General features: G+C 41.4%; 5 protein-coding genes across 6 annotated transcripts in view; 3 read left to right on the top strand and 2 right to left on the bottom strand.

Moving 5' to 3' along the window:
- The window catches only part of RGR (retinal G protein coupled receptor), a 14506-nt gene extending 956 nt beyond the window's left edge, over window positions 1-13550 (bottom strand). Inside the window, exons 1-6 of one of the 2 annotated variants that reach the window (XM_008501467.1) lie at window positions 13393-13550; window positions 10353-10509; window positions 8555-8676; window positions 2489-2642; window positions 1826-1943; window positions 295-408 (exon numbers count right to left, since the gene is read on the bottom strand). In XM_008501467.1, coding sequence (XP_008499689.1) covers window positions 295-408; window positions 1826-1943; window positions 2489-2642; window positions 8555-8676; window positions 10353-10509; window positions 13393-13471 — 744 coding nt within the window. In that variant the 5' untranslated portion in view covers window positions 13472-13550. The remainder of the gene's footprint in view (window positions 1-294; window positions 409-1825; window positions 1944-2488; window positions 2643-8554; window positions 8677-10352; window positions 10510-13392) is intronic. The other variant, XM_030453391.1, reaches the window with a different exon arrangement.
- A 14235-nt stretch (window positions 13551-27785) lies between these two features.
- LRIT1 (leucine rich repeat, Ig-like and transmembrane domains 1) lies at window positions 27786-39041 on the top strand. The gene is made up of 4 exons (XM_008501468.2): window positions 27786-27960; window positions 30454-30920; window positions 34759-35064; window positions 38056-39041. Exons 1-4 carry the CDS (start codon window positions 27839-27841, stop codon window positions 39039-39041), a joined length of 1881 nt encoding a protein of 626 aa, XP_008499690.2. The 5' UTR covers window positions 27786-27838.
- An 8136-nt stretch (window positions 39042-47177) lies between these two features.
- Window positions 47178-50542, top strand: LRIT2 (leucine rich repeat, Ig-like and transmembrane domains 2). The gene is made up of 3 exons (XM_008501474.2): window positions 47178-47287; window positions 47673-48454; window positions 49746-50542. Exons 1-3 carry the CDS (start codon window positions 47178-47180, stop codon window positions 50540-50542), a joined length of 1689 nt encoding a protein of 562 aa, XP_008499696.2.
- Window positions 50543-53951: 3409 nt separating this feature from the next.
- CDHR1 (cadherin related family member 1) lies at window positions 53952-80594 on the bottom strand. Its single transcript, XM_030453437.1, has 17 exons — window positions 80503-80594; window positions 79643-79738; window positions 78811-78956; window positions 77927-77977; window positions 76838-76927; window positions 76265-76351; window positions 74639-74755; window positions 73262-73405; window positions 71639-71717; window positions 69908-70008; window positions 67804-68007; window positions 65165-65317; window positions 63994-64158; window positions 63037-63104; window positions 60911-61139; window positions 59721-59975; window positions 53952-54799 (listed from the first exon to the last, which is right to left on the bottom strand). The coding sequence occupies exons 1-17, from the start codon at window positions 80561-80563 to the stop codon at window positions 54248-54250; spliced, it is 2598 nt and encodes an 865-aa protein (XP_030309297.1). The 5' UTR covers window positions 80564-80594; the 3' UTR covers window positions 53952-54247.
- Window positions 80595-92966: 12372 nt separating this feature from the next.
- On the top strand, window positions 92967-103764 carry GHITM (growth hormone inducible transmembrane protein). Its single transcript, XM_030453397.1, has 9 exons — window positions 92967-93143; window positions 94523-94682; window positions 95922-96021; window positions 97111-97222; window positions 99097-99238; window positions 100343-100451; window positions 101341-101529; window positions 101886-102057; window positions 102862-103764. The coding sequence occupies exons 2-9, from the start codon at window positions 94554-94556 to the stop codon at window positions 102947-102949; spliced, it is 1041 nt and encodes a 346-aa protein (XP_030309257.1). The 5' UTR covers window positions 92967-93143; window positions 94523-94553; the 3' UTR covers window positions 102950-103764.
- Window positions 103765-143640: the final 39876 nt, after the last annotated feature.

Raw genomic sequence — 143640 nt, 5'->3', positions numbered from 1 at the left:
CTCCTACAAACCATGAAGCAGTACGGGCTACAGACACCTAAGTGTCTGCTGAAAAAAACACACCCTGACTTCCTAAATTATTGCTTGAACAAAGCAGTAATGCAGTGCCTGTTCTATCACTGTGCTTAGCTGTTTTGCCTTAAAATTAGTAGATAAACAGAGTGCTATGAGGAAATGAACCGCTTGTTATACATGTTAAAAAAAAATAAACCAAATTGTGAGTAAATTGGCCTTGTTCTATAGAGACCAAGAGAGGAGAATGGCACTGTTTGAATTCCCTTGAGTAGCACCTACCATGCGGTATTTGGGTGATATGAAGGTCACGTTTTCAACTGCAGCATAGAAGCATAAAAGGCAATAAGGACCCCAGCAAATGACCAGTGTCTTCAGTGGTAAGCCAGTATTAAACTGAAAAACAAGAACAATTAATTTTTGTGTGTTTCACAGCCATGCACTGCAACAGGGTGATGGGACAGACCCTCTAAGACCGTGGTTTGGGCTCAGTAAGAGGAGAGGCAGCAAGCCCCAAAGCTCTGCTGCTTGGGGCTTGGGGGGGAGCAACAGCTGCTCCTGGGCAGAGGTGATGAAGTACCTTATGGCAGCTCAGGTATATCAGTGTCTGTGCTAGACACTGTGGCTAGTAATTCTGAGATGGGAGGGCAATGTGTAAATTTGAAAACAGATAAAAAGAAAAAATATGTTGCTGACCTCTTAGAGGGTCTTTCAGACACAGAAGTTGTGTGAAGCCACTGTTGTGGCAGTGCAACAAATGGATGCAGTGGCATCTGTGTTGTGGTAGCAGGATTCCCTTGTCTTTTGTGCCTTGTCTATGCTGTTCACTGCCAGCTGTTCCCAAGTATCTTACTTATATATTAATGAACAGGGAAGTGATAATTTCCTCTGTTTTTAAACTTTCTACATTATGACTCAGCTGCACGGCAACAAGATCACAAGACAAAATCACATGTTATTTCATGAAGTCACTGAAAAAAAGGTAATTGGCTTATACTGATGAACACTGAGATTTATTCAAGAATTATGGAGCGGGCACATGTATATATTCCGGAGAGGTAAAACCAGTTTGCCTGAGTGTCTCTTTGCTGGTGTAGCACCCCCCTGAGAGCTGGCTTTACTGAGTGTAGGGGCAGGGCCGTTTGTCAGCCCTGCGTGGTGCCCCGGACGGCTCCTAAGGAAGCAACTCATACAATCACCACATTACATTCCCATTAGCCTGCCACACCAGAGCAACTCCTTGTTTCCAACTCATAAAGATTTCTGAATTTCCTCAGCCAAGTGTACACAGAACATGTTTAGAAAGACCCTTCTTCCCCCACGGGGTGCATGTGTGTTCCCATGCAGTGCTGCAGCTCTGGCTGACTTCTGCAGTCATAAGCTAAGAGCCTAGAGCAAAGAAGGAAATAATGATCCTTCCTGAGCCAATTAGCTCTGGATAAATATTGATATGCTATTAGCAAATATTCTGTGCACTGCATGTTTGCTTCGTGAGTGGAGTTGGACCAGTGCTGGTGGAAGGCAATCCTCAAGGTCACTAATCTGAACCCTGCTTTGGCAGGGAACTCTTTACAGCTCTGGTTTTGGGCACATGTGGCTGTCTGCAAGTCTTGGTTTCTCTAAAGATGGTTTTTTCATGAGTGCTCTGGAAAGACCCACCATTTGTTGCCCTTCTGTTTCACTCAAGTAACACAGACTGAAGGAGATGAGCCAAAGCCTCTGTAAAAGCCATTGGCTTTTTGAGGACTTTGTCTCTATTGGATGCAGCCCTATTTTGGCAAGGCAGTTGCAGGGGCTGAGGAAGCTTGCTTACCTTATAGTTCCCAGTTTTCTTGAACTTGTGGTGTATGGACTGATAGGCTGTCAGCATGATGAAGCCCGGGATAATGAAATTGAAAATGGACAGAGCAAAAAGGAATGTGATGTAGTTTCTGGAAAGCACAAGGAGGGGGAAAAAAATAGGTTGTAAGTTCCTTTCCAGGACATCTCTGTAAATTTGCAGTAAATATTAATTAACTTGTATTTTTAAAATTGAGAAAAACACTTTTATCAACTTGTGTGAGGTGCAGTATATACTGAAGGCTGGTTAAATTGTCATGCTGCTGTGTGCAGGATGGATAGTATTGCAGAAAATCACAACAGGTTTCTAAACACAAACAGCCCTATTCAGACACCAGTGCTGGACTGCATAAAAATTAAAAACATTCTGAAAGAGTATCAAGTCCTCAACCCAGCAATCAAGGAGTAAGGGAGTAGGAGGAACCTGAGTGTCAGTCTCTCCCATGGAGGAAGCTGACTTCAGCTGTACTGCCTCTGGTCATGTCTGTCTTGCCCCTGTGTTGCAGAGCAAGATCTGGCCCAGCAACAATGCCAGGGGACAGCTGGGGTTTTTGGTGTGCTGCCAAGGCCATCCCAGGGGACAGCAGCTTCCACTCCCCCCCTTCCAGATTGCATGAGAGATGTCCCCAGCCCTTACCTGTCCCCTTTGCTGTAGTCCAGGGTGCAGCAAGTTCGGAGGGGTTCGTAGTCATATTCTCCCCACCCCAGCAAGGGCATCACAGCCCAAAAGGCAGCAAACAGCCATGAAAACAGCATCATGGAGATGGCTGTGCTCCACTGCATCTTGCTCCCTGTGGGAAGAGAAAAGTGGATCTCCATGCTTGGAATGAAAAGACCAGGCAAAGCTCTCTGGCTCTTTGGGGCCAGAGCCAAGTGTCCCGGTCCCTGGGCCTCAGGCAGAAACAAGCACTTGTCTGTGTTTTGTAGTCTGTAGATGATGTGAATCTGGAGGAATCAACCTTGCATAAAATTTGAAGGAAGCTTTTAGATTTTAGGAAATGGCAAATTGTATTTCCCTTTTGTGTGCTTTACTTAGACAACGCTGTATTGCTGCTTAGCTTTGTACCTTACTGGAGATACAGCTGCAACAAACGTGATATTCTTGTTTTTTGGGAATGTGTTTAAAGAGTCAGATGAGGCAGAATGTAGAAGATGCAATGCAATGCATTAGTGTTTGCAGAATGGGAGCCCTGCAGCAAGGTGTAGGTCAGATCAGAAATGTGACTGCACACACTCCTCAGCCCCTGCCTACTTCCTTCCTTCTAGGGTTGCAGGATACACATTGATGTTACATATACCTTGTTTTAAAGTTGCTTCTCATCAGTGTATGTGTGAATATGTATACACAGCCTGAGAACAGATCTTGTTCTAAAAAATACCACTGGCCAAATTATTGTTAAGATCACTGTTTAGCCTGGAACAGGAAATGTGAAGTTCAGCATTAGCAATTTCTTTATAATTTTACACTAAAAAAGATCACCTGTGCAAATCTCATCCAGTTCCATAAAATACCATTGGAATAGGTCAATGAAAGAAGGATTGGAGACTTCAGAAGATGAAGGATGTATTTCTCCATGGAGAAGGTGGCAGGCTTTCCCTCTGCAGGACATTGTGTAAGCCTTATTGTTTGCATATGAAAAAGGTCTGGGTAATATTATTATAGAATCTAATGTCTGAGATCATGCCTGTGCTGAGCAGCCCAGGATTCCAACTGCACCAGCATAAGGCATGGTGACTTTTCCCACTACACTTTTCTAATCAAATCTCCCACAGGGAGAAGTAATGATGCAGTTTGCATTGTCGGGAAGCAATCTTTTCATCTACTCCTAACAGCAGCATCAGGACAGCAGGCCAGAAAGATTCAGGTCAATTCTGACCTTTCTCAGGAAGCTGAAGGATTAGAGGTGATACATGAGGTGAACCCTCCCACATGACATGAACCTTCCCTCAGACGTGGCTGACTCAGGGTTGAAGAGCATGTGGAATCTACAGAGGCTGGGGATCCCCCTAAGGTAGCAGCCCCTGGGAAGGCCCACGAGCTCTGCAGTAGCTATTTTGTGTTGTACTGCTCTCACTTCTTTCAAAGGAGGTTAATGAAGTAGGTGTGTTAGTGAAACTGCCCTTTTACAGGAATACTGAAAAAAGATTTCCAGTACAAGAACAATGGAAGAATTGTGCTCTGTTCACATGGCCAAAATCTCCTCCTCTTGGAGGGCCAGCAGAAATAGATTAAGTCAAGAGAAGTTCAGTTGTTTTTGTGTAGAGCAGACCATTCCTTTACCTCTAGTCCCTTTTTTGACCTGATAACATTTATTTTAATAGCCTCATAGCTCCTAATTCAATTAAATGTGTACATATGGAGTTCAGCACGAGCTTAAGGATAGAATTCCTTATTAGGGCCTAGTGCTGGCAATTTGGCCTTATTAAATCTAATACTCCTGGGTTTCTCTCATCAAAAAACAAGAGGGAAGATTCTCTTTTCTGTGTCGTGAAATATTAATACAGGGGATTTTAAATGGCTTCTGTAATTGCTTTGGAACAGAAGGAGGTCACTCCTATAAACAAAAAAAACTGCATCATTTAACAGTTACTAAAACTGTGATGTCAAAAGCTTAAATTTTAGGAAGAGATAGACCATGGAAAAATCATTTTGATCATGCTGGGCAGTTTTTAGTGACATAATCATAAACCACTTCTACATCCTAAGTCTGTGGAGACATTTATGAAGTTAGATTTTTTTTAAGATTTAGAAATTGGTCAAACATTTAGCTGATTTTCACAGAAAGAGCAAAAAATACATCTCTGACACAGATGGCTACCTTTCATCTAGATTTCAGACTGATGTTTAAAAGGAATTTATCAAAAAAAAAAAGATCAGCAGGATTTTCTAGGGTGCAGGGGCAAAACATCCCATTTGGTCATTCTTGCAGATGGTGAAGTTATAATAGCTGATATATTCCAGAACAAAATGCCTTGTGCCAGACTTCATGGCATGCATCACTTAAAGTTGGGGAAGTTTGCCCAAGATAAAAATATGTGAAAGTCTTATAAAGGAAAATATGTATCAGTCAAAAGTAAAATAGATGTTGGTACCTAGTTCACATGCAGTGTGAAAAGCACCAGTCACTGGGGCTCACAAGTATTCATTTCTTCTAGGAATAACAAACCTGAACTGTGTAACACCTTTTGTACATATCTTTAGAAAAAGCTCTTTAAAGAAAATCACTAAAAATCTGGGGTTTTTTTACTCAGCTAATTTTTTCCTGTGGTTCTCTCTCCATGATTTTCCTGTGGTTCTCTCCATGAAGTTGGTGATTACCTCCTGCTTCAGTAAAAATGCAAGATCTGTTGGCATTTTGTCAGGGCAAACTGATGCAGGTGCAAGACTAGATGAAGGACATGTGGTGGGGTGGCTGCAGTTGGTGTGACAGGAGGTAAGGACATGCTTCTAATTTGACAGATCTGACAGCTCCAATTGGAGCAAATGGTAGTTTGCTAATCTTTCAAAACTTATACAGCAAGATTTTCTTGAATGTTAAGGATTAGATAAAACTAGAATTCTACTTCTTTAGCTTGAATGCTTCTGTGAAAACCCTTCTGATACCTGTGAAAACCCTGGGCTGCCCATCAGCTGCACTCTGCCTACCTGATTGCAGCTCCCACGACACCTCCCAGGCTGTTGCTTCCTTCCTCCCTTGCTATATTAAGAACATAATTCAGGATGTTTTCTTCGTTTGCATGGCCAGGGAAGGATAACTCATGATATTAGTTGTACCTTGACACAAATGTCATTTTCTGTCCTAAATGCTTGAGTATGTTGATAGCTTCCTCAGAGTTTGCCCTTTCCTCCTTCGCTGTCAGACACTAACATAAAACTGCTTCTGTTTTCTCCTTTTCCCTCTTATGATAAAATTTTAAAAGACAATAATCTGTTTTCTCATCTTGCTAGTGACTGACTTTCAAAGCCTTCAGAATATCCTGCCTTGTGTCTTCTTATTGCATACTCTAAGATTTCTGCAGTTCTCTTTGCTGTGAAAGTAGCATCTCATAAGCCCCAGAGCCACATTAGTGGATGAGGAGAGTTTCCCAGCTTTGTTACCTGGTAGAAAGAAAGCAAGAGAAGGAAGAGTAAAATGTCTTTAAACTGTAACTTCTCTGTCATATGTGGTGGTCATATCACTTCTGTGTGCCAATCAATATCAACCTGCTATCTGATGAGTGACATACACTTTAAAGGCTAGCATTTTGTCACTGAGGGTTGTATTGACTTCCAAAATTTTAAAAAAGGTTAATTTTCAGGATGTTGATAAACACACTTGTGTTATTAACATGCAGAATGGCTGAAAAATCCATTTTTTTCTCATCATCGTAGATTACTATCACATTCTCATCAGTTCTTTCTTCTTCAGAAATATAAATAGTGGGTGATAAGTGTCAACCAGAGGAATGCCACAACAGAGGCTTTCTCAGAAAATATTAGGAGATAACAAAAATATTTGGAATGATGTAATTTTGTCTGGAAGGAGTGTGAGTTCCTGGGGAATGAAGATAAAAGGTTGACAGCTTTGATTTTTAGGCAAAAGTATTTCGTGCCTTCTGTACAGGCATGCAACTCTCACCAGTGTCAACTAGAGTTTAATATATGGATTGAGAACACAGTGTAGCCTGTAGGCTTGGCAAATCAGATCTGAAATAATCACAATTCCTCACAATCAGAATGTGAAGGATGAAACTTGAAATGGTTGGTTTTACTGGAACAGCCACAGAGCACAAGCTTTTAAATCCTTCTGGGTTTTTGTTTCTGTTTTGTTGTTCAGAATGTTCAGCACCAGCAGCAATGTTTGCCCATCAATAAGGAACAATTTGAGCAAAGTCAAGAAGCTCGTGCCCTTAGGGTCTTTCTGCCTGTGCTCTTAATGTATTATGCTCTTGACTGCAGCAGTGCATGACACAAAAGCATTAAAGTCAATGTTGCGGAGAGCCAAATGTCTTCCCTCACACATGCTTATTTGCAGGCTGTCTCGTAAAATACAGATGCTGCCCTTCTAGGTCCAAACACATTTCAGTGTCCAAAGGGCGTTGGTATGGATTTAGCTTACAGCATTATTTAGGATCTCTGTGCAGATAAAAAAAAAAAAAAGCCCATTCCTTGCCTGAACTGAATTCTTGGCAGAAGTTGCAGAACAGAACCTTGGCAACCTTTCCACCCTTATTGGGATCAGAAGATTTAACAGGTTTGCTGCGCACTCTGGGTGTGTTTTCCGACTTGCTGCTTTAATCACACAGAGACCGTGCCTGAAAGGCTCTGTGGGTACCAACAGGGGAGGGATTGAAGGGCTGCAGCTCAGCAGTTTCTTTACACATTCATTTATAAAATATTTTGTGAAGTGTTCAGAGCAACCTGTATTTTAGGACAGCAGAAAAGGGAAGAGGGAAAAAGGAAAAGGGGAGAAGGGGAAAAGGAAAAGGGGAGAAGGGGAAAAAGAAAAGGGGGAAAGGAAAAGGGGAAAAGGAAAAGGAGAAAAGGGGAAAAGGAGAAAAGGAAAAGGGGAGAAGGGGAAAAGGAGAAAAGGAAAAGGAAAGGAAAAGGAGAAAAGAAAAAGAAAAGGAAAAGGAGGATGGCTGCATTTGTATATCAACATTGCCAAATAGACACCGTATTTTAGGAATGGTGTGGTTACATGGGGTGCTCTGGACTCCTTACTTCTCTGGAAAGGGTCTGGCTTTAGCAGGAGACATGAAAGCTGCAGAATTGCAATGGAAGGACCTCATCCATTTCTAAAAGGTGGCCGAGCACCCACACAACTGCCAAAATGGCCAAATAGTGCAGATAAGGGCATTCTTAGCATTACAGGGTGCTAAGGTGTCCTTTCAGAATAACTTTGTGTTTTGTATCAGGTTTCTTTCCCTCTTCCTAATGAGGGCCATGAGTTGTACACCCTGTGTTTCTCACTCAGTCCTTTCCTAATAACTTTACTTACAAGTAAACTAGAGCCAGTTGCTGCCAGTCCCCAGTTTCCCTCTCTAGTACACAGGTGGGTCCTGTGTAAGTATCCATACACGTCAGCACCAGTCTTTCTTATTAGACAAAAGCAACCATCACAAAATTTATCTGTAAGTAATAATGTCAGCAGGGGCATGAAGATCTGTTTGATAACCAACAGGGTGTTGGATGGTGCATGGATTTGTTTGGGTTTTTTTTCCAAATGAGGAAGTGGATTTTGTTTGAGTCACCAGATTACTTATGGAGAAAATTAAAGCATAGTAAGAGCATCAGGACTTGGATGTGATTTGGAAGAGAAAATATCTCCTGAAGGTGGCTTTGAAAGAGGTCCTTTGGAGAGGTTGTTTATAGTTTCTCAGGAAGAAATTCTTCAGTACAAGGGTGGTGAGACTCTGCAATAGATTGTCCAGAGAAGTTGTAGATGCCTGGAGGTATTCAAGGCCAGGCTGGATGAGGCTTTGAGCAACCTTTTTAACTTGAGAGGTTGCCCATAGCAGAGAGGTTGGAGGTTGGATTAGATGATCTCTAAGGTCCCTTCCAATCTAAGCCATTCTACGATGGCTTACTGTGTAAGACAAATAAACTTACATATAAAAATGCAGGTAATAAACACATGTTTGCATGGATTAGTTGTAGTCTAAGCAAGCTGCCTTATAGCAGGATATGGGTAAGGTTGCTTAAATAAATTGTAACCCTTACTTGTACAGTAGTGATGATATCGGTCCCAGGCGATCGCAGCACTGGAGCTGATGCTGGCAAGTGCTGTCAAGAAGCCCTGGAATCCATGCATTTGACACCCATCAGAACCATAGGGCCAATATCTGTCAACAAAGAATATGTTAAGAAAATGATAGAGAAAGCTGAAGATATGTCTGGAAAATGCATTAATGAAGAGGGTAAAATGATAGGCTGTGCATGTGCTTTTTAAGTCTGAGAAACATTGTGAAAGCTGTTCCTGTGATTGCCTTTAGGTATTTGCTAGCATTTCTCTTGCTGTGGTGTCTGATATAGTACAACAGCTATTTTTACTGTTAATGTGGAAAAGAAAATATAAATCCTGCTTTTATGTGTTGGAAAGTTGGTTTTTTTAATTTGAAGTCCACATTTTATCCAGTTATCTTCAAAATTTGACCCCACTGGGAGCAGAGCATTTTTCAATGTAAAAGTAGCAAATGAGTAATAACCTTTTGGAAATCAGTGTTTGTACAATAGAGTACAAAAGCTCAAAACAAATAAAAATACTCCTGTCAGCAAGACCATGGCCTCCAAATGTCATTGCAGACATAAAATGAAAAGAACCATGAGGTGGTCTCATGTAGCAGACATTTACTGACACATCCTAGTCACCCATGGCAAAGATCCATGGCTTTTTTTTCTCTTTGTGTTCATCTAACTTGACAGCTGTGTGTGGGAAGTCTTTGGCAACCTCCTTTCTTATAGACCTACAGATGTCGGAGTGATTTCAAAGAACGTTTATCAATATGGTGATAGACACTTTATATATATATATGTCACTATAATGCCCCAAGAGTCTGAAAGTCCCCTTGAACAGCAGATAGTTGGCTTCTTGGGAAGCTAGGAAATTTGTAGTCCCATTTAAAGGAAAAGTCCTGCTGCAGTTGTTAAAACCAAGCTAATTTTGTTGTATTGATCTTAGTTTTCCAGCTCCAGTTCAGTAAAGGCATCTTTATTGACTTCACTGAGATGTCAAGCTGACTTCTACAGGAGGTAAAGTAGTGTTGAATAGGGCCTCACTGGAGAGTATTGACTTCTTAATTTGCAAATAATGTTTTTGGAGATTCTCTCCATTAAGAGAGAATAATCCAGTCATATTCTGTCTTGACCTGTATTTCTGTTCTCTATTAAAGATATTTCCAGGGCTTAGAAACATGTTATTTAGGTGGCATATTCATTGGATATTCTGTAGGGTGGTTGGGATTTTTGAATATGGATTGCTTGTGATTTTTTTTCTTGTAAGTATTCACTGAAGCACTTGATATTGTTTCTATCCTCTGATTAAATGATTGACTTGTGAAAATGTGGACTATCAGATGTGTTGCAACTGATGACACATAACTGCTAACAGACCTGCAATTTTATTTTCCACAAACTTCTCAAATAAGTGCTGTAATGGAAAGATCCATAACAAACCAGAAAGACTTGCAGATAAATTTCAGGTCAATCCAGAGGCTTAGTCAAAGGAAAATATACTACTGTTTCAATGTTTAAGTAGCTTCTACTGTAACATTGGTAAAGATGTTCAGGTTAATATCTTTATAATCAGTCTTATAATCTGTCAGTGATTACATGCAGTAAAGTCTGCTTTTTTTTGCTTGCCTGGTAGACCTATTTATAGTTTCAGTTCATTCTTTCAGGTTGATAGAATGAGAAAGTGGTTTGGTGCTATGCTAATCTTAACGAATGTGACCTCTTAGCATTTAAGCTGTTTATTTTCACGTGGTTCTTCTGAAAATCCCTTAGGAAAACGAAGAACTACCTCAGGAAGCTGGAAAAGGCAGCGATGAATGCGTTGATGCAGATCCCACAGTCAGCCAGTGCAATGCTGAGAACCAGCAGATTGCTGGGGGTTCGGAGTTCTTTGATTTTTCGGAAAGAAATAATTGTCAGGCCATTCAGACAGAAACCAAGCAGGGCTGAAATAGAAAATTGTTTGTTATTGATTCAACCGGAAATGGAAAATGTCTACAATGATACTACTGTTTTCTTTAATGGGAGAGCAATAATTACTGTGGAAAGTTACTCACAGGGAATGTGGTTACTGTCTGCATGCAAGTTACAAAGACTTTCAGGAGAGAAGTGTCATAGGTGACAGCTGAAGCCAATGCTTCAAACCACATCAGGGATATGGCCAGTCTTGTGGAGCAGATATGTTTAATCTTTGTAATTCTGCCTTTTGTGTTAACCTGACTGCCAGGAGCCAGCCAGGGAAATGTGGGTCAAAGCAAGTGAGATACAGAGGTGGCAGCTTCAGAGGGGCTGACAGCCAACAAATGCTGCTGATACTGATATCTCCAGACCTGCCTTTGATACAGAAATGGGTTATTTTTAATACCAACCGTAACATTCTTTTGTGTTTAAGCATAGAAATCCCTCATCTGTGTTTCAGTCATCCTGCCTCCCTTATGGCTTCTGTATAGAGTTAACCGAGACAGTGCTTGAATCACACCAGCTAAATCTTATTACTGTCTCTTGACAATAGACTATAGATGGAAAGAAATAATCTAATTATGAAAAGCAGTCACTGATTGATAAAAAAAAAGTTAATGAAGAGAAAAGCAGCAAAGCAGCTTCAGCTCTTAACCCAGCAGAGTTGTGCCACCCTGAAACTCATTCTTCAATGTTTTAAGCTTTGTCCTTTAATGTCCTTTTCAAGATGACCTGAATTACTCTAACTCTGATGAGCTCTGACTCACCATTCCATCTTTACGTCTCAGATGAGAGGCAGTATGTCTTTTTCTTTGTGTTCTTGGAAAGAGAAATGATGTAGCACTGAAAAATCCATATCCCCTGATTCTGTAAAGCAGTGTGGTTACTCATGCTCATTGTCTTAATTCTGTAATTACATAAGATGGATGATTTTGTCTAGTCAGAAATCCTGTTCCTACCTTAATTACATGAGCAGCTGATGGCATAACCATAGCAACAACTGATGTGTGTCTTTTATTACACAACCTAAAACAAAAGATTTCTAGGACAAATATTTGGAGCCCTTTGAGATCTGCTGTTCTGACTTCTTCCCTGCCAGCTTACCTTTCATCCAAAGGGTAAAACTCCTGCAAACTCTCCCAAATGCAATCAAGCCTTTAGCTGAGGTGTATTGTGACCATATTTAGCGTAGAGCTGAAGTGTTATTACTGTATGAATGGTTTTCTATCTTTCCCCTGTTTCTGGAAGCTCCAGACTTCACCCCACTCTGCTTTCTTGAAGGACAGAATGAGTGTAGAAATACAGAACTTACTAAATAAATAAAAAACCCTCAGATTTCATTTTTAGAGCAGCAGTTAATGAAGTGAATACAAGGTTTTCCTTTTCTCCAGCACTTTTGTGCAAACTGTACTTAGAAGCTGCAGCAAAGAAGGAGGTCCTTGTTGCCTTTCTCTGAGTCTTTCAGGAAGTGAATTAATCGTTAATTATTTAGTTTGATCTTCAAAGTCAGACCATAAAGTATTATTACCAATGTGCTGGGTACATTCTGCCTAAAACCCTATAGAAAATACTTAAGTTTAGAAAACATAAATGTGTTAGGCACCATCTGGTTTTAAGTGAAGGTCACCAGCAGATACTTTGCTTGGACTTCAACAACTGGAGGTTCCTGGCAGGCTGCAGCCCCCATAGGTGGGTGGATGAGTGGGCTGGCAGGGCTCTTGTACCACAACCAGCCCTTCTCCATCAGGATCCTAGCTGTAGGCTCTGCCAGCACCCAAAGGTATCTCTGTCCTCCAGCTTCTTCTCACACCTTAGTAACAAAATTCAAAGTCATGTCAGGATTTGCCCAGACCCTGCAGATGGATGATGCCTGTTGCCCATGTTTAGCCCTCAACTCTCTGTTTAGGCAGCAGTTTTCCCTTAGGTCAATAGTAGAAGCTTTTTCTTCTCTCATTTTCTTCCAAGGAAGAGCTTCTGATGTGGCTCTTCCAGCTTTCCTTTGCAGGCAGATCCAATGCTGCATTCCAGCTGAGCTCACTTGGAAAGAGAGGGTGAGCATCCCTCTTTGTCCCATGCTCCATGTTTGCAGAGTGAGCTGATGAGCATTTATCTCATTCTGATGGCGCTTACAGGTTCTCCTCCTCTGCTGTTGGGCCCCATGAGCCCTGCATTCTCAGCTGAGCAGCACTGTGCAGGGATGGGGTCTTAGATGAGACCCCAGTAAATGACACTGAAATAATCCTAGTTATGAGCCTGTCCTTTGCTAGCTGCCAAGGAGATAGAAATTCACAGTTTTGTTGCAGGCTCTCAATGTGGCACATGCCTTAAGAAAAGCCCACATTGGCTAAATTAAATGAATAGGGTTGCTTCTTGAAACTGAGAGCTTTTGTATTTCATGCGAGTATATTTCTTTTTTTTACTTCTACTCAGCAGCCATTAGTGGAAGTACTAACAACTCAAACTCAGGCTAGTTTGAACCTATCATTTTTGATTATAAAATGGCCATTACAGCCCACGAAACAAGCAGCCCAATTTTATTGAGAGATCATCAGTCATTTCAACATCCTTCCTCCAAGGAAGATAAAATTGCCTTTAAAAGTCAATAACAAAGGCTTGCATTCCAAATTCTTGATAAGAAAGCTAAGTAGCAAATAATTCCTTCCTGCAGGGCAGTTATGTTCACAGAGAAGATCTTCATACAAACAGCTTGCAGCTCAGCCTGATTTACTCATCCAACGAACTGGTGGTGTAGCCACATAGGTGTGGGTCACTATACCACAGATTCTGTTTGCTTCAATTTTCCTTCCCCCTCCCACCAGAAATAATTCAGAAAAAATCTCGCTGCTGCTGAGGTCCCACACTGAGCTTACCTTCTACCAGCAGGGCAGTGCCGATGATGAACACCTCTAATTCAGTGAAGCCTTCAGGCAGAGGGTATGCAGTGACCATACTTGCAATAGAAATGCCAATGGATTTAACCTCTGCCCTCTGTTATAGCTGTAGGGCTGCCTTTTCCCTGGATTCCCCCTTCCAAGGCTTCTTAAAGGAACAGTTCACGTGCAGACACATGCTCATTATTATATAAAAGCTTTGAGGTTTTTACTCCCACCCCCACAATCCCCACAAGAATGTTATTAATGATGGGACTAGCATCAACCAGCACTCCCCCTTCCCCTGCAAATCGTATTTCAGACACCAGCAAAATGAAAGCATTCATTGCAATTACAACAAGTTCTTTGTAGAGACAGGATTAAGAACCCTGTCCAGTTAATTCTGCAACACTGGAAAAGAATTAGAGGATGTGGAACGAAGGAAACATGTAATATATAATTGGGGAGTGACCTGAAAAACAAAGGGGCACTCACTCAGTTGGTAATTAGGGGGAAAGTGTGAACCAAGAATTTCTGCAGCATATAGGTCTTCCTCTCTCCTGTTTTTTTAGAAACTAGCCAGTGTGTTTTTCTGGAAGTGACTATTCTTTATATTAAGGTATCTCCTCTTCATAACTGAGACTTAAATTAAGGTGCACATTGGCACAACCTGGTTCTAGGCAAACACAAATTACAAATCTCAGGGCCCAGACACACAAGAACATACATGAGCTGCTCAGGGGAACACATGAGTTCCCAGGAGAACACACCTGGGAATTACCTCACTGTCCTTTTGGGATGTTTGAAGACTGGGGTCTCGGTGTAGTGTGGCTCTAGAGCATGGGCGACGTGCAGCTTGTCCAACCTCCAGGTCCTTAACTGCTCACCAACTTCCCAGCTTCCCTCACAACTGCTTCCCAATTCCCTCCCTTGTGAGGGATCCAAGATATGCACAAGCTGTTGTCATGTCCCAGCAGGGTCAATTGTTTTTCTTTCATTTCTTGTGAGAAGATTGATGTGAGAGATTGATTAACTCTTTGGGAATTTGAATGCTTGTTTTCAGAATCCAGGTAAAACAATGGCACTTTTTTAGCCATGCAACTGTTATTTATGTAATTTTCAATGCCTGTCTATTGAAAGTGAGCAACTTGACCACACCTCTCAATTTTTAACCTACATTTAGAGTATCAATAGCTGGGATAACTACTAGATAGGGTTGTTTTAATGGCAATTTACCTCACCCTTATTAGTATATTTGTTTCTTTTTTCTTCACTTCTTGTTCCTTACTGTTTTTTCCACAGACCTACTCATTGCATTAACAAGTATGATTGTTGCTACTTTGACACATAACTTTCTTCATCCTCATAATCCTTCTGTGAAACAGGAGCTGAAGGACAAAGGATAGTGGCTTCTCCCAGCTCAGGGCCCACACTGTCCTTACTTGGCTCTGGTTGATTGAGACATCAGGCAGAGTGAATTTGCACCAGAGGCAGCTAGAGCTTGTTCACAGTTCTCCTGACTACACAGTACAGGTGCATTGACAATCAGGGGTCTTGGTTGAAGACAGTGACTGCTTTTTTTTGTTTTGTTCTCTTCTGTTTGTTTGGTTGGCTGGTTTGGTTTTGTCTTTGCATGTTTGTTTTTCAGGTTTCCTGAAATCTGTGCTTATAGGCTGTGATGCCCAGGAGAAGTGCTTGGAGCTTCAAGGCTGTTGTGAAATCATCTTGCTGTGTTTTGTGATTTCTGGCATGCAGTTTACAGCTGCTTTTGATGAAGGTAATTGCTTTGATGGATATGCTCTTGGATTTTGAAGTAGGATTCAGAAGGACATTATATTTGTTAGGCTATAGAAGTGCTTGATTTAGGCAGAGGAAAATTACATTTCACCATGTTAATCCATCATTATGTTTGTCTTTCATTCACCTATGTGTCTTGATGACAAAGAAGGTGACAGCCCTGCCTGCTAGCAGGGCAAATGACTGATCTAAGCCTGTGTTTTAATGGAGATCTGTTGTGTGTTCTTGCAAAAAATTAATGATAGATCTGGTAAATGTGCTGAAAGTCATCTTAGTGTGATTGTTGTGGAAATAGATAGCTCATTGTAATGCTTGTCAACATAAAGCTGCACAGCTCTTCTAGACTGAAGAAAGGGCACAGATATTGTGTGAACTGCCCTTGCCTGCCACTGTACTGTCACCTCACCCCCAAGCAAACCTCCCAGAGATGATGCACCACTGGTATTTTTTGTGGTGTGTATCAAACTCTGTGATGCAGATTTTGCTCATTCCAAAACTGTTATCCTGTGAAAGTCTACCTCAACCCCTTTAGATTTAGCAGATTTGTATTAGAATGAATATTGTGAACTCATTGCCTGCTGTCACAGGCCAGTTTTTCAATGGTTCAGCATCTGACTCAAGTGCAATCGGTATCAAGAGAAACTTTATAGGCTCTCAATACCTATTTTTAATGCTGTGTTAAGCAGGCTTTCTAACAGTTTAGTGCAGGATGATATATGGTCCAATATGGTTGCTAAATTCAGTTAGTTATTAAGGGTTTGTTTTCTTCAAACCAAGAGAGGAGGTGCAAATGGTGAATAAATCGTTGTGTTTGGTAAAATCTGCTAATGATATTTATTTTGCACTTGGTAAAACAAAGCTGTGTTCATTTCCTTTCCCTCCTCTCTGTGTAAGACATAACTTGACATCATGTGTTCCCATGAAGTCAGTGAAAACATCCAAAGAATCACAAGTTTGCCCAAGATGTTTATCAACTCCTTAAATTATGAAGTTTTTAGGGATTCATTTCTACTTTATGCACTCTTTCAATAGCTACTTGCTCTTTCTGGATTCAGGGGAAAAAGTCTTTCAGTCAACCTGATGTTATCCTGCAACTTCATATTTTGAATTTCTCTCTGCATCAATAAATTATTCATTTCACTTTACCCTCTCGCTCAAGAATACTTCACTGGTTACTAATCTGTTTGGCAAGGAACATGCAGAAAACAGGTCTGATAGGTTGTTGCCAGATGTCCCCATGGATTTTAGCATGCTGTATGGATTTGGTGGGAGCATATTAATTTGTTGTAAAATATGCATTGGTACACAGATAACAGAGCACTCATGCACTCTGAATTTTCTCCAAGCAATCAATGCAGATTACTGACACATTTTTTATATTCACAGCGAGCAGTTTGCTAAATTGATGTATTGTTATTCCTCTGCCTTCCTAATCCTTCCTTCTGACTCAGGTTTAGCAAAATAGCCTTTGACTTTTTATATTAGAAAACACTGCTAAATTACAAACTGCAGCATTTCAGCAGAAGTGAGCTGGGACTCAGCCACACAGGACTTCGGTTTGATATCACAAAGACTGCTAGTAATCTTGGTGCCATGCCAGAAAATATATTCTCTGGTAACCTTCTACTTGCAGGTTTGTAGATTTGTGTTAATTTGGAAGCAGTGATGGGGGATGCACCCCAGACTGTCTGTAGGCACTTGGTGTTGGCAGCAGGAGGGACAATGCAGGGGACAAGCCTGCAGAGTAGCATATGGAGAAGTATCAGCCCTTTGGACAAGCCTGGGGCCACGTAGTAGCCATTCTCCTCAGCAGTCTAGCAGCCCAACATACTCCTCAATCTGATGTTCTCTGCAGCTGCCTCCAGAGCTTCTTGGAGGAAGTAGTGGTGAAAGTCTGGGAATGGTCAAGGAGGCTTGGAGGAGGCAGGAGAAAGTGGCTGTGCTTTGAGATGGTGAGCATGGAAGCCAGTGGGGAGTACATGAGGGTCTCTAGAGCAGGGTTTGTGACCTCTATTTTAGACAGGTATATTGCTTTCAGTTTTGCTTTCAGTTAGTTTCCTGATTGTAGGGTCATATACATATTCACAATACAATGAAATACACCATCCCTCTCTGCTGAATTGCAGCATATTTCAGGAGTCTGGAGAAGGCATTCCTACAGAATATAGCATATGCATGACACTGTTTGTTTAGTTTGCCCTGAAGAGTTCAGGCCTTCCCACAGCATGCAGAACAATAATTCTTTCATGAATTTCAGTTCAAAGAACTGACCTGAGTTCTCAAATGAAACTGTACTTTCAAGAGGGGCTTTAATTGTATTAAGAGAGGATTTGCACACCAGCTCTCCCTCTGTTTACTATTGCTCTTGTAAAAAAGCAACAGGACTCTCTCTACTCCATTCCTCAATGTGTCTATGCTACCGACCCCATGTTTAAATTAATTCCTAGGTCATGTAAAAGCACCTCATTTGTCTTGTCACTGTGATATTGCATATCTTGCTTGTCTTAGTAGTCTTCTACTAGTGTCTCTCTGTACAGATTTTCCCAGACTTCTTCCTGATACTTCCCTCACAAACATTACTTGAGCCAGAATGGTGCAAAGCTCTCCTGGACTTCAGTATAAAGAACTGTGTTTAAATTGATAGAGATTCATCACATGTAAAGTTTTCCATATAAAACTCAAATGTACTAATTATCTCGTCCAAGACAAGCTTTCTCTACTGTTACCAGAGGGAATGGGCAGCTCCCAAGCATCACCTGTCTTACTGCAGGACAAATTGTGCTCTGGAGACACCTCTTCTCTTCACTGTCTGTTCAGAGAGCCCAGGGGCTCCTTCATGTTGATACCTGCCTCTCAAGTGGATATTAAGGAACAATCCAGTCATTTGTTCCACAATGTAAAAGACCCAGAGCTTTCCACTTCATTAGAAGCTTGAGGTTAACTACAGACATTGGCTGCTCTGGTCTTCTTTAGGTTCCTTTCTTCTCATGAAGCATCCTACGGAAACCTGACCAAATATACATTGTTTACAATAGATGTATCAAGGCCTTTTGTGCTATCCAAGTAGATAATCAACAGAACTATTTATAAGCCATACCTGTGAATTAACCAGGGCTTTCCCCTACCTTTCCATAAAATAAATGTTGTTTTTTTTTAAAGTTTGCCTAATTGATTTAGTTTCTGCTATACAATCTGCTAAGCTTGGTGTAATAAGCAATTTCTTCAAGTTGAGTTGTGTTTTATAATAGAGTGGAATGATTTTTGTAAAAGCCACATTGTTATCTCACAAAACAAAATCAATCATGATGAAGGCAAAGCCTTCAGTTGTGCTTTTGCTGTAATGTCTATTGTAAGGATGTTGCTGAAATATTGTTTGTTCAGTAGCTAATGAAGGAGGAGAGAAATTTTTATAATGTACCATTTCAAAATATTTCTAGGCTTTCCTGTTCAGCTTTCAGTTACTGTAGTCCTGGTAATTTTTTTCTTTTTTACAGAAAGAACCCCAGTCAGTTTCCAAGTAGAACCTTTGGTAGGCAGAATCTCACCGTAAAGTGGAAGGATTGATAAGGAAATGGCTTTTCAGACAGATAAAATATATGAACAGAATGTTACATAAGTACCTTACATAAGATCTACCATGTTGGAATAAGAAAGAATTCTCAGGAACCAAATTGCTTTGCTTAAATTCCTCTAGCAAAATGAATCAACCTGCTAAAAACTTTACATACAACATTGAAGCAAACATAAATCATAATTTTAAAACTTTAATGGATGCATTGACTTAATAAGGTAGAAATGCCTAGGATAGTTGAGGTTAAAATACAGGCACTGAGGAATAAACAGGCAAGAAAATGAGAGAAGCATGGTATTTTTTCCATTATTTTGGTTAAAAAACTTGTTGGCCATTATGATAGATGATTAATCTCTCAGCAGATGACAGACCTTCTGAGGGCCCTGCACACCCCTGTTTCTGTGGGAATTCCTTAGAGAAAGCTGTCACTAAAACTTCATCTCATTACACATTTCTTGCAGGCTTCTGTAGTGAAATGAGGCAACCAGGTGCCACTAATTGCCAGGGAGTGAGCATGAGCTTGTGTCAAGCCCACCTGTGCCTGATTAGGGTGGGCCCCCACTGCACATGAGCAGGACCAGGGGGCCAATAAAAGGTAGCCCTAGTGGAGCAATAAAGGTAGTGCAGTGCTGAAAGCAGCACTTAAAGCCAAGCATGCCGAGATTGTGAGTTCCAGTGTGAGCTGAGCCTGTGTCTTAGGTCTTACCTTTTATTGGCCCCCTGGTCCTGCTCATGTGCAGTGGGGGCCCACCCTAATCAGGCACAGGTGGGCTTGACACCAGCTCATGCTCACTCCCTGGCAATTAGTGGCACCTGGTTGCCTCCTTTCACTACAGGCTTCAGCAGAAGTGCTTCTCCTGCTGTTGCCCTGGGAGCCTCAGCCTTCTGAATGGGACTGTAGGACTGCTTTTGCCTTAGCAAAGAGCCAGTGAAGTAAACTGAATTTCTCTCAAGGTGGGTCTGCATGGGTTTGATATTGCTGGGTCTGCAGGCACATGGCTCAGGCAAGCTAATGCTTAAAGGAACCTCCTGATCATTATAGGCTCCCCTCAGCAGGTTTCTTTCTCACTCCTATCTTGGTAAGGATAGGTCACCAAAATTAGGACAGATAATTATCTGCAAGGGTTGAACAAATGAAGGATGGGCCATAAAGCAAATCAGATCACCAAGGTGTGTAGTTTCTTGGGGTTTTTTGATTTTTTTTTTTTTTCCTCTTCTGTGGTCAGTAGGACAGTCAGTGAGAGGTTACTTGAGCCATGCCTCGATTTTCTGCTGGTACCTCCCCAAACTCCCTCTCTCCTATTTCACCTATTTCTCTCTCTCCTGTATCTCCTATTTCACATTTGAAAAAAGATGGCACATGATGAAGTATTTAGTCCAAGAATAATCAGTATAAAAATAAGAATAATTAAACAGGCAATATCATTCTCCTATTATGACCCCACCACATGCATATTTATCTATACACTGTATCACTGATGGTTGTAGATTGGGAGGAGCTTATTACTCTGAGATAAATAACATTCAGAAAATAGAATACACCTGGACAAAAGCTTCCCGCCCCCTTTCTTCCTACTTTTTGCCCTTTCTTCTGTCTGTTTTTTTTTGTTGTTGTGGCTGTTTTTTTGTTTTGTTTTGTTTTTTTTGTTTTCTATTTTTGGGGCATCACTATGTGTAAGACTGGACTTTCAACTTCCAGGAGGTTTGCTGGAAGTGTCAGAAAAGCATGTACCTGGCCTGTGAAATCTTGAGGCTGCAGGGACATAAGTCAGAATGGAAAAGCTAGTGACTACCAGACTGGAAAGAGGGCAGAAGGTTGTGTAGTAAAACATTATGCTCCATCTGTATTCTAGAGCCAGTTAAACAGAACTGGAAGTATAATTCTTCTTGCATGCCTGAGGAAGCAAAATAAACCAGGTACTGTTTCCTAAGCTGAGGTGACTCTGCAGGGCTTAGACTAATACTATTAAGGTCCAAATCAGAAAAGGTTGTTGCAGTCAGCAATATTACTACATGACCCCCTTGGTCATGCAGCTAAAGATGCTAAGCCCAAAGTTAGCTGATTTTATTGAACTGTAGGAACCTTGCTGGATTTTATGGAATGAATGTGCAGTAGAGAAGAAGGGCTGTGAATATAAACCTCAGGAAGTTTTAACCATTTAAAAAGCATATGTCAGATATAATTACGATAGGTGCTGTCATGGACTACAGAGGACTGGGATATGGCAGTGTCATCCCAGAGAAGAATAGTACTTTTGTCTGCTGTCCATTATATTTATTCTGTTCTAGGTGTATGTTTGGTGACTCTGTGGGTGTGTGCAAGGGTATATAGACACAGAAATACTGCTCCAGTCCTAGGTTCTATATGTGTTTTCCTTTCAGGACCTGTAAAAATTCCCCTTTAGCTACTATTCTGATTAGAAACCAGTCAAGAGCTTCTGGCTAGCAGAGAATGAGTATTAATTTTTCCATTAATAATAACTTAAAAATTAAGTTTTAAATCTAGATGTGTGTGTGTTTATATACACACAAGTCAATGATACACTTGCTTTGTTTTCTTTTCCTAGTCTTTGTGTGACATCATCTTTGGCTATGCTCCATTAGAGATAAAATTGTCAGTCTTTGACAGAAACTTTTAGAATGCCTGCACCTTACTAGGACTTCTGGACTTTGTTTCAGAATAAATGTAAAGAAGAAGAGCTTTTGAGAATGAGAATTTGCTGCAATGCTTCTCTTTTCCTCCTTTCTTTCCCCCCACTACCAGTTGTAATGTCAAGAGCGTTGGCAGAGTGGAAAGCTGCTGGATGACTACAGCATGTTTGATTAATACTTGTTTTGAACTTTAAGGTCTTTTTGTATGTGTAACAAAACTAGTTAGAAACATCAGTCTTCTCGAAAAGATGGGCAACTCAGTTGTGTTTTTCACATGTGTGTTACTTTTTGACATTATTTTGCTGGATGGTTTTATGGTAGTTAAGGCATTTACTGACATGGAATTCTACAAATTTTCTGTGTATTTATTGTTTGCTCCAGCTTCTGCCTAGTGGGCACCACCAATTCACTCTCTCATTAGTGCTCAAGACTAAGAATCCCACAGACAGGTCTGTAAAGAGCTTTTAAGAAAGAGCTTCATCTGCTGTTTTTCCTCTGAAGAGGAATTTACAGAGTTTGTCCCAGAGAATTTTGCTCTGGGGTCCTGTATGTCTGACTGCTGGCATTTGCCTGTTCTTGTGGGGCCTTTGAAGAATAAGAGTAGAAGAGCCATAGCCCTCACCCTTAAGGTGGAGCCAGAGTTAGTGTCACCTCCTCCATTTTGTGGCCAAACTTGCCTTACTTGCCTTATTACCAAGGGGATTGCTCTCCTGTTGTACTTGGAGGTTCTGGGTCCAATAGTTTCATGGACACTTAGCATTTTAAATTTGTATCACTCCTGATGAAACCTGTCTAGGTGCACGAGCCCTAAGGGGAGGGAGAGATGAGGTGGATTGGTTTGCACCTCCATCTTCTGCTAGACTTTGCCTCACTGAGAATTTCTAGTTGCAATGTGAAGTTTGTGAAGCAGCTTCCACTGCACAGTGGGTTAAATGCTGCATCTCTAAGGAGGTGTATGCATTTTCCTCCCCCTTGTGTAAGGGGTCTGTACTCCTATTCTGTTTTGGCCATAATAACCAAGGGGAATGTATGCACAAAAAGGACGGGAGAGCCTTAATGCTTCAGGCCAAAAACTAAGTTTCTTTTATTTTTTCAGCACTCCAGAAATCTATTATAATGACTTCAGTCCTCCAGGTCTGGAGGAGCTGCCTTCAACAGCATTAAGTGGAAGATCCAATTTAGAATGACGTGATGTATTAACGTGCTCTTGGCTTGCATCAGTGGGAAGGATTTTCCACTTTACAAGATGTGTCCTGCCAAAAGCTTCTTGAGATGCATTTACCTAATGAAATTGATTTAGTGTCTGGCCTACGTTGCCTGCTTATAGAACCTTTCAGACAATGTAATGATTATAAGGTATCTTATGGCTTTCATTTATGATAAAATGTGCTTGTTTGTTTGCTTTATGCCATACTTTTCTAACTATATGGGAAAAAATAAGTAAAAAAGAAATAATTCTGTCCTATGGCCATATGAAAAATGAGTGACTTTGTGCAGCATGCTGAATTTGTCACTCAAGTTTTGCTTTTGAGCTTATGAGTAGAATCTGCTGATAAAACATTTTCTGAGTTAAAAAGTCTGTGTGGGAAAAAATGGAAACTATAATGTCAAGTAACAACTTAATCTTACTAAAACCAAACCAAAACATTTTGTCTAAATTATACCTCCCTTAGGAAAGATTGCTATGTGCTGAACTTTGCTGACAGTAGACCTTGACCCAATTTGCTTTGCATTTACCAAAAATCTAAACCGAGGATCTGGCTTTTCTCATCAGATGACACTTGCTAGCTGCTTCTTTGTATGGTGGTTTGTTTGTTTGTTTTCTCCAGCTGATATTTTTAGCTTGATGCAGAGAAGAAACTCTTTACTTCCTAAGTAAGCATCAGGGAGCACTAGTTTCATGATTTAGAGCAAGAATTGTGCCCATGGAAGTGACGAGACCTCATTCCCATTCATTTCATTATGAAATTGAATTGGCTGTCATGAGGAAAATGTTTTTATTCTGCACTGGTACATTTGGCACTTGCAAAAGGTGATATTTATTTTTAAAAGTCTCATATAAATATCATCTGCACCTACAGGGAAATTAGCTAATCGGTGTTCATTTTAAATTAAGTGGCATAATGTGTGAATAACCGTTCAGCAGTTGGGAGGAGATAATACACTTAAGCCTTAAAAATGCCATGAAGATCTAGAAAGCTGTTGTACTGCAAATAAATGCTTCAGGAAAAAAAAACAACTGTATGTAAAAGTGAGTACATGACCTGTTGAACACAGTAGCCAGATTTTATTTCCAGTTTTATTTCTTCCATCTCAGGGAGGGAGCATGGATGTAACCAAAACCAGCATCTTTTTGCATCCTGCTCACCAGTGCTACCTCGTGCATGCTTGCAGTTCCTTGGTCATGCTGTCCCTGAAGTGCAAGTTCTGGCATCTGCTCTTATGTTTTTAGGGATCTCATTTTCTTACATTTGTTGTAAAAATTCTCTTTTCTGCCTGTCCCTTTGTGTTACATCTATGAAGCCTGTGCACCAGAGCAACACATCTCTTCCCTGTGCACCAAGGCCTTTCTCCTCCTATTTCTTCTCCTCCAACTCCTTACTTCCAAAGCCTACCTGAGCTGGTTTCCTCACCTCTGGTTGGGTTGAGTTTCCTCTGGTTGAGTTGAGTTTCCTCTGGTTGGGTTGAGTTTCCTCTGGTTGAGTGAGTTTCCTCTCGTTGAGTTTCCTCTCATTGAGTTTCCTCATATTGAGGCCAGTCCCACTCCATCTACATTGGGATCAAGCCCAGCATGGGTGTATCTGTGGCTTGAAACTTAACCCATCATTTGCATCATTTGGTGGAAAAGCAGAGATAAAGGATGGTAAGAGAACATAATCAATGGGCAGGAAAACCTTAAACATGTAAGTGCTGATAAAACAAAACCTGATTATCTGTTGACTGGTCCCCTTTTCTTTCTCTTGTCCATATGCCTCTGACACACTTGCAGATACACTCCAAGGTGAGGAATATGTTAATGTTGCTGCTTGTTTTATTAATCCTGTTTTATTAATCTCTTGGAGTGCCACCAGGTCTTTTTCTTGCTCAGAACAGAGTCTGTCATATAACTAAACAGCAGCTTTCTTGACAGCTTCTAAGGCATGCTTTATTGATTGCTTTTGTTTTTTATAAATTAATTTTACTTCTAATGCTCCCAATGTTTAGTTATAACTCAGATGTTTTATTTGTGACTCAAAATTGAGATTCATGAAAGCAAATTTTACCATGCAGTTATGGGCTGTTTCCTACAAGTTTATTATTCCAGAGGTCTGATAAAGGGAAAGCACTTTTGTCAGATGCCTTCAAAAAATAGGAGTAAGAGGTTAATTACGTTGAATTGCTTTTCCAAGTACATTTTAACTTCAGTGGGGAGAGAAATATTTCAGTCAATTTTGTGAGCAATGAGCTGAGACAGAGTTTGGGCAGCAAGGCAAGTTGACCAATGAGTGCACTAAAAAACCCAGTGAGCTTGGTCTTAGCTTGGAGATCATTAAGGGAACTTAGAAATCATTAAATCTAGAAATTGGACTTAATAGAAGTCGATGTGAGAACAACTATGGATATTTAATGAGCAGCACTGCATCATGTTCTCTTCAGAAATAAATAATGAAATATTTGAATTTCTCTTTGAACAACAATAAATGTAGGATGTGAAAATAGCATGGGGAAAAATGGACCTTTGAGTCCATCCTCTCAGTAAGTGATTTTTACAAGCCTTAATTAATTATTGGAGTTACTTGTTTCACAAGCTTATGAGAAACTATGGCACTTTAAACTGTTTAATAGCTAGCCCCAAACCATGTCTAGATTAACTTGAAACTCTGAGAGTTCATTACCCCGAATTACTGAAAAATTGCCAGTGTGATTTCCTGCTGAAGAACACAGGATGATTTCTGCATGAAAACAGTTATATGTTAGAAAATCTGGTAAACAACCTTTGTTAGGAACAAAACCTTATAGTCTGGCTGTAACATATTCATAAACCTTCAGGTAGTTTGTATGTAGGAATGCACTTCTATCTGGTAACTTCTGGTTAATTAATTGAAAGGAAAACCAAAATCAACAGCTTGGCAAAAGGGAGTGTTGGAAAGAAGAGGTGGTAAGTGAGCTCTGGAGCTACTTCAGCCAGTTTATCCTATAGGGACCCTCTCACACAGTCTGGGGCAGTGGGGAAGTAATTGAGATGTGAGGATAGTTAAATCATGTTGCCTTCTGCACCTGGCTTAGCCTTAATTCCCTCTGTTGCCAACAGAAGAAACTTTTCAGCAATAGGCAATTTGAGTTTCCCATGTTATGCTTTATTTTGGAACATCCTGTTCATCTTGAGAGCTCCCTTGGGCTAGTCTTTTGTTAGGATCTGAGATGGCTGCACAAACATGGAAGATATTTGAGTTTAGAAGAGTTACAACTACAGCAGCTTTCCTCAGGTGGAAGCTTTGCACATTGAATGGTCTGGGGTCGTTTGTTTTTTGTTTTTTGTTTTCATGTTTGCTTTTTTAAAATTGTTTTATCAAGTATCTAAAATGTCTTTTGGACTAGATTGTTCATATTTCTTCCTTGGCTTTATGGAAATTTATATGATTTGATTCTTCTGTGCATCTCTACAGGAGGGCAGCTGGAGATACAACCAGGCTTTTGGAAAGTGTAATGTGTAGTTCTGTCCTAGGTAAATCTAAATGTAGATGGTCACCTACAAGAGGTGGACAGAAGAACCATGGTGTCTTCAAATATTGGCTGAAGAAACTGTGAGGGACTTTTTCTAATCAATATGACTGTAACGAAGATCCAAGACAACCTAATTTTTAGAGAAATCTTTGTTGTAATTCCTTTCCCCTTCTGCTCTGACCTTAGGTACAGAAAAGGGGAAACTGGGAAGTGACCGGGGCTGGATTGGACACATTTGATCCCACAGTCCCGTTTCATTGTATAGAAGCAGATGACAGAATTCCTATTGAGTTAATAGGGTCCAGGATTTTAATAGAATTGCTCATGTTTTATGCTGAAGTGAAGCATCTGAGGTTCTCCCCTGCAACACTGCTGGGCACTGAGGCTTTCCTGAACTCCAGAACTGGAAGAGAAGTATTTTCCTAAAGCACCTCTAAAGGAGTAGTGTCTAGTTATTGCTTTATCACTAGCTGTTCAGCTCCATTCAATTAGTCCTCATTTCTGTTAACTTTTAACTTGTGGGGTTGATTTTTTTTTGTTGTTGTTGTGTGTCTGACACACAGGTCAGTTTTTCTGCCAAAGCTATAATGCAGTATGGTTGGAAAGTGGGGGAGCAGCAGTTCCATCAGGTTAAAAGTAATTATCAATTAGGTTCCCAAGAGCTTTTTACTTTTAAGTGAGTGTTGCACATCTGTAGTATGAATGACTTATATACTTTCACATTCAACAGGAAATAATAATCTTTATGGACATGAGATGTCCTTGCTAGAATGAATAGATTTCTGGTCCCACTTCAAATAGCAACATCTTAAGTTTTTAATTTGTGCATATTTAGGCTCACAGGCCTTGTATTTGGGGTCAGACAAAGACTCCTAAAAACAGTGGTGGTCTGCATCACCTTTGCAATGATAGCTGGTTTTTTGCTTAGAGAAACTACAGTCTCCAAGGGGAGAAGATAATAATTTGACACTCAGTCCTGGGCTGTCCTTAAGGCAGAGCTGAGCTTTTCTTAGTATTATTGATGTCTTACCTGCATCAGGTGGAGCTCCCAGAAAAGGTCCCTCATCTGGGTTTTACTGTATCAGCAAGTCAGAGCAGTGTTCAGTCCTGCAGGCATGTGTTGTGTCCTGTAATATCTACATACTTACTGAGTTAAGTCATTGCTTTTTATTATCAGGCATGTTGCCAATAGTTCAGTAATTGCTTGATAAAAGTAGGAGCTTTCAACAGAAAATAAAGCCTTTTAATAGTATCACTATATACTTTTAGTATACTTAGACAGGAGGCTTACACTCCACTAGGACAAGAAATCGTTTTTAGCTATTCCCAGTTCCCTGTGAGGAAGTAAATTACTGCTAATTCCTGGTCAGAATACTGTCATCTTGCCTGTGATGTGGGTCTCAAAAATCATGTTTCCTTTTCTTCTTGCACAAGAGGTGCAGGTTGCTTGAGAAAGATGTTTTTATGGGACTCCCTGAGCGAAGAAATGCTGTCAGTATGGTTACAGGAAGCAATAAGCACCTTCATGAAAATAACTCAAGTCCCCATCCTTAATCCCTGCCTATCCTTTTTTATCTGATGGACTCAGTGAGGGCTGGAAGATCACAGTGCGGCTGAAAACGAAAGGGAGTTAACAAGATGTGACCAGCCAATGGATAAAACAATAGAGGAAACCTTCCACATTGTCCACTGCCCAGGTGTCCTTCCCATGCACAGGTAGCCATGTGGATCCTGGTGGGTTTGCTCTGCTGCGTGATGCTCGGAGGGCTGCCACGGGTGGGCAGCTCCTGCCCATCGCAGTGCAGCTGCGCCTTCCACAGCCTCGGCGATGGGACCAAAGCCAGGTATGCTGATATTCTCCCCTGGGGGTTGCTGCTCTTTCTCTGGACGGAAGGGATTTTATTTCTTCTGCTCTGGAAGGATGCTCAGAGGAGAAAATATTGCGTCCAGACTTTGTGTCTGTTATTTTTCCAGTTGCTTTGTGCTCTGGCTTTATTTGCTGAGGATTAGCTTCTGAAAATTCAGTAAGCTGATTTCAGAGAAAGCGTTCGGGCAGCTCCTCTGTGAGAACAGAAGTAACATAATTACTGCTGGTAGAATGGCAAAAAAAGGGAATAAAATTTAATCAACTTTTTATTTTTACCTTTATGCTGAAAAATTCTCTTTTTAAAAGGCCTCATTCTGCTCTGCTGATTTGTTTCTTAAGTGTAACTAGATTTGGTTTATGTCATGGTTCAAAAAAGTACAGTTCCATTTACTTAAAAAATCCTTCAATTGGAGATTTTAGGCAGAGCAATAGACTCTAGATGTGAATGAAACAAAACCAAAAAAGGCTGATAATAATAATAGAAATAAAATAATTCTCAGGCTGGAAACTTTCAGTTAAAAAAGATGACCAGAAGAGCGTCCATTTTTTAATGCAATGCCATTGTACAGACGTTTCTCTGGAGGACTGTAATAATAAAAGTCTCCGTGAAGGATAGTCACAAAGTAATGATCTGACTTATTGAAATACAGGCTACATTTTTGTAAGGTGTGGTTCACAGCAGGGGGAGATTTTGTGTCAGAAGTACCAAATCCTTTGGAAGAATCTTTTATAGATAAAACCGCAGTTTTATGAAATGAAAGGCTGTCTGCTATGTTTTGGATTCCCCATGAAATAGAACTACTTTTAAATTCATTTTAGGATGCTATAGATTAAATACCAGAAACTTTCCCTATAAGAAGTGTGATACAGACATGGGTGATCTGCAATTGTTAAAAGCGAGTGCCATAGCCAATTATTGCTCCATAAATGTCACAGTTCTCAGGGGAGTCTCCTCTGGGAGACTGGAAAAAAGCTGTAGTGTGTTTTGGTAAGGTACATAATAAAGCCAATATCCATTAGTTAAGGAGCATAATGTCACTTTTTTTTTTTTTTCAGTATTTGTATTCCTCACTAGTAGGAGGAGATTATCCTATAGATTAAATGTGTAGTGCTCACTGACATAGTTCAAGGATTCCGAGAAGCACTCTGTTCTTCTGCCATAGTGTCTTTGATACCAAGCATTTTGTGTCATGTCTACACACCAAAAAGCTGTGTTTTATTGAAAGAGGACTTCTGGATTTTTCTTATTTGATAGCTCTTTTTCATCCTTAAAATCTCTACTTTAAGATGAGTGTGGGCAGGATTTAATGCCACAATAAAAGTGCTGGATGCGAGTAACGTACTATGTTTTGATTATAAATTAGCAATTTAACTGTGGGTTCAAATAACATTTTACTCTGGGAAACTTGCATAAGCCGTTCAGCAATGTTGTTTGGTTTTGTTATTAGAGGATTAATTGCTTTCAGCCCAAACTAGTCAGGTTTTGGCAGCACTGCAATATTCTGTTTATCAGCTAGGCAGCGTGATAAGAAAACTTGACTTGGCTGATCACATTACATTTCATGTGGTGTCTTTTTTAGCATGTGGGGCATTCCTATCTAACCTGTTATTTTGTGAAAGGTGGATTTGAATTTTGCTAAGAACTTGCCTTTCTCTCCTTGCTGATAGGTAGATTAAAGTGCAGTCTGAAAGATCTATTTTGTCTCCATTCCTCGTAGATATCTAGAATCCCACATCTTGGCAAAGTCACAATTTTGTGTACAGAAGCTGCAAAATTGCAGCATAAGGTTTTCATGATTTGACCTCCAGAAGTTAGAAATGAGAAGGAATGATTAAAACATACAACTGCCTTGCTCTTAGTATAGAATTTTCCAAAGAGTTAATTTTCTGCAGTTTCACTCAGTTTAACTCTACATGCCTGCAGTGTAGTAAATTGCTACCATCTGTATGCACCTTCCGGACTGTTTCATAGTAAAGCAGAGCTTGCTGTGGTGTATTTCAGGCGACTTAATACCTTTTTGACTTCATTTCACAAAGCAAAGCCTGTGTGCTGTATTTATTTCTGTGTTACTTCCTGCCATCCCACACATCAGTAAGGCTTCTTTTCATATGACTTTTAGTGTTCCATGTATGGATCCTTTTGTTTATTATGCACTAGAATCCTCTGTTGTGAGTGAATGTTGTCACCGCTGTCTATCGTAAGTACTATAGAAGAAACTGAAAACAGAAAAAAGCAGGAACATCATATGGGCCAGACTCAGACTCGTACCGCTCCAGACGATGCACAATACTACAATCTCTGTAGTCAAAATGTCCACGTGGATAACTTACTGATGGTGATGATGTAGAGATCAGTACCAAGTGAGAAATTACAGTCCTGTGGAAAAAAAAAAAAAAGGCAAATAACAATTTTGTATTAAAGTTTCAAACCCTTGTCAAAACACAACACGTATTTGTGTTTCCTCACCAGGACAGTGCTGTGTAATGACCCGGAGATGACCCTCACTCCTGTGAACTTCCCCACGGATACATTCAAGCTCCGGATAGAAAAGACAGCCATCCGGAGGGTGCCAGGAGAGGCTTTCCATACACTTCACAACCTGGAGTACCTCTGGATGCCCTATAACTCCCTGGCCACTCTCAGCAGCATCACCTTCAAGGGTCTCCGTCGCTTGCTGGAGCTGAGGCTGGATGGGAACAACTTGATATCATTTCCCTGGGAAACCCTGGCTGACATGCCACAGCTCAGGCTTCTGGATTTACACAACAATGAACTCACCTCGGTCCCTCCAGATGCAGCTCGCTATGTCAAGAATCTCACATACCTGGACCTCTCTAGCAATAAGCTAATGACTCTTCCTCAGGCTCTTATTGCCACCTGGGCCAACTTCCAGGCTGTTCCTTACTTCCCCAATGATAATTCCAAGATCATCCTAGGTAAGAGAAGTGCCTGGCATTTGGTAGGGGGCAAAAATGTCAAGAGCTTTGCATCTTATTACAGTGTTTTCAAAGAATCATAGAATGGTTTGGGTTGGAAGGGACCTTAAAGATCATCAAGATCCAACCACCTTGCATGGGCAGGGACACCTCCCACTAGACCAGGTTGCACAAAGCCTCATCCAGCCTGGCCTTCAACACTTCCAGGGAGGTGGCATCAACAACCTCCCCAGACAACCTAATCCAGTATCCTACTACCCTCATGGGGAAGAATTTTTTCCTAATGTCTAGCCTCAATCTACCCTCTTTCAGTTTAATACCAATATCCATAGTCCTATCACTACCCTCTCTGGTGAAAGCCCCTTCCTAACTTTCCTGTAGGCCCCTTTTATGTACTGGAAAGCTGCTATAAGGTCTCCCTGGAGCCTTCTTTTCTCCAGACTGAATAGCCCCAATTCTGTCAGCTTGTCTTTGTAGCAGAGGTTCTCCAGCCCTCAGATCATCTTTGTGGGCCTTCTCTGGACCCTCTCCAATAGGTCTGTATCTTTCCTAGTTTTTACCCACAGAGCAGGTAGACTGCTCTGTACAATTTAATACTCAAATTCATTTATATATTAACAAACACTAACCTCAAGTTCTCCACACCCAATTTATTACACCATGAACTTCATCACATGCTTGAATCTTGGTAACACAAAACTGGTTTCTCTTGCTCAAACCCTTTTTGTTTATTGATGCTGCCATTTTTGACAGAAATACAAATATGATTAGAGCTCCACATCATTCATGTGCTCTTTTTAAATGACAGTTACTGTGGAATTGATCAATTTTAAGTAGCAGTCAGTAAAAAGATGGATTCTTATTATGTCCAAATTTGAGAGGAATAAAGCCATCACTGAGCATAAGATCTTGGTCAGGACTGCCAGTTTGTGTCTGTCAAGTACCTTGCTTATCTGTTCACACAGAATTAAATCCTAGTCTCCCCAAAGCCATGAAGATAATTCTGCCTTCAAGGACAGCTATAAAGTTACAAGAATACAATTCTTGGTGGCAGTTCTGGGGTCCTCAGAAGTATGGCTTTGGAGCAATTGCCCATTTCTGGGCAGATGACTGTCTGGAATTCTCTCAGTTGTAGTATCCCCAGTTTCAAGCCCATTTATTAATTCAGGGAATCTACTACTCAGCCTTTTAGTCATTGTGAACTCGATCAAACCCACAGCAGGCTGATGATGATTCAGTGTTGTTGCCATTTGCTGTCTTCACTTGCCATGAGCTGACCCAGCTTCCTTGACTGTTTGATCTGTGGCATGTGTGCCTCTACAGCCACGTATGTCAGTTTGGGCATTTGCTGATAATCTCATCAGGGACATTGCAAGTTTCTCTCACTCTCAGAAGAACCTGCTGCTCTTTGTTCTCTGAATAAATTTAGAGAATTAAAGTTTTCAAAACCAGATTGCAATGGAAAGAGACAGAAGACTTTAAAGAGATTCAAAGTGCCACTTACACAACTTTTCCTGTCCTTAGCAGATTTTAAGTTTTCACAGGAGAGGAGCAGGTGTTTTGCCAACTGCAATATCAAGATCTTTAAGCCAGAGCTGGCTGTTTGGGATAGCCATTGAATTTATGGCATGACAAGACACTGCTTAGATCATACTCTTTATTTTTTAGAGTCAATTTACATGTGAAAATTTTAGTTCTTTCACTATAGATTAGGAGATTATTTTGTTAAGAACAAACCATGCCTTAATGCTCATGGCCATCCTGAGTATTTACATTACCAGCTGTGCATAGGTTTCTTTTGCCAGAATCCTAAAAAATTCATGCAGGGAAGTGATTAATACAGTAATGTATTGACACACCAGCTCCTAGGTCCTATCCTGCTGACACCCATAGGGACCAGGTATATGAAATGCATGTCCCTTTCAGGACCAGAATGGCAGAACACAGCTGCACATTTCTGTTTCACTCTGCCAATGACTTTTTCTCATGGAAGCATTAAAAAAATCCATGAATAATAAAAAGTCAGCCCAGTCCCTTCCTTTGTCTACAGTGCATTGTTGTCACTCCTCTTCAGAGCCCTTGCTTATAGAGTGCCTCAAAAAATAGTACTTCCAGCTGTATCTTACTGGCTGCTAGTCTGTGCTGCAAGTTTTGGCACACGAGGATTGTCCCCAGGAGCCTCCAGGAGTGTGCTGTGCAGGGCAGCAAGGGGATGACTGAGGTTCGAAGGTGCTGTGGCATCAGCTAAGGCTGGGGCCCTGCCAAGGAATCTGGAAAAAAAAGTTACATAGTGCATGAAGTCAGAAGTAAGCTGCTAGCAAAAATGCCATAAAACAATGAAGCCAAGCTCTAAGTGTTCATTCTTTATAGTCCCCTTAACTTTATGACATTAATTTACAAGAAATGTTCTCCCCAAGTCTACTGTTTTCAGAGCCCCTTCCAAGCCTGAGTACTCTGGCGTGCAATGGTCTCAGAAAGAGCAGCATTCCTTAAAACAGTTTATATGAGGCCTTAGAGGCTTTTGATTGACCCCGTGCTTCTGTTGACTCCAGCAAATTCAAGCAGCTCCTTGAAGCTCACAGAGCCCTGTGGTGCATCCTCTGTGCTTGCGTCAAAACCTGGTTCTTGCTGGAAAGCTGCTGCTTCCATTCCTACTGCTGCAGAGCTCCAGAGACCAGCAAGAGTGGGCACCATGGGGTGGGCATCTCTTCCTGCTGGGAACTGAGGACTAAAAGCACTCTGCTTTTAGGCAATCACCAGTCCTGAGCCATGTCCTTGGGCTGCCTGTAGAAAAGAAGTGAAGCCCCCTTAGAGGCAGCATAGCTCATTCTCATGGCAGGAAGAAATCCTGGGATGCCAAGCTTTGGCTTAGACTTCAGCTGCATGCCTGACGTTAGGTGGTATAAATATACCCAGAGCCAGTTCTGCTGGATGAAGTCACCAGAGACTTTAAACTGTTATCCATAGGACAGGTGAATATTTATAAGTAGGATGAAACAGATTTAATCACAATGCAACAGCTTCTGTTCCTGCATTGTCCTACTTCCGATTTTGCTTTGTCAATACCATCTTCACAGGTCTAGTTTTAATAGAGTAATGTCTCATTTTTTTCCAAACTTGAGCTCAGTAAAGGCACACCAATTAGTAGAAAAAAAGAAAAAGAGAAACATTCTGGGACTCTGAAACAAGAGTATATTATATTATATAAAAGTATATTATATGTTATATTCTTCTTTCTAAAATGTGTATATTCTTATCTATTTATGTTTTTTCACATACCATAACAAGCATATTCTTCAGTTTACTCCTTAAAATAGCTTTTTCATCTTACAAAGTATAAATTTGCATTTCAGGAAAAACAATTGATTACTAAAATGATGAAAAAAACCTTAGAATAACAGGGCTGGAATAGACTGCTTACTGTCAAGTATGATCACCTACACCTATTGCAGTCCTGAGAGCTGGTTTGATAATCTATCTAATGCTTTAGTAATCTCCAGCAAGAAAAATTTTCTAGCCTGTTTTAGGAAGAGACTGTGTAGTCCACCCCTCAAACCAACCTTTTTCCTTGGCTGTTTGTTTTTTCCATCCTGGAACAAAATATGGTTTTAATAATTTCTTAGTTTGCTTCTTTATGTGCATAACTAGTGAAAGCCATATTTATTGCTTTCTACTAGCTGGTAACTATGGGATCTGCTGTAGTGACAACATATCCCCTGATGCATATCCATTGGCAGTCCTTTCCAGGCAGACTAGAAGCTTATCACAGTTTGTCCTGTTGCAAAATGGAAACAAAAAATGTTTTGTTTTTTTTTTTTTCCTCTGATTTATTTTACAGGTTTGCAAGACAACCCATGGGTATGTGAATGCAGTCTCTATGAAATGGTCCATTTCATAAATTTCCAGTCTCCTAACATAGCATTCATTGAGCCCAGGCTGAAATGCTTCACCCCCAGGAGCCTTGCAGGAGTCTTCTTCAGCCAAGTTGAGCTAAGGAAGTGTCAAAGCCCTGTTGTCCATACGTCTGTAGCCAAAGTAAAGACCATCCTGGGCAGCACTGTGCTACTGAGATGCGGGACAACGGGGGTGCCCATTCCTGAGCTGAGCTGGAGAAGGGCTGATGGTGCTCCACTGAATGGCACAGGTGGGTTTGGTTTAAGCTGTTCTCACACACCTGGGATGAGTGAAGGAGACCTGCACCTGTAGTTTTTATGGACTGTACAGCAAATGGAAAATTCTGTGACAACAGATCCTTCCTGCTGATAAAAGATCCCCAAAAAAGAAAGTGGTGCATAAATTAAGATTCACTATAATACACAATAGAATTGTGACTTTTCTATAGACTATCAAAAATTGCTTACATGATGATGTAAATGTAATTAGATAAATGTATGCTATAGTGAGTAAAAAGTTGCCTTTGCTTTGTTTTGTAATAATTGTTATGGTGGTGAGGTAAGTCAAGAGGTTGTTTGCAAAACTGTGAGAAATGAAGAGATGAAATATGGCCAGCTGTAGCAAGAGGCTTTTTTAGGTTAGCTATTTATCCAGTCACTGAAAATGCTTCCCACTGAATTATTTTATGAGTTTTGGGAGAAATGGTGAACTGTTACTAATCAGTTAGTAAACATTTGTGGCAAAGAAATGCCTCATGAATTCAACTGGGATTCAAATCTGCTGTGGCAAAGAAAGAAAAGATTGCAAACATGCAACATTACTGATACATTAAAAGACAAAAGAGTCACTACCTTAATGAGGGAAAAAATACTTCAGTGACAATGATTTCAAAAAATGGCTTGATTCTGATGGGTTGACAAGGTCTTGTGGAAAAATGCTTTATGGGAGGAATGCTGATGAGGTCCCTATTCTGTGCTCACCCCTCTTGGGGGGGAAACATTCAAACAGCCCCTGGTTTTGTGAAGAATTATGTTTTCATTTCCATCCACAAGAATGATTGTATTCCAAATTGAAATGCTGGTCCTTTAATGTTTGGGGAATTTAGGGAAGAATTTTTGCAGCACTCAAGGCAGTTATCTTTAGCTTTTTGTCCTAGAAGCTTTAAATCAGGACCTGTACATTCCCTTTATGCTACTGTCTCCCAGGCCTGGCCCTGAATTTCACCAGGGGTCTAAACTCAGCAGATAAATCACAAAGTATGGATTTTGATTTTCAAAGGGTTACTGAGCTCCTCAGTGCACAGAAACAGAGGAGAGAGACTTTTCCTTTCATAACAGTAGAACCACTTGTAATAAATATCCCCCCCCCCTTTCTTTTTTTTTGGATCTGCACAATTGCTCTGTTGTGTATGATGTGCAGGATGTAGCAGAGCTGCTTCTCATAATGTAATGTCTACCCATCACACTGTAAACATCCCTCCCACACTTAAAAGAGAACCACAAAAAAACCAAACCAAAACAAAAAGTGTTTTCCTGAAAGTTTGTGTTGGGTTTACTTTGAACTACAGCTGAGAATGATGTATTTTGTGCCTCATTAAATCAGACACCTTTCAATAAAAAGCTGGCTGCAAATATACATTGCTTCTCAGCACCAGCAGCTTCTGTGCCAATGCTGTAACATGACTGTTAGAAATGTTGCTGTTCTGAATAGAAAGCAGTGGGAAACAGCCCACAGTCTGTATGGATGGGGAAGTGCCATAAGAAGACCAGTAGCTTTATGGTTCTTAATACATTAATTCAGCAAAAAATTAAATTGAACAGAATTCCTTCTGCTGCCATTGTACTTCACTGTATTTCACAGAGCATGCCCTGGTTGCCAATGCTTGGTCCTGACCCCATGAAGGCTTGGGAGAAGTTTGCGTCCTGTCCTACATTTGCCTTTCAGACATCTCCCTGGTTTACCTTTCAATGGGAAAGGACAGAGATATTACATACTCATCCTAAGGAGGCTGTTTAAGTAATGAAGAAGGTTCTTTACCCTTCTGCATAATCCCAGCTCTTTTTTTTTTCTACACAAAACCACAAAAAAAGTTGGGTTTAGCCCCTTAGTGAGCCAAGTGAGAAAATCAACTCAGCTGTGTTTAGCAGTAAGTGTTCAGGCTTCCCTGTGTTTGGCTTATTATAAAAACCTGCATTAATTTAGCAGTAAATTAATATTATTTTTTCAGCTGTTTTCCCCCATATACTCTAGTGTAGTAGATATATGGTTTTTAGAAAAAAAAATTTCTACTGTTGGTATTTTTTACTGAATCAGAGAACTGCACCTAATGATCAACTAGGTCATGTAACTGCCTACTCCTTCCAGTCTTTTAAATATTGTCCCTATACAAGAGCTTTTATTCTTTTTTTTTTTCTTTTTTTCTTTTTTTTAATGGAAGAATTTTTCCTGTGTTGTTTTGAAACTGCCAGTTGTGAGGAAATAGAATCATTTCAGCTGGAAGAAACCTTTAAGATAACTGAATCCAGGACTTAACCTAACACAGCCAAATCCACCACTAAACTACACTGCTGAGTGCCACATCTATGTCTTTTAAATACTTCCAGGGATGGTGACTCTGTCACTCTCCTGGGCAGCCAATTCCAGTGCCTAGCAACCCTTTCAGTAACGAAGTTGCTCCTAATGTCCAACTCAAACCTCCCCGGCACATCATTTCCTCTTGTTCTATTGAGTGTTATCTGGGAGAAGAGACAAACACCCACCTCAATACAGCTTTCTTTTGGGAAGTTGTAGACAGTAAGAAGTTCTCCCTTCAGCCTCCTCTTCTCCAGGCTACACAACCCTAGTTACTCCAGCTGCTCCTCACAGGACCTGTGCTTGAAACTAGCATCACTGCTCTGCTTTTGACATGCTTCAGCACCTCATAGAATCAGAGAAAGGACCTTGATCGCCTTCTTGTAGTGAGGGACCCAAAACTGACTGCAGTAGCACCAAATGCTTCACATTTATTAGGTCTGAAGCGATGTAAATCCCAATATAACCTAATTCTAGTGTTCATGTTCTTTTCTTGGATTTACTTTGGTTTTGTAATATTTTGGTGGCAAGGAGAAATTATGATTCTGTTGTATCAAACAGACACTTGGCTGATTTGGTGGTCATATTTTACAAAACATGTTACGAGTTCAATTGATTATTAAATCTATTGATTATTAGCTATTTATTTTATATTTTTCCTTTCTTGCAGTTCACCAAGAGATTTCCAGTGATGGGATGAGCTGGTCTATTCTGGGCCTGCCTGTAGTCTCTTATCTTGACTCTGGAGAGTACATCTGTAAAGCCAAGAATTTTCTGGGGGCAACAGAGGCATTCATCTCTCTCATCATCACAGACTCAGAAAGCACAGATGACCCCAACACTAACGCCAAAGGTTCATGGAATGGGAAAGTGAGTGGGATGGAGGCAGCTGCCTACAATGACAAGCTAGTGGCAAGGTATGTCATCTCCACCTCCACCATGCCCACCCTTGGGGCTGGAGCAGGCACTGGAGATGCCCTCCTCCTCCCAGATGTGCCACAAGATAGCAACTCCAGGAATCTGCTCGTGAGCCCACCCACCAGTCAGCAGGAGCCGGAGAGAATTGTGAGGTCCGTCAGGGTGATAGGAGACACTGACCAAGGTATCACCCTTGCCTGGAAGGCTCCTCTGGCAAAAAACACGACAGTTTTCAGTGTCCTTTATGCCATCTTTGGAGAGAGAGATATGCGGAGGATCAATGTGGAGCCAGGGAAGACCAAGGTCACTATTTATGGGCTGCTGCCAAAGACCAAATACATCGTGTGCGTGTGTGTGAAAGGGCTGATCCCCAGGAAGGAGCAATGCATCATATTTTCCACAGATGAAGTTGCCAGTGCAGGAGGAACCCAGAAACTCATCAATGTGGTTGTCATCAGCGTGGCCTGTGTCATTGCTGTTCCTCTGACCCTGGTGGTCTGCTGTGGAGCACTGAAAAGGCGCTGCAAAAAATGCTTTGTGCGGAAACCCAAGGAGATTCAGGAGTCCTATGTCACCTTTGAAAGCCTGTCTCCTGGGGCCAAGGCAAAAGGTGTAGAAGGAGAATACTTGACTAGACATACCCCTGATGAGTCAAACAGGCTACTGTCTGCCCGATCCAGTGTGGACTCAGAAGCAATACCAAAGATGGAGGGGCAACCTAATGAATACTTTTGTTGATAATTAGGTTGATTGTCAGCTAGCTAGATGGAAAGCACATGGCTGTGTATATGACTCGCTGCTCTGGCACTGCAGGCCATCCTGTCAATGCTTCTGTCTCCAACATGTTCTGGAGGAGGATGCAAGAGGGTGGATGGTGCCCAAGCTTTCCAGAAACATGATGCTTATCCCACTTGGGGTTAACTGTTTTGTATCCAGTTCTCTTCTCTTCTGGATTGCTTTTACTTTTTTAAAATGAAGTGTGCACACTGACTGTGAGGACATTAAGTGACATTGATGAGTATGCTCTTCTTGGTGTTGTTTAGTACCTGCTCTGCAATATGCTAAGAATTTTGTTTTCAGCTTTTGATGTTCTTTTGGTTGACAAACTGGGGAGTGGTTAGTAATTTTAATATAAATACCTGTGCAGGTGAAGATTGAGTGTCTCACCTTTTACATCTCCCCTGTTTGCATGAAACATGCAACTTGATGCTTAATAGATCACTATATGCAACCCTTTTTGTGGTATGTCCAACATTGTAGCAGCTCTATGCTCTCAATTCAGAGTAATGTGCAGAGGAGATAGAAATCAAGAGACTAAACCAAATCCACTCTTAAGAACACATAAATGACAGTGTTTTGTTATTGCATTTTGACCCCAAACACTATTCTTAGGGTTTTCTTGAACAACAGTACTACAAAGTCTTTTGGTAACAGACTTAGCTGGCATTTATTAGCTGTACTGTATTCAGTAGAGTATGGTTTATTTCATCTGTGCTAGTTAAAACCATACTATATCCTACTCTGTAAATTGTGTGTGGCATTGTAATGCTTTCTAATCATACTTTAAAAACCTACATTAATCAAATCTTAAAAAATCTCCCAGATCAGCCCTGGTCATTGCTGCTGGCACACCTAACAAAACTGATGGTGAAGACCAGAGGGCTCAGCCAGGCATTTTGGTTTGGTCATGAAAACACCTTGCTCTGTGCAGAGCAGGGGTATGTGATGCAGTGGCAGATCACTGGCCAGGCATGTAGCAGACATACTTCCACCATGGCAGCTGTAGTGACAGAAGCTCAGCATGGACTTTTGGATCTCAAACATTTTATAAGTTGAAGAACCCTGAAAAAAACCCCAACTGCCTAATATTAATCTAAATGTACTTTCTTAGCCAGGGTGAGCTTATCAGTTATTTAAGTCTTGTAGTTCCACTGGAATTTGCTTCTGAGTGCTTATTACAAAGCACCTACCAGCTGTATAATTTTCCACTTCAATCCCTCATGTACTAATACTCTACATAATGTTTTTTCTCTTTGTAATAAATATTCTTCCTGAAGAAAATTATATATGTTCTGCAAATGCTGAATGGGAGAGATAAGGCCAAGTTGAAATGCTAACTGATAAAGCTTGCTGAATTGTTTTGAATTGTGTATTTATATTTGTATCAGAAGGATCTCCACTCATGTTCTGGATGTGTACATACAGCATGGGTTAACAAAATTCACTGGTTGGAATGGATTTTGCAAGTTCTCCTTTTGCAGAAGGGTTTTAGTTGTGTCAGGTTACTTGGCCTGATGGAAAAGCAAATCATTTGATCTCAAGACAAATACTAGTAATGGGGGATACATTATAGTAGCTCCGGATAAGATTCCCTCTACTTCCTGCACAAAAACTCTTGTATTGAAGATTTTTGTCAGTCTCTGTATAAAATAATGCATGCTACTTCTGTCACTGAACTGAACAGATTTTTAGGTTTACAAGTAACATTTTGCAGAAATATTGTCCTGGTTTGGCCCAGGAGAGTACTAATTTTTTGTCTTGTAATTTTGCTTTCAGCTAAGTCTCTTGTAAGTAGCTGCACTTGCAGAAATTAACTGCAAGCTTCTCAGCCAGTGTCTGCTTCTAGGACTGAAAATGCTCTATGTTTATAGTTATGACTGGAGAATGGTGTGCATGACCAAGAAGGCCACTGCTCAGTTCTGAGAAGCATCTTATGCTTCCAAAAGAGAATGGGAGAAAAAGGGTCACACCTCTAACCCTACTTTAGGGAGGAGCAGACCAGACAGGTGACCAAAATTGACCAAGGGGAATATTCCATCCCATATGTGTCATACTCATATAAATTTGAGGGATCACAAGGGTCAAGCCCCTCTTCCTTCTGCTTCTTTATCCATGGTTGATATCCTGGGAGGATTCCATCCATTTGTCTGCCTGTGGTTCCAATACATCATCTGAATCTCTGTGTTGCTGCCTCCAGCTCCCATCTGCTGCTGACTCCAGCCTGGGGCATTTCAAGGGCTGCCCTGCAGCCTCGGTGGTGACATGAGCATTATTGAGGAAAAGGGGAGTTGATTGCCAGCCCAGCATTAAACTGTGGTAACTATCTATTTTAATACAACAAATTAATTGATGAAATTTGTAGTACATAATAAGTCCGTTACTTATTTATACAGTTGCATTTCCCAGGATGGTTATTAGAGACTCTCTCTAAGGCAGAACAAAAATGTTCTTCCAGCAGCAGTGCTTGAGATGAGTTGCAAGGATTGGTGTATTAGAGAGGTGATTTCTGCCCACATCTGCAGCAGTACCAATGAAATCAGAGTGACCTGGCCCTGGATGGATAAGCTAAACCTGAATGATCACAGCTGTCCTGAAGCTCTCCTGCAGTGAATCTACTGCCCAAAGACTTCCCTGTCAGTCAGGTTTTCAGGAGCTGACTGGGACCAAGAGGTGTGTACCTTTCAGTTTACTGGGGGCACTGGCTGGGTAATTTTGCACATCCAGCCTGGCAAGAAGCAGCTCTCTCCTGCTCCGTTAGTGCATGCTCTGACACATGGGCTGTGAGGGGCAAAGGGAAAGGCATCTGTGCTGCTGCTTTTTGCTTGTGGGGAGGGGAAAATGGAGAGGTTACCTCGTGAGATGGTGCTGAGTTTTACAGACTCCACTGGATATATTTTGCACTTTGACTAAGTAGCAATCCCATGTAGAACAAACACGATTTTTCTATTTCCTATGGCTATTCTCAGTGTCTCATAGGTAAGGCATCACTGTTCAGCATCTCAGCTGCTGTGGCTCCAAACCAAGTCCCTCTCTCTATTGCACTGTCAAATGACAGACAATAGATAAAAACTTTTATGAGCTCTCTGTCCTCTGGTGTTGATCAGAAGAGAAATCCTGTTAAACTGCAGTTGATATTCAAAACAATTAAGTAAACTGATTTTCTGTTGAACATGACTTTCAAGGCTCTAGGTGAGATTTTCAGTAGTATGAGGTATGTAAGGATGCAGCTAAATGACTCACTGAATTTTGTTGCTGTTGTTGTTTTAACTAGATGGCAATTGGGCACCTGGTTTCAGCAGGGTTAGCTCAGGCAAGCTTCCTTCTTTGGTCCTAAGACATGTGAATGGTGTTGGCTCAAGGTTCAGGTGAGGAGAATGTTCATCCCTGGAAACAATTTCCTGCTTGATTACAGCCAACCCTCAGACAAACACATGCTGTAAGAATCCAAATAAACATCTAAATATCTTTTGGAACTACTGCATTAGTAGCATTTTAATTTAGGTCTTTTTGTTGGTTTTGGGGGTTTGGTGGGTTTTTTGTTGTTTTTGGGGGTATTGTTGTATGTTTTGTTTTTTGGGTTTTTTTTTTACACTGTTCAGTTTTCTTTATCCTCTGTTAATAATTTGTGTCAGGTTTTGACCAATGGGTTGCTTTTTGGGGTCTATTTCATATATCTTAGAACTGTCAAGCAATGGATTTTGTAATTTCGTGAGTACCATGTCCCCTGGTTCTACTGCTAAACCATTTCAAAATTTATTCTCAGATGAGTGTTGAACCACTTCAGTAATACTGAATAATGAAGTTCACCTATGGTAGGCAGGAGGATGTCCTGGCTGCAGGGGCAAAGTGCTTTGGAGAATAGTATGAGCCACTCCCTTGATGGGCATTTTGTGATAAATAACAAATTACAAGCTCCTCCTTCCACATTTCCTTTTTGTTCTTATTTTGGAAATCAGATTAGCCTAAAATTGAAAAGTTAAGTGTCAAAAAGAAGGCTATAAGTGGTTTACAAATTAACCCAAATAGATTTGAATTGTACTGAAAAAAATGTTATTATTTAGTTTTTTCTTAAAAGTATCTGGAGAAAAGTAGCTACAAAAATGAAGGAGCTGAACAGAACATAAATGAAATAATGTGCCCTAAGTGATTAAAAAGGAGCACTGCAACTAGCTGAAATGCAAGAGGAAATGTCAAATGCATGTTGAAACTTTGAAACATGTTTTTCCAAACATTTTAAAAGTTGTCCAGATTAAACAGTGAGTAGATCCAGGAAAAAGCAACTTCAGGCTCTGCAATATTTTTTAATGCCATGTATGTATAAAAATTCCACAAATTCAAAATGATGTTCATGCTGATAAAGACCTTATTTCCACAAAGTAATTTAAACATGTTATAAGGCTTCTGTTCAGTGTAGTGGCTCTCATATTTATTTCTTTGTGCCTAGAAAGAACAAGCTAAAAAGTATGATAAAAAAATGATTAAAAAAATGTAGGACACAAAGATGTGCATGTGTATATATATTAATTTGTGAAAAAAAGAAAAAAAAAAAGAAGAATCAAAAGGTGTCAAGAACAGTAAAACATTTTCCAAGGTATTTTCAAAAATGAGTGGACAATGAAGAATGTCTTAGAAAGTAACACAAAGGTAAAACAGAATCAAGAGACTAAAAAGCTCCTAAAGAAGCTGACTTCAAAGTCCCTTCATGTCAAAATGCTCTGGGAATGCCTTGGGAGGAAGTTTCAGGATGTATTTAATACAGTACTGTGGCTTAGTAGGAGCTTCATCAGCTTTAAACTCCATGAATAGAAGATGCAAATTGTTGCCCAAAACACAGCAAATAAAATGACTCCCCATTTTAATTTTCTATTAATCAAAATTAAAAGGAATTAATTTAGCAATTGCCAATAAATGTTCAAACTGCTGAGAAACAGCTGTGTAAATCCTGGAGAGCAGGACCAAGGGCTTCTGAGAGGCAACAGCCAAGTGTTGGAGCAGTGCTCACATTTGCTGGGGACTGCTGGTGGTGATGTGGGGCTGCCACAGGAGTGTGTTGGTCCTTGACTCCTGGATCTGGTGTGGAAGTAAAGGTTCTGCTCATGCTCTGAAGTGCCCTGAGCAAGAGAAGAAACCTTTCCTTTCCTCCTCAGGGGTGGTGCCCCTTTGGCAGCTCTCTGTGGGCCATGCTGTGGTGGAGCTGGAGCTGCTGTTCCCCAAGGGGACCCTGTCAAGGGTGTACTCAACAATTTGGGGAAAGATCTGCAAGTTTGTACAGCTGCTGTTGTTGCTGAAGGCTTGTGAAGGAAAAGTCTTAGTTACCTCTTCTCACGTCACCCTTCTCTGTTTTTTTCAAAGCTACTTTTTCAAACCTGTACCATTTGGTGTTACACGCACTGTATCTGAAATACCCAACTGCAGCTTTCACCTCATTTGTCCTCCCCAGCAGGGATTTCTAACAGATAGCCCTGGCAGAGGGGCTGCAGTTGTAAAGCACCAGCCTGGATGTGCTTTCTTACAGCCCAGTTTGTGCCTGGCATGTCGAGATGGAGCTCTGCTGCCTCACCATTGCTGGGAGCACGCAGTGGGCGTCCTCTCAGCACTTGCTTTGGCAAGAAGCAGAGACTCTGAAACTCCACTTCCCATAGATGAGCAGACAATGTGTCAACGGAGATTTACTTTGGCAGCTTGGGTTTCAGACAGCTTGTTCTGCATTTTGGCTTTGGCCAGGATGCCACATGGTATTAAAGAGCAGCTGAACTGCGCGGATATCTGCTGTCACAAAAGTGACCATTAAATTTACAGGCAGGCATAAACAGGGATGGATTTAAAAGGCAACAAAAGTCCACTTCAGTACAGAACATAAACATAATGGCTGCAGCTAACACTGTTTGGGATTTTTTTTTCCCTTCTTTTTTTCTTCCTTTTCCTTCCTCTCAGGCAGTGGGTAGACTCTCTACCCGCTAATTAATCTGAATTTGATAAGTGACTGAACACTCATTTGTCAGCTTAATACTGGACCTTCTGCATAGAGTTGGAGTTCGGGAATATTAGCGAAATGGCCTCTAAAGCAGCTCTTTCAGCTGCTAAAAACAGCTGGAGCATTGGCCTATAGTACTGCCTGACAACATTCTTTAAAAAGCCAATTTTTGGCCTTGTAGAAGGCAGGTGGGACTGGGAGTCTCAGTGTCCCAGGACCTCTAATGCTGATCATCATCAAAACATTGGTTTTCTTTGGCCTCTACTGAGAGCTTTTCTTTCCCAGTTCCTGCAGCACACACAGAGACAAACCCCACGTTTGCTCTGAGTCCCAGCTGTAGTCTAATAGTGTCATAAGTTGTTTACTATTACATGGTAATAGCATCAGGTGTCATTAAAAAGTGTAAAATTATTAACTAATAATACTAGTGATCTATTAGTGAATCTTTCCATGGCAGACTACAGGAGAGGACAGAAGTCACTGGTGAGGGTGGTGTCTGTGTCCCCAGAAGCCCATGCCAGTGCAGGGTGAGCATGGGGTCCTGAGGGATGACCACAAAGGCCACATCTGGCATTGCAGCTCAGCCAGGCAGCCCCAGCTGATGGCTGTTCCTTTGCTGCTGGACCTACTCTGAAAGTGCACACAGAACATTTGCCTGGTGTCTGTTTTGGTGCCACATTCAGTACAACAGCCACAGCTTCACCAAGAGAGGTCCCCAGCAGTCACCACTGTCAGGTCAGGTGGGGGTTTTACACCTGTAGCACCTGACCAGCAGCTTTTCACCTTCAGTCACAGCTTACTGACATGTTAAAATGTAGGGCAGCACTTGAAGTATCAAGTACTGACCTGTGGATCATAAACATTCCAGTTTTTAAATAATTTTTTTAAAAAGCCTGTCTGCTGGTGGTTAGACACTGGGCATAGTGAGCAACCTCAGCCCCACTGCTCTCAGGCTGCAGCTTCTACAGGGCAGCAGTCACAGAGCAACTGGCCCCATCAGTTTATTTTGATAATTCACACTGAAATCCAAGTGCCTGTTAATTTCAAAGCTGCAGAATCAGTCCTGTAGGCTTACAGCATCTGCACTACTGCACACACTCGGACTGCCATGTATAGATGTAAGCCCTCACACTATAAATATTTTTCTATCCTGGTCCCATAGGTTAGAGGTTAAGCAGGTTCAGGCTAATCTTGATTTGTGACCCAGCTTCACGTGTACTGGCAGGGAGGTTAAGCCCTTTGATGTAGGCAGCTGACTTCTGAGGGCTGTAATGAAACCCAGAAACACCAGAGGGCCCCAGGAGAACGCAGCACTGCTTGGAAATCATAACCAAAACCTGCTGCTTTGGATTAAAAAATGTAATTAAGAGACCAGTTACCCCAAATTCCTTATACAATTATTTAGACTGACTGAAGGACAATCAGCACACATCTTCCAGATGGAATCAGGGAACTTAAAATACTGAAATAGCACTGACATTGTTTTATTTATACAATAAAGATTAACCTCATAGCATGTAAAAATGGAAATAGCAAGGGGTTGAGGAGTTTCAATGGAAAACCAGTGGCATATTTCTTATGCTTCTGCAATAGAGCAACTAAATTTGGGAAGGAGGTTTCTCACTGATGATGTGAAATAGTACTCTGCAAAGACATGGGGCAGGTTTTGGGGCCTTATGGATTGTACAAGGCAGCTCTATGCACTGCCAAATTACAGCTGTGAAGTCTATCCCTTACTGTGGGTTTCTGCCTTGATAAATGCCTCTAAAATATAGGAGGATGAGACAGACCCATTGGAATAATTAAAAAAAAAAAATAATCCTCATAAAGATAATTGGCCTGGACTGGGAAGAGAAATGCTATTGACTGCTTTATACTACCAACCAAAATCCTCCAGCTAAAGAATAAATGCCCAGAGTGGTCCCAGAGGTGATTTTTAGCACTTTGACAGAGGCTATGAACAACACTACATTCCAACACTACATGACCCTTCTTTAGGGTTGGGTCCCCAGCAGGATTTATTTCTGCGTCAAGGAAGATTACACCTAATAGGATTTGCCTCTTGGAGGTTGTTGGCATGTTTGGTGCAAACTCTCCACAGTGCTTTCTTAAAGGAGAATATGGACCCTATTTGGCATATTTTTCTTCTTATTCTGGTCTTCCACAAGATAAACCCAGCTGTTTCATCTTGTGTCACAGGATGCTCTTGCTCTCAAGACAGCTTTGGAAGGTAAGACTGCTAGTTGTTACCCTAGTTGTAGCACCAGTGAAGCAGCTCAGAGATTTCCAGTGTGTATTTGTTGATGCTGCAACACCAACACCAAACAGATGGCCGTGGTATGCTTCCTCTAACACTTGAATGGTACTGGACTGAGCACAGAATGAGATTACTCCTATTTCCCTAAAATATGTAGGTGTGTATGTATCAAATTTTATGATTTAATTGTAAGTCTTGATGGCAAAATTGGTGTAAGAACTAACTGAAGGATGGATGTATGGCTTATGTATGCCCTGTATACAGTACAGAATTCAAGTGCTTGTAGCCCCACATGGGGAACTGGTTTGTTACCCAAATACGATGCATGACCTGGAGAATTTTCTGGTTTCCTCCTTAGGAGTTTGCTCTGCATGTCTACACCATTGAGGCAGATCCCTGCAAACATCCCTCAGGACATCCGGAAAATCAGGATAGAAAATTCTTACCTAACAGAATTGCCTCGCGGGTCTTTTGAGAACGTTAGTGCCTTGGACTATCTCTGGCTGAATTTTAACAACATCACAGTGATGCACATCAAGAGCCTGGAATATTTGCCAGCTCTGAAGGAGCTGCGCTTGCAAGGGAACAAATTAAGCTCGGTGCCATGGACAGCATTTCAAGACACTCCGGCTCTGAAAATCCTGGATTTGAAGCACAACCGGCTGGATGTCCTTCCAGAACACGCTCTCCGCTACCTGCCCAACCTGACCTATTTAGATCTATCCTCAAATCAGCTTACTGTTATATCCAGGGATGTCTTCTACAGCTGGCCCGTCTACCAGAGAAGCCAGAGAGTAGAGGGGCAGGCAGAACTTATTTCCAATGCCGTCCTGGCTCTTCATGACAACCCCTGGATTTGTGACTGTCGCCTGCGGGGATTTGTCCAGTTTATCAAGTCAGTTGGCCCACCTATTATTTTGATGAATTCCTATTTAACTTGCTCAAGCCCGAAATTCAGGTCAGGGAAATTTTTTCATGAAGTGGAACTCAACAGCTGCATGAAGCCCCTGACCTCAGCCCTTGACACCAACCTGACAGTCCCCGTGGGGCTGAATGTCACCCTGACCTGCTTTGTGCAAGCCAACCCTTCCCCAGTTGTCTGGTGGACCTATGCACTCAAACTTTTAAGGGCATTTAATGGTAAGCAACATTTTTTCTTCTTTTATTTTCATTGAAAGTTCATGTTCTGCTTTTCTACTTACATTGGTCTTCAGGCTATCACAATCACTACACCAGCTCTGAGCCCCTCTAGAGCATCAAAGTCACTGTGATGGTAATAATCCAAATAATCTGAATCATCCTATGTACCCAAGCACACCTGACCAGCTCAAGAAGAAATGGTTCATGCAGGATATCAAAGATGAAAGGAGCCCCACTTTTACACAATTATTTATCTGTAGATTTTCAGTAGTATTAATAGTACACCAGCCATACATACCTAACAAGTATGTATTGTATCTTGACATGCATACATATTTACACTATACATTATATACTCTATAAATCTCTATATAAAGAGAGTATATAATTCTCTATAGATTATATAATGTAGATTCTATACACACTCCAAAGAATTATATCTGTATGTACATGTAGGAGCATGTATGTACACATACACACATGCTTCTATGATTCTATACCATTCCCATCTTTTGTTCTCAAGAAATACCCACACAAACCACAAAACACCCCAGTGCTGTTGCCTGAGCCCATTCATGTTCTACAATCAAAACAGAGGTTGCCATTCTCCATAGCCTGGCTTATTCTTATTCTTGATTGAAAGCCTTGTAATACAAGGCCTTTTCCTCTCCTCCCCCCATCCAGCTTGGCTCTCACACTCACATTCTTCCTCACTGCTATTTTTACTAAGAGCCTTCAATAGGAGAGGTTGCTATTTTCATCAGGTAAGCTAATAACAGATACAGGCACTGCACAGGCTATGTGTGTTCCTAACAAGCCAGCTAGCTAAATAAGATTGCATGAGCCCTTAATCCTGAACTGGCATTTGCTTTAATTGCAGTGTTGCAGCAGCACTTGTGCATCCCTTCACAAGCAGGTGCTGACTTAATCACAGCCTGGCTTTTCCTGACCAGAGGCATCCTATTTGTGTAAATGACAGGTTGCTTCATATTGTTCTTAAACCACTGACAGCAGATGGCTCATGGGCAGCTTGGCCTCGGCCCACAGCAGCACAGCCTCACTCCCTTCTTCCTGTGCTCAGGTGTCCCGGTGCATTTATTGCCATTTGGGTCAGATAATGCTTTTCTGATGAGCTCCGTGGGGTTCGGCACACTCCTGCACCCTTCTTCCACTTTCCCTGGGCAGGGCAGGTCCTGCCTGGCCCCCATCCCACACAGGAGTGGTCGGGGTTAGGCCAAGGGGATCGCAAGGTGGTCTTCTGTGTCTGCTGACAGCTCCCCTCTGCCCACAGTGTCCACCGAGCCCATCAGTGAGGAGACCGTTCGCTCAGAGCTGCTGATCCCGGCGGCACGGCCAGCAGATGCTGGCAACTACACCTGCACGGCTGCCAACTTCTTGGGCAACACTTCGGTGGCCATCAGCCTGCGTGTGGGGGCCCCGTCGGCATCTACCACCTATCCGGGCTGGGCTCCCATCGTCCCCGCTGAGCCGGGGGCCCACGTGGAAGTGCGCATCGCTAAGCAGACAGTGTACGGCATCACCCTGGAGTGGTTCGCGGCGGCGGCGGCGGCAGCGGAGCCGGGTGAGACCTGGTACACCCTCCTGCTGGGCCGCTACGATGCTGCCCAGAAGGATGCGATCTACATCGGCCCAGGCATTAACACCTATTCGGTGACCGACCTGCTGCCTGCCACCAAGTACGAGGTCTGCGTGGCCGTGCGCAACCAGGCGCCCCGCAAAGGCCAGTGCATCGTCTTCGTCACGGGCAGCGACGTCAGCCAGATGGAGCAGCGAGAGAAGCTCATCCACATCATCGTCATCGTTTGCGCCATGGTGCTGGCAGTGCCCGCCGGCATGTACGCCTGCACCGCCGAGGCCCGCCCTGGCTGCCTGACCCGCTGCCTGCGCGCCTGTCCCCGCCGCCGCCGCGGCGACCGGGCCCAGGCTGCCGGCAGCAAGGAGAGCACTCTGGACAGCCTGCCCGCCGGCAGCGAGGACGGGCTCTGCCGCAGCCCCCGCCGGCCCCCAGCCCGGGAGGATCCGGGCAAGGCCCGGCAGCCCCCCAGGAACAGCGCTGATCTCTATTAGCCCGGCCCCTGCCTGCCCCGCCGGCAGAACCGGACCGAGCGCCTCAGGCCGCGGCACCCGCTTGCCGGTCCGGACCGACCACGCGAAGATGAAACTGTGCTGCTGCGAGGAATCGGGGCACGGCGGGGGACACGACCGGGATTTGCAGCGGGCTTGGGGAGCCCTGGGAATGGAGGAATGTGGCTGCACTTCTGCAGCCCTTCCCGGGGCTGCTCCCAGAGCACCCTCGTGGGGCAATGCACACAGACACACAAGGAAAAAGACTTTAATGAACCCCCCGGCCCAACAGCGATGCCTGTGGCAAAAAGCCAAAGATCCCCTTGCTCACTCTCACAGGCGTGTCTTTATTTCTTTATTTATTTTTCCCAGCCCATGGTGTGGGTAAGGGGCGTGTTTGCACCTCTGCCTTGGGCCAGTGCCAGTGTCTGTGCATTGCCTGATGGAAACAGAACGAGGGAGTCAGGGCATGGCTGTGGTCATCACCAGCAACAAGAAACAGGTGGAAGATTTGGTGCGTCTGATGGAGCTACTTTGTGTCACTGGCTGTAAAGGGTTTAATTTTTGATCAGAGGTGTTGGTTCTGGTAGTGCGGGTTTTTTTGTGGGTTGGTTTGCTTTGCTCTGTGGTTTTTTTGTTTTGGTTTAGGTTGTTTTGTTTTGTTTTGTTTTGTTTTTTTATGCTCCAGTTTATGGTTTACACAGCCCTAAGAGATTCACAGCCTCCGTTGCACCACAGGGAGACTGTGACCCCTTATGGAAAAACCACAGCAATGTAGCTGCAGCACAGGTTGCAGGTTGAATTGTTTTGGGTTTTGGGTTTTTCTCTGTGCTAGGGAGAAGGGGAAGGCCTTTTGTGTGTGTCCAGATGTATCTTAGAGGGCCATTGGAGTTTCACAGTGACACACGCACATGCCTGCTCTCTCACACTAGCACACACAGAGCCACCCAACACCTATTGCCACACAGATTTTCTTTTGATATATTCTTTTTTTAAGTTAAGAACAAGAGCTGGTGAAAAACAAAGTCAGACTTTTTTCAGGCAAACACTCAACTGCTCTTTCTCTCTCCCCACCATTTGTCTCTGTGGCTGTGGAGTGACACAGGGGCTTGGTTGATGGGGATGCTCAGCCTGAAGCAGAAGGTGTGACAAGCAGCTGGGGCCCAGGGGGCAGTGGAGCTGGGGTTTGGGAGCCAAAGGTGCAAGCCAGGCACCTTCCCCAAATCCACGTGGGCCAGCTGCCCATCCTGCTGCTCTGAAACCAAAGCTTGCCTCCTTTCTTTAGGGAAAAAAACCCAACAAAATACACATATAAAAGCAACCAGCCCCCACTCTTGGAACAGGGTGTGAGAACACCTGACTGACTTTTTTTTTTTGGCTCATGCTTTCCAGCACAACCAAAGCATGTGGCTGCTAGACCCAGAAAAACTAGAGTAGAAACCTCAGCTGTGAGCAGAGATAAAGCCTAACGTGAGCTTCAGTAGGTGGCAGTTTGGCTTTCTAGTTGTGTTCTGACTTTTGCTTTGTGTTTTCTGTGCTGTTTCTCCTCAGGCCTCATATTTCCTCCTCTAACACAGTCTTTTGCTGTAATTTCCTGCAGAGCTTTTGAACAGTTCTGCTTTGTCACTGCTGACTCTGTTATACTTCAAGAGGCTTCCTAGTCTTGTCAGTCTTTTAGTGTCAAAATAAACATAAACGATTTTCAGAATATTTCAGAATATTTTCTGCTTCTTTACAGCTACAAATTGCATAGAAATCTGAATGCCATGGAGATGGGGGTTTGGCTAGAGGGATGGGGAAGGCCAGGCAGCTGCAACACCTGTGATGGGAGCTCTGAAGCAGCCTGACCAAGCAGAGAGACAAGTGTCCTGGAGAAACCCCTGGGGTACTGTGCATGTGGGGTCAGGCACAAGCTGACAGTGGCTGAGGACCAGCATGAGATGGAGTGAAAAGCAAACCAGTGCCTGTAACAACTGACCTCCTCCCACCCCAGTCACCACAGAGGAGCAATGGCAAGCTGTAGAGACTGTGGAGAGAGCTGCTGAAGCACAGCCAGGTGACAGCCAGGGGAAGTCTACACCCAGTGCTAGGTGTAAAAAGTTGATAGTGAATTATGTACCCACTGAGTGTTGGATGTGCGTGTCCGTGGGGTCACATAAAAAGCAACGACAAGGCAGCTACCAGCAGAAGCATACCATGCACAGAAGTACACTTTGCAGGTTTTGTTTTTTGGGTTTTTTTTAATTTATAAACCCCCTCCCCAAAACTGAAATACAGAGTAACTGGATAAAAGTCTTACACATAGTAATAAAATATCTTTCTCCCTCATAAAATTAAACTCTAATACTATAAACCTGTAATTCCTGTTAAACCTCACTTAACTGAATGGTCTTTATAGGCTTTCCTCTTGGGAGACTGAACATTGAATACTGGCTTCAATACAACATCGGGAAAAGAGTAGTAGAAGGAATAAATCACCAGCTTTTGGTGCACACAGAACCTGGTGGGGACACAACCAGCAGAAGGCTTGTGCTCACACAGGGCACCGGGGGGCTGCACGTCCCCTCCCTCATGCTGGCTCATGGCCAGAGGACCAGGGGACCTGACCATACATGACACAAGAGGCTGCCAGGAGAAGTGATGAAATACATTCCCTGACACCTCCTGCTACCAGTGTAGAAAATGAAATGATCTTTCCAGACACCTACCTGACTGACATATGCAACTTCCCAGCACTTGTCTGTATTTTTCACTTCTCATTTTTCACCAGGTTTTATCGTGTCCTCCCTGCTGCTTCAGTCATAGCTTTCTCCTGCTGCTCCCCCCCCTCCTTAGGGGACAGGGTGTTGGAAGGCAGCAGTGTCAAGCAGGCATCAGTATCACACTTCTGCACTTGAATCTGACTCAAATTGGTCTGGGGACAGCTGAGGTGTCCCTCCTGTCCTCTGAATAAGCAGACATGTCCAGGGCACAAGCAAAGTGTGGCAACATGTCAATGTACTCTGCTAAAGCTCTGCATAAGCTGCAGGAAAATGAACTTCTCCAAGCCTGCCGACTTAGCTTTTGGGAATGAAGGTGCTCAGACCACGAGCACATTGCTCTACCAACTGTTGCAAAGGGTGTTGTGCCCTGAGGACAGCAGCTGCCTCCTAAGACAGCAGGGACCAGCTACACACAGCCTCTTGCAGCCTTCAGTGTCACTGCTGTAGGAGACCTCTATGTCAACTCAGTGCTGGTGCCACAGCCAGGCCAAAGTCTTCAGCAGTGGATCTGGGATTTGACTGGAAGTGCTTTTGGACCACTCAAACCCAACTACCAGACCAGGTGAGAAGTGTCATCCACCAGCACCCTGGCTGCAGAGGGCCTTCTTTGAATACCAGGACTTTGAGTAGGGACCTCCAAAGAGGGGGGCAGTCCAAATCCCCTGTCATCTGGGGAGACCATGGCCAAAGTGAGGGCACTCAGCACCCCAGTCAGACAGCTGCAGGGAGGGACCAGCAATGGGACATGAGCTGAAGGAACTGCAGTTGAGCTGAAGGAACTGGACATGGGCTGCAGTGCTTGCTATGGGTGGTGTAACTCTGTAGAACATAGTACTTGCAGAAGGTGAAGGATGGCTATCACAGTGAGAAGCTGTCAGGGTGCTGACAGACATGGGAAGACCACAGCACAGCCACAATTCACAATCTCTGGGGTTGCTGAGAGTACCTAGATTTGGTGCTCACCAGTAGCTCTGTTCCTCATCTCAAACTTCATCTTGAGCTCTGACACGAGGGCACTGTGGGTGCTGCCATGATGACCTTTCTTCTTCTGCTTGTTTATAAACTTGGGGGTGAGGGAGCCAGACACAGTTGGCACCCGCCACGCTGGTGCATCCCCAGGGGGAGCCAGGGCAGGGGGAGGCGGGGGCAAGGGGGCAGCTGGCGGCACGGGGGTGACCTGGATGTTGTTGTTGCTGTTTTCGTTGTGCAGACTCTTGGCATCGTCCTCCACGACAAACTTCTCCGCAGCACTGCTGGGCCTCTTGAACTTCAGCCACTCCATCCTGACCGTCCGGGTTGGTGGGATCTGTCTCTTTTTAATGATCCTTCTCACCGGCATGATTTTGTTGGACCGCTTATTGCGCCAGAACATGGCAGTAGAGATCATGATAGTTATCAGCACCATTATGCCCATGACACCAGCTAGCACTCCTAAGGCTTTCATGGGGTTATCTTTAGTTTGCATCAAAAAGGCGGCCATAGGCCCTTTGTGAAGAGTCTGTAAAAGAGTACAAAGAAAACACATGACTTACTCTGTGGGACAGACAGTGACCCAGGAATTTCATTTGTCCAAAATATGTAACAAGTAGGGCTGACTGAAGGAAGCTGTCTCTAAAAAAAAAATAAAATTTTTTGGAATCAAAGAGCCCCTCCAGGTTTGGAGGAATTGCCTGGAGCAGGAAACTGGGAAAGCGTTACAGTATTTTGAGAGGGACAACTGCCAAACACAAAAGCTTAAAGTACTACTGCCAAATTAGGAGGGATTTCTGTGTGTCACCAGACTGCTTAACTTGCAAGTACTGAGCAATGAAACAACTGGCTCCAGGATCTGCAGCTGTACTGCTGTACTACATTTCAGTGTTAATTTCCTATGAATAATAGTACTGAACCCAAACAGAAGTTTAAGAGTAGAAAATGATCTTTCAAAAACAGTTGCAGGTGATACGGTGATGCAGTTTATAGGACTATGACTGAGTATGGCATTAAGAAGTTTATGAGAAAACTTCATAAAATTACAGTGTTCAAATAGGTGTTAGCAGGTAGGTACTGCATTCTGTTTTCAAGTACTCTTTTACAGACATAACAAAACTCTTTGAGGTAGGGGACATGAGTAGCACTAAAGAGATTTGTTTTCAGAAATAAAATAAATAAGCAAGAACATGAGCTACATATGGCATATTAAGGACAAATGAATGGCCAGTTCACTTTGCAGCTTAGCACACTGAGCGTCTCGGAGGTCCCCGTATAATTTTGCGAATTTTGCCCTGCGGGTGGAGCTTGGATCTTTTCACACTTTTCCAGTACATGATGGTGGAGATCACCATTGTTACAGAAATGGTGGAAAGGACGCCACTCGTGCAAATTCCAAATATCGTCCATGGACGCTTCTTGAGGCCTAAAATATAGGATTTTACCCTGGACTTGATCTGGAAATATCAAAAATAAGAGAAATCATCAGCCCTCATATACTTATATCTGAAAGAGGCCAGTAGTTATTAAAAGTACAGCTAGGTAACTAGGGTAAAATGTTTACAGGAGAGAGAGCATGTAGAATAAATGGAGCTAAGTGCTGAGCAAGGCACATGAGAGGAGACAGTTGCAGAGACATTGAACTGAATCCAGAAACACAAAAAGTTAAGCAACAAGTATAGATGCCTGATCAATCCAGAAATAAAGGGCAGCAGTGCAGCACACGTCATCCTTACTCATGGCATCGTAGTCCCCCCATGGGCTACATTTCCAAGAGAAGCTGGAAATGCATACAAGTTCCTGCAAGGAAGGACAGTGGTGGTGTGCAAGGCCATGAGATTCTGCAGAAATGGTAGAACCACAGGTTTGTTTATTAGCTGGACATAATGCTACCTGTGGCTGTGGAGAGCCAAGGGGTGCTCACCATGCCTGACTCTTCTGGCCTCAGATCCACGAGGCAATCACTACCCACACTTTGCACGTCCAGTAATATGTTCTTGGAATTTTATTTAGTGGTCTGAACTCCCAGCTTTCAGTCAATGGGCAAAAAAAGGACCCCTCCAGAGTAGTAGTCATCACATGCTAAAATAGGTATCCAAGACAGTGAGTAAAGGAGCCTTGTGACTACTTCCCTGAACTTCTGACTTTTAGACATTTAAAGTGAGATCAGATGGATTTCCCTGTGTGACTACTCTAAGCTAGGATGCCTGAAAAGGAAGAATAACTTACAAACAAACTCTGGAACAGCATAACCATAACCAGCCTGAAAAGAGATTATGTCTTTGCATTTGTCACTGAAAAGCTCTGCAATCCTGTGTGTGTGCTGACTGTGGCCCAGTCAGTTAACACAGTCTGAGAGTGGTTTGAACACCTTCTGGCAGTAAAAGTCTGGGAGCATTTGACACCTAAGCTTTGTATCTGAGCACTACCCAACACATTCAGAAGACCTTCAAGCCATTGTATCTATCACCAACAGTGCCTCAGAGCTGGGTGAACAAATAGTGCTAGTTAGTAATTTATTTAGCTGTTGTTGGTTAAGGCATGCTACAGTTTGAAGAGTACTGATTTTTGCCTGTGCTAGCAAGACAAATGCAGATACAGGATCAAATGAAAGCTGGGGTGTGAAGCACTCTCATATCTCTGTGGGTCAAAACCTGGAAATAACACTCCCTTTTGTAAAAGCCTGGCTGAAGGCAAGGACTGCCTGATGGTGCCAAAGCCCACAAGGTTTGCCCCCTAAACACATTTTTGCCTGCAAGAAGCCCACACGGTGTGCATTGAGCTGAGACATGAGGCATTCCACATTACATGGGGATGGTCAGATTTGCTTCAGAAATAGCTCCTCATCCAAGGCAGAACAGAAGCTGCTCCCCAGTGCTTATCCCTAAGAGCAGTGCTATCACCACACCTGAAGTCTGCATTTACAAACATGAGCACTTTGGAAAGACTTCTCAAACAAAACCACTGTTTTTTTCAAGGTCCATGTAACTATTGGAAGAAGATGCTAACTGCTCTGAAAAGGTAGCAAAAAATGTTTGCTACCACCAGAAACCACTATTCCCATGGCTGATTTTAGTATGAGAGGAGGAGATATAAATATTAATTCACAGACTGTGTTTGTCAAACACTGAGTCTAAAACTGAGGCTCACCACCTATATTTAGAAGTCTAAATGAGTGTCCAAAGCTATTAAGAACCACAGATTATGTTTTCTAAACATGGATTTAAGCCTCAGTCCATGAAGAGGTGTAAATAAACGCCTCCATATGTTTGCAGAATGTCACTGTATTCATGAAGAGGCAGAGGGATCCCTCCCCACCCAATCAGCCCAAACTTCAGAGTCAGGAATGAGAATCATCTTTCCATTAAAATCTCAGGCAGCAGGAATAAAATTTTCAATGAGACATAAGGGTGAAAAAAAGAGTGGCTTCTTCAGCATATGTTTCTTATTCTGTTGGAAAAGGGTAGGAAATTAACAGACACCACTCAATACTGATTTCCATAAAATCAGACTCAGTTAAATTAAAAGTCATCTGGGAATTTTTTGTCACTGTATTAATCCAAGTGCAAAAGGTCCTTTTGATGTTCAATACTGCTGAACTTAGCCAGGAGGCACCTAGCTCAAAGGGCACAGCCTTTTGCTAATTGCAACAGTAAATGTTATTCAGAAAATACGCCTGTTTAATTACTTGGTGTGATTAACACTGCAGGAAACCTCTGGAGAATGAACGAAAATATATCCTCCTTATCCAAAATATGTAATATATAAATGCCCACCAAATGGCTAACCCAAAAGTATTTTGTACAGATGGAGCAAAGAGCTGAAATGCACTTTTGTAACACTCTCCAAGAGTGATTGTGTCTGCACTCTTCACAAGGAGTGGGCAGTGACTGTGCTGTCCCTGAGACACTGGCATTGGCCAAGGGCCATTGTAACCCCCTCATGCACAAGGGATTGCACACTGGCCCTGCACCTCACTCAAAAGGAATCTGACACTTGAGAGTGGTTTTTGCAAGATTTGCTGCTCTTGAAAAATAATGCAAGTGAACTGCAAGAGATGGAAGAAGTAATGGAGAAAGAGGCAGAACCTTATGAGGGATGTAACGTGAGGTTAGCAGTGCAGGTCCTGCAGAAGAGTCCTACTCAAATGAAGAAAGAAGATGCTGTTGCTTTCTTGGGCTCTGTGTTGGGACTTATACAGAAGGACATGGGAAAGATGGGAATAACTGTGTCTGAGAGGAATCCATGCTTTCACAGCCCTCTGTTTTCCTTTATACTTCATCAGGAGGGGGCTCCTCACATTGTACCTAAGCTGTACCCCTGGAGGGGGAGAAAAGAAGCAGAGGGAGGACTTCATAGGAGAAATCTATCATGATGTGCTAACATTGCTTCAGGCACTAGAAGGAAATTCAGGAAAGTTTTTATCCCAAAGTATTGGCTGCTCTTGTCTTGGTTCCAGATGTGGTTCATCAGCCAGTCCAGGGACACATGCTCTTGCACAGCAAGGATGTGTGGGCACTTATCATCCCCTCATCATGCCTCAGCCCTGTACCTGAGCCCCACATGCTGAAAGAGGTCCCCAGCTCACCCAAGAGGCAAGGGACAGACGGAGGCTGGGGACAGGGGCAGTGCCTGAGGCCACCTGGTGCCAGGCACTCTGAAAGTTATGGCTTGAGAAAGCCCTGTAAGCAAGGCAGGATGGCTGATGCTCCCACTCTTGCTGTGAGTAGCAATTCTTATTTGAAAAAAACCCATCCAAACTGAGGGTTTTCATGTTAAATCAAATGTTAAACAGTTAATTTTCTTTATATCAGTAAAGATGGCTAAATCTCCAGATTTATCACAGAGACCCAGGAGAGGTCACTGTGACACCGTGTACAACCAGTATCATATAAATAAATCCACCTGGTAAGGCGTATCAGCAGAAACAGGAAACAAAGACTGTAATAGATAAAGGAACAGTGGATGAATTCTGACCAAGAAAAAAACCAAACCCAAGGCAGCTAGGTGCTGCCTGTAAGAAGAGCTTTGCATCTTTGCCCAGTATTCGTATGGTCCAGAGACTATCAGGATAATGATGTGTTTCTCATCTACTTTAAAGCTCATTTCCTCCCTGCTGGCACCTACTTAAAGGCATGGCAGTTACAATAAATAAGAATCATATACGTGCTGCTCATAATAAATCACTTCTGCTTGTTTGGGTGACATAGAAGTTGTACAAAGAGGCAACTTTCAACCTATGTGTGCTGTCTTTAGAAGTCTTGTTCCCTCTAGTAATAATGTTGCATCAACCAAACAAATTTCTATATAATTTGCACCATTTCTAGTGAGTTTTCTCAGTTTTTCTATGTCACTTACGTTGACTTCCAACTTTCCACTCAGTAGTGACTACTCTGTGGTGCCTCTCAATGATCATCTCACAGAAGGATTTTTCTACAGCATTTTCTTACCTCTTCTGTGATATCAATCTTCAGAACTGCTGTGGTACTGAAGGATGGGGAGCCACGGTCTTTGGCCTGCACCACCAGTGACCATATGCAGTCTTTGTTATTAGTGATGTTGTGGATGATGTCCAGGGAACGGATGTAGGATTTCAGCTTGATTTCCCCAGTGCTTTGGTCTATATCAAACACATTGGCTGGATCTGCTTGCATGATGGAATAATCCACAATGTTGTTGGGTTCTTCTGCATCTTGGTCTATAGCCTGGTAGGGAAAGTGTAAAGAACAATGATGTTATTGTTTCTATCTTTGCCTGAAGGCAAAACTCTAAAAGTTTCTAAGCATTCACTTCCAATAACACAGATGCTGTCAGATGACTGAGGTGTTTTTGCATCATCCTGGAAGCAATTAATTTCCTTTTCCTGGTATCAGTTGTTCTACATTTTTCTAGTGAAAACCAATGGGTTCTTTTTGTATAAGTGATTTCTATCTGAGATTAAACAAAATCAGAGAGAAAAACTGAACAGAATCTGCATTCTACAAAATCTGTAGAATGCAAATGGTCCACTGCTGGGGGTTTTCTCATACTGGGTGATGGATAAATGGGAAAAGAAGAGAAAACACTGGGATTAGCTTCACAGCATAAACTCTAGTTGCCTTAATTTTTATGTTGTGGTATTCTACTGGCATTAGGTGCTCTGTAATCAGGCTTCACCCAGACGTGTAACACAGGATGTTCTGCTCCTTTGCCTGCAAATTATTATTACATTTTTTTTTACCACCTGTTGCACACAGGATCAATGAAAACAGTTATGCAAATCTAAGTGACAGAAGTTGTGTGGTTGAGCACAAATGTGTCAGGAAGGTTAAATATTTAAACCCCTGTATTTTCATTTACTCATCTTATTTGGCCTTGCTATGATCACTGTGTATTTCAGGATCCTCCACCAGCTGATGCTGCAAACACTGTAACAAAACTTTATCCTTTTCCCTGTATAATATAGTTCTTCTTCTCAGAAGCCTGTAAATACCATCACTCCATGCTTTAATCCATTCGTTACAGACAAAAGGAAGTGCAAAACAAAACCCAAGGAAAAGCCTGTTTTCAGGCATTTGTCATGATCCCCTGAGGAATAAACAGCAGAGCTGGGGGTTTGTCCAAAGCACTTTGCCTCCTGACACACTGTGTTGCCTCTCACCTCTATCTTCACCGGGGACCCGATGATCATTGTCTTTTCCTGGATGTTCTCATTGAACTCTGGGGAGTGGTCATTGACATCCAGCACAGTGATAAACACTTCAGCCAAGCTGTATTTCCCATCTGTGTCTTCTGCCTTCACGTAGAAACTGTACTTGGAGTTCACTTCAGCATCTAACACAGCCCAAGGCTGGGTGTAAATTATACCTGTTGATGGGTGAATTAAAAACCTGGAAAAGAAGCATGAAAAGAGTTATGGTGGGTTTTGCCCTAAAAAAACTTTAGGCTTGAAAATCAGAGAACTATGGATTTTTTTTTCTTTTAAATTTTTTTTCCTATCTATTGTATATTTTACCTGCATTTTCTGTGAAAACAGTTATCAATAAATACCCAGTGTGCTGGACTTCTCACAGAGTGATTTCTGTACATTACAATGTAAAGGAACTGCCTATTTTTATTTTTTTTTCAGGTTATAAGTACAATATAATAGTTTCTGACTGATATTGTCTCAGTAGCTAAGGGAAGCATGCTGCATATCATATTTAAGCTCTTTGTTTCCCAAAATGGGTAAGAAAAATGTCTGCTCTCAAATCCCCCAAAGTGCAGGATAATTTATTTCCTCAGAAAATAAACACTTTTCCACACACTGACACTGGGATGGACTGGGTGTTCTTCTGCAGATTCATCTGTAGCACGTTAAATTCTGCACACTTATAATTACTGAGACACTGTCAAAAGTTTCAGCCAAAATCTTGCATTTATAGAGAAGACACCAATCCAGTGTCTTCTCAAAATGAACAGGCAGTGTGGGCTCCAAGGATTTTTAACAGGATAACAAAATGCATTCTCTGTCCCAACTGGGGCACAACAGAAAATGATTATAAAAGGGCCACTTAACTCTCTAGAATCTTCATTTGCTTTCATTACTCTGTTAAACTAAAATATAGATGTTGATGAAAGACACGACATGGAGGTGGAAAGAGGTGTAGAAATTCTAAGTAGGAACAGTACCCATGCTGAGATGCTCCTTAACACCCAACCCAGCTCAGTCATGCAGAGGGGACTCGAATCACTCCCAGTTTAGTGGAAGAATTGAAGCACTGAGAGGTGAAGAGATCCCTGCAGTTTGCTCCACTCCCAGTGGTAGCTTGGATGGAGGATTATCAGTGTATTGGGTTTATCTTCAACAGGTAACACTATTTCTCTTACTTCAGTATGACTGATCTTATTGCCAATACATATCCACTGATGTAACCTCTGTGAGACAAAAAAAAAATAAATGCCTGAAACTGCCAAATCTGTATCCAACTCTGTGTTCAGCATATCAGGAAGTCACAGGGCTAGGAAATCAATCCAGCCTTGTAGAGCCATGCCATTCTGGCATAAGAACAAAATAAAAATCTTATTTAAGAAGGAAGAGAAAAAAAAAAAAAACCTTTGGATCTTAATTCCCTCCTCCAACAGCCTAAGAACAGGCAGCCTGAGTGTTCCTATGATTTCATTTAGAAGAAAAAAAAAAGTTGCACCCACATTTGTTTTCTAAATCCTTTGTCAACAAGGTTCTCAAGCTTCTTTTCACCAGCTGCTACATTTTAAACCTAAGAAGTCTGGCTGTACAACATGACCTTTGCCTGCGTGTCCCTATGCAGTCAGCAGAAGGCTTAAGGTCTTAGTGAAGACCTCAAAATAGTCCAGCCTGGAAATGCTCCCATATGTCTATCCTCCTGGCTACAGAAGAGGCTCAACCAGAATATCTTGGATTTTGGACTTTGATTATACCTCCTAAATGGTTTTCACCTCAACCAGAAGAGGTCAGCTTTATCTCCAGGTAGATAATTTATGGAAAAAAATGGATTCTGGGGGTGACTGCCTGGAAAGCACTTTCATTTTTCCTGCTTTGCAGCCCCATCATGTCCAGGAGCAGCAATATTGGTGGCTTGTGGGTCAAATTCCAATGAGTTCCTGAAGCAGATGTTTAATGATCACACTGTTTTCAGTTGTTGTCTTCACATAACTCAGAAAGACCATGTCATAAGTGCCCTTGGAAATGTGCCTATGCTTTCAAAAACTCTGCTTAGAGGAATGTGTGGGGATTTCTTGTTTGGCTGGTGTGGTTTTTGTACTTACAGATCTGCTCCTGTCCCGTAGATGGAGTACTTGACTTCTCCCCAGAGCCCAGAATCTGGATCTGTAGCCTTAAGAAAAGAAAACTGAGTCATCCTTTACTAAATTACAAAAAAGAAATGCTTCGTTCTTTTAAATACAAGCTATATAAAAACACAAATCCTTCCACCTCCTTTTGTCTTTCATTCCTGTCTGGCTAACATAGCACACCTGCAGCTCTGCTGAGAGGTGTTTTATTAGTTTTTTTGTCATGAGCTTGTCAGATTCTCTCACCCCATAAATTTGACCACTCTCTACTTTAGGACTGCCCAGCTTTCTTAAATCAGTTACATGACTTCTGCCAGCATTGTCATCCTGAATAGCAGGAGAACCTGTTTGTCAAGTATTTTGGTGAATCTCAGTCAACTACTGAGTTGAGAGCACATTATAATATTATAATATTCCTCAGCTCAGCTGAGATGTGCACTTCAGGATGGCTAGTAAAAACCTTTTTGTTTATGCTCCACTTCTTTCATTCTTCCATCACAAAACTTTCCTTCAACACTTTATTATTCTGACTCAGATTCTTTCTGACTTGCATCCAGCCTGTCCACTGGCACATATCTCCACTTATCCTTGCTGGTGAGGACTGTGCAAGGTCACTTGCATCACCCACCCAAGCCCCCCCCATAGCCAGGAGTTTTCTGAACTTTGTGACATGAGATCTGCTCCCAGCCCTGACCTTTAATTAAAAAAAAAATTAAAAAATCGTTGTTTTGAAGAACGTTTGTCTAAATTATAATTTTTTCAGAAAGCAGTTTTATTTTTTGTTGATTCTGGAAAGGAAGCAGAATTTAGTCTGGGAGCTCAACAGTGAGTAAGATTTGTGACTTGCCTCTGCCCACTATTTTTAAGTGATTTGAGCAGTCTCCACAGACATTTAGAAAGGAGATAATTTCTTAAGAGATGGATGACACTTACTGTAACAGCAACTACATTTGAGCCACCTGGGGAGTTTTCAGGGATCCTGGCAATGTAGTAGTCTGAGGAGAACTTGGGAACGTTGTCATTGGTATCCAGCAGGCGTATCACTACATCAGCAGTCGAGCTGAATTTCTCTGGTGTGTTCACCTCAATTGCAAGAAGCTATGAAGAGGAAACGGGGAAATGACTACAAAGTATTTATTATTACTTCTCAAAGGAGCTTCCTTCCACTACCTGCATTTTTAGCAAAGCTTTGCAGTCTTCCTCCAGTATGGAAAAATATGAATAATTGATTAAGGGAAAAAAAAAATCTTTCTTTTCCTGCTAATTATTTCTTTCAGCATTCATGGCAATCAAATCAACTGCTTTGATTTCTATTACTATTCATGAGGGGACGACGTGTAACTGGTCTTTTGGTAGTTCAACCTGAATAAATGTGTCTCGCTATAGCACTTTATATCACTTTCAGAATCTTCCATTTTAGTGCAATGATGATGCCTAAGATTTTTGTAGTGTCTATAAGCTATGAAGCTAAAATGACTAAGGATCATTACAACACGGGACATGAAGCATGGTGCAGAGAAACACCTGGCTAAGGACATAAAGCAAACCATGTGGCAAAGTGGTTCTGACTGTGCTGAAAATACCAGTTTCTGTACAAAATCAAAACCACCATACGCAGCTAAATAGTTGTAGATAGTTAGGGTTGTAGTTTTTTTTTTTAAAGGGATTTTCTATACCATTCTTTGCAATCAGAACTGAACCATCTATCCTCCTGTCCAGAGACAGCTGACACCAAACCAGACTGCTTATTATCTTGTTGGTGAGCCATCAGAGAAGGTGATGATGCAAGGATCCTGTTTTAAATGAAAGCTGAGTCTTGTATGGCTAACTTGGAACATGGGTGAGTTAGCCTCAGCTCAGTCTGCAGGAGGCCAGAGAGACAGACTCTTAAAAAGCAATCACTGGTTTTGGGAAATTATCTTCCAGTCAGTCTGCCAACATTCAAAACTGTGATCCCTTATATATTCACACACATGGAGTATAATGTCCCTGACAATGCATCAGACAGCTCCACGTAGATTAAGAAGCTAAATCCCATCAGATAAGGAACCCATCATACACATATCATATACACAGGAAGAGAGTATCCGGAAAGCAGAAGTACCTTGAAGGTTAACACCTTTAATTTTTCATAATCAATAGCAGCAGAATTTTCCACTATTATTGTGACCTGAGCCTCATTGAGGACAGTCTGGGGAACCACTCGGAAGATGCCACCAGGTCCAACAAGGCGAAGGTTGAATTTGGCATTGGCTCCCTGTGAATAAAAGCAGATATGGTGTCCTTTTCAGTGAATGATGCATTTCTCCAGGTCTAGATTGGCCATGTTTCTTCACACTGCATAAAATTATAGTCTCTGCCTAGAGCCCTCTGATCTCCATCGCTTGGCAAAAGAGTGCTAAGGAGCTTAGTTATATAATCCCTCGAGCCCTGGTCACAAGATGGACACAGCTTTTCTTAAAATAGATTGACAGGCTTGGTTATTCTTTCAGTCATAATGGAAAAACCCCACACCAGGACTGGCTATGAGAGGGACTTTTGTGGCAAGCAGCCTTATGCTTCGTACCACACGCTGTGAGCTCGTGCAGGTTGAGGAGCTGACACCACGTGCACATTGGCAGGCAAATCTTTGCCTCCTCATGGTTTCTGAGAAGGAAAACAGAACTGCTCAAGTTAGGACAATGGACCCCCTCAAACATGATGCCATGTTCTCCCATAGTGTGAAGCTTGAGATGAAGAATTTCTAGTAATAACATTCATACAGGATAACACTCTAATTTCAGCTCTATTCCTGGAGGACTTGGTACAAGCAGTTCTTGCTGCAACCCTAGCTCATGTAAAAAGGAAAAGTATTCAGCAGTAGTCCCCAGAACAAACCAATAAGACCTTGGATCCAAACTGAGTGATCTGTGTTCTTTGGTCATACAAGCTCCCACAGATACATAGATAACACAGGCCTCTTGCTGGGTAGTAAAGCCCAAAACACAGAGCTGCTGGACTATGGAAAACAGTGCTGTTGGGAAATGCAGTGTCTAGCTGGACAACAACACCTGGGACTGCACATGACTGTAGGGATGATAGCATGGGGAATGAAGAAAATTGCCTCTCTCTATCTGCTGAGTTATTTCTGGCAGTATTGCTCACCCAACCCAGACCTTCTTGGAGCAAGCCATGCTGCTATGTGCCTCCAGGCAGACTGAGGGACACAGGTGCCTCCAGGTGTGGGACAGAGGAACGACTGAAGAACAGCAGTGAGCCTTAAGCTGTGTCTTATGAAGAGGGCTGGGGAGAAAGTTCTGCCTAATACTGCCAGTGAAGATGGCGTTTCCATCAAACTGCTGGGCTAAAAGAGACCTTGCTTTCTCCTCTGCACCCATACCTTCCATTCCTCCACCTGAAAGACTCACTGATGGCTGTGACAGAAACAGACCTGTTTAATTTTCTTCTCTGTAAAGTCCTAATGTGTGGAAAGAAAACCATTGTATTCTATACCTTAAAAGAAAAGCAACGCTACCCCACCAGAGTTATGTATTACACTGTACTAAGCTTCATGAGGAATCTATACAGTGCATTTAGCAATGTTTTCTGCTTATTTTGCAGCCTAAATATTTTGTTAGCCTACAGAAGACACATCTACACTTTGTCTCAAAAGAGAAGAGATGGGTTTTGTTTCTTTCATTCTGCAGCAACATCCCCTGTGACAGCAGCAGTGTACACACAGCAGAGCTTTGAAAGCAGTCATTTATCTGCTTGCTGCAGAGCAGCAGGAGGGAGGGGGAAGGAGCTCATGGGTTTGAGAGAGTACAATACATCCAAAACAGCACAATACTGAGCACAGTTATATAAAAGCACTCCTTCCAATTGTAACACAATGCTCAGATGCATTAAGCTTTTCTCTTGTCACTCCCTAACCTCAGGTTATCTCATCTGGATGCCATTCATACAGTATTTAGGATAGAGATCCCTATAGTAACCATCACCACAGTATCCATGGGCACCACAGGTCAGTTAGATACCAGGTTAAGATGGAGTGGGGGGTGTCTCCTTTTCTATAAATCTGGCTTCTTAATCTTGACCTGGCATAATTTTTAAGATTACCTAAAAATACCACTGCAGTGGGAATGAGTTAACAAATCATGCAGTGTAGACTGTTTCATAAGGGCCAGAAGGATCGTGAATTTTTATTAAAAATAAAGTAATTGGACAGACTGTATGGTTTTATTTCAGCAGGGGCTGAGATAGGTATTGAAGTTACTGAAATGTCTGAAAACTTAAAGTAACTTTGCAAAGGGACTATGGTCTCAGACATTACACTGAGAAAACCCAATGTAACCAGTAGTTAGGGGAAGTTCATATAAGCTTTTCAACTTGAGTAGTCACAAGAACTAGGCTGCAGATTCAGTACCAATCTTCTCATCAACATAACAGAGACTGGATGTGGCACTCAGTGCCATGGTCTAGCAACTGCAACGGTGGTTCAAGGGTTGGACTTGATGATCTCTGAGGTCCCTTCCAACCCAGCCAATTCTATGATTCTATGATTCTATGAACAGTGTATGGCAGACTGAGTGTACTTGTAGGTCTGTGGTAATGAACCCTGCAACTACTTTTGTCGGTCCTAGATTTGGGGGAATGCAGGTGAAATCACTGTGGTCCTAAAATGACATTCTCCATCTGACTGCTCTTTCTAGTCTTTTGGAAAGCAGGGCAGGAAAACCAAAAGTCCATATTGTTTCCATTTACCTGATCTGAATCATTGACAGTAATCTTCAGTCCCCTCAAGATTTCACCCTCTGGGGGGTGTTCATACATGGTCAGTTCAAACTTGTTCTGGGGACCATTTTCTCCATAGAATGTTGGTGGGTGGTTGTTGAGGTCAACCACCCGTATGGTCACTGTGGCAAAAGCATGCACTGAGATGTCACCTTCTTCACTGATTTCTGATGCCTGTAGCAGGCAGGAGAGAGAAAGAGAAAAATTATAATGTGTAGTGGAACAGAGCGACCAGGTGCCTCTGATCATCAAGAAGTGGGTGTGAGCCGCTATCAACTCCACCTGTGCCCAGTCAGGGCAGGGCCCCTATGGAGCATGTGCAAGACCATGGGGCCAATAAATAGTGAGGCTCACACCCACCAAGGCAGCTCATTCTAGAGCTAGCTTAGAGAGTGGCTGGTTGCTTCTGTAGCAGCAGACCATCTTTGCTAGTTCCACACTGTGGGCAATAGACTCGGATCACATCCTACGAGTCTATATCACCGTATCGACGCTTCAATCCCGGACAAGAGACTCCTTTCCGGCTACATCTGGTGGAGAATGCGGGCATAGACCTTGGTCTAGCCCAAATTTCCGTCGGATCAAGAAAAAACAGGACCTGACCCAGGGCAAATGACAACTGGCATTCGGGTAAGAAGATCCATTATCCTTCAATTATCACTAAAAATGGGACTCTCTTCCAGCAATAATGGTATAACTCTTTTTCCTCAGTTCAATGTTCAGTTGTCATTCTGCATGTACAAATCACCCCAACACATTAATTGGCAGGAAGATTCAAAGTAAAATATTCTCTGGAAATTTCACATTGAAGTTCATGATGATTAAAAGACTATGAAAAGAAGATAAACTGGTCCAAATAAAGCCTCAGTGAAAAAAGTGTCTTTCTCTTACTGTGAGACTAATAACTCACCATAGATGAAAATAGTTCTCTAAAGACAGATTATCTAACTGAGGCAAGATATTTTTTTGCCTAAAGTGTGAACAAAATAGAAAAGGAAGAAAATCTTCAAATTTGCTGTGGTACCATGGGTAGCTGCTTTTCACACTGCAGCCTTGAAAACTGTGAGGAAAAAAGCATACTTTGGGGTATATGGGCAAATATGTGAAAAAGAAAAATGACACACTTGTGGGTTTTTTTTTAATTACATTTAAACTCTGATTTAAAATCCTCTTTTAAAGTGGATTTAGTTTGGACAGGCAAGCAAACCTAGATGGCATTTTTCCAAACTGAGAGATCAAATCTGTCACTACCCATGCTGGAAAATACACCACCTTTTTTGTTCCTCAGGGAGATTTTGCAGCCTGGAAAAGCTCTGGCTCACCACAGATATAATTAGATACAGGAGACCAGAAACAATTCATGCTTAACTAATCCTGTATCTGGGAAGCATCAGCAGACTGGAGTAAACCAGAGAGTTTAGGGAGAGAACAAGTGCCTGAGCTTAACCCGGACAATGGGAACTCTGTGATCTCCCAGATTCATCAAGCTGCTTAAGCTCAGTAAAATGAAACTTCTGGAAATGTGCAAGCCCTCAGTGCTGCTTTTAGACAATACTGTCCTTACCATGACAAACACTGGTAGTCTTAATATCCAATTGCTAAAGAAAACTGATGTAGTTTTCAGAAGTTAACTCTACATTTTGAAACTCTTGATCTTTTAGAAACTGCTTAAAATAGAGTAGCCTCTCACCCTGATATTAGCTCATCAAGGTGTTAGCATGGGGCTGACAAATGCTTCAAGTGTGGGTACTGTTACAGCCTTGCGTGATTCATGTCAGTCCTGTTACTAATCATAGCTTTGACATCTACCTATATCTCATCCTAGTCTAAGGAGACAGATTTAGGAAAAGATGACTTAATTTGAAAGAAGTCATTTGAGACATTAAATATCTCAAGGAACAAAAGCAGTTTTTTCTCTTTTATACTGTCTCACACTCTGCTCAAATATAGGAGATAGTTTCTAAACCAGGTAAAGTCTCCTATAAATTGAGCTATACCAGACAATCAGGCCTACTCGTGACATTTAAGACCAATAGTCTTCAAGTGGCTACAAAAGACTGTCCACAGAACGTACCTTAACTTTTAGTTCATACACTTCTTTCTTGAGCTGATTTGGGCTTTTTGTAACAGAAATGGCTCCAGTTGTGTTGCTTATTTCAAATGAACCTTCACTTCCTACAATAAAACCAAGACACCCATTACATGCCACTCTTCCTTTTTCTGAACAAGTGTGAGAAATCAATCATACACTTCATTAAAAACATCTTTGTCCATATGTATTAGGAGATCTAAAGGCACTTAAAAACATGAAGCATTTCTGTTTCTGGTCATAGTGACACAGATGAGGGCCACAGTGGATGATCTCCCCTATGCAAGACTCCGTGATGCTCTGAGCAGCTGCCTCTCATCTTCCCATGCTGCTCAGGTTCCCTTCCAGCCTCAGCAACCAGACATGCAAGCTTAGTATGAATTTCTGTTATGTTATCTTCTTTATATGCTGTTTTAGATTAAAAAAACCCCAGACATTCCTCATTTTAATTAAAATTACATAATTAACTCTCTAAGAAACAAGAACATTTCTGTCACTATCAGCTCAGGTGAAAAGTCAGGCAATTAGTTGGAAAGAAATGTAGTCACTCTTTCTTCAGTGTGCCTCTTGAGAGGAGCTGCTTCTGGCCTTAGCCATTCTGTTGTTAACAAACTCTCAGCCTCTTGAAAAGCTGTATTCAACAAAAAGGATATTGTAGGAAATGAGGTAAACCCCCAGCCTTTTTGTACATTGAGACACAGTCTGACACAGGCAGTATAGGGCTGCAGCTGACCTGACTTCCCTGACCAGAACAGAAAATGGGTGACAGGACTGCAGTCCCTCAAGAGCTGGTGAAATTGTGCTGAAGCAAATGCAAGCTTGCTGAGAGGCAGCAGTGCCTCATCATGTTCTGCATCTATCTCACGATGGTGGCAAAAACCAGGCTGGGGCCATGGAAGAGGACAAACCAGCAGCTCCAGGGGCAGCCTTGCTCTGCTGAGGGGCTCCGGGCACTCCTATGTGCTACCTCAGCCACAACCTCTGCTTTGTGGCTGAATCTACCATTGAAATGAAAAGAGAAGAAAACCCTCTCAATGGAGGAGGGCAAGCCTTCAGAAATAAAGCATGATGACGTAAAATCTCAGGCACTTTTTCACTAATTCAATTCCAATGCTGATTTTTAAACTCCCTGATAGTATCCTCTTTTGCTAATACCTGCAGTAACTACAGCTTTATTAAAGTACAATAGACACTCCACTGAACAGATATTTACTAAAGCAGTGGTCAAGTATTAAGATAAATTTGCCTGGAAAGTATATCCTTACTGAGAAGAAAATTAGGTCAACAGTGGTTTCCAGACACCATGCTTCATGTTACTGCCTAGCTTTCACAGAGAAACTGGTAACTCAGAGTAGGCAGCATTATATATGTTCCTTTGTACAGCTTCTTCAGAGGATCTGAAGTCTTTTCTAAAATCATTCAACACACCCGAGATAAAAACTGATTCTAAAGAATAAATAATTTCCTAACTGCTAGTACTATTTTCTTGCTCATTGACACCCGAGCCTCTACATATTGGACTATGATTTTTTTTTTTTTTTGCCAAGATCTGAGGCTCAAGGGCAGAAAGTTCTTTTAGCAGAAAGTTAATATGAGATACCTGCCACTATTTCATGAGAATTTCTCTCAGCTTTATTAAACACTACCATATCCAATCCTAACTTAATGTTAGCTTTAGTTTTGACTGGCCTTCAGATGTCACACAAGTCTACTCACCATTCACGATGGAGTAATGAATACTGTTAGGTTTTCCTCTGTCTCCATCAAGAGCAACAACAGTAAGGACTTCAGAGCCCTGGGGAGAAATCACAATCTGGGTGCTGAGATCAGAAAGCAGTGAAACTGCAACTCTCTCTCCAGAAAGAGAACTTGTGTGAGTCTTTCTGCAGTGAGGTGTGAGGGGAAGAGTGAGTAGTTTTGTTTGTACTGTATGGGAAAGACACCAAGATTTGGAGTAATCAATCTGAGACCACAGATTTAGTTAGGCTGACTACCAAGATGCCCCATGGCAGCTGCTTTGTGGGCTCCTGGCACCACTGCCTCTCACACACTGTGCTGAGACACAGGAGGTTGGTCCTACAGTTTCCACAGGCAAACAGAGGATCACAAATCAGCTTGGTCAACGTAATATATAGGGCACAACATTTTCATGAAAATTACAGTGATTTAAGTGTCCTAAAAAGTTCACTGTTTTTCTTTCCATGCAAATAACATGACTGTGGGCCAAATATGCAAAACTTCTGTACTGGAGACCAGAGACCATTTAATTCATGTGACCACTACTGACAACTCAGGGGGTTGATGACTGTCAGCAGCAGAATGTTCTCCTTAGAGGCCATGAGCTGTGCAATCCAGGCCTCAGAACTAAAGTGTTTACTGTTTGTAGCTGTAAAAACAAAGGAACATTGACGTAACCATCAGTTAATCACAAATGGCAACAAAGAACATCATCATACCACTTGAGTTACTCTTTCAAGCTGGAGCAAGGTTCTGTTAGAGCAACTGGAAATACAGATGTCTATTTATTGTAATTTATGCTGAAAGCTGCTATAAAATCTTCCTGCTAGGCAAAATGCAGATCTCTTATGGTGGAAGCAGCAATGAATTCTGCCTGTTAGGCAAAATGCAGTGCAGTCCACTTGAAGGCAATGGAGAACTTGTAAACCCTGAGAACTCCATCAAGGAAAAAAGCAGCGAGTTGTAACTCCATCTTGCAAGTATATCCCTGCTGTCTTGGTAATCTGGTGGGGTTTAGGCCTGGGAGAACTTCCTTGTCCATTCTTACCATCTAGCCACCAGTGAGCAGAAAGTATCCTGTATTCTGGGGATTTCAGGATTGCTTGTAAGCAGGTGATGTCCATGGGACAGCACAGAGTCTAGAGCACTTAGGAATAAATTCTTCCCATACCTTTTACCACCAGCTGTTGGTATCAGACTGATGAGCTAGAAAATAAAATCACCAAGAAAACACACCACACAAAGCCTTCTAGCATGAGGTGTTCAGGTGCAATAGGAACTAGCAATATACTTCAGCCTTCAGCCAAGTGTCCCTGCAGGGTTTCAGCTACAGAAGAGCTCTAGCCTCTGTGTTTATAACAACATAAACAGGCAGAATCTTCAGTTTTTAATTTAACTTCAGCAACAGAAGCCTTGCATGGCAAATTTGCTTAGGATGTAAATCAGGACAAGTTCAAGATTATGTCAGCTCATTTCACCTATGAGCTGAATCAGAATTTAGGTCTAAGTTTCCAATAAAGCCTGTGCTAGAAACCACGGGGTTATCTTGACTGAGAAGTGAATGATTACGGTGGTTCCTCTACAGGTGAAACCAGGACTTACTGCAAGTGTATCCTCGTAAACGTATCCATAGAAGGGAGTTCCGATGAACATGGGAGGAGTGTCCTGAACGTCCTGCACATTGACAGTAACAGTTGTGGTGGCTGAAAACACTTTGTTGTCTCCCCTGAGCTTCCCACCACCATCCTAGAAGAGAAGTCATCATCATATTCCTGTCTGCAGATCAGTTTCTGCCACTGCATGGACTTCATGAGACTTTAACTGCACAGGAATCCCTTCTATCTCTCAATACAGAGATTTATCTCTGCTGCCCTATTCCCTTCTCTTGTCAATTTGCTCTGCTCCCTCTCTGATTAGGAAGACAGCTTGTGGTATCTCACATCTAATTGATATTAAAAGTGGTTGTGCCAACATGTGCAGTCATACATGATCTGTTATCAACACAGAGGACAGGGAATTCAGTTTTCTTGAGGGGAGAAAATGAATGCTATAAACTGATGCAAAAACTTTGTGATTAAGGTCTATGGTTTTCCACAGCACAGACAGCCATGCCATTAATACAAGCCAATGCAGAGCAGCAAGGCAGTGCATTTCCAGGGGGAAATAAAACACAGCACATGACTGAAGTCTCTTAGGTATTAGGATAAAGTGATAAAGTGAAAGCAGAGAGGAGCAGTGCAGCCAAGAACTGCTAGAGAGGCACGGTGTGTAAGCAGTCTCTGCAGACCTGACCACCATCAGCTCCGTGCTACTGATACAGCAGAGCAAATTAGAAAGAGGACTCACAATTTCAGAAGCTTTTAACACCCTCAGTCCCAGAGCACTGGCTGGAGGTCAGTAGTCATGCTGCTGAGTAAGTGTGAATTATTCAGCATGTCTGCAGCACCAATTCTAAAAATTCTGTTTTTTATGAAAAGATTCCCTAATTTTTTTCCTCCTTGCTGCCCCAAAGGCAGCATTTAAGCCAAATTTTGTTACCTGTCCTGAAATGAACCCTGGATAAATAAATACATAAAAAGACAAGTACATTTTTTCATAAAACACGAGAAACTTAAAGTGCCCATAAGTAGCAGCAAAATCATCCTGTTTCCACCTAGGTGACACATGTCCCACAGGGTCCTAAGAGCCTTTACTTCAAAATCCATAAACCTCTAATGGATGTTCTGAATCCACAGACACAGCACAGCTGAGAATGACAGTGGCAATAAGGGATGGGCAGCAATATTGGAAACATTTGACTGCAGTCCTGCCACAAGGCAGCAGAGAAGTGAAAAAAAAAAATATATACAGTGACTTTGCTGCCTCCATGTTCCAGCCATCACCTTTCAGACACCCTCTCAATCACACTTCTATTCAAATCATCAGTCCTGCTAACATCCAATCCCTCACTTCCTCTTATTTCAGATAACAGCTTTATACCTTGGCTACCACAATAACAAAATGTGTTCTTGATTTCTCATAGTCCAGGGTGACCCCTGTTTTGATGCGCAGGACACCACTGTGACGGTCAATTGTGAACTTAGTGGCATGGATGTTCTAGAAGAAAAGAAAAGAAGAAAAACCAAGAGATTACAGGAATGAAAATAAGATTGTGGTAGAGATTCATGAGTCCTCGTTATTCAGAATAAATCAGTTAGTTACAATGTATATTTTAAAAATCTTTTACTATTTAACTGTAATCGTAGAATTTTGGTTAACACAGCACATTGCCTGGAAAGAGAAAGGGAGGCTCAACAGAAAAAAAAAAGATTAAAGGCAAAGGAAGAGGAAAAAAAATGTTATCCCTTAGTGTTTCAAATGTCCATTAAATTAAAAAAAAAAAAAAATTGCATCCATAGGCTGTTGTCCATCGACTTGCATTTTGGTGATTTCTGCACTATATAAATAAAACCTAAAAGATTTCCAAAAATGCCTCAAAAATCTTCTCTCCATTCTCGGGGACTGGAGATATAAAGACACACTCTCATTTGGTTATTCATACACAGTGGCTGCTTTCTTAGCCTTTTCAGTAGATGAAAGGGATCTGCTACATCAGATGTTTGGAGAGGTTTTTTTTTCCTGTTCAATTTCAGAATTCCCTGAGACTGTACCAAAAAAGATATGCCCACATTTTTTTTTTCAACAAACCCATGTATTTAGTAACGTTTTTGCCACACAAAAATATGAACCAACCAGAGAAGTTTGAAATTGCTGTTCTTTAGCTTCAACATCTATCAGTTTACTGGCAAATGTCCTGTGCAAAACTGAAACTTGCAATTTCTAAATGGATTATAACTGGTTAAATCAAAACCAAAGTTCAACAAGGTTCACAGACTGTTCTTTCTAAGTATTCCTGAGGTCTGTACAGGATTAAGTATGTGATAAGTATTTGTATCCAAAGTAAATCTTGCAGCAAAGTGTTTTTGGTTTGTTTTCTCGCTGCCTGTTAAATTGGACGAAGCTGCCTGTAGGAAGTAGAAAGTTGAAGGATACAACAAAAATTGAAGGATATAACAAAAAAGTTGTCCTTTTGCATGCAGAAGGTCTGTAATAGTGTGATAAATCAGTGTGGAGTACATAAAAGGCTGGTTTCAAGTGGGCAAGGCTTTGCCAGCGAGAAGACTTTGTGTCTCATCTTACACACTGTGATCCAGGTCTGTTACAAACTCCAGCCTGCTACACCAAAAAAACCCACATTTGGCTTTCCAGTCCAGTTGACTTTTGAAAGAATCCTCTCTTGTGCTTTAGAAATCCCATATGTATACAAGATTACAAGCTTTTTTTTTTCTTTTTTTTTTTTTTTTTTTATATTGAAGAAAAAAGGCTGATAAGAGTTCTGCAGCAAGGAGTCCCTGTGCCAAGCACAGGAGTGACAGTGGCGTCTCCTGCTACTTCTTCTGCCCACTGGACTGCATTGGCTTCTGGAAAGCAGACAGTACCCATTTTGTCAATGCTTCTTTTCTTGTGCATGGTAAAAAAATTGGTTGGGCTCAACTCTTTTTTAACCCAATTTCTGAGATTTCAGTAAATGACAGATGATTTTTGAGGGTAGAGGAAATATTTTACCTGCAAGAAGTAGGTGATACTTCCTCCAGAACCTGTGTCTCTGTCCACTGCCTCGACCTTAAAGATGCTGCTGCCAGAGGGAGCATTCTGTAACCAGAGAGAGTTACCAGAGTCACACAAACATAGAAAACCAGGTGAGTTAGAAGAAATTAAAAATTATCATGCACTGAGGCAGAAAAAGAGAGAGATGGGAGAAATGATAAAAATGCACTGGGGGAACTGATAAGAAGAGGAAAGAGTGTAAAATCAAACAAAACTGGAAAAGATAAAGAAGGAAGAAAATCTTTTTGGAATAAAACCAACATGAAATCTCAGCTAAGACAAAGTACATCCTATTACCACTGGAGGAAATTCAAAAACTCACAATGACTCACATCTTGGAGCTTAGCAAGAGCATCACACCTAACGTACCTACAGACTCTAAATCTGCAGTGAATATGAAATATCTAACCAAACCTCAAAACAAAAGACTGCAAGTTATCCCTGCACATCATTTTATTTTTCTGAAAACGTACTAGCTACTTTTAAATCCTGTTCAAATATACTTCCAGGATACAAAGGATCATCACCAACCTCTGGGACCTGGACTATGTAAGGTGTATTGATGAACTCTGGACTCTCATCATTAGCATCCATTACAAGGATCCTGACGGTTTCAGAAACCTGGAACAGAATACAAAGAATTTATTATGACTCAAGCTGATTTTCAGCATATACCTATATGTTTGCCTGCTAAAATGTGGTCAAAGGCAATTAAAAATTATGTTGTAATAGAATCTTTGTACTAAGAACACTAGGCACATAAAAAATACATAAAATCCCATCATGCAGAACAAATTGCTTGAGGGGTCTCAGAGTACTTTATAAATGTAGATGTCACCCCATTATTTTCCTATTTCTATAATTATTGCCAGGGCAGTTGTGCCTGTAGGACACTGGCACCTCCAAAACATATGTTGTAGTAATCTCAGGTAATTAGCTTGACACAAGGAAGAGCTCTGGAGTTATTCTAACTTGTGCATAGCAAGTGGGTCCCACTTTGTGGCATCTCTAGAGATGCAGCTCAGGTGGTTTTATTGGCAGACTGATATCCTGGCAATGACAGCATCCATCTGTAATCTGAAAATGCCAAGGAAATGTGTAGAACTAGGACTAGATGCTTGTGCAATGCTTCAGTTTCATTATGACTAGACATGATCAAACCTTTATTCAACAGTGGACAAGAAAACCCCCACCACTTTAGCCTAAGCAAATCTCATCATCATGCTAAAGAAACACTGGGGGAATGGAGGGATAATCAGCTCTTGGATGTCCAAAACTAGTTTCTAAAAAGTCATGTATTTCTCCAAAGAGCCTCCAGCTTCCTTAGGGTATGAATTCCAATAACCTGATAGTGAAAATTCACAGGAAGCTGCTGGAATTCTGCAGGCCAGCAAGTCAGTCTTTCAGCTCACACTACATTGTTATTATCCTCAAACAGCTGGGCAAGGAGCCTAAGTGAGACCTGAGTTACAAGGTGTTCAGTGGCTCTTGAAACAGGAGCTTAAGACTCTAATAAGCTTATGTTTGCTGATAAAATGAGGTAGTCCCTGTAGGGTAATTTACTAGGAGGAGGTACGTGGGGACAGATAGTTTGACAAGCTACAGCATCATTGTACTCACTGTACTCAGGCCATCTGAAATACTGACAATAATCTCAATCTCATCTTCCCTCTGTAAACCAAAAAAAAAAAAAAAAATTTCCTTTGTTAGAGAAATGGTGTTTGCCCTGGTTGGAAAAAGACAGCAAATTCAAATGTGTTGCAGCAGGCAGATGAAAATATCAATGATTACAGCAAAGCTATCACAGCAGAGGTTATGAAGACCCCCAGGGGCTCCTTGGAATTCCTATGACTACTGTCAAGTAATTGTTGGTCTCTGAATCCATATTGTCCTGCACAGTTCTAGTAAAAATCAGTCAATTTTTTTTCCAAGAAATAACTCCATAAAAAGGCATGATTGGTTCTGTCTCAGTATACAGCATTTTGAAGGGTTTACTGGTTATTGTGAACCATTCCCTGCAAAGGGCACCTGAGGGGATCAGTGCCTGTTCCTAGAATAAAGCTGCCTTCCCTCCACTATTGCTGAGGGCAGTGGTTACACATGGACTAAAGGGCAGTGATGTAGATCTAGAGTAGTGTTCTTGTCCACTGCTTGTGCAAATATGTTCTTCCTTCTAATGACAGGAGAGCTCAGTGTTTCAGAACTAGAGAACAGTAACTGTCCCCAAGCTCTAGATGGGGTGCAGGGAGATAGGAATGAAAAGTAAATGTCTCTTTTGGCAAAAGCTCAGGTGACAGAAAAGTCAGGTGCCAGAAAAATTCATGGCACTGCTGGTGGCACAAGTCAGCTGGAAAATGGGGTCATGGATAAAGCACAGTGCATCAAAACTGCGAAGTATTTAAGATGATTCAGCAGCAAATATGTTGGCATTGTCCCTCAAAGCCACAGATCAAATGAAACTGAAGGAAATTCCATAAATACATAGTGGTAGCATTGCACTGTACCTCTCTGTCTAGCTCTTCAATCAGTGTAACATTTCCAAGGTTCTTGTCCACAGAAAAGTAACGTCTTGATCCAGCTTCATATGCCAAGCCATATGTCACGGGATCCCCTTCTGGATCAGTTCCATTCAGAGTGTACACGTGTGTACCTAAAAATGGACAGAACAGCATTTCCCTGTGGTACAAACCCTCTTTTCAGAATGGAAAAGTGCTGGAATTTTGTGCTTGTTGACACATCAGAAGCACCTAATACAAGGTGTAGTAAAAAAAAACAACAAAAAAACCCAGTACTGATCAAAATCGATAATCTTTTCTTATGATCCTAAGTGAGGCCCTTTGAGCTTTCTGAGATTGAAGCAGGCTGTGACCTGGTATCTCCCCCTGAGCTGAGATGCCTCAGGATAGATTTTGTGGGGTTCACAGATTTTCTGCTGATAGATGCTCACAAAACAAAAAGTGAGTAATTATCTATAACTGGATTTTGCAAAGCTTAAATTATTGGTTATCACCAACAGTTACATGTTCATCTGTGTAACTTGATTTAACAATTTTTCTGCTGTAACTCTTCTGTGAACCTTGCCATTTTCAAATCTGTAACTAAGCTGCTGTTTGATAGTAACAACTTTTGCTAAATCACTGTCAGTCGGCTGATGATAAAATTAATGTTTTAAACTACAGCTAAAATTCAAATATATCATTTGAAACTGAGGCCAAATAAAACCTTCCAAGAAACAAACAAGGTCTAACAAAAATCTACAGCAAAATATATGTTGCTAATCAAAAGAACAAGCAGCTCCAGTCTCACAGTGTTAAACACATTAATTTTAATACTGACCAACAGGGGTGTCCTCCAAAAGGCTGAAAAGTGCCATGTTCCCATTTGTGCTTCTGCCTCCATTATCAAAGAAATATGGGGCATAATTTGCCTGAACTGCAATTAAAACAAAACAAAAACCAAAGAAAAGCATTTAGAAGGTGGCAGCTATTTGGCTTTGTTACATGACTCTAAGTAAAGATGAGCTGTTTTGGAAATACTATGAGTGCATAACATGCCCAGTGCATAACATGCAGTGGACTTTCAGAACTATATCTGTAAAGTTACATTTAATAAAATTCCTTCTACATGCTGCTGTGCCAATATTCACACAGAAGCAAATAAAGAGATTTCTATGAGTAAAGAAGAAAGCTAAAGAAAAACAAATTAAGCAGCAGGATCTCTCTTAAAAAAAAAAAACAAATCTCAGTCCCAGACAAGATTCATTGCATAATAAACCACTTCAGCTTGCAATGATTGTACACCTCTCCCCTAGTCTACACACAAATGTCTGGAACTTTCACAGTGCCTAGGTACCATACCTAGTATTCTAAGCACATTCTGGTTTAAATTATGCCTAGGAATTTGACATAATTCAATACTTACTTGCTGCCAGACAACAGCAAACAAAGTTTAAAAAAAAAAAAAAAAGAAAAAAGAAATAAAACATTAGTTGTCATTCTGCTGACTTACTGTTAAGAGATTCAAAATATCCTATTTGAACCAAAACTCCAAATATAGAAACACAGAGGATAAAATTTGAACAGGGATCAGTGGCCAAGAAAAATATTTCAGAACAACATTACTAAATCACTACAGGATTTAAAGTTATCTTTGTATCCTCCTATATTTTCACTTAACAAAGTGATTGTTGTACTCACCCAGGCAAACGTGCACCCAGCTGAGAAATAAAGAGGGGGTGAAATGCCTCACATGCTTCATCCCACTGAAGAAAGGCCCAATCTCTTGTGTTTCAAGGGCTTGCTCTTTGGTTGTTTGGGGGTTTTTTTTGTTGGGTTTTGTGTTTTTTTTTCCCCCCCTCTCTTTAAAACATCCAGAAAAGTGTCCTTCAGAATAACGTAGTGGAGAAAGAGGCAGGAGCAGATGCTAAGATGTTAAGCGGATGACACGTCTTAATTTCTGAGGAATTTAAAGAAGCTCCTTGCTACTATATAATTAGACCAATTACTTTACAGAGAGCTGTGGGACTTGTTTCTGAGGCATGAATCAGAGGAATACCTGTATCTCTCAGAGGTTCTGCTACTGGTGTTTTTTTTGTCTTTGTTCTGTCCAAACACACAGAGAGGAGATAAGGGAAAAGTTGTTTTCTTAACTCTACACTCAAGTTCCTAAGCCAGTTCTCCACTTCTGAGAGTTAAAAGAGGTTTCTCTTTATTTCATCTTTTAGTTAGGTCTTCAGAAACGACAAAAATCTAACAATAGCAACAAACAGTAAACATGATATTGTTTTAAAGGAAACCTTTTTGCTATAACAAAAAACAAACAAAAAAATTACATACTAAAAATGCAGAAGTCAAAATGTTTTATTCTGTTTTTCATGAGCTGACTTGATCATTTAAGCTGCATGAATTTCTGAAAGCATCTTTTACATTCAGCAGGTAATTTTCAACAAACATTGTAAATGTGTTTATGTAGAGAAACAAGATAAACCAGGTGCCTCGAGTTGCCAAAGAGTGGGTGTGAGTCCACCTGTGCCTGGTTAGGACAGGCCCCTATTGGGCATGAGCAAGACCAGGGGGCCAATAAAGGTGGGACACACACCCACAGAGAAAGCTCACTCTTGTGTGGGGCAATGGAGAGGCTGGCAGCTCGTCGAGCCTCAGGAGCAAGAAAGGTTCCTCCTGCTACATGTTTCACCACTAACTTATGGAAAAAGGTAGCATTCGTGGTTTTTTTTTTGTTTTCTGTACATAAAAGTTGTCTGGAGTAATTTAAAATTCAGATCATCCAATAAATTATAGGATTAAACATGAACCACTCTGGGAAGCTGTCCACAGGCAAAGCATTTACCTGCTTAAAATGAACTTAATCAGGAGAAGTTTAAATAGTGGCTTTGGTTTTTAAACTTGACCTTAGGCAAAACCCTTTAAGAATGTGTTAATGGAGTTTTCTATGCTTTAGTTAACAGCTTGCTGAAAGAAATGTCTATGGAATGATTCACTCAAACTATTCTCCATTGAAATCGTTCAAAATGTGACACAAGCCACACTTTCATCCTGGCAGAGGGCCTTGCTGCTGGTGCTCACCACACATAGATTGGGTGCTACTGGTGAGCCCTGGTAGCTCATCCCCACATTTGTGTCTCCAGCAGAGCTGCTGTGGTTGCAGAGTTGGCTGGAGGCCATTCCTGGTATACATGCAAAAGATGGGTGGAAATTTATGTTAACAGCTGATTGGTATCACCTCCACTGTTTGAATGTGTATGCATGTTCCTGTGATACACATGTATGATATTTCCTGATAAGTGGCTGTCTCCATTTAGCAGAGGTGTGAAGGTAAGGAGGAGTGATCCCCCTTGCACTCAGCACTGCAATAAAACATCCCTGCTTTGGAACCTTCCACGGGTTGTAAATTTTTTCCTGCCCATCAGGACTGACCCCGTGCTGGAAGATGGGAAGAGTGTGAGGATCCTGTCCCTTAGGAGGAGGCAGCTGGAGCCACAGTGTGGGAGGAGCTGACTGCAAGTCATGATCCCCACTGCCCTCCACCACTCAGGAAGAGAAGATGGTGAATTTGGGAGTAAATAGTGAATTTGGGAGTAATGCTGAGCCTGGGGAAAAGGGAAGGGTGGGAGTAATGTGCATTGAGATTACACTACTGTGATTGAATTGGTAACAAACGAAATACTAATTTTTTTCCCTAAGGCAAGTCAGTTTTGCCCATGACAGTGACTGGTGAGTGATCCATCCCCTTCCTTTGCTTCACCCACAAGCCTTTTTTTAATTTTCTCTCCACTGTCAGGTAAAGAGGGGAGTGATAGAGTGGCTTGGTGGGCAACTGGAATCCAGCTGTGGGCAACCCAGAAGAGATTCTAATTCTCGAGTGTGGAAATAGAGAAAGAGCAGCACTCAACAATGGAGTTGGACACGATTTCTTGGCAGCCAGACTTGGTTATGAAAGACTAAAAATCTTAGGCTTAAGTTGGGGTTTAGAACTAAGAAAAATAAATGTGTTGGAGCACTGTTTTTTCCAATACTCCTGACGGCTCTGAGATAAGAGGGCAGGAGCTGTCTGGCAGGGACTTGTGTGTGGTTGCTTTGTGTCTGAAGGTGCATCCAGGCACTGCAGGACGTGCAGAATCCCAAGGAGTTAAATGGCACCCATGTCCTCAGCATGGCCATGAGGCAGTAACTGAGAAAAGGAGAACATTTGCCACAGCTGCCGAACAACTCAAGTTCCTGCTAAGCCAGTTTACCAGCTCAGAGGCTTTCAAAGACAACTGCAAAGTCCACTTACAATTCAATATCCTTGTTTCTTTGGAAGCTCCCTTGCTCTCTCCTCATTTTTTTTAACAGGGTTAGAAAAAGAACAAATAGGCCCTAGAATACCCAGGTATAGTGAGACAGCCTACCTGCACTTGGGCAGCATGATCCCTGATGGATGTGGTGTCACAGAGCAGGACACAGAGCTGTGTGAAGAATGCCAGGAAGAAGCAGACAGGCAGTCCAAGTTATTTATGGAAGAACAAGAACTGTTCATTGTTTTGCCTGTAAAAATTGTACATATAACTCAGAGCTGGGGTGTGAATAACAAATGAATCAAGATTTTATAGTTTACTCAGTGTGAGAAAAATACCAAAATAGAAAAAATCACAAGACTTGTCATGCCAGAGCAAGGAGATGCTTGTGCTCTCCCCATATATCACCTGCCTGGCAGCTATGTCCTGCTTACAAGGCAGTAATGTGACTTGTTGAGCCAGGGGATGTATGAAAATTAAACATGCTCCTTTCACTGCCAGGTATAACCACATTCAGTTCTGCACTACAGGAACAGCATGAATGCAAAGGCTACAGGGAAAATAAAAAGACATCACAAAACCCAGCAGAAAACCACTCTTCTTCACTGCCCTAAGCTCTGAGTGCCATCTTGCCTGTCAGGTGAGGGAAACCCTGCTGCTGCTGCTTAACTCGAGGGCTTGGAGATCCTCTTAGCCAGGATGCATTGGTTGCTTCGACTGCATGAAACTTAAATGCATGTGCACATTAATACAGAGACTGCACAAGTGCCTGCTGGGCAGTTAATCACAACCACCCCTTGAACAGCATTTTTGTGTGCACTGAACTTTTGAATGTCTGGGCTCCAATGCCCCTCCCTAGATCAGCTTAAAAACATTACATGTGAGCACCAGTGCTGCACTGCCAGCTGGGACTTACCAGCTCTTGAACTGACATTCTGGATGTGGTTTGAGTCTCTGACAGAAACTGGGCTTGATATGACAGCTTCTTGTGAATACAGAGATTTTTGTGCTTGCACGAGGCTGCAGAGAACAGACAAGTCACGTTCAGCGTAGAATCTCTCATGGACATGGAGTGACCTGATTTCTCTGATAATGCTTTCAGAGGCTGACCAGATGGCATTGTGAAAATAAGGTGCTTATCCTACAGCAAATCTCTGGCCTTAGCCTCTCCCTTGTGGATCATCAGCATGAAAATGTGGAATTAAACCCCCCACACCTGAAAGTATTCACAGGGAGTGCATCAAGAAGTTGCCATTGTAGTCCAGACTTTTGACAAACAGAACTTCTGCAGAGCTAAGATTCTGAATTCAGCTGTACCCAGGCCTTTGTCCAGAGGGATGAAAAGCCAACACCAGAAGCCCCCATTACACCTTTGGGGATAATATTTTGAATAAAGAATGTATAATTTTTTTTTTTCTACCACTCACTTTGAAAGGAAAAAAATCCCCAAAGCTGCCTCTGTACCAATACTCCCTGTCAGCAGGGATCACCTGTGCTCCTGATCATTTACAGGAATAGTGTCAAGTAAGAGAGACTGCTTTGGTGCTAGCTGGTAGTATTAAACTTGAAACAAAGTGAGGGGCTGCACAGTGAACAATCCAAACCCAATGGAACCGGATGATCTGTAAGCCAGAGCCCTGTGCAAGCAGCAGACCTCAAGGACTTGCAGGCACAGCAGACCTCAAGAATGTTGCAAAGGTTTTTTGCATTGCTACAAGTTTGATGAAACCATCACAAAAGAAGAACAAGACCTCACCCACTCAAATTATTGCTTCAGGCCATGGACAGCACAAACTCATCAATCAACAAATGGCTTGTGCATGAGCAGAAATTCTACAGAACTTCTGTAGAAACCAGAATTCTACATAAACCCTGCTATCCAGGCAATAAAGTGGCATTTGCTGCATCACATTGGTGGTGTGCAGTGTCCGTGACCTCTGTGTCACCAAGGGGCCACCTGACTCAGTAGGTTGGTGAGCTCAGACCAGTATCCAACACCTGCTCTGGCAGGCACAGACATGACAACAAGAGGGTTTGGAGAGATGGAACACAATCAATATGATTGAAAGCAAACCCCATTTTATTGCCAAGACAGCTCTGTCTCTTGCTCATACATAAGCTACTTGTTGATTGGTTAGTATATGATGACCACACTCTTAACTTTAATGTTAATTGGTTAATTAATAGCAATGACCACCTACAGATTACTTAATGCTGATTCGGTCCACAATTTAGCTGCAACAGCTTTTTCCACATCTCCTTGTCTTCTGCATGTAGCTCATCTTTTTTTGTAACTTTTCAGTTGCTTCGAAGTCTTTAGCTCTGCATCATCTACAAGACCACCTTGTCTTTTATAAAATAGCATTGTCTTATATTAGGGTTAAAACAGCATAAGTTTGTAAAACAGCATAAAACAGAATTGTCTAAACTTATAACATTTTCTGACACTACCAGCATTGTCTTATCCATAACTCTCATGGCACATTGTTTAACATTACCAGTATTTCTCAAGGCTCATTCACAATACGGCCTATATGGCCGTTCATTTCACAGAAACCCCACACAGATGGACTTCAGAAACATCTTTATTGGAACTTGAAGGGTGTGCACTTACCAGGCTTGGCAGACAAATGCACACAAAAACACAAGATACAAAAAAATGCATGTCAGCTTATACAAGGTCTGTCACAGGACAGCATCTGCATTTTCACAAGCCACTTGCCAGTTTTGATGTAAGTAGAGCTGCTGGGATAGGAGCAATAACATTTTCACAATCATTTGAACATCATTCGGTGTTAACAAATGCGCAGAAAATACATTTGAATAATAGATTGACTACACGGTGATTTTAACCCATATTGAGTGACTGCTGCTTTAGCTTCCTTTAAAACTTTCCAGTCTAATACTTCCCAAACAGGACCCCCATTATCCATTACAAGTGGAAATGCAGATGGAATAAATTGACCTTCAATTAAAGCGTCTCTAATTACCCCCTTCTAAATTTTTGCCGGATCTCCCACCCCACCCCTCATTAACAAGGTTGTCAGAGGGGGCGGTCCCACCCCAGCCCCCGTTAATCAAGGTTGTTGGAGGTGGCGAAGGTGCCACGGGACCGATCTGCCCCGGTACGTCCCTCGGAAATGAAAGGATTCGGTGGGGGTGGACGCGGGAGCGACGAAAATCCGGTGTTGAGAGGTGGCGGAGGCAAAGGAAAAGCCGATGATGATGCTGGCTCGGGTTTCACCGACAGCTCCAGGCGGCTTTGAGAGCCTCCAGCTTTTGCTTATCCCTTAATTGCGTATCCCCCAGACCTATCCGCTCCTCCTTTTTCTCCAACGGAGATGGGCGGGGGGTGGATGGTGGTAGCGGTGGATATGGAGACGACTGGTTTGGGTGATGAAGAACGGGAGTTAAGAGACCGAACTTTTTTCCTGTCTTTTCTGCTGCTAGCGGTGGAAATTCTACCAGGCTGTCGGTTTTTTTCCACGGTTTGGTCCCCGGGCTCTGAAGGTGCTGTCACAGCTGTTTTGGCTGCACAAGCTCCTGCAGAGACCTTATTCGCCCCAGCCACACGGGCTGGGACAGCGGCTCGAATAATTGGTCCTGTGAACAGCATACTTGTCCTGGAGGGAGTTTCTTTGGAAACTTCGGAAGTCAACGTGGCAAAAGCAGAAGCTACTGCTGACCGTTCTGCTTTCACGTTTTTAAAAGTCTCTACAATTAACCTCCACAACGTGGAGAATCTGGTCGCCTCTTTTGAACACGAACTTACGTCTTGCCATAGTTCTTGCCCTATCTTTTCCCAAGTAGGGATGGCGAAAGCTTCTCCATATGTAGAGAGTGAGCTTTTTCCTCTCGCCCACAGTAACAGAGCTTTCAGAGTACACGAGTCATAACTTAGTCCTCTCGTAGAGATTAGATGTTGGAGGAGCTTAACCACTGCTGCCTCTTCCTTGGACATAGTGGACCCCATCTCCTCCCCAGTCGTTTGCCTGATCAGGGTGAGATTTCCATCACTCCAGCCAGGGATTTTTTTTCCTCAGTGCTGGGGCAGCACTCGCCTATGGCTGGGGCTTCCTCTTTCCTGTCAAGGAATTCAACACTGATCCAAGGGTCCCTGTTTGGGCACCACTTGTTATTTCAACAGGAAATGTGACTGCTCACCAAACCTCATCAAACATACTTTCTTCTTCATCTAGAGGTGTCAGGATGACATATGTCAGCCCTTGTAAGTGATTCCTCAGCAGAGTTTGCCTCTTACCTACTAGGCTGTTTTCCATTGCTACCATCTCATCATGGCTTCACTTAAAAGCATAATTTCTTCCATTTCTCTTTTTTTTTTTTTTTTTTTAACTTTCACATCTACATATATCTGTTTGGCATTACCTGAGAAGAAACACACTTGCTTTCTGAGTCCCAAATGATCCTTGTCTAAAACTGATGTACTGGGATTGCTTTCTCATGGAAGTTGTAGTTGTATGAAAAATTCCAATATTCACTACAAAAAGAAATACCTCCTACTGTACTTTCTGATATTTTGGGGCTTTTCTATAACCAGCAAAAATGTTAGGGGCTTTGGTCACCTTATTTTCCTAAAATACATTATTCTAAAGAAAATATGCATTTATTGCTTACTTTTTAACTGGATGTTATTCACCAAGTGCTGTGTAATCATTAAATGAGCTTTCATTTGACAAGAGTGCTTCTCCTAACACATTTTTACTTTTGTAGTACTAAACTAACAGATGATAACTGTTCTCCATCATTGAGCAATAAGTGAGACTTCCCATAAATATCTTTAAACTAAACCAAGGTGTTTTCATGGTGCTTGCTCACCACTCGTTCTCATTTACGGTCACAGGTGAAATAACTTCCATTTCAAAGAAAAGATTCCTTTCCAGGCTGAGATTCAAAATTCCAGTTCATTTGCTTTCTGGTTACTGGGAAGGAAACTGCACCACCTGAGATTTATATCTCACCTGGCCACCTCCAGTAGCTGAGCAATGCTTTGGAAACAGGGACAGGAACACTTCAGCAGGATCAGTGAAGCATGGCTGCATTTTCAGTGTGATTTCCTTCAGGCTCTCATAATGTCAGGTATTTCTATCCCAGGTTTTGCTTTGGTAGTAATCAGCAGCTGGTTTCTGCATGACTACATGCTGAGGGTGCAATCCCAGAGCCTGATACTGGAGCAGCTCTCATCTGTTTCTTCCCCTTGTCAATATTCTCACTCAGAAATGTTCTTCTGATTCCTTGGCATCTCTTTCCCAGTTTGTGGGGATTTTGGTCTCTAGCAGAGAAAAAACAGCAGAAAAAAACAGCTGTAAGCAGCGAGAGGAATTTGAGTTGCATAGGGATGTTCAATTAATTATGCATGAATTAATGAAGCAACTGTCTGCTTGAAATGTTTGGAGATCCAGGTGAATAAAACAAGACCCTAAAATCCTCACACTTGAAGAAAATAGTGACCCAGCTTCACATGTGACACTGCCCCACTTTATCAACACAGCAGTGGGTGCTTGTGGCTTATGCAGCTTTCCAGGATTGCACGGGGCTAAAAAAGACTTTTTTATTCTCCCATTTCAAAGGCAGCTGGCACAGCAGAGCACACAGCTGAAAATACATCAAGGGGCATCTCCTGGAAGATGACTGCACTGCTTGCAATCCTGACTTCCCTGGAAGGACAACAAAACCCCTTAAGAAACCTTTTGTCTGTAAGAACAGACTGACTTTATTGTCTGAAAAGATATGATCTTCCTCATACAAGACTTGAGAAGGGGAGCTTGGAATAATCTCTTTGGGACTCAGGCAGTCCCAACTTTCCCACTAAGTCCCAGCTTTCCCACTAACTTGTGCCCTGGCACAGCAGCTCCTGATGGGAAATTTCACTCCTGGGAATTAGCAGGGCTGGGAAGCAGGCAAAGGGCCAGCTTCTCACATCCCTTCGGGATACTCACGTCCCTTCACGATGGGACTTTTCCAGTCTTGCAAAATATCTGATCAGACATTAACTATTCAATATCAGACTTGTTCCTGCCTAGAGAATACTAAGTGTTCCATCAAATACAATACATGTTTTTGGTACAAACATGGCTTATTGAAATTAAAACTGTAGGAAATGTTCATGTCAGTACAAGTTTTCCTGTTGATAATTTAGATTTCTGGGGTACTGATCATCCATTTCCTAAAAAACCCAAACAACCCAGTATTTTTCTTTTTTGATAATTTTGTTTCTTTGGAGGAAACATGATCCTTTTTTTACATACTGCCTGAAGAAAATATTTACTCTCTTCCAGATGCTTTCTACTGTCCTGAAAAAAACAAAGGTGCTTCAGGAATCATTTTTATATTAATAATTCACAGACTTAGAGAAGAGCAGAGGCACATTAGAGGTTTGTGTTCAATTTCTGTCCAGAAGGACCCCCAGGGCTTTTTCTGCCAATCTGCTTTTCATTTGGATTGCCCTGGCCTGTGCTGGTGATGCAGGGCTTTGCTCTCCCTTTTGCTGAACTGGATGACTTGCCCATTTGCCCAGTTCTCCAGGCAGTCAGCATCCCTCTGGATGGCAGCACAACCACCTGGTGGATCACCCACCCCTCTCAGTTTTGTGTCACCTGCAAGCTTGAAAGCATTGAAAGCAGACTCCCTGGCATCATCCAGGTCATTAACAAAGATGCTGAACAGCAGTGGACCCAGCTCCAAGTGTTGGACTCAGACAACGAAGGAACAGCATCCAAGGAAGGAACAGTGCACCAGAGGTAAAAAGCAAATTTTTATGCTTGCATTTGGCTTCCACCCAGCTGCAGTGTCCTGCTGCTATCCATGCTTTTGTCAGCAGGAGCCTCAACTACAGCAAAAGCCCAGCCAGCTGCTTCCAGGATCTGCAGTAATAGCTGGTGGCACAGTGACTGAAGCCATTTGCCTTCCTGTCTGAGAGACTGAGTCCTGTGCCAGCGCCAGCACACAGGCTCCAGCCTGCTGCCTTTAACTCAAAAACTCTTCAAGGATTTGGGGCTTGTTTAGGGGAGAGGCCACTGTTTACCCTCTCATGCACCAATTTCACTTGCTGGAGCATTTACTTGTGTTGACCAGGTAGCAGGAAAGGAGTTTCTGCTACCAGGCAAGTTCCTGTCAAAAAGCCTCCACAGCTGAATGTGCTGCAGCCTGGGACCAGTGGGGATTTGAGTTGCTTCTGGCAAAAGTGTTTAACAGCTGGGGACAGAGCTGCATTAAGGATCTTATTTTGAAAGTTTCAAAAGGTATTTTACATGATTTCATGCCACAGTAAAAGAGATGTTTGATTCCTTGCATAAATTATGACTACTAATAACTGAATTATAAGTGTAAACATTAATATATTGACTCCTGCAGTACCTAACAATTACAGAGTATGACAAGCTCAGAAATAAACATGAGAAATCTCTAAATAAACAATGTGTTTCTGGCCTGCAACTGGCATTTTTTATTCCATTGCAGGATACCTGGAAGCAGTAGACTTCCAAGCTCTGGATTTTCATTTTACTCTAGAGAAAACAAACATCCAGGTAAGTAACAATCAGGCTGTGAATCCCATTAGATTCCTCTGATGGAATTTCCACCTCCCTGTTATGCATCCTTCTGCATTATTCAAATTCTTCTTCAAGATCCTACTGGTGTGCTGGGGCACTCAGACTTCTACACCCCCTCTCCCTGATCTGACTTCCATTTTGTGAACTAGCAGTTGGTTCCATTTCCTTTCTTATAAACAAGGAGGCTTCAGGATGTAGTAAGCTAATCCCACATCTTCAAAAGTGTATCCATGTTTCAGTCTATTTCTGTACTTTAATCTCCATTCAACACCTTCTTTGTTTTGTCTTTGTCTTTGATCCTGCTCAAGGCTCTCACAGTCTTCTACTTGGCTGTGAAAAACCATGCCCAGAGGTGGTGTTAAGGCTGAAAGAAACCTCAGAGCTATTGCTAGAGCAGGGCTGGAACGGGGCTGCCAAAAGAGTTCTCTGAAGAGGCTGTTTCTCTGTAGGGCCTGGCTCATAGCTTGAACTGGGGTCAGGATTAGCAGTAGCAAGAAGAGAACAAGAAAATGTTCTATGGAGCTGGAAAAGGGCTGGGAAGCAGAAATAGGGCTACCAAAAGAATTATTTTCCTGGTAATATTAAGGTTCAGGTCTGAGCCAAGTCACAAGACTTTGGCTCAGCCTAGGCTTGGGGTTAGGGCTGATGGAAAAGAAAGCCAGAGCTCCATTTGGAGTTGAGTTGCCAAAGGCAACAAAGGGCTGCAAAAAATGTTGCCTTGAGGAACAGATAGTCCAGGGAAGTGTTCCTGTGTCATTGCTCAGTTCCTTGTTAAGATTAGAAAAAACCTCAGAGCTTCAGTTGTAGTGAGACTGGAAAGAAGCTGCCCATAGATAATTAGTTAAAACGGGGAAACGTTTGGTCCCTGGAAGGGCTGGAGTGGGCTTGCAAGGCTGGGATTGGGGCTGGAAACATCCATTTGTGTGATTTATGTACCTGATGCTGTATTTTAAACGTGCATGCCTGTCTTAAAGCAGATAATGCAGCCAAATACAGCAGAATACAGCAGAGGTGTTACCTCCAAGGAGCTGTTACCTGTACCACTTCTAAATCTTTCATGTTACAAAATAATAGGGCCTCTACATCTGGCCTTCTACATTTTAACCTATTATTTTTCTGAATCAGTCCCTCCCACAGGACACTGCCCCCTGTGGACTTTTCACAAGTCCTTCCCATGGGCTGCAGCTCTTCAACAACTGCTCCAGCACGGGTCCTTCCCATGGGGTGCAGTCCTTCAGGAACAGATTTCTCCAGTATGGGTTCCCCATGGAGTCAAAAGTCCTGCCAGGGGCCTGCTCCAGCATGGCTTCCCACAGGATGACATCCTCCTTTGGGCATCCACCTCTTCCAGCATGGGGTCTTCCATGGGCTGTGGGTGGACATCTGCTCCACCATTAATCTCCACGGGTGGAAAGCTGCTTTACCAACAGTCTCCATGGGCTGCAGGGGCACAACCTGCCTCACCATGGGTTTCATCAGAGGCTGCAGAGATTCGTCTGCTCCAGTGCCTGCAGCTCTTTCTCCCCCTCCTTCTTCCCTACCTAACCTTGGTGCTTGCAGTTGTTTCTCTAAATATTCTCCCTCCTCTCTCCACCTGCAGCTGCTGTTCCACACCAACTTTGCCCCTTCCTAGCTATGTAACCCCAGAGGCACTGCCACCATTGCTGATGGGGCAGCTGGGTCTTGGCCAGGGGAAGTACATCTTAAAAAATGAGCAGAGAATGAGGAGGGGTACCGTGTTCCCAGGAGGTACAGCGAACCCCGGCGGCCTCGCTCGGGTATCTCCACACAGCTCATGCCATCTGCTGGCGAGCAGGGCCGGCTGCCTGGCAGCCCAGGGGGGACCCTGCTCCGGGAGAGCGGGGCGGCTCTCCAGGGATGATCCCCCGGCCGGGAGATCGTGTGGGCACCGAGGGCGCTGCGCTTCACATCTCCCGGGGGGAAGGAGGGGGACTCGAACTCCTATACCGCTCTCAGCAAGGAGCGGACCCGCCCGGTGCTGCAGCTCCCCCCGCGGGGTCCGGCGTGGCACAGACTGCGGAACCCCGCTCGAAATGGCGCCGCGGGGGCTCGGCCACCGATGAAATGGTTGCTGGCCAGCGCTGTCCGCCCGGTGGCCAAAGCGGAGCGGTGGCAGCCGCAGGGCGGGCAGCGGCTGATATATAGCCTGCGACACGCAGCGCTGCGTCAGGAACGACCCGGTCCGGGGCGGCTTCCAGAACCTTCCCTGCCCTCACTCAACATGGCACCCGCGCTCGTCACTCAGACTGCGGAACCTCCCTCGGCCCCACCGCCTCCAGCCTATGGCGCTTGCGTGCTCTGCGGTCACGTGGGGCGAGCGAGCCAATCAGAGGCAGCGCTCGGGGAAGCGCAACCTCACTGCTGCTTCGGGGCGCCGGAGCGGAGCTGCGGGTGGAGCCGGAGAGGGATCGGTCGGTCGGTCGGGCGGGCAGAGCGGCGAGAAGCGGCCTCACAGGTACGCAGGGACGGGATGGCGAGGCGGGGGACACGCCGCGGGGGCAGCGTCTATCCCAGCGCGTTGCGGAAGCGGTGATGAGGAAGGTCCGAACGCGAGGAAAGGCCCTGCGGCCCGCTCCAGGCCTAGTCTGGGCCTTGGAGGCCTCGCTGCCGCCTAAGGGCCCTCGCCGGGGCTGGGCGGGTTTCCTCATCCTGCGGCGCGGCGGGGGCTCTGCGGGGTTGCCTTGCTGCTGCGTTTGCCAGTTAATGTGGTGAATGTTGGGGGAGTTTTGTTGTCCTTATAAGCCTCCACTGTCGCTGATCTTTGTTACTGATGTAATGCTCGTAGTTGTCTTGCTTTAAATACAAGTTGCAAAGTAAATAGAAATCCCAGCGGTGTTACCGTGGGTTCCTGTAAATGTTATCCCTTCAGTGAAAGAGGGGGGTTGTTTAGTGGTGGAAACGGAATGTGTGTTTGAAGGCACTTGCCCAGAGGAAAGCAGAATTTCCTAACTGAGCTTCAAAACAAAGGGACTTCCTTTAGCAGCAGGGTTGTTTCCTCGCTTTCAATTCCTTGTGGTTGATGCTGGCTGTCCAGTGCTGTGGGTGCTCATGTCTCATGCGTGTGCGTGAAGTTACCTCTATTTAGAATGTTCTTAAATTATGTTGGACACTGTACAGGTTTAACAGTAATTTAAAAAATATTTTAATAGTTGAGGTGTCTTGAGGTTGAACGTAATGTTGTATAAGTGTAATTACAAGGACTTGGTGTCTTTAATGTACATGATATTTATGGAAGTAAGCTAACGGTATTAATACTACTCCGAGAGTGCTGGTGGCTTATTTTTGCTGTCAGTTTGCCCTTGAGTGACGTCGCTTTCCTCTGGTCAGAACTGCATAAGATCACCTGGTTTTATGTTTTGGGCGGTGACCTTGACTGCCTGTAATGTCCGTAAAGCTAATTAGTTCTTCTAAAGATAGCTTAAGAACTCTCTGAAACTTCTCCTGCTATGCATGTTTTGCTGTTTACTCATTTGGGTTTATATTTTGCTGAAGTTTATGTAAATATGGAGCATATTTTTGAACGTCTGTCTGGGGGACAGTTATGTTTCAGAGTGAAAGTTAGTTGCCAAGTAACTCTAAAAGAAGCACGTGAAGGGATTTGTACGAGTGAAAAGTAGAATGTCCTGGTTTTGGGTAAGTTATAAGAGAGAAGTCTCTGGACATTGGAGAAAAATGTGGGTAGAACAGAAATAAACTGCATACTTAGGGAGGCTTTGGATCTTAGAGAGAATACTACCTTACAGCCTGCAGCATAGCTGATAATAAGTAGTAAGTGTATCTTGTCTGAAAACTACCTAACAAAACAGTGAAGCAGATTTTCTCATGTACTTTCAGGAACACAGTGTATTAAATTATCTTAACAACCATGCTGGCTGCAAGGCTGGTGTGCCTGAGGGCATTACCATGCCAGACCCTCCGCCCCACCTTTGCTCAGTCTTCTCCAGCTTTGAGGAACTCCAATATAAAGGCATACAGGCTGTGGCAGCCTAACCAGGTAAGGTAATTATCTTTCTAATGGTTGTGACTGATGATACTTTAGAGGCTTGAGTGGTTCAGTGAATGTGAGCTTTCTGCTTGTTTGAGGTACCTGCTCTGATTTACTGAAGGAAAAGTGTTAATTAATCTAAAGGGATTTAAGAGAAACTAATATCTTCTGTTCCAGTGACTATTTCCCCATTGAAATTGCTGTAAAAAAAGGACTTAAAGGAGGTAGTGATGGACAAGTCTTGCTATGTAAGATGGGAGGAGCAAAAATTCTTGTCTGGCCTCCTAGCTTCTTGTTTCTGAGCAAGAGTCTTAAATGCCATATTAAAGTAAAAACTTTATTTTCAAAGGCTTTAGTCCTAGTATGTTTTTAGAGCTGCAGTCCAGTTTGAGTAATTTCTGAATTATGCAGGACTACCATGGGTCTTACTTCAAATTCTAAAAATTGGGTTTTCTTGTTGTTTTTTTTTGTGGTGGTTTTATTTCTAATAATTACAGTGTTGGGCAACATCTTGTGAAAACATAACAAAACTTAAATGTTCTAGTAAACTTCTGGAGTTTATGGCTTAATGGCTAATGATAGCAATGCTTGTAGATTTCAGGTACTAGTGTTAATTTTAAACAAGGCCTTGGTTGCTCAGGTGCCTTTGTAATAATTAAACATCTCTGGAAAAACTGGTAAGGAAACTTTAGAAGTTGTAGTTTATTCTGTGTTGCTCTTGCAGCTTCCTAGGACTTCAGAATGCTATATTTATTTGGAGCTTCTCAGCCATAAGTTTATAGGCCTTCATTCAAGGTTTGTTACCTAAGTCAAGGCTAGAGTTCAAAGCAAAGAATGTGTGTTGCTGTTGCAAAGTTAGTGGCTGTAAAGTACAAGTATCTTGCAATAATGGTTTGGGTTTTTTTACTTAAAAACACTCTGTACTAAAGAGTTTTTACATTAAAAAAACACCTCTAGGGCCTTTTTTAATACATTGGGACTAGAGTATAAGAAATGCAAATTGAATTGAAAATTTCCTCTTCTGAACTTCACTATATTGGTTCTGTACTTCTAGAATGTGTGGGTGTTATTCACAAAGCTTCCTAAACTTAATGGTCAGTTGTTTTCTTTGAGTGTTATTGCTTCTTGTCTTTGGAAGGTAACTAAGGGATTACGTAGCAATTTTAAGTATAGCAAGTAAATTGAAAAGAAATGTCTTCGGGTTGATGTTATTTAATCTTTGTTATGTTATTTCTGAATCTTTAACAGTCTTATGCCACCAGAGTAAGGACGGGTGTAAGGCGTGGAAAAATTGGCCAGGAAATCAAAGAAGCAGCATTTGAGCCATCTGCAGAAACAGCAATTAAAGGTAGAGTAGCTCTGCTTCAAGTATTGAGAATCTTGGAATCTTTACTTAAAACTTCCTTGAAGTAATCTGTTTTCTTCCAGATGTTAATCAGACTTGAGAATATTGTTTCATATATGTTTGTTTAATGATCTCCCTCAAATTACCGTGAGCAGTTTCTCTGCTTGTCTGTCCTTGTAGAGATTAAAACTGCAAACAATGTTACTACGTCATGGCTGTTTCTTAAAGGAGACTTGGTTGTAGATTTAAAAAATAACACTTGCTTTGCTGCATCTGCTTTGTATACTGTTTAAAGGAAGGATTTTTTTGCAGCATGTACAGTTTACAAAATAAAATTTTCTGATGTGACAGTTGTGTGAGGCCTTGGCTTGCTGTGGTTGCCTGAGTGCATTTAGTGTGGATCATCATTTCAGTGGATGAAAAAGGCATTTTTTAGATAGCAGTGTTCAGCAGAACAGACTTGTAAATGTCCTGTAATAGCACTGAGTTAACAAATTAACAAATGACATATAGTCATAGTGCCTTGGCTATTACACATTAGGATAAAGTGCAGTCTTGGAGAGTTACACAAATGAAGATATTTGGTCTCAGCTGCTCTTACATCAGTTATAACTGTTTTATGATTGGTACTTTTATTTGTAGCACTCATCTGATACAGGGTGTACAAGCTGTATGCCTAAAAATTGTAGGGGAAAGAGCACAATATCTCTTTTTTTTTTTTTTTTCTCCTGCCTTAGAGTGAGTCAGTAAAAGGATGTACTAAAATCAGCTGACAGGCAAGCTCTTCTGTTAAGACAACCTGTTAACTGATTGTGTGTTGGAATTCCTGTCACTGTAATGAAGGCCAGGAAGCCTGAGGTGATTCTGCCTGGTCTCAATTCTTTGTTTTACAAAGCTGTATTGTGTTGGTAGGGTGAATGTAGACTTCTCCACACTGAGAACTGGTAACACACAGTGACTTGAAGTTAAGTCACCTCTTTCTTAAGTGGAGCTTTCAGGCATTGCAGATACAGTGAAACCCATGTGAGGATGTTATTAACTATCCAAAAAACCCTATTGTTAAGAGTGTGAATTTTCTTTTTCCTTATACAGCTGATCGCCTGGGGAAATTTATTGTTGCTGGAGGTGCTGCTGTTGGCCTGGGGGCCCTTTGTTACTATGGGATGGGCATGTCCAGTGAGATTGGAGCTATTGAGAGAGCTGTGTAAGTAAAATGGCTTAGGGAGTACCTTAAGTGAGTCTTCCTTCTCTTGTATCTGTCTCTTCTTCAGCAGGTATCACCTCATGTACTTGCAGTTTACGTTGTTTAAAGCACTGAACAGAAAGCTGCTGTCTCTATTCAGGATTTTAAAGCATGTAACTGAAAGCAAAATCTAAATTATCAAAGCTTAAATGGTTGTTGACTCAAATTAGTTTCTTTGTTTGCTGTATTTTTGAAATTTGGTTCCGAAGAGTATATAACTATGTCTTATGGGGTATATCACAGATAATTTATGGAGGGCAGTCTGTAAAGCATATTGTTAAGATCACTCTGCCCAGTGTTCCTGTGAGACTGTTCATTGAAGTTCAACACAGCTTGTTGGTGAGAGAGTCTCCATTGAACACACTACTTAGCTTGGCATAAGCCTTGCTCTTAATAAATAAATTTTAATTAAATTAAAAGTTTGTGTTGCTTTTGTCCAACAAAAACCTCACTGCGGTGGCAAAACCATGTAGTTAATTAGACTTAAAAAGTGCTTAGTGATAAGCATGAGCTTGGGAGAAATGAATTCTGGAGACATTTTGCTTTATTGATTATTATATTGGGATTTGACTATCTATACTTGTGCTGAATGCATACTAGTTGTATCTGTGAGAAGCTTTTCACTGATAAGGCTGTGTTTTGTTTTTTCTTCTCCACAAGCCTTGAAGTAATGGGTAGAAACAATAAAATGAGAGAAAACGTATGAACTCTGCTCAAGTTTTGTGTTGGTAGGGAAAGTTTCCTGTCTGTAGTAAAACCAAACCATACTGCACAGACTTTCACTCACATCTAGGTCTGTTGCTATTGTTAGAGCTCTCAAAATGACATTTGTGTCTTGTGATGTGAGATAACCATGTGCACTGTGACTCAGCAATTTGTGAGCTGCTTGGAAGGCTGCTTAGTGTGCAGTACACATTCTGTGGAAATTGTTATACATCCACATTTCTTTTTATTTTTCCACAGTTATAAAGCTTCTGTTATTCTTTCTCCTGTATGTTTCCTGCATAGAATTGAATTAGAATTATTTCTGTTTTGCAGTACTGTAGAGAATTATGTTACCTTAGGCCAGTGAGATTTAAAAGTTGAGCTCCCTGCAGCAAGGTAAACTCATGGTAGAAGTTGCCAGGCTATACCATTCTCCTGCCAGAAAAGACTGAGAGAACTGGAGCTGTTAAGCCTTGAGAAAAGAAAGCTGAGAGGGGTTCTTAATGTCTATAAATATCTTAGGGATGGGTGTCAAGAGGAAGAGTCCAATTTCTTTTTGGTGGTGCCCAGAAATAGGACAAAGAATAATAGGTTGAAGCTACAACACAGGAAGTTTTATGTCAACATGAGGAGAAACTTTTTTACTGTGAGGGTGACAGAGCACTGGAACAGGCTGCCCAGAGAGGTTGTGGAGCCTCCTGGAGAATATCAAAACCTGCCCGGATGTGTTCCTGTGTGACTCTTCTGGGGCAGGGGGGTTGGATTAGATGATCTTTAGAGGTCCCTTCCAACCCCTAACGCTCTAAATCTCTTAACAGTCTAACCCACATTCTAATTTTCTAATATTCTAATGTACGTTCCAACATTTTTATGAATTATCTCTTATATTTAACAGCAAATATAAATATATATTTAATATAAATTAAATAATATATTAATTAATAATATTAATATATTTAATTTTAATTTTAGTGATCTTTGCTAAGTTAAACCACCTAATGTGATATTAATGGATTAGATAGAGGTTTCATAGAAGACCAGCAAAAATAAAACTTTAACATTGTGGTTTTAGATGGGTCTTCATTGTGATACTGGTACTGAGCAGCTGTGTATGACTGTTTGCTTTGCAGTGTTTGGCCACAGTATGTGAAGGACAGAATTCAGTCTACTTACATGTACTTTGCTGGGAGCATTGGCTTGACAGCCCTGTCTGCTGTGGCAGTCAGCAGAACTCCAGCACTCATGAGCCTTATGACAAGAGGCTCCTGGCTGGTAAGCTTTATGTTATGAATATAAAAACATTTACTGAGAAGACCACAAGTGTGATGGCTTAGAGTAGAAAATGTGAAATGTAAACTACTTTGGTGAAAAGCAAGGCAAAACTTCACTTAGAATAACATCCTTATCCATAAAGACTACTTAAGCATCCTAAGGATATTTTGTGATTTAAGAGTTGGTGATTCTGACTACATGCTGGCATGTGTCTTTTGTACTTCTTTGATAGAAGTCAAAGACAAACTACCTGAACAAAGAAATGTTATGCTATCCTTACCAGCTATATGCAAGTAAAACCTGTTATAAGTAGCCATGTGATGCTAATGATACTATTTCTGTCACTTTCTAAAGCTGGAAACTGAGGTCTCAGTGCATTCTTACTCCTCCCTGTGCTCTTCTGTATAGTTTTTTGAAAGCTTTCTCCTGTTTGCTAAGGCTGAAGTGATACTGGTAGGCAAATCATTCAGGCAAACTGCTGACAAAATACATATGCTTAGTATATATTCAATATGTTAAGTGAAGTGGAACAATAATAGTTAAATGTGTACACCCAAATAATTTTAGAGGCATCAATTTAATAATGCACTCTTGGTGATAAATCAAAGTTGCACATTTATTTGCTAGCTGCTGGATGATTCTGCTCAGAATCTTCAGTAAGAGAAGGTTATGTTATGTAAAAATCATTGGTAGTAAAAGCACATGAACTGAATATTAGTTTACAGTGGAGAAATGTACAAGGAAAAGGCAAGGCCAACTTTGCAGGTACCTTAATGAGGATCAGAGTAAAGGTTGGAACCATGTTTTCCTTCTCTTACCTGAGACAGGTAAGAGGTTGTTGCCATCTTATTGCTAGATTTACTTTCCTACAAGACTGTATAAAAGTAAAATGGGAGTTGCTGCTAGTTAGGATCTATAACACTTGGCTGTAACCTTGCAGGAGTAAAATTGTCAATCACTCTGGTTATGGATTTGGTTGCTCTCAAGAACTGCACTAATGACTTTTAGACTAGGAGGTTAGAACAGAGACCATATGTCTTGAAGTTAACCTGAGCTACTGTTTGCTCAAGTTAATCACTAATTACTGTAATGCTGTTTTTACAGGCAATAGGTGCAACTTTTGCAGCTATGATTGGTGCTGGAATGCTGGTCAGGTCCATATCCTATGAAGACAGTCCAGCAGCTAAGCATTTGGCTTGGATGATGCATTCAGGTATGTGGTTGTAGTGCTCATTGTAGAGATGTCTGTGCTTCAGTGTTATCAGATTCTTAATTAGATAAAACTTTAAAGTAAATTTTTATATATTGCTGTAGGAGTTTAGATTTTTCAGACTCCAAAGAACTCCAGAATGTCAGGAAGATTTTGTAAATGTCCTTAACACAACTCTAATGTTTTTCAAAATCTTCTGAAGTCATGCTCAATTTAAACATGAGGTATGTATATGCCACATATACATTTCATTTTCTCACTAATCATACCTAATTCAAGAAATAATGGCTATTTTGCAAAACTGTTTTGAATTCATGGTTCAGGAAAGGCCCATGAATGATAAGGACTTGGAATTATATTTGCCTCTCAAGAGCCAATATTCTATGAAGAAATAGTATTAATTTTAGTGATCCTTGCTGAGTTAAACCACCTAATGTGATACTAATGGACTAGATAGAGGTTTCATAGAAGACTAGCAAAAAGCTTGACTTGTTTGCCTAATTAATGACTGTAGCAGAAATTTGTCCTGCTTCTCAGTGTGGAGTGCTCCTGTGGCTGTCAAGCAGTTGATTAGTCCATGGGAAGAATCTTACCAGCTCTCTTTTGAACAGATCAATATTGACTTTTGTTAGTCTTTCTTCCAAAGGCCAGCTCTCTGAAATACTCTCCAGAGCCAGATAAAAGTAGGTCATGGAATTTAAGGTTGGCAGTTTCTTGTGCTCCCTTAGATGCTGTAAATTAAGTGCATTGGTATTTTATCATGCAAGCAGATCAGTTGGAGCCATGTTACCTGACTGGAAAAAAGAAAAAAAACAAGACAATTGTCTTGGCAGGTGTTTATTTTTATTGGAACTTCCAAATCTTGAGTGGTGTTTTGTTTTCTTTTGATTAGGTGTCATGGGGGCTGTGGTGGCTCCTCTCACCTTCTTGGGTGGTCCTTTGCTGGTCAGAGCTGCCTGGTACACTGCTGGAATTGTTGGAGGGCTCTCAACTGTGGCTATGTGTGCTCCAAGTGAAAAATTTCTGAACATGGGAGGACCACTTGGAATAGGCTTAGGCTTTGTTCTTGCCTCTTCAATTGGTAAAGTACTGTTCTAATACTGTCAGATTAAGTAGGTTATGAACTTGAGCTGCTAAAATGCAGCTCCACTTGTTCTTTTCCCTTTCACATTTCTAGGCATTGTTGTAGTCCTAGGACAGAAGTACTTACATGTGAAGAAAAGTATGCATGATCCCTTAGGGTGTTTGGAGTGATCAGCTGAGGCTGCACATGTGACATACTCAGCTCATGTGTTAAACTCCTGGTATAAAAATGCCCCACAAATGGCAAATTGAATGCTCATTGCAAAATGTGTGCAAGAGCAGCTGAAGTTTGACCCAACTCATAGTAGCAGATGCATACAGCTTTCTTTAACACTGTTGTATGTTCCTCTGCAGGATCCATGTTCTTGCCTCCTACTTCTGCTTTTGGGGCTGGTTTGTATTCAGTAGCTGTCTATGGTGGGCTGATACTCTTTGGCATGTTCCTGCTCCATGATACACAGCATGTTATCCACCGTGCAGAAACTCTCCCCTATTATGGAGCAACAAAATATGATCCAATCAATGCGTAAGTATTTGGTGTTAGAACAGCTGATCTCAGTGTTTAAGGACTTGCTTGAACCTATATGAAAGTATGCTTTAAAAACAGCCCAGCCTTTTGTTCACTGTTGAGAAGTGTATTGCTTTTAAATGTGGAGTATCACAGGGTTTAAAAATACAGTGTTCAAATAACTAGTGAAGTTAAAAACTAATCTGTCTGCCTGAAGTGAAAGAAATGGGAATCTGTGTGATGTCACATGCTTCCAGCAGTACTTTCTAAAAAATGTTTGTTTTCCAAAACATTGCAGGAGTTTGCTGCTTTCTGAAAATATCTGTCAATACCAGATGAGATAAGAAATATGAGCTCATTCATAGTCACTCAGTATTCACTGGTCTTTGTCACTAAATGAAAAGCTTCGACAATGTGCTAGGCAGGAAAAGAAGGATTAATTAATTGTCAGTAAAGACCAAGTCTGACTAAAAAGCAATTTGCTTGTAAAAGTTGTATGTCTGATCTTAGGTGAATTGTTTTACCTCCTTGATTTTGGTTTCTTATTTCTTTAAAATAGAATAGTACTGACCTTCAAAACTTGAGGTACAGATACAAGTAGAGCATAAAAGCAGGGGTGTGCTGTATGAGAAGAGGATACTGTCTGTTACAACTTGTGTGAATACTCCCTGCTGACAGAAATGGTAGAACAAAAATACAGGGCTTTTTGACATACCAAGCACTGAGATCAGATGCTTCTTAAAAGCTTTTGAAAACGAAGTACAACAGTGTGACATTGCTAGTTCTGTTCTTCAATATTAACTTTGATTTCCTGTTTCCTAGGTGCATGGGTATCTACTCAGATACACTGAATATCTTCATTCGGGTGGCCAGCATGCTTGCAGGTGGTGGAGGTGTCAGGAGAAAGTAAACCAAGACTCCTCTGCATCTGTGTGACAGCCTACCTAGTGCACATTCTAAATAAAAATTCGTGGTTACAAGCAGTTCTGTTGCAAGTCAGAAGTTTAAATCAGTTCAGTATATTGTTTCAATGCAATGTGATTCAGACTTAGTTTCCTTCACATACTTTCCATCTCTGTTTAAAATATTATGAAGTAATTGCATGTTATTTTGGGAAAGTAAATTATTTTTTAATATATAAGCAAAAATAGTCTATCTGCTTTTTAATGGGTTTGACAGCAGTTCAGCTCTTACTTTCTGGGGCTTTTTACTGTTAACTGCATAGTAGTTTCTAAACTGGTATCTTATATGCAGATAGGGAGGGACATGAGCTACTTCATGACATGCTGTTAAGATGCATCAGTTTTCAGTTAAGATTGCATAAATGATATTTCAGTGGCACATTAAGAACTGAACAAGTTGGATATGGCACTAAATGCAGTAATGACTTGTACCTTGACAGAAATTTCAGGTTTTAAGCAACTGACAGAAATACGTTGGACTGAAGAAGAGAGGTGACCAAAACATACAGCAGAGACGTGAGGAAACTACGTGGTATTTGTCTTCAGTCTTTTTCTGGAGTACACAGGAGAACTTGCTCTGATGTTGACAGGCTATAATAGCTGGGTTTTGACAGGAGAACTCCACTGAAGCTTTTATTGAGAGCCCAAGTTTTGTCTGAATCTGTCTCCATAAGACACAGAAATTACATTTTGCATTTCATTTCCACTTGTATTTCTTCTCATTCCCTTGGGGCTTAAATATAATTTGCAAATGTACCTGGAATTTTGTTTCTTTACATTGTCTTGGGTGGGGGGAGAAATCTGATTAAGTTATTCTTTTACAAGTTCTTCACAAATCCTGAAAGGATTTATTTCTGTAACTAATGTGGTTGTTCATGTTTGATTTTGAAGTTTTGAGTTTTATTTGATATTTTTACTTGCTTTTTGGCACAGTTTTTCTTAGAAAATATGGTGATAGATGAGAATGTGTTGTACTGCAGTAGTCAACAGTGGTCTTTGTCCCTGGATGGACCATCACTGCAGTGAGGAACAAGGTGAACTGGTAGTGGTAGCATCCTGTGGCCAGTCTTGGAGTTGTTTAATGCTTGTGATCAGTAAGTGCAGATCAGTAATTCCAAAGCCATAATAAAATGATACAAATGAATGACCATTGCAGCAGTGATGGGTCAGTGTCTAGGAAGTCCAGTAATTATGTAGATACAAGTCAGGAAAACTTAGAATGTATAAAAATGTCTAACTAGTATTTTTCATGGACAGTCCATTAGCAAGAAGTGGGAGTATGTAATGTAAGATTGCTTGTTCATACAAAAACCCCACCAAAACACAGTATTTCAGTTAAAGCTTGGCTCCTGTCTACAAGTCAGTAATAAGAGATGCCTTGCAGTGGTGCTGAAGATTGGTTTAGAAGCTTTAATGGTAACATCTGCAAGAACAGCATCAAAACTGAAGGCATTGACAGAAATAGGATGTTCTTTTGAGTCTGCTGCCTTTCATCATTGACAGAAGACTTCTTGGATCTAACATCTCCTCTGCCACGTTGGGTATGAGTGGATGAGTTACTTCTGTTTCTAGGGTTCTGTGCCTACTTGTGTTCAGGGGCTGTTCTTGCATTGCAAGAGGGTGAATGCTGGTTTAGTCACTGATCTCAAAGCCTTGTGCCAGCAGTAGGATTCTTGCCCCTAGCAGTGGGGCCTCCCAGTGCCAGGTTACAGGTCTGAACAGCCACCCCCACTGGCCATTGCCACAGGCTGATGTACTCTGTGTCCTGTGTAGGAAGAGCCTGTCTCCACTCCTTGTGATGACTAAAGAGATGGTGGAATGTTGAAATGAATTTAAAAAACCAGATCTTTATTCAAATCCTACATGGGAGGGTTATTTAAATGCATTTTCCTATTCAGTCTTATTTCTATTTTCTTATTTTTCTATTCAGTCCTATTTCCTAATCAGTCTTTTTCACTATTTTAGTTTAATTTAGAAACAGGAACTTAGAAAATTCTAAGTTTGCGATAAACTGAAAATGTTTCATAAAATAAAAAATGTAGCTGCCTTATTATTATTTTCAAATATTGAAAACTTAAAAAGAAATAATTTTTCTGCTCTTAAGTATCACCTGAAATGGGGAGAAATCATATGTGTCCTTTGGAGGTTGTGAGAAAGCACCACGTATGCTAAGTGTTACTGTTCTATAAGTGTATTGATCTATCAGTTTCACAAAGGCCACTGCATATAACCCCACAGCTTTCAGCAGTGGTAGAAGTGGGGCAAATTGGGTGAAAATTGTGAAACTGATGACATTAAATATTTTCATAAGCAGAGTTCTAAATATCATGTGTTCTGCTGTGCAAACTGAAAACGTGTGTGAGTTGGGACTGACCTGGCTTATGCCTGTTGGCTGTGAAGAACACCTTTATAAGAAAATAACCAACTTATATGCTTGCTAAAAAAAGTTTAAGTAATAAAAATAAATAGCTGCTTATTTAAATCATAATTTAAAGTAGAATTACTGAAACATCTTGGAAATACTTAGAAACATCATCAGTAATCAATAATGGGATCAGTATTATATTTAATTGCAGGGTAAAATATGCTTGTCTTTGCTCTTTGGCTTGAGTAACAAAAAAAAGGGAATTCCTGTTTAGTCATATTCTATTTACATATAATTGAGTCATGCCTGAACCTGCAGAAAATCCCAGTTTTTTGCTTGTGACAGTTGTCCTTTTTCCATACTTGTAGGGAACAACCAAGTGGTGCAGTGCTGGAAAGGCAGAACATGGAAAATGAGCAGGTATGAGAAGTGAGGTGAATGTGCTTCCAAGAAGAGCAGTTACAGGACCAGGTAGTGTGTTTGGCAGCCATCTGAATGTTTGCCCCTGGGGAAAGAAGGCAGCAGAGTCAAGGGTGTGAGGCAGAGGAGGAGCTCTAACAAAAGCTGAGACAAAACCCCCCTCCTACCACTCTCCTGTGAGTTGGGAAGGACCAGTAGGGACATTGGAAGAAAAATCAGCCCTTGTGGAAAAGGCAGGTGTTTATCTTAGACTTGGTAATGGATAACCAATACCTGCATATTACCCAAGCAATGGAAGGAAGGAGGAAGGGTAGAGTTGGTGTGACATCAAAGAATAACTCATCCTACCACAGCAGCAGGGAGTTCATGAATGCCAGGGAAATGGAGAGGCAGGAGTTAGGTGAGCAGTGCCTTGCAAAAAGCACAAATTACAAACTTGGCCAATTTTCTAGTGCATGGATCTGGTGTATTAAAATCATGGATAAAATGCAGATACGGATAAAATGCATGGATAAAAGCGGAATAAGCATGTACTGATCTCTGTGGACTTGAAAAGGAGTATTTATACTTCAGGTATGTAACAAGTGATAGTACTTCATAGGCAAAGGCCATGTTTTGTAAAAACTGATGAGACATTTATGGTTATACTGACCAACTTTGAACCATTCCTTAGAGAAATAATGTACAAATGCAAAACAAGCTTAACAGTGGATATTCAAACCTGCTTTTAAAAATAATTTAAAGTTGATTGCTTGAATCACTTTAATCAATGTCTCCACAGTGTGCCTGGGCATGCTGCAGTCTGTTGTGTCCCAATCTGTTAGGTGCTGCTTAATTACAGACTCAACTTTTGCCACAGGTATAGAGTTCCTTACTATATTTGTCATACTAAAAGTTCCCTTCAAAAGCAGGGGATTTTAATAGACACTTGACTGGATAGCAACAACAAAAAAAACCAAGACAAACCAACAAACAAACCAAAACCCATGCAAACATCAGCAACTTCTGGCCTTCCAGGCATAATTAATAATTCACTGAAGTTATGTGGATGTGTTTGGTTTATACAGAACACAAGGCTTGCTTGTGTGAAAAAGGAAGGGATGAAAAACTGCAGCCACGTGGAGGGGCAGGGAAGTAGTCTTGGAATATGAGTTTCAGGAAGGCATTTTCTGGGAGCTGATGTGGCTACAGGAGGTTGAACTTTGTGATGAATTGGCACACAGTGTGTGCTGTGAAACCCAAACGGGGCTGGTGCTGCTGGGAAGCAGGTGAGTGGCTTCAGCTCAGTGGGGAGACTGGTGATTGTGAGGCAACCTCTCTGTCTTCATTGGAGAACTGCAGCTTCTTATATCAAAAACTAACTCATTCCACCTTGGAACTTGCTGCTGTGTCAGCAGCTCTCTAGCCAGAATATAGTATGTGAGATTATCCTGCATGGACAATTAAGCCCATGTGATGAGTGGGAAATGTTGTGGTTGAGCTTGCTCTTCCATGAGGAATGATGGGAGAGTCTAAGCATGCATAAGATTTGAGGCTGGTTTAAAAAAAAAAAAAAAAAAAAAGGTTTTCATGCACCTGTATTTTATTGAAAAGTCAAAAATATTTCTGCCAAAAAGCAGATTTGCATCTCGTGAAATATATACCTCGAGTGAAAAAAAAAAAATTAAAAATCAGTTAAATAGTTGAAACAAAAAAGTGTTGTTCACCTATTACCAGTTCATAATAGAGGAAAAAGGAGACTGGGGTAGAACTGGATGACAGAGAAAATTGCATGGTAGTGGCAAAAGGGGAGAAAGTGAAAGAGAACAGTGTTGAGGGCAAAACCAGGAGGTAACTACAAACAGCAGGTGAGGAGATCTTTAAAAAAAAAAATAGCCTAATTGTATGTAATTACTGTCATAGACATCCTGAGTAGGGGACACAGGTAGCCAGCAATGGCAAAGGTTATGGGCAGATTATTTGAAATGAAGATTAAGAATCAAGGAGAATAAAACTAAAGGGATGTGTGTTCAGCAGAATAGGTGAGAGGATCTAGGGTGTAGATTCTTTACACATTAAATAGAGAAAAGAGATTGTTCTGCCAGGCTCTGGAGTAGCAGCCACTGATTCATCTGAGGGCCAAAACCACTTTGCAGGTAGACTCATTCTATTTGTTCAACACAAAGCTGGGGAGATAGTGGTAACTGCCCTTGCTAAATAGCAGACTTGAAAGTTTGTGGGCAGATTCATCTGGCAAAATTATGTGTGCTCTTTTTGGCACAGTAGTTTTTAAGGAAGCAGTTGTTTTGGCTTCTCCAAACTCAGAATGAGATATGGAAGAGCAAAGTGAAAAGAAGCAGCTTAAACCATTTAAAATTGTTCCCCTGGGCAGACATCAGAGCTTCCCACTATCTGCTCTGTTTGCCCCTATAGGGATTTGGGTGTGATCAGTAAACAAGTTTGCCTCATTTCCTCTCACAGTAGCTGGAAGGCTTGGAGACAAAGCAGCATCCTGCTTTTTCCAAGCAGAGAACAAGTGAGGCATCCAAGTAGCACATGCTGCTTTCTTCCTTGGCCTGGATAGTCAAGTTACAGTGCAGTTATCTATGTTTAGAAAAACAAGTCTTAACCAAATACTGGCAGCAGAAGTGTTTGTAACAAATATTTCAGGAGAAAAGTGATTCCTTTTTTGAGGCAGGTGTTGGCAGCAGCTATAGTGCCTTAAACATTCCAGCGCTTTTCCAGTGTAGTCTTTTTTTCTGGGTTACTATTAAAACATTCTGTTCAGTATCACCTTCCATACATGGTTATACTAAGTTACAACATTGACTTCTTCAGTAAAGACAGACATTTCTTTTCTTTTTCTTTGAGGGAAACCAAAGTAATACAGGCTTTGGGAAAAAAAAACCCTTTCAATTGTGTTCAGTGTACAAAAAGCCAAATTTAATTAAACTAGAAGCATATGTAGTGATAAATCTTAAAACATGTTATGGGGAAAACAACGTTACTGCTTTTCTTGCTTTCAGCTGCTCCATATGTATCCCTTGTTGCTCTGTATTTCCCAGACTTTTCAGTAGGACTTGGGCTTCTAAAACTAACAAAAACAAAACAAACCAGCCAACCAACCAAACCTTCCCCCCCCCCAAAAAACCCAAACCAAACAATACAACTCCAACCAACCAAAAAAAAAACCCCCAAAACAAAAAAACAAAACCCCCCAAACAAACAAACAAAAAAACCAAACCAAAAAGCCCTGCTAAAACATAATAGAGAACTTGGCTTGGAGTAAACTTAGTAGAAAAAGCCTCACTGACTTGAACAAGACCAACATGCCAACATGTAAGATATTTTAGTTTCATAGGTTTTCATAGTTTTAAAAAATGCGTAACAAAGTCTTCAAGATCTGAAAATGGAATTAGACATCTACTGCTTTTTACTCAGCCATCCTGAGAATCTCCACTAAGTTCTTGTATCTGGGCTCCCTTTGTGATGCCAGTTGTCTGCCTGAGTTGTGCAGTGTCAGTCTGTACATGAGCTGCTCTAAAACTTTCTCAGAATGTGTAAAGGAGATGAAATGCTGCAGTCACTGTGGTACCAGCATTGAGACAACCTGACTGAATGTTGCAGGAAAATAACTCTCCTGCCTGTCCTTTCCTGTGTCTTAGATCTTCTGCAAACCATAGCAAGTAGATAGAATATCCCATTAAATTTATCAGCTGTTTTACCTGCCTGGTTTAGGTTTTTTTTATTTGTTTGGGTTTTTTTCCTTCAAAAAGATCATGTCTCCTTGTTCTGTGCTATCTGTACAGATACACGGTACATTCTGTTTCATTAACAAAATTTTATTTAGGATGCAGATGAATTAAAATAATTTGTAAAGTTAAACGTCCTATCTAAAAAATCTCATTTTCTTCCCCATGCTCCCTTTCACCTTCAGCTTTGCTTTCAGGTAGTACAAGAGTTATGGGATAACCACTACATCTTTACAAGAGTATTGTTTAGCCTGGAAAACTGAGAATTTACACCTTGGGGTCTTGGTATAGGTTAACACCCTGTACAACATAGTCCCTTCCCATACTGTTAAAACCAAGTGGGTGCTTTCCTGAGCAAGACTGGGCAGTCAAAGGTTTTTGTGAACTTGAGTGGGATGGACTCTGCCATATAACTTGACACAAATAAAAGTTCCAAATCTAGCAACGTCAGCTTGGGTCTGCAAAATTTAAAAAGTTGCTTATGGAATGGAAAGAATTACCTCAGAAAACCCAAACTGAAGAGATTCTACTATTACCATCTTGGATTTCATTCTGTCCTGAAAGCTACACAAACCACACTTTCTTCTCCCTTAGCATTCACTCAAAGCAATGCAGTGTTTCTGGTGATACATCAAATCTTATTCAGTTCATAGAATGCACTGCAGAGATGTTTCTATGTCAGGCTCCTTCCTGTATTGCTTCTAGGTGTCCCATTCTCTTTACTCTGCATCACCGACTAAACTGTGAAAGTATTTCTTCAGAATCTTAGCAGTGATGTGAAAAAAAAATTACTACAATCTGAGCATTTGAGGTGTGCTGATGGGGCTGTTGATAAAGTACTTTGAAGACAGGATTATCTGTAGCAAGGGTTGTCAGTGATTTGAGCCAAAGAACCCTGCTAACACCAATAGTGGGGAGAAGACTGAGACATTTGGAATCTTCATGGTATTTGGATATTGCTTGATAGTAATGCAGAAAGAGTCTTTTGGGGCTCGGTTTGGTAGATGGACAATTCAGAGGGCTCTTGATCCAGTGTAAGAAACAAAGGAAATCCAAAATTTGAAATATGAAACCTTGGAAATCTGGGGGCAAGGATGGTGGGGAGCACAATGCAGGTCCACCAGAGTGAAGCCTTCTGTCCCGCTGCAGTACCAAGTCCGAGTGGCTTCCAGGTACTGCTCCTACTCTTAAGGCTGCACAGCTAACAGTGTATTCTGGTATTTCAGATCCAAATCTTATTGGAATAAGCTGTAAGAATTAGGTGCTGCCAAACATAAAAAACTTTTGCCTTACTTAGGAGATTCAGTTCTGCAGTTGATCCATGCTTGAGGGACTTTTTTTTTCTTTTCTTTCTGAAATGCACACGAATTTGATGGACTTGTCCATCTTCTTTGCTAGGTGGAATCTTTGTAACAGACTTCATTATCCAGATAGATACTGATTAATTAACTGAAGTTAATAATAAACTCAGAAATCTGCTGTTTGTTGTTACCAAGTCGTCTTGTTAATTATGTTAACAACACAACTGCTCTGATGTAAACACTGGAGTTGGAGTTTGCCGTATCAGATCCAGTTCATTGCCCACACAGCTTCATTTCAGCTCTGCTCCCTGGCTTCCCAAGCATTCAGAGGAGCACCTGAGGAGCACACTGTGAACCACAGGGCAAACACAATCTCTCTGGGATCTGATACTCAAAGCTGGGCTCTCCTGATCTGGTAGGACACTTCCTAATGCTGCCTGATTTGTGTAAACTGCTTCTCCTAATGGAGGGCCTGTTTCTTTACATCCCTTGTGCAGTACAAAGGCCAAATCTCCACCCATTCTGAACACAGCATTCTTTATAAAAAGGTGGTGCTGGATCAGAATGCTGCTTCAACCTCCTTGAAGACATCCTGTGACCTGTTGGAAGGATGAAGCTGCTGGGGCTCTATGGCTGTTTCATTATCTGCCTTTTGTGCCTCAGTGCCTTTACTGAAGAAGGTAAAGTATATTCTCCAAACACAATTGTCTCCTTCCTTTTCCTCTATTTTGCTTATTCTCTATATTGATTTTAATTAAAAAATATAAATAAATACAAAAAGCAAACCCAGAGCTTGACAGCTGGAAAGAGAAAGAGGAGAATGAATTTAGGAAAGGATTTAGACTGCGGAATGTGATTCCATATCAATGCTTAGGTTTGTACAGCAGGTTTTTCCTCTGTTACTGCCTGTTCCATGTAGTACAGCATAATTAATATACACTTTAATAAGTGTTCTGAACCCTCCTCCTCTGAAAAAAGTTCTATTTTCCAGTAGATAATATAAAACCAGTATATTTGTTAAATTGTTTCTCCTTATTCAAAAGAAAACCTTTATTCTCTTATGAAATCAGGGAATATTTAACAGGGTACCAGAACTGGAATAAAGGAGTTCTTGATAGAAAATTGGGTGAAAAAAGCTCTTCTGATGTTCTGTCAGTCTTGAGTTTTTTGTTTTTTGTTCTTTTAACTGGTATTCTGCACTTTAATTCTGTTATTACCTTTTGCCATCCCCTTACTATTTTGCAATATTCCAAAGAGAACAAATTCACAGGACAATTTACATCTTAAAACCGGAGGTTTTTCCACCAGTCTGTAGCCACATCTGTGGAGATGTAATTGAGGGCTTGCAGGGAGACAGTTTAGTGGGATTTTAAAATTGAAAGTAGTAAATTTTAGAGTTACCAGTCCAGATGTTATATTTGATACTGTAAATCTCAGAGACTTGTTCCATGGTGTTTATTTTACACAAGATGTAGAGAATAACCATGAGATAAGGAAAAACAAATAAGCTAAATGCCCAAAGGTCAGGGGAATCAGGTTTGCTGTGCTTCATGTTTTCTAGAAACCTCTGAAGAATCATTTTGTGTTTAAATATGAGTGCAGAGAAACATGTAGGAGCTCTCTTTCAAACTGCTCGAGTCAGCTGCCCATTTTTCTCATTTACTGAAGTTTGTTCTGAGTGCTGGAGCTGTTGGCCAGAAGTGTGGTGAGGGGTAATGAAAACCAGAGCTACGCAATATATGTACCTGAGGTCCTTCTGCTCTTTTGGCATTTTCTTCTATTTATTCAGCCCTCCCAGCTACCTTGAGGGAAACTTAAGGCCCACTGGAAAAGGAGCTGGATAACATCTAGATGTATCTTTCGGAAGGAAAGGCAACAGCAACAGCAAATAAACCCCAAACGAATACACATGGGACCCTATAGTAATGTTCCCTGTTTGCCAATGTGCATCCTGGGGGTTTCTGCTTTGCTGCATCAGGAGGTGGGGAAGAAGCGTGCAAGAGTCTGTCCCTTAGCCATAAATGCATCGGTGGGGAAGTAGAAATGCCTGGATGAATGTACTTTTCATGTAAAACTTGTTAACATTGGAATGAAACGATGATGGCAAGACACCTCAGACCTCCCAGATGCTAGAGCACCCACCATTACCTTGGCTGTTGAGCTGTGCCGCAAGGATTTCCAGAAACTTCGAGCTTATGTGAAATTTTGTGATGAGAAATCACCTACCTCTGTCCTTTATGCTCCACTTCTGATTGAGTCAGACTTTCTTCTCCCTTTGATTTGTCCAGCACATAATGTGTCAAGACTGCTGATTTAGTTACCTCTGGTAGAAAGGGAATAATTAAGTGGCTTTGCCCACCCAGAACAATTTATTCTACACTCCTGTGCATAGGAAGCATTGGAATGGGCTGCCCAGGGAAGTAGTGGATTCTCCATCCCTGGAGATGTTTAAAAAGAGACTGGATGTGGCACTCAGTGCCATGGGCTGGGAACTGCAGCGGGAGTGGATCAAGGGTTGGACTGGATGATCTCTGAGGTCCCTTCCAACCCAGCCAATTCTATGATTCTATGATATGGACACAAGTACTATTTTATTTTCCTCTTGGTAATCTTTTATATTTTCATTAATTGTTTTAACTATGTTTGTTATAACTATTTAACAGACATATTTTAACTATAAAAAGAGTGCAGAGTCTCTTTCTTAGCTGAAGACAGCTGGAATTTGCTGCTTATATTGCTTATATATGACATTTCAAAGCGTAAAAAACTTCACAATGTGTCTGGTGTATCTAGTAGTAATGATGGAAAAGAACAAATTAATTCCCATTCTAGGCTAGGAACAAAGCTATGCACAGATGTAAAAAGCAGTCATGATAATCCTTTGTTTCACAGATCTCTCCACTCAGGGTTTTCAATGGTAAATACAATAATCAAAATGCCTGTGGACTAATTGGTGTCTGTATACTGCTATTTGCATTATTTGTCCATCTCTTATTTTTCACCCTTTTAGATCGGAAGCTTAGTGCCTGCTGCTTGAAACTGCCCAAACTCAACCAAAAAGTACATAAAGGTAACAAGATCTACAGTTTCAGTACATTACTTGGGTGATCATTTTGAATAAATCTTAAATAAAAATCAGCTGTTTTTCCATCTGCATCCATGCAGGTGAGTATTAGCTTCATTGTACCACTGAGAACTTTGGATTGGAAAGTAATAAAACATTTTGTAATAGTTCTCACAGTGTAAAGCAGTCAAGAGAGATATCTGGTCTCATCAAAGCATAAACTGTTCATATAAGTTCTGGCTTTGAAGAAGGTATTACTCATGTTTTGAGGGTAGGAAGAACAGTATCATAGCATGGAACAGAGACTGCAAAAGTGGAGTTTTATGGTGGCTTTGCCTTGCTGCATTCCATCACCATCCATCTGTCATTGCATCCTTCTCCATGTTTTGAGAAATCAACCTGTGTGATTCTGTAAAATCCAAAAAATTCACATTTTGAACTTGCAGCCCTACCAGAAACAGGATTTACCTGAGTTGGAATTTATACTACATATGGGTGTCTACAGACTGCACAAGTAAAAGTGTACTTGCTTTGCAGTGCTTGGATGCCTTTTCTAACCAAGAGCTGGGGTTGTTCAGCCTAAAGAAGAGGAGGCTCAGGGGAGACCTCATCGCTCTCTACAACTCCCTGAAAGGAGGGTGTAGCCAGGGGGGGGTTGGTCTCTTTTGCCAAACGACTTTCAACAAGACAAGAGGGCAGGGTCTTAAGTTGTGCCAGGGGAAGTTTAGGTTGGATATTAGAAAGAATTTCTTTACTGAGAGGGTGATCAGACATTGGAATGGGCTGCCCAGGGAAGTAGTGGATTCTCCATCCCTGGAGATATTTAAAAAGAGACTGGATGTGGCACTCAGTGCCATGGTCTAGCAACCGCAACGGTGGTTCAAGGGTTGGACTTGATGATCTCTGAGGTCCCTTCCAACCCAGCCAATTCTATGATTCTATGATTCTATGATTCAAGTGCACTCCATCCCCAGGGTGAGGGGCAGGGGAAGGTCACCCCGTAGTCTTTTGAGACCATTTATTCTAAGGGATAATAAAGGAAAGTTATAGCCTTCAAAATGAGGGCAAAGCATTTTGTTGCTCTTTAAAGTAGCCACACTGGGGATGAGAGTTTCAAATGGTGCAATTGTCCTTTCAGAAAACAAATTTTCACTGGTTTGGGTTTTTATTTGCTTGTTTTCTGACTGGCTGGTGCCTAACTGGTACTCGGATGCAAATACCTCCCAGGTGCAAGCTCAGAATTCCCTGCCTTGGAAATTTTTTTTTGGCTCTGGAACAAGATAATGTAAGGAGGGAGTAAGTCAGCTGGGAGTTAACTTCTTGTCCACATCCACAATAGAACAATTTTTTTTCTCAGTTTTCAGCTATAGCTGTGGTAGCAACAGGAATATTTCCCACAAAACCAGTGGGTTTTTTTGAGCAGCTATAACAATTTCTGCCATCATATTAGTACTTTCACCATATAAACATGAGAATTTTAGGAATCTTGTCTGCTTTCACCTTACTAATGGTAATTCAGCGCAATCACTAGTCTGAAAACACTTGACTTCTTTCTGTATGTCCATAGTATTCTTGGTTTCAGTGAGACCCCAGTAAAAAAGAGCTAAACCATGAAGAAATCTGTGATAGAAGGATTAGGTGTGCTCTTTAGAATAACAATATTTTGAATCTTAAGGTTTTTAATTCATTAAAATGGCTATCTAATGAAGATCATTAAACTTGAAAGGTACAGATTTGATCTAAAATAGTCTACTTCATGTTTATTTACCCTCTGCTATTTTTTCCATCATAAAATTACTAATTTCAAGTTCCTAGCAAATCAGTTCCAGTTGGTAAAGTCCCTTAAATGCTTGATTCCTTTTTGAATTTGGTAACCTAGGTGGAAATGCTTGTGTTTCTCTGCAGTTTAGCTAATGCCTTTCCTTCATTTGCAGTTTCCCATGGGCTTTCTTTTATAGGCAGAGACCCACTGATACCAGGATCAGAGAACCCATTTCAGAGTTATGATTTGGGGTCAGGGATAATTGGTAATCTCCAGCAATCTGGAGAAACAAAGAGAAAAATATAATTGCCAACACACACAGTTTTATTTTTCAGATCACTGATAATTTAAGTATACCATACAAACAAGCTCAGCTTCTAGTATTAAAATTTTGTGCCACTCTCCATGCTTCCAATTAAACAACTCTCCTTTTTCTTTCTTTTGTCTTTGTTGTACAGGTATGAACTTAATTATTCAGATGAAAAAAAAGAAATACTGCAAGCTCAAGGCATGTCTTCCAATGGTTCCTGGACCCCTGCCACAGTTGAAATGAGCAAACTGGTGGCAGGATCAAAAACATCTGCCTGCATCTCAAAGTGCTTTATATGGTTGAGGGTTCTTCTTTCACAGATAGGAAATTACTGTCTATTTTATTTTGGGGGGTGGAAGGGAAAGGTTTCAGTCACTGCTGTTTATTTATTCACTTGGGCTTCTTCATCTTTGTAACATCAGCATCTAAAGAGTCAGACAAAGCTTTCTGGCTGCCACTGCACTTCCTGTCAGTGCATTCCTCTGAACCAAAGGGGAGATCCAGCTCCTCTAATAAAAGAAGAGAAAGAGGAAAAGTGGCTTTATTCAAATAAAGTGGTAAGCTTTTCAGTATCTTCTCTGAGGATTTAAATATGGCTTGGAAAAGGCCTGTTTTTTAGCTTCTGTAAGAATGTCATCAGATGTTAATTAAACACCACACTGAAAAGGTCCTAGGGCTAAGCAGGTGAAATCTTTTCCTCCTGAAGGCAGCTGACTATCTGTAATATTTTTATATCAAGGATAAAGAAGCTGCCAGTCCTCCTCACAGGATCTCTGAGTCAGGAGGTTGGAGAAGGAGCATGTCTTTGATCGTGCTGTGGCTGATCAGCAGGCAAATGTATTTTATTTCTGGTTTGTCTTCTGCAGCTCACAGAAGGAATCCATAGAATACAAATGACAAGTAAATGTAAAAAGCATTTTTTGGTATTAAATGTGTTTTCAGCAGGGTTTTACTCTGTAAAATATGGCTCTGTGTTAACCATTGCTTAGAGGTTTGAAGAATCTGTTCTTTAATGTGAGCTTAAGCTCATTTCTTTAAAAATTGCTGCATGATTTTTCTCTTTGCTCCACACCCTCCAACCAGTGTGCTCTACACTGTCTAGTCCTTGTTGAGGCTAAATGTTCTCTCTGATAGGAAAAACAGAAGACCCAAAGATCATTAGCACAATTACAGAAATATTCTGGGTCTCTGGAGGGATCTCAGGATGCTCTTTGAGTAGACGGCAGCCTTAGGTTGACAACAGTCTGGGAAACTTAGTAAAAATACTGAAGTGCATTAAAGATCGTATTTTTGTGAGGTCTTAGTGTTGGCTGAGCAAACTAAAGCAGGAGTCCTCAAATTATTTCAGTAATAAGGAATTAATTCAATAGGGATTGTGACTGCTCATCAAACATACTTTCTTCTTCATTTAGAGGTGTCAGGATGTCATATGTCAGCCCTTGTAAGTGATTCCTCAGCAGAGTTTCCCTCTTACCTACTAGGCTGTTTTCCAGAGCTACCATCTCATCATGGCTTCACTTCCAAGCATCTCTTCTTTCTTTTTTTTTCTTTTTTTTTAAACTTTTACTTCTACATATATCTGTTTGGCATTGCCTGAGAAGAAACACACTTGCTGTTTGAATCTTCAAAGTGCACAATCTGTATACTTATATAAACAGTAAATTTACCTTGTCCAAGCTGACAGATGCATTTTTTTGTATCTTGTGTTTTTGTGTGCATTTGTCTGCCAAGCCTGATAAGTTCACACCCTTCAAGTTCCAATAAAGATGTTTCAGAAGTCTCTCTGTGCCTGCCAGAGCAGATGTTGGATCCTGGTCTGAGCTCACCAACCTACTGAGTCAGGTGGCCCCTTGGTGATGCAGAAGTCATGGACACCACACAACCAATGTGATGCAGCAAATGCCACTTTATTGCCTGGATAGCTGGGTTTATGTAGAATTCTGGTTTCTACAGAAATTCTGTAGAATTTCTGCTCATGCACAAGCCATTTGTTGATTGATGAGTTTGTGCTGTCCATGGCCTGAAGCAATAATTTGAGTGGGTGAGGTCTTGTTCTTCTTTTGTGATGGTTTCATCAAACTTGTAGCAATGCAAAAAACCTTTGCAACATTCTTGAGGTCTGCTGCTTGCACAGGCCTCTGACTTACAGATCAACCAGTTCCATTGGGTTTGGATTGTTCACTGTGCAGCCCCTCACTTTGTTTCAAGTTTAATACTACCAGCTAGCACCAAAGCAGTCTCTCTTACTTGACACTATTCCTGTAAATGATCAGGAACACAGGAGAGGTGATCCCTGCTGACAGGGAGTATTGGTACAGAGGCAGCTTTGGGGATTTTTTTCCTTTCAAAGTGAGTGGTAGAAAAAAACAAAATTATACATTCTTTATTCAAAATATTATCCCCAAAGGTGTAATGGGGGCTTCTGGTGTTGGCTTTTCATCCCTCTGGACAAAGGCCTGGGTATAGCTGAATTCAGAATCTTAGCTCTGCAGAAGTTCTGTTTGTCAAAAGTCTGGACTACAGTGGCAACTTCTTGATGCACTCCCTGTGAATACTTTCAGGTGTGGGGGGTTTAATTCCACATTTTCATGCTGATGATCCACAAGGGAGAGGCTAAGGCCAGAGATTTGCTGTAGGATAAGCACCTTATTTTCACAATGCCATCTGGTCAGCCTCTGAAAGCATTATCAGAGAAATCAGGTCACTCCATGTCCATGAGAGATTCTAAGCTGAACGTGACTTGTCTGTTCTCTGCAGCCTCATGCAAGCACAAAAATCTCTGTATTCACAAGAAGCTGTCATATCAAGCCCAGTTTCTGTCAGAGACTCAAACCACATCCAGAGTGTCAGTTCAAGAGCTGGTAAGTCCCAGCTGGCAGTGCAGCACTGGTGCTCACATGTAATGTTTTTAAGCTGATCTAGGGAAGGGCATTGGAGCCCAGACATTCAAAAGTTCAGTGCACACAAAAATGCTGTTCAAGGGGTGGTTGTGATTAACTGCCCAGCAGGCACTTGTGCAGTCTCTGTATTAATGTGCACATGCATTTAAGTTTCATGCAGTCGAAGCAACCAATGCATCCTGGCTAAGAGGATCTCCAAGCCCTCGAGTTAAGCAGCAGCAGCAGGGTTTCCCTCACCTGACAGGCAAGATGGCACTCAGAGCTTAGGGCAGTGAAGAAGAGTGGTTTTCTGCTGGGTTTTGTGATGTCTTTTTATTTTCCCTGTAGCCTTTGCATTCATGCTGTTCCTGTAGTGCAGAACTGAATGTGGTTATACCTGGCAGTGAAAGGAGCATGTTTAATTTTCATACATCCCCTGGCTCAACAAGTCACATTACTGCCTTGTAAGCAGGACATAGCTACCAGGCAGGTGATATATGGGGAGAGCACAAGCATCTCCTTGCTCTGGCATGACAAGTCTTGTGATTTTTTCTATTTTGGTATTTTTCTCACACGGAGTAAACTATAAAATCTTGATTCATTTGTTATTCACACCCCAGCTCTGAGTTATATGTACAATTTTTACAGGCAAAACAATGAACAGTTCTTGTTCTTCCATAAATAACATGGACTGCCTGTCTGCTTCTTCCTGGCATTCTTCACACAGCTCTGTGTCCTGCTCTGTGACACCACATCCATCAGGGATCATGCTGCCCAAGTGCAGGTAGGCTATCTCACTATACCTGGGTATTCTAGGGCCTATTTGTTCTTTTTCTAACCCTGTTAAAAAAAAATGAGGAGAGAGCAAGGGAGCTTCCAAAGAAACAAGGATATTGAATTGTAAGTGGACTTTGCAGTTGTCTTTGAAAGCCTCTGAGCTGGTAAACTGGCTTAGCAGGAACTTGAGTTGTTCGGCAGCTGTGGCAAATGTTCTCCTTTTCTCAGTTACCTGTAGCACCTTTTTTTTGCAAACGCTATAAAACACATTGGCAGAGTAGAGCCAGGAGGAGCTGTATCTGAGAGGAAGCACTGTGAGAGTTACTTCTTTTTCTCAGGAATTCCTCAAACCTTCTCTACTGACAACCTCAATAAATGACCACAACTTATGATAAATCATGCAGGTAAGTGTTGTCATATTTTCATTTTGCAGACTAGCAGGTTTTCTGAGCAGATTAAAGGAATGTCTCTTTACATATGTTGGGGGGGGAAACAAAACCCAAAAAACACCAAACCACCACAGTTTGTGGTGAAGCACTTTGACATCTGTTTTAAGGTCAGCGTGGACATTATAAAACTGGTAGATGTTCGATGTCTGCTCTCCTGTTTTCCTCCCACTGTGATTTCTTAATTGCTTTGGAGATAAGGATATTGTGGCACTCACTGCAGCTTTGTATACTACAGTAGTATGGCATTAAATGTAGTGTATGCAAAATAACATGGCTGTCTGACACTCTGAATGGTGTTACTCAGTTATTCAGACCAGTAAGTCCTAAGGAGCCCTGGATACTTGCTGTTCCTTTGGTCTGTTTGCTCTGCTATGTGGGTAATGCAGAAATGCTCTTGGGTGTCCAGTAAGCCAGGACCACAAAGACTAGAAACTGTTTTTTTATTCAGATATCTATGTGCAGTTTGACATTTAAAATACTCCCCCAAGCAAAAGAAGGTTCTAGTCTGACTCAATGACATCAGGTAATTTAAGGGCTGTCCCTAAGTTAGGGACAGGAAAAAGTGACATGATTTTGTGCCTTATGAAATACTGACACTACAGAGCTTGGTCTTGGTCTGTGCATGCTTAAACAACAGTGCATTTCCTCCTTCAAGGTCTGTCTTGGAACTTCATGACAATACTTTGCTAGCAGCTACTTCTGCCTTCCTTCTGGCTTTTCTTGGCAGAGGGAGTGTCCATAGGTTAAATGTTTCCACTGTGGGTACACCTGCAGTTTTGTTTTATCTTTCTACAAAGCTCTCGCCCTCAGATTTAGCCATTATTATAAAGTGCATATTCACAGGTCTGAGACTGTGTATGGATATGATTGTGTGCTCCCTTTCTTAAAAAGCCTTGCTGTCCATTTGGAAAAAGTGCAAAGTTCCCCTGTCCTTTGGGGTTACATTTTCAGGTGCAAGAATGATGTGGTTTCAATGACTGTGAAAAATAAGGGTTTAAAATTGTAGTTTATTGTTTTGTTGAGTGTATCTTTCAATTTAATAATGTTTGTTTGGTCAGTTTGTCGAGATAGCATGTTGTATCCTGTTGTTTAAGCGTACTTATAAGGAAAAAAAGCCAGAAAAACAGGAGGAGGGGCTGACCGCAGGGGCCCGCCAAACAGGGACGTTAGGTGACCATTCCCCTCAGCAACAGAGCGAAGCCCGCGAAGCAAGAACCAATGCTGGGAAAGCCCGCAAAACGGAAACCAATGATGAACTGATAAGAGACTAAGGGGAAGGGGTTTATGAAAAGTATAAAAGAACCGGTTTTACTTTATCAAACTGGTGGGGCTACGGCTCCCCGGCCGCCCAGCGTGCTGCAGCGCGCTGCTTTACTTACATCTCTCTCAATAAAAAGTTTTAAACATAGAGTCAGTGCTCCCTTTCTGAAAAAGCCTTGCTGTCCATTTGGAAAATGTGCGAAGTTCCTCTGTCCTTTGAGGTTACGTTTTCAGCTGCAAGAATGATGTGGTTTCAATGACCAAGAGTGTATTTTAGTGTTTTGTTTATGGTGGGAACTGCATTTAACTGTTTCACCTCTGCTTATCCTGACTCAGCTCTGGGGAAGGAGAGCACTGTGACCCCCCCCAGGTCCCAACCAGGAAGCAAACTGGTGTGTTTATTACATTTACTTTACCTTAACACATCCTGCACACCAGAGTGGGATACGGTGGCCGTGGCAGCAGCTGCTTGACCCAGCTGGAACAAATGTGCCCCAGGCTGCTGTCAGCGTCTGTGGCCTGTGTCTTAGTGCCTTGATGCTGCTTGTGGCCTTGTTTTGTCACCATTGCCACTTGCAGTATGTGAATACATCCAAGAATTTTCCATTTCCTTTTCTTTATGGCAGACCAGTCTGTCTGAACCTGAGAGGTAAATCTTCCCCTTTGCTAACTTAGCTCCTTGGAGTTAACACCTCTGCTGTATTCTGCTGTATTTGGCTGTATTATCTGCTTTAAGACAGGCATGCACATTTAAAATACAGCATCGTGTACATAAATCACACAAATGGATGCTTCCAGCCCCAATCCCAGCCTTGCAAGCCCACTCCAGCCCTTCCAGGGGCCTAACATTTCCCCGTTTTAACTAATCATCTATGGGCAGCTTCTTTCCAGTCTCACTACAACTGAAGCTCTGAGGTTTTTTCTAATCTTAACAAGGAACTGAGCCCTTGCAATGACACAGGAACACTTCCCTGGACTATCTGTTCCTCAAGGCAACATTTTTTGCAGCCCTTTGTTGCCTTTGGCAACTCAACTCCAAATGGAGCTCTGGCTTTCTTTTCCATCAGCCCTAACCCCAAGCCTGGCCTGAGCCAAAGTCTTGTGACTTGGCTCAGTCCTGAACCTTAATATTACCAGGAAAATAATTCTTTTGGTAGCCCTATTTCTGCTTCCCAGCCCTTTTCCAGCTCCATAGAACATTTTCTTGTTCTCTTCTTGCTACTGCTAATCCTGACCCCAGTTCAAGCTATGAGCCAGGCCCTACAGAGAAACAGCCTCTTCAGAGAACTCTTTTGGCAGCCCCGTTCCAGCCGTGCTCTAGCAATAGCTCTGAGGTTTCTTTCAGCCTTAACACCACCTCTGGGCATGGTTTTTCACAGCCAAGTAGAAGACTGTGAGAGCCTTGAGCAGGATCAAAGACAAAGACAAAACAAAGAAGGTGTTGAATGGAGATTAAAGTACAGAAATAGACTGAAACATGGATACACTTTTGAAGATGTGGGATTAGCTTACTACATCCTGAAGCCTCCTTGTTTATAAGAAAGGAAATGGAACCAACTGCTAGTTCACAAAATGGAAGTCAGATCAGAGAGAGGGGGTGTAGAAGTCTGAGTGCCCCAGCACACCAGTAGGATCTTGAAGAAGAATTTGAATAATGCAGAAGGATGCATAACAGGGAGGTGGAAATTCCATCAGAGGAATCTAATGGGATTCACAGCCTGATTGTTACTTACCTGGATGTTTGTTTTCTCTAGAGTAAAATGAAAATCCAGAGCTTGGAAGTCTACTGCTTCCAGGTATCCTGCAATGGAATAAAAAATGCCAGTTGCAGGCCAGAAACACATTGTTTATTTAGAGATTTCTCATGTTTATTTCTGAGCTTGTCATACTCTATAATTGTTAGGTACTCCAGGAGTCAATATATTAATGTTTACACTTACAATTCAGTTATTAGTAGTCATAATTTATGCAAGGAATCAAACATCTCTTTTACTGTGGCATGAAATCATGTAAAATACCTCTTGAAACTTTCAAAATAAGATCCTTAATGCAGCTCTGTCCCCAGCTGTTAAACACTTTTGCCAGAAGCAACTCAAATCCCCACAGGGCCCAGGCTGCAGCACATTCAGCTGTGGAGGCTTTTTGACAGGAACTTGCCTGGTAGCAGAAACTCCTTTCCTGCTACGTGGTCAACACAAGTAAATGCTCCAGCAAGTGAAATTGGTGCATGAGAGGGTAAACAGTGGCCTCTCCCCTAAACAAGCCCCAAATCCTTGAAGGGTTTTTGAGTTAAAGGCAGCAGGCTGGAGCCTGTGTGCTGGCGCTGGCACAGGACTCAGTCTCTCAGACAGGAAGGCAAATGGCTTCAGTCACTGTGCCACCAGCTATTACTGCAGAGCCTGGAAGCAGCTGGCTGGGCTTTTGCTGTAGTTGAGGCTCCTGCTGACAAAAGCATGGATAGCAGCAGGACACTGCAGCTGGGTGGAAGCCAAATGCAAGCATAAAAATTTGCTTTTTACCTCTGGTGCACTGTTCCTTCCTTGGATGCTGTTCCTTCGTTGTCTGAGTCCAACACTTGGAGCTGGGTCCACTGCTGTTCAGCATCTTTGTTAATGACCTGGGTGATGCCAGGGAGTCTGCTTTCAATGCTTTCAAGCTTGCAGGTGACACAAAACTGAGAGGGGTGGGTGATCCACCAGGTGGTTGTGCTGCCATCCAGAGGGATGCTGACTGCCTGCAGAACTGGGCAAATGGGCAAGTCATCCAGTTCAGCAAAAGGGAGAGCAAAGCCCTGCATCACCAGCACAGGCCAGGGCAATCCAAATGAAAAGCAGATTGGCAGAAAAAGCCCTGGGGGTCCTGCTGGACAGAAATTGAACACAAACCTCTAATGTGCCTCTGCTCTTCTCTAAGTCTGTGAATTATTAATATAAAAATGATTCCTGAAGCACCTTTGTTTTTTTCAGGACGGTAGAAAGCGTCTGGAAGAGAATATTTTCTTCAGGCAGTATGTAAAAAAAGGATCATGTTTCCTCCAAAGAAACAAAATTATCAAAAAAGAAAAATACTGGGTTGTTTGGGTTTTTTTGGAAATGGGTGATCAGTACCTCAGAAATCTAAATTATCAACAGGAAAACTTACTGACATGAATATTTCCTACAATTTTACTTTCAATAAGCCATGTTTGTACCAAAAACATGTATTGTATTTGATGGAACACTTAGTATTCTCTAGGCAGGAGCAAGTCTGATATTGAATAGTTAATGTCTGATCAGATATTTTGCAAGATTGGAGAAGTCCCATCGTGAAGGGACGTGAGTATCCCGAAGGGATGTGAGAAGCTGGCCCTTTGCCTGCTCCCCAGCCCTGCTAATTCCCAGGAGTGAAGTTTCCCATCAGGAGCTGCTGTGCCAGGGCACAAGTTAGTGGGAAAGCTGGGACTTAGTGGGAAAGGTGGGACTGCCTGAGTCCCAAAGAGATTACTCCAAGCTCCCCTCCTCAAGTCTTGTATGAGGAAGATCATATCTTTTCAGACAATGAAGTCAGTCTGTTCTTACAGACAAAAGGTTTCTTAAGGGGTTTTGTTGTCCTTCCAGGGAAGTCAGGATTGCAAGCAATGCAGTCATCTTCCAGGAGATGCCCCTTGATGTATTTTCAGCTGTGTGCTCTGCTGTGCCAGCTGCCTTTGAAATGGGAGAATAAAAAAGTCTTTTTTAGCCCCGTGCAATCCTGGAAAGCTGCATAAGCCACAAGCACCCACTGCTGTGTTGATAAAGTGGGGCAGTGTCACATGTGAAGCTGGGTCACTATTTTCTTCAAGTGTGAGGATTTTAGGGTCTTGTTTTATTCACCTGGATCTCCAAACATTTCGAGCAGACAGTTGCTTCATTACAGTGCTGCTGAAATGTGCTGACACTGAGGTTGGTGTCTGCACCCATTTCTGTTACAAAGTTTGCAGTTCATTAGTTTTAAAAAGCAGTGCACCCAGTTTTGGACTGCAGCTTGTGTGTTTTGAGGACTTGCATGTTCGTCTACATTAAGTAAAAGTAACTTCATTGTGGTAATTCTGTATCTGGAAATGAAGAAAAAGTTTTGAGTTTGTGTTCCCTACACAGTGTCACAACAAGATTCAGCTATTAAAGGAATTTCATAGTTTTTACTCGCTCTTGCTAAAATAAAATGACTGCATTACAGCAGGCACTTCAGATGTAAGGTAATTTCTTCTGGGTTATATAAGAGATGGCTGTATTTTTGTGTACATAAAAAACAGTGGTTTGGGCACAGCAAAATAGTAAACATTTTATAGTCACTGTAGACATTTAAAAAATGAATTTCTATGTACATTTTGTAAAAAATATATAAGAAGAGAAAACAAACACTCTGTGACTGTTGGAACAGCCTGGAAAACAAACCAATACATCTGTAAGAACTCAAATAGGAGCTTTGTAGTGAGAAGTTTCGTACTGCTGGAGGTGTTCTGTCTGTCAATACTTTGTGTGAAAACAGTGATATGAGTGATAAACAAGTTTGCTCTGCAAGTCCTCTGCCAACTGAAACTTAGAAAGGAGCGAATCTTCCAGGTTGAATTTGTGGTAATATGCATATCATTGAGTAGCTTTATGGGAGAAACAGGTTCTGTTTTTTGTTGGTTTTGGTTTTCTTTCCAGTCAATACAACATTTTCCTTCTTGGGGCATACTAAAGAAAGGAGCATTGCATTCAGCTGTGGTGCTAAGGCAGCTTTCACTCTTGAAAGCCCTAAGGGGAAAAAAGCTTAACAGCTGGATGTTCAGCTGAGAAATATCTGTATCCTTGTTTTCTACCATTCATACTTGGTTTTGATTTTCTAGAAATTACTTTGGTTTTATATTACCTGAGAGAAAGCATCAGGCAGGTTGTATTCATCTTTTTTAGGTGGGATTCCCTACAGCCATACCAACACTCCTGATAAACTCCTGTCTCTAATCTGCAGCTGTTTCTGTAGGGAGAAGGCACAGCTACCTTTGGTACAGCATTTTTTTTGAGTACTCCCTTGTTTGATCTAGCACAGCAATTTCCTCTTACTCACTCTGGGTCTTTTCCTGGCTATTGAAGCACCCAGGCCTTTTCTTGCTGCTTCTGACATCCCCTCAGGCTTCCCCTTGGTCACAATTCTGACACTTCTTGGCCTGCTTCTGAGTGCTGTGTTATATCCTTCCTTTCCCTCTGACTTTCACAGGACCCACCCCCCTTTGTTCCTTCTCCCATCCTGTCAGTGAAATAGAATCAACTCTTGGTTAGAGGCAGTTGCAATCCTTCCCTTTCTTTTCTTAACAAGAAGTCCACTTTTTTTTTTTTTCTTTTTTTTTTTCCAGATATTAAACAGGGATTTTGCTACAAAAGAGCATGTTCCTTCAGAAGAGCTTGTGGGATTTGTTCTGTCCTAGACAGTCTGTAGCCATTTAAACTAATCTTTTTGCCTTGCAAAATGTTAATGCTAAAGTTTATCAACTACTAAAATAAGTTGGGAAAAATAGAAGTTTGATATCAAGTCCTACAGTTGCCATTAATTATATATTTTACATCTCTTTTGGAAAACGAGGGCCAGAGCATGCATTTCTATTCCTGAATTTAACCAAGGTATATATATAAAGTTGTATATATATATATATATATAAAGTTATACAAGCCATATAAACTTGGAGGTCACTTTTGGTTGTGAGTAGCTATGATACTACTCAGAACAGCACTCTAAGGTATTGAACTTAAAGTACATTCTCACAACTGTTGGTTTAGTGCTTTGGTTACTTGAGTGCTCAGAGATAGATGAAGATAAATGCTTTGGTGAACAGGGACCTGATGTATGGTTATAAATGAATATATAAAATAGAACATTTTGTTGACTGAAGATTCTATTTGAATAAACTGTATATAAAAGTATGTTTCTTTTTCTTGATCCATGTAGGAGAGTCTATGGCATGAATTATTTATTTACATCAATTGATAAAAAAAGCTAAAACAGTTTAAAAATACCTGCCAATGAATGGGTGAAATCTACATTTATAGCATGAGACCTCTTAATCTCCAAGAAACTGATATCCATTTCCTTTAAATAAAACAAGTACTCATTTTCCTAAATGCTTGTGAATGCTACAGTGCAGCAAAAAAAAAAAAAAAGACCCAGGGCTGTTTCTAAAATTGCTGCTTGTGCTCTCTAATTACTTTAAAATGCAGAGCACTGTTCTCTTGCAACTTAATGAAAAAAACCCCAACCTCATTGCAATTCAGTAAGCTTTGATTTAAAGTGACTGGTTTCCACCTGGATGGAGTGAAATTTTCTTCTTGGGAAGTTTATTAGTACACTAAAAGATGCAAATTAATTCATAATTCTTTCAGCTCATTCTCTTGGGAACAATTACACAAGGAAATTATTAATTTACAAGAAAACAACAGTTAAAAATCTCAGAGGGCAACAGGGGTGTGGAATATATAAAAACATTTAGATCTACTTAATGGCAGAGCTCAGTTATAATAATAACAGTTCATAAACCAATTCTAATTTTTCTTTATTTGTAAACTGGTAGGAGCCATGAGGTGCAGACAAGGAATCACAGACCCTGGCAAAATAAGTTTACAGTCAAAGGCCCTGTTCTCCATGAAGTGCTGAGGAAACACAGTGTGAAGAGTTGAACACAGGCTGCCAAGGCTTCTCGGATCCCAGCCAAGTGTGAGGCTTCAATCAGCTCAACAGCTTCAATGTCTCTATGTGCACCATCCCATGATGATTACAAACCAGGCTGTCATTTCAATGTAAGCCTCTGCTCTCTAATGAATAAAACTGATATTTTAATCTGGATTAGGAAAGCCCCTCAGGATCCAGCTCAAATGTGGTGAAAAAAGAGAGCAATCAAATTTGCTTTATGGGCTTCTTTGATTTACTTTTTTGCCTTCTTTTAGCTAAGGCATTAAAAAACCCACTTCACTTTCCATTTTTCATTTCATAATTTATCTGGCATCCTTTTAACATTACCTATCTGATGAAAATTTCAAACATTTTTACAGTCAAGAGTCATAACCTAGACTATCACCAGGATACCTGCAATAACTCTTGGCTATCTGCTTCCAGCACTCCTTGACATTTGGCTGTCAAAGAAAAGACTGAGAGGGGAAAGACATGGGCTCAGTGTTAGGATACAAGTGTCACCACTAAGGGAAGTTTGCCTGTAAAATGCCCATTATGCTGTCTATGAAATTATCCTTTTTTAACTTTATAAACAGACACAAAACAGTTTCACTCAAGAATCTTTTCAGACCAAAAGATTCTCCGTGATGCTGGTAACACACAGAGATGAAGTCTCTGCCAACAAACACCCATTCCCTTGAGATCTTGAAAGAAAAGATCTTGAGATTTTGATTTTCTTGAAAGTCTGATTATGGCTTGATCCACTGTGACAAGACAGTAAACAGGGACATCACCTGAACTGCAAACAAGATTAAATTATGGGTATGCAGGAATAAAATAACTTGTATTAGATCCCTCCTATGTGTCTTTCTCTACAGGCTCTAAGGAACACTGTTCACAAATGAAAAATGTTGAAATTTGAAAAAATAAGATGCATCACAAATATTTCCCTCATTTTTAGAGCATCATAAGAACTGAAATAATAAAAACCTAAACAACATGGACTGAAAAAAAAATCCTCAAGAAGAGGAGTTGATGCAGTAGAACTGTTGTACAGAGAAATGAGCCAGCCAGAAATCCAGGATCTAAATACAGCAGTGTTGTATTTTCCAATGACAGTAGGCCACTTCCAAAACACCCACAAAAAATTCCCTAAGTCAAAATTAGAGACATTGTTTTGATGATGTATAAACAGGGAAAAAGAAGTTTCTGTATCTTAAAAATAGTAGTATTAAAAATAATGGTCAAATTCCTGTTCTGTCCTGTTCCTACAGTTGCCTGACTGGATGAATGTGTTTCCTTTTGCCAAGTTAAATATGAAGTTTGCTTCCAGAGGAGCAATTCTATCTCACAACTCAGTTAAGGCTACTAAGAGAAATTGGGGAATATTACTTATCTAATGCCATCATTCTGTAAACTTAAAAGAACATATGGATTTATTGGAAAAAAGTATACAACACTTCATGCATAATTAATTGAACATCCCTATGCAACTCAAATTCCTCTCGCTGCTTACAGCTGTTTTTTCTGCTGGTTTTTTTCTACTAGAGACCAAAATCCCCACAAACTGGGAAAGAGATGCCAAGGAATCAGAAGAACATTTCTGAGTGAGAATATTGACAAGGGGTTCATTATGTTCAACCAGCTTTCAAATGCCAATTTAACTCTATGCAAATGAAATCTTTTTGCTGAGGGTAGGAGCAGAACAGATATTTTTCAGGTCATGTTAATTTTTGCCCTTGAACACCCCTCACCCCCAAAGTCTAACAATACAGACTGCTTCAGAGAAAGGACAGGCTGTATGAAGAGGGCTTTGCTATGCTGTGGGCAGTAAGAAGGCAAGGCCAGACCAGGCTTCTTTTAATGAAAATTTTCATTCTATAAAATGCTGCTTCAGGCTGTGAAATGTGCAACCAGCTGATGGCATCAGTTTGACTCTGAAGGGTCATGTGCCTGGATAAGAAAGTTCTGATTTAACTCAAGCTTAGAGAAATGCCATCCCAAGTTAAGGACAAAATAGACAGAGATATTCCATGTCACCACTGAAGTGATTTCTTAGCAGGGTAGCACCAAGGTTCAATGGCTGAGATCCCTCTTCTGTTGCCTCTGTGACTTGCCTCTTTGGCAGCAAACCAACACTGTCAGTCTGGCATAAATCTAAGTGCCAGATCCTTTTTTTTTTTTTCCTTTGAAGTGCACGTTCTCAAAGGGTAAAAAGCCCTGTATAAAACAATGGTAAAGTTAAATAATCATTGTTGTTCTCAAGAAATTACTTTAGTAGCCCTGTCTACTTTAGTAGCAACAGACAGAGAAGTGTCACCTCAGGACAGTTTCTTTCATTTCTTCCCCTCAGACACAAGCCCAGCAGTCTGGCTTAACAACAGAACTAAGCAGGCTGCAGAAGAAACAGATGAGAGCTCCTCCAGTATCAGGCTCTGGGACTGCACCCTCAGCATGTAGTCATGCAGAAACCAGCTGCTGATTACTACCAAAGCAAAACCTGGGATAGAAATACCTGACATTATGAGAGCCTGAAGGAAATCACACTGAAAATGCAGCCATGCCTCACTGATCCTGCTGAAGTGTTCCTGTCCCTGTTTCCAAAGCATTGCTCAGCTACTGGAGGTGGCCAGGTGAGATATAAATCTCAGGTGGTGCAGTTTCCTTCCCAGTAACCAGAAAGCAAATGAACTGGAATTTTGAATCTCAGCATGGAAAGGAATCTTTTCTTTGAAATGGAAGTTATTTCACCTGTGACCGTAAATGAGAACGAGTGGTGAGCAAGCACCATGAAAACACCTTGGTTTAGTTTAAAGATATTTATGGGAAGTCTCACTTATTGCTAAATGATGGAGAACAGTTATCATCTGTTAGTTTACTACTACATAAGTGAAAATGTGCTAGGAGAAGCACACTTGTCAAATGAAAGCTCATTTAACGATTACACAGCACTTGGTGAATAACATCCAGTTAAAAAGTAAGCAATAAATGCATATTTTCTTTAGAATAATGTATTTTAGGAAAATAAGGTGACCAAAGCCACTGACATTTTTGCTGGTCATAGAAAAACCAAAAAATATTAGAAAGTACACTAGGAGGTATTTCTTTTTGTAGTGAATATTGGAATGTTTAATACAACTACAATTTCCATGCGAAAGCTATTGGCTCTGATTCTCCACCCCATTGCAGCAGGTTGAGCTGAAGTCAGTACTGATATCTTGCTGTATTCAGACTAAAAAAAAAAAATCAGATAAAATACTAGTCTGGATATTACCCAGTATTTAGCTTCTTTGTTGGGTTTTTTCTTGTCACCACAGTACCTGAGGGTGTAATGTATCAAATCAATAGTAACAGCAAAATCCCAAGCCTCAGATAAAAGCTCATCTTTTTCTCTTCATGGGAGTGAATATTTTTGCTGAATCAGGGTTTTTTTTTTTGAGAGTAGGGAGTAATTGAGGTAATCCTGGGTGGTCATGAGAATCATAAGGATAAGTAAATAGTAAAGAGATGGTACCAGAACCCCCTTACTGATGGAAAGGTGTTCCCAAGACTTGTTTCATCATGAAACTGGGGGGTGATCTGTCTGGTCTCATCTGGAAACAGCCCTTCACTCTTGTGCTCCAGCCTGGGTTCTTCAGTTTTTTTCCACAGCTATTTATCCGAGACGAAAACATACTGAGAAAAAAGGACACTGATAACCTGTAATTTAAAAGTTAAAAAAAAAAAAAATTCTGTAGCATAGTTAGCTATATTAGGGCAAAAAGACCTAAACATGAATCAAAAAATAAATAGCTAAAGTTATTTTAAAAAAACCCTGATCATTTGTAAGTATGCAAATAGCTGCACCCTCATTTCTCTTCTTTTCCATGATGTATCTGTTCAATAAAATGTGGCATTTTTGCATTGAGTACTTTTGGGACACAATATGATTAAAAAAAAAAAAAAAAAGTTTGTTTATGTGTGAAAAATCCTCTACAGCAATCCCAGTACATCAGTTTTAGACAAGGATCATTTGGGACAAGCAGCCCTTCATGTGCTAATGCAGGATGACAAAGGTTCAGAGCTGTGCAGCTCACTGCATCCTTCTCAGCAGCTGGACTTGGAGGGGTCCTCACTGTGGGTGACCAACCAGCTAAATGATCCCAGTTCAGGGCTACAAACCAGTGTTTCATCTTTGACTTTCAGAAAACTCTTCCCTGCACATCCAAGCTCCAAATGGAGCAATAAGAACATGAGAAATGGATCCTGGCTGACTTGGCACGTGCACGTCTCCAGTACATGTTACAGCATTAGATGATTATTTTTTTATTTTTCATCCACATGCTGTAATAACCTGGTCAAGGAGAGTTCCAAGTGCAGATGTATTTGCTCACTGTTTAATGGTGCTGGTATAACTAGTGGCACATCTTAATGAAGCCTATCTGCAGGATGCTGCTTGTCTAATAAGAAATTCAAAGTACATCTTCTTGTGGGTTGTAGTATGACCAATGAATAAGGATGGAATTAATGAAATTACTAGGCATTTAAGAAAAAGGCATTCTAGCATTTTCTACTCTTAATAAAGACTATATATGGAGAGCAAGACTTAATAAAAGTTTATGTTTCTTTACATGGAGACACCATAGGTAAGGACTCTGGAAAGTACTAAGCACTGATCAAAAAGAGAACTACTAAAAGTTGAGAAATCATAGAATCATAGAATTGGCTGGGTTGGAAGGGACCTCAGAGATCATAGAGTCCAACCCTTGAACCACCGTTGCGGTTGCTAGACCATGGCACTGAGTGCCACATCCAGTCTCTTTTTAAATATCTCCAGGGATGGAGAATCCACTACTTCCCTGGGCAGCCCATTCCAATGCCTGATCACCCTCTCCATAAAGAAATTCTTTCTAATATCCAACATAAACCTCCCCCGGCACAACTTAAGACCATGCCCTCTTGTCTTGTTGAAAGTTGTTAAATCATTGTCTTGTAGAGAGAAAAGCCCTTCAGCTATGAAAAAGCATAAATATTGAAAACTTGAACTGCTTGCTCAAAGAGGAGTTCTTCATGGTGCCTGGTTATGCAGCACCCATGCAAATCTGTGTGTACCAAAAATAGATTTTTTCTTGCAGATTTTTCTCCTTGGACATTGAAAGTGTATGTTGGCTGTACTTGAGTTCTGAAGTTTTGCATATAAAAAAAGGCACAGGGGAGAAAGAGACCCTTATTCTCCTATCCTGAGTCACAGGACTTTTTACCCTTCTTCAGGTTTACTGTGGGTAAAAGTGGAGCCTTGGTGGTGAGGAGTGATGAGGAAAAGGCAGTGTTTTTACCAGCGTAGCCTGTCAGATGCTCACCCTCAGAAACAGAAGGCTGGAGAACATCTTCTGTGGATTTTCAGCTATTGTCAACTCTTTCCATCCTTCTTGACATTCCTCAAAGGACAGGAAGGAACACCAGCCTTCCTTGGAAGTGTCAAGGCAGAGTTCTCAGAGTCATTTCATGCCCTCATCTTCTTCCAGAGCTGTTCCAAAATAAATCTCCAAGTCAGCCCCACAGAAGGCGTAGAACTCCATGTTAGATTAAGATATAATGAAAAAAATGGGAAGAGCATTGAAAAAAATAAATGACTTTTAAGTCCTGTTTCTTGGAAAGCACTTTGACAGATATTATTAAAATGCAACAGAAGTTTTAACTAGTCAAAGACCACTTACACATAACTTGAAGTGGAAAGAGTTTTTATATATATATATATAGGGAGCATATGTTGATTTATGCTGGGATGTAAGTTTGAGCCAGAACTGTGGAGCAACTACAACCTTCACATAATAATGTTGCTATGTAATTTATTAATCTGAAGTGTTCCAGCTTGCTACAGACACCTGTAAAGTCACATTGGTGAATGCATGGGCTCTGAAGGGCATATTAGAAGGAAAAGCAGTAGAAGCTGCTGTTCATGAAGTCAACATAATTAGCTCATTTTACTATTAGAAGTATTTATTTTGAAAAGGCAAGCTCTGCTTTGCAATTTGGATCTCACAAATAGTTTATCATGCACCAGGAAAGCTGAGATATCCTAGTAAAAAATAAACATGCACAAAGTTAAGAAACATTGTATTTTTGAACATGAAGTAAGTGCCAACATGCAACTTTTACATAAGGTATCTCTACCTTCTCCATCTGTTTTATATAACAAATCTGTTTTCCTGATCTACACTTTCAGCAAAACATCACAGTAGATCAGCTGAAGTAAAAAGCATATTTAAGGTACCATCTTTGCAGCTTTACTGGTATTTTAGCATGTAAAGAACTTGTGCACATCACAGCCTCTAAAGGTCTCAAATGATTTCTGCACTAACTATGAAACTTCTGATGGAGGTCAAACATCAGGATTTCCTTTAGGAATGTACCCATTCTCTAAAGGGTAGATTACTACCTCCAGGTTGAATCTGTAGCTAAAATCATAAGCCTGAAAACCAGATTATGCCATTTCTAGATGCAAAAGCCATGCTCCTACTGAAGCACCTCTGCCTTCAACTCCCTTCTCCTCTCTTTCCCAATTCCTCTGTGCCCAAGGAACCTTGGAAATACTTGATGCTGGATCTTAGGACCTCATGGTGCAATCCTGCAGGAATTTTATTTGGGCAGCAACAAGGATCCTGATTTCTGTTACAGGCTTCTCAGTGACTGAGAAACTCACTTGAGAGCAGGAGTTACCAAAGAAACCCAAAGGAATTAGAAGATGATACAGATCAAGGACAACTGATCGTATCTGATTCCTTTGTCTGCCTTTTTCGTACTGTCTACTGCAGTAAAAATAGAGATTTAGTGATATTTGCTTTTAGCATAAGAAGTAGCTGATTGTAAAAGCAAACTTGATGAAATATTCAGTATTAAAATGGTCAAGTCACTAAATAATGCATTCAACTGGCTCTGGTGGTTGACCTTTGAAAAACTTTTTTTTTTTTTTGATTGTGTATTCATGGGGCAACACTGCTATGACAACTCTGTATTTCACAATCAAAACAGCTCATTTTTAAACTTTAATTATGCATATTCTTCAGTAGGTGGCCATCTCCCTCCTGAGTAGATATTGATTCAATATCCTGGTATAGTGCTAATGGGCACTTGAGGTGCCATCTTTCAGGAGAGGCTGAAAGCAAGGTCTTGTTTCATTGTGATTTTGATGGCTCTTGTGGCTTTTTCTGTTTTGTTTTCACATTGTTTTTTTTAATAACAAGAGGTGTTAGCACCAGGCATTGGCCACAGTCCAAGTCAGGTAATTAGATGCTGTCTCCCAAAATTCTGCTTAGTGCAGTTTAATATGGTGCTGCTCTTCCTGCCCTAAGCTGTTTTGTGTCACTGCTGGGCAGTATTAAATAACCTCCCTATTTTCCCTGAGACAGCTACATATGAACTGAGGGGAAGGCAAAACCTACACGTGAAATTTGTGAAGCATTCCCAGAGAAGTAAACAGAGGCAAACTTGTAATTATTACACACTAAGATTTACCTGGACAAATTTTTGCTTTCCTGCTTCTCTCCAGAAGCCTTTATTTGAAGTTTAGCAACCCAAATGACAACAGGAGCTGTAGGAACACTCTCCCTTCTCAAGAGGTCACAAGGCTCATGCTTGGGAGGACTTTTTTGGCAGGCAATACAGTTTTAGATACTCTGAGAAGATAAGGTGCCATCAGCTCACTCCTGCTTAGCCCTCAGTGTTTACCTAGGAGACCCTGACCCCTCCAACAGACAACTTCCAACATGAGCAGAAATGAAGCTCATCCCAGCACGTTTCTGGATGTAGTTTACAAAAGTGACCTTCCTGATGGTCTTAACTGTACCTAAAATCAACATGAAGTTTAATTATGACTATGGGAAGATACAAGAGCAGAATTTTCATTGGCATGAGGCCCTTCTTGTGTAGCGACTGTCCTGAGTTTCTCAAATTGTACATGTTTTTAGGTGCTGTAAGAGAGGGGAAAAAAAGGAATCTTGTTACAACTCAGAAGGACTGGTGATCTTGTAGTGGAACAGAGCGACCAGGTGCCTCTGATCATGGAGTTCATTTAGTAAGTCTCCAACCTCCCTCCAAAGTGCCCGTGCGGTGATAGCGGATGGGGAGTAGGAAGGTCCCTGTGCAGAGGGGGTGCTGGAAGAGAGTCCCATTTTTAATGATAAATGAAAGATAATGGATCTTCTTACCCGAATGCCGGTTGTCATTTGCCTTGGGTCAGGTCCTGTTTTTTCTTGATCCAACGGAAATTTGGGCTAGACCAAGGTCTATGCCCGCATTCTCCACCAGATGTAGCCGGAAAGGAGTCTCTTGTTCGGGATCGACGCGTTGATACGGTGATATAGACTCGTAGGATGTGATCTGAGTCTATTGCCCACAGTGTGGAACTAGCAAAGATGGTCTGCTGCTATGGAAGCAACCAGCCGCTCTCTAAGCTAGCTCTAGAATGAGCTGCTCGGTGGGTGTGAGCCTCACTATTTATTGGCCCCATGGTCTTGCACATGCTCCATAGGGGCCCTGCCCTGGCTGGGCACAGGTGGAGTTGATAGCGGCTCACACCCACTTCCTGATGATCAGAGGCACCTGGTCACTCTGTTCCACTACATGATCTCATGGAACTAGTCCTTCTAAGGGTGTAAATCAAGGTGGGCAGGTCTTCATTAGCTTGATTTAAAAGTAGGCTAAAAGTAAATATTAAAAATATAAAACTTCAGGTGCAAGGTGTGCAACCAGCTCCATCCAAAGCAGGCTTATGGCAAGAACTTTTTAGATTAAAAAAAAAGAAAAATTAAAAAAAATCATGTATTTGAATTCTTAAATTGAAAATAAATTCAGAGGAGCAAAACTACTGCTGTAAAATCAGCAAAGACTCCATTGACTTTCCAATTTATTGTATTTGAATATACTTAACTATATATTCTCACTTGGCTTTAAAAAACATTGCCAGAATGTCAGGCTTCAAGGCTTTTCATACTGATAGTATTGTTGCTCTTGCTTTAATTAAAGATATAAAAAATCCAGCATTCATTTGTTGTTTAATTCAAAGCTATTCCACCCATCCTCCTGTTATGTAAAGAGGATGTAAGAATACCAATTTCAACCCCAAATTACCACCATCTGCTTATTTATAGCAAGATCCAACCATAAAGGGAGTCTTTATTAAGCCCTCTATGGGAGTCATGTCACTGTGCAGTCATCTCAGTTTCCCAATAAAAGTGATTTATTTTTTTTAACTGATCCCAATTATTATTTTGTGATGTTCTGCAACAAGAACATTAAAAGAACCTTCATTTTTTTGAAAGCCATTCCCTTCACTCTATCACAGCCAATGTTTTACCAGGTACCCAGTGTATGTTAGGTGTCAGAATAACATCTCTTTATAGAGTTGATTTTATTCATGCAGTGTCAAAGGTGAGCTGGTATGTTGGTTTTTTTTTTTTTTTCTTAATAGATTGCTGAGCTACCCTTAGTGGGACCCTCAGGATTAAATACACCCTGCAATGCAGGGTTCTTAGTGGGGCAAGAAAATCAAACAGATGAAGAAAATACAAAGCCAGACACTGCTTGTAGAAAGTGAAGATTAAATAATTGAAGAAATCTGCCTTGTGTAAGTATCAGCAGCAAGAAAAGACTCAAATGGGTTTTAAAGTTGCATGAAGTTTCTTATAAGCTGTGATCCTGGGGACTTTGACAATAAAATCCTGGATTCTCCTGTTCTAAGAAGAGGATGTGGGAAAGAGAAAAACTGTTGACATCCTACTTTGGGTGGATCACTTTTCCTTCTAATGAGGACGTGTACCAATTGCTGTACAGCAAAAGGCAGACTTAGGCTGCTCTTAGAGTTCCCTTTTGACCATTAAAATACAGTGCATGGGGGTAGGAATCTGTTTTTTACTTCAGAATGCTTTTCAAAAACCTCCTTGTTGCAGTCAAAACACCATCCCAACATCCTTAAACAGGCAGAGCTCATTGCACTACAAATATATTATTTTCTTTTGGTTCCAAACTTGGATCCAAAAGGTATTTTATTTGCTTGCATTTCATTTGCTTGTCATATTACAAATGCTCCTGGTTTATAGCACCAAACTGACATATCACACTCTAAAACCCCAGATGAAATTCCTAGCATTGACTATTTCAGTGATGCATATCTAGTTATCCTAGAGGGCAAATTAAGGAAAACAAGGTTGTTAACATGTATGGCACTATTTTTGATACATAAATATTCTGACCATAAAGTTGCTCAGCTTTGTGCAGTTGTTAGACTTTGCACTGCTCATCCTACTTGCCACTGCTGCCCAGTATTGACACATCATGAGATTCCAGTATGAATGCAAGAGAGGAAAAATTCAGAAGCACTTTCAAAGCAAACACTTATAGAAGTGACTTTGCTCCTGCTCAGTACACGAGCTGGTGAGTGTCCAGGCAAATTACAGGTCTACAAAGCAAGTGTCCATATCTGAACCCTGGCCAGGCTACATTTTTATTTAAGGAGAGAAATAAACAGATTTGTCTCCTCCTAAGTTAGAAATCAAACAAGCACAGCTGGGTTATGCTGTAGAAATAGCTGGTTTTACCTATTGGCTGTGTAAGAGCATGGACCACTAGCTCCAAGAGATGCATCCAGCCCTTAGTCTCTGGCTGAGTTCCTCACCACCTAGACATTAGTGGCACTCAGCTGCTGCTCCATTTATAGTTCATGCTGAATGCCCCTTTTCTTTAGCTTGACATAAAACTACTAAGTATTGAAGACAAGTAGGTGCTCCCAGACTACAGATGAGGAGGAAACCAGGCAAAACTATACCAAATGTAACACCCACCAGGAAAGAAGACATATCTGACATCACACAGGTGCTGGGTACTTGACTTAGTTTTCAGGGGAAAAGATGTACACAGAGATCATGATCAATTTTAATGAAATCCTGATTGAACTGCTATCAAGCACAAAATATGCAATCCTGAGCAGGCTCAGGACTTAAGCTTCTGTTTGGAAAAAATGGCCCATTTCTGATGCAACTACTATAAGGGAAAGAACTCTGGAATGCTTTTCAAGGAATGCTAAGAAGCTGAAGTCCATCTCTGTGATCTTACTGATTGTGATGCTCAGTCCACAGGCTATAACAGGGGTCAGAAGTTGGGGAAAAATGAGTTATCCCAGGACTGGGCTCAGTCTTGGGCTCTCAGAAGGATGAAAAGTCTGATTGTTTCAGTGAGAAGATAGATGCAAGCAGCTCTCCCTTCCATATCTGTAATACACAGAGAGAAAATAAATAATTATTTTTGTACTACCTCCCCAGGAAAGCAGTAGATGCTTTTTTATTTAGACTACCTTTGGTCAAGCCTATCCACTTCACTGTTCCTGTTCTGGCCACAAATCAGCTGCTACTTATCAACACTTGGTCAATTCTGTCAGAATCTAATAGCAGCCAGCAGTGGTGGGCAGAAGAAAAATGAGGTCGTGTCATTTTAGCTGGCAAGCTAATTCTGAGCTCTGCCACAGTCATCAGGAAGAACTTTTAAGTGGTGTGTGTGAAGGCAAACATCAGAGAGATCTGAGCTGTGTGCAGACTGTACCCTGGCACACAAAAGAAAATAGGACCCTTAACTCCATGGAATACCTGTCAGCCAGCTGTGCTAGGGAAGAACCTGCATGTAGTGCCCGTGGTATGTTGATCCTCTTTTCAGGCCATCCAGGGTTATCATTTTTTATTCTAAACAGTAGAATATAAATTGACTACAACCACAGCATTCATGTAAAAGCAAGAGATTTGGTATGAGGGGTACAGATAACACCACTTTCTATCTAAAGATCCCAGGGGTACTGTGCATTTTATTCACAATACTTCCAGTCCTGTAACAAATTCTTGCTTAAATTTTTGCACAAGCTGCTGCACTGAAATCTAATATCAGCTGTGTAAGCCTTCTCAGAATCATACACTAGTTCTGCACCAGAATTATCTCTGTCTCTGCGGATAACAAAGTGTTAGTGCTCTTAACTCTCAGCTCTACAAACAGCCACGTGGAGTCAGACCAATGGTCCCTCCTGCCTTTCCATCAGCCATGGGCTCTTGGCAGCAGAACTCCAATCTAAACAATGAGGAGTGATGAAAAGCAAATTTCAAATCTGACTGTTAATGAACTTTGGGGAAGTTCTAAACCTGGATTTGGATGTGCCCCTATGCCAACACCACACCAAAGCAAAACTTAGCCTGAGATTTGTATGCAAGTTGCTTTGAGAAATTACCAAAACACAGCTCACTTTCCAAATTCTTTTGCAAACAGCCTTTAGGAAAAAAAAAAAATAGAGCACAGTTCTAACTAAAAAAAAAAAAAGCATAGTTCTAACTATACAAAATAATAAAACCATTAGTAATGTGCATCCTTTTCCCATTCCAATGTCACCCTTACAACAGTTTTCAAGAAGCCTGGAAATATTCCTGCAATTATTTTAATACATTGTAGTGAAGATGGATCCTTTGCAAACTTGAGATGCTGCATGTCCTTCTGTTCCACTCACACAACAGGAGGGGTGTTCTTACCTTATAATTCAGTTCAGGTAATGTCTCTTAAATAACACAGACTCCCTTTCCAGAAGGCAGTCATTTATCAGTGTTATCAGATAACTGCTTCTTTCGAGCTGTTAATGGAAATGCTGTTGTCTGACAAGCCTGGTAAAGCTCCTGCCTTCTGTACAAGTGGAATTCAGCAAATCAAAATCTGGGGGAAGAGACCTAACTTCTAATGGTTTTCAGGGAAAAGTTTTTACTGTCTTTGCAGAGGCAGTGAAAGAGCCTGGACTGTGCTGTTGGCCAGCTTAACCTCAGAGTAAGTGCAAAGTAAAAAAAATGTTTGAAAAACCAGTAAGTTCAAACTCATGCCACAGCCAAATCCTCTTTGCTTAGAATAAGTCTTAGGTTAAAAATACATCATCTACTTCAGTATGCATGCAGTACAAAAAAAACCCCAAACAAACCCAACTTGCTTATGTGGAAATCTTGAAACAGCACAAAATGAAAAACTCTATCAATATTTTACTGAAAGTCTAAACCCACTTTTATGTCACCTAGAAAGGTTTTAAAATACTGAAACTTAGGTAGCGGGAAAATAAACGGATCATAATTTAATCTCTCCACCTATCTAGCTGTGTTTCAGAAAATAAAACTGTCCTGTTTTACGCTAGTGGTTTTATGACCCTGTTTCCACAAACTCAAGAGACTTCTGTGTCCTTGGAAGAGATGAAGGTAACACTTGCTCTTCACTCAGGCAGTGCTGGGGACACACTCAGCAAACCCTGAAACCTGTTCCCCAAACCCCAAAACCTGTTCCCCAAACCCCAAAACCTGTTCATGTGCCACAGCAAGACTGCTGCCCTCTCCATGCAGGTACCACAGTCAGATATGCACAGAAGGCACAGGACAGAGCTGCCAGTCAGCTCAGGCCCAGCTTGGCAAACAGGAGATGCCAGAGCAGACCTGCACCTCTAGCACATCAAAGGGGTCCCCTCAGCAGTCAGAATCAGACACCTGAAGATCACCCTGGTTCTCCAGCCCCCTCAGCCTGATACCTTCTTTGCCAGGCATGCTGTACATGTCAGTTGCTGATTGAAGCCAGATGCCTGATGGGTCCCAAACACACAGCCCAAAGTCCCAAGGTTGGTGACCAACGTGCTGGCTCTGTCTTCAGCAGCTGCAGTCCCTGCCAGCAAACAGCAGAGCAATGGAGCCCCTACTCTGCCACTATCTCTGCTATCAGGATTATTAGGTTTTTTATCTTGTCTTGCTAGGGAAGGTAGGAGAAGCCAAGAGTTGTCAGCTTCCCACCAGAAAAACCCCAGTGTGCATGAAGGCAGTACTGATCAAGTCTCACAGATCCATGGAAGGGGAGGCAAATCCTTCTACTTTCACTCCCAAGGTTGGAAGATCCATGTCTCCCCTCTGCTCTACCCTTGGGAATATTTACCACAGTCCCCCTTGCCCAGCAGAGCTCAGTACTGTTGTGGCACTTGCCACACAGCCACGAGTGACTTCAGAAGCCAGAGGGCAACAGAGGACCATGCCTGTCACATTTTGGTTTTCCATCCTGAGAAGTCTTTTAAATTGTTCTGCATTTCATAATCCACATCCCTGTCTTGTGCCCCACTTTCAGACTTGAATCCTTGTGATTCCTTCCATCAAATTGAAAAGATGAAGGGTTCTTTTTCTTAAATGCATCTTTTAACAAAACCTATGTGGAATATGCTCATTTGTATCAGTGATTTGGAAAATGTGCTTTGTCTTTCTTCCAGAGAACATGCACATTTTAGATTTCCCTTAAGCTTTTGCAATTATTTCTGAGCTCAATGGTTTTACTTTGTCAGCCCAGCTGATACCAACCAGATGAGAGAAATTATTTGAGGGTGGATTTTGCCTAGGAGGAAGCAGATGAAAAGAACAGCAATATAAAATTCTGGCAATTTCTCATTTCATTGTAAAGACATGTTGTGGGTATTTGCATATTCTGGCTGTGAAGTAAACAGAGCTGCAAACAGATGACGTGGCAAGAAAAACCTGAAAAACTATTTAAGACTTAAAGTTTAGGTGCTTATTAAACAACAAACCTTTCATATGAAGAATGCTCAAGCAAAAACATGTTAGGCACCTAACATGGTAAGTTGAGCCTATCCTGACAAACAGGACAAAGACTGGGAAACTCAGCATGAATATATGTATGTGAAAGATGTGTACACCACAATAAGTATGTACATGACCTATTAGTTGAGTTTGTAGTCCTGGCAGATGAAAGGGTAACTCTTGTAGTGATTATGGCATGGTGAGAGAGCTGCTTTCAGCATTTCACTGTCCCTCACAACTGCACCCATCACCTGGCCTCAGAATGGAAATGAAGCTGAGATAGGAACTATCTACTTGTAATGGCAGAGTCATAACATAAATGTCTCTAACTCAAATTAACAGAGTCATCTAGGAGGTATGGCTTGCTGTGACACCTGCTGAAGAAGAGAGGAAACTCTGGGTACTCAACATTTTAGAATTAAACTTGGTTTCCCTTCAGCTGCATTCAGTGTCTGAACAAACTCCAGGGCACAAATTACAGTGCCAATTTAATACAGACTTCTGTGTGTGGAGATTCATTAAAATTGTGCACAACTGCTTAAAAAAAAAAAAAAAAAAAAAGGTTAAAGTCTTGGCAAAAGGCAGCAACAGCAACCATCAATTCAGCTCTAGAACTCTCCAGTGCTTACCTTGAGACTCATCAGCCAGGGACACATTGAAGCCTTAGGCAGAGTTTTAAGCAGCCCAGAAAGCAGAGAGCAGCCTGTGGCACAGGGAGGTCAGCACTCTGTCCCTGCAGTCACCTCTGGGTCCCTTGCTGTGATGCAGTCTATGGGGGCAAAGCTCCTGGCACCCCAACTCTCCACTAAATCAAATCTCTTTATATACTTCCCCTAACTACATGCTGTATTCTTTATAGAGTAGGGCATTAAAAATCAGACACCACCATTTTTGAAGGCCTTATTTTATGCTACTGTACTACAAATTTCCTCTTGTCTAATTCCTTTCAATGTGAGGTTTAATTTTGACTGCTGCTTCCCTTGTAGATACTTGGGCCCATAAAGAAAAAAGTGAAATATAGGTAGAGAAAAGGAAGCATAAAAATGTTTTCTGCT

This window comes from Calypte anna, chromosome 6 (genome assembly GCF_003957555.1).
Source record: "Calypte anna isolate BGI_N300 chromosome 6, bCalAnn1_v1.p, whole genome shotgun sequence".
Lineage (NCBI taxonomy): Eukaryota > Metazoa > Chordata > Aves > Apodiformes > Trochilidae > Calypte > Calypte anna.
This window is presented reverse-complemented; position numbering and strand designations above follow the sequence as displayed.

Coding starts and splice junctions, on each gene's coding strand:
- LRIT1 (XM_008501468.2), top strand. CDS start 27,839: ATGTGGATCCTGGTGGGTTTGCTCTGCTGCGTGATGCTCGGAGGGCTG. Junction 30,921..34,758: donor TAATTCCAAGATCATCCTAG/GTAAGAGAAGTG, acceptor TTTATTTTACAG/GTTTGCAAGACAACCCATGG. Junction 35,065..38,055: donor TGCTCCACTGAATGGCACAG/GTGGGTTTGGTT, acceptor CCTTTCTTGCAG/TTCACCAAGAGATTTCCAGT.
- LRIT2 (XM_008501474.2), top strand. CDS start 47,178: ATGGACCCTATTTGGCATATTTTTCTTCTTATTCTGGTCTTCCACAAG. Junction 47,288..47,672: donor TCTCAAGACAGCTTTGGAAG/GTAAGACTGCTA, acceptor TTTCCTCCTTAG/GAGTTTGCTCTGCATGTCTA. Junction 48,455..49,745: donor ACTTTTAAGGGCATTTAATG/GTAAGCAACATT, acceptor CTCTGCCCACAG/TGTCCACCGAGCCCATCAGT.
- CDHR1 (XM_030453437.1), bottom strand. CDS start 80,563: ATGAAGCATGTGAGGCATTTCACCCCCTCTTTATTTCTCAGCTGGGTG. Junction 73,406..74,638: donor TTGTTATTGTGGTAGCCAAG/GTATAAAGCTGT, acceptor CTTCTCTTCTAG/GATGGTGGTGGGAAGCTCAG. Junction 61,140..63,036: donor TACGGGACAGGAGCAGATCT/GTAAGTACAAAA, acceptor CTTCTTTTCCAG/GTTTTTAATTCACCCATCAA.
- GHITM (XM_030453397.1), top strand. CDS start 94,554: ATGCTGGCTGCAAGGCTGGTGTGCCTGAGGGCATTACCATGCCAGACC. Junction 100,452..101,340: donor GGCTTGGATGATGCATTCAG/GTATGTGGTTGT, acceptor TCTTTTGATTAG/GTGTCATGGGGGCTGTGGTG. Junction 101,530..101,885: donor TGTTCTTGCCTCTTCAATTG/GTAAAGTACTGT, acceptor GTTCCTCTGCAG/GATCCATGTTCTTGCCTCCT.